The sequence below is a fragment of the Mangifera indica genome, chromosome 19, assembly GCF_011075055.1.
Source record: "Mangifera indica cultivar Alphonso chromosome 19, CATAS_Mindica_2.1, whole genome shotgun sequence".
Taxonomy (NCBI): Eukaryota; Viridiplantae; Streptophyta; class Magnoliopsida; order Sapindales; family Anacardiaceae; genus Mangifera; species Mangifera indica.
This window is the reverse complement of record NC_058155.1, coordinates 10,407,989-10,547,442: the sequence shown is the minus strand read 5'-3', so window position 1 is coordinate 10,547,442 and position 139,454 is coordinate 10,407,989. Positions and strand designations below refer to the sequence as shown.

The following is a 139,454-nucleotide window of genomic DNA, read 5'->3' as shown; positions in this document are numbered from 1 at the left end:
GTCATGGGATGGTACTTTTATTTCAATCATTACTAGATTTATGATAAATCATATTTCAATTTTTATCTAACCTCAGGTTGATTTCGTATTAAAAATTTTTTTGATTTATAACCTAATTTTAAATTTATTTTGGATTGATTTAACATAATTTGAATGGTAAGTATTTTTATTAATTTTAATTTATTCATTAAATTATTTTAATCTAATATCAACGGAACACAACAATTTAACTCTGTTTTTATTTAAAAATTATCTCTAAAAATTACATACTAAAACCTTTTAGAACATGTCATACACTCTACTAATTGTATAACATTTTCATTACCATCGAAAAATGAGATAATTTTTTAAATAAGTATAATTACAATAATACGTAGATAAAACTAAATATAATAAGTAAATATTTCAGTTGTTGATACTTGTCCGTCAATATTTTATTTAATACATCTCGAACAAATTCTATAATAGTAATACTTTTTTAAATATTCAGATTAATTCTAGTGCTCTCGAAATATTATGTATTTAATCTAAACACAATCCGATTTAGTTTTAAGTCATTTTGAATTGATCTGAATTAAATTATAAAACAAACTCAACTCTAACCCAAATTTTTTGTCTCATATCATGTTGAATTAACAGATCGTGTTAAAAATTGTCAGTTTTATAAATATATAAATAATTAAATATTAAATAATAGAGGAAAAAAAGACACAAAAAATGAATTTATAAAGTGTAAAAATCACATCACCCTTCATATATGAATACTCTGTAAGTATAATATTGATCAGTCTGGTGGGATGCTGCTTTCTGGTTCAATTGTTTAGGTATTGTGTTATATCATGCGTGGTCTAAATTATGACAAGAATTTTAGAGTCAGTTGGCATTTGAAATACTGCGCCTCATCGTGACTTTTTCGAAAATGGCTTTAAGGCACAATCTTAGAAATCGATCTGGTGGCGCCCCTTGTATCATGAACCAACCATCATGATCAAATCACTGCACTGTAACAGCCGTTGTTCCGCGTGAATATGTTGGCAAATGGCAGCATCTTATTCACATGTATCGCATCATCAGCTGTCGCGTTTTTGTAAAATGCGTGCATCTCGCACCTTCTTTAAGAAATGTCTTCGTCCCTTGGTCGACTATTTAAAAAGCCAGCAGATGTCTTTATTTTTATTTCTATTATTTAAGAAATATTCAAGGTTAAGAGCTTAATTACTCTTTAATCACAGTTCTTAATTTTTTTAATTAATTGAAAATTGTATTACATTGCAAATGAAGCTGCCTACCTTCTTAATTGATGGTGTTTTCGGATACTTCCCTGGGAAAAAATAGGAAGTTTCTCAAATTAGGAGTATGTCAGACCACCTAGTCAGCAGGTCCACCAAAGGAAAAAGAAAAATTAATGGGAGCAGTGGGGCACTGCTAAGAAATGGATTGGTATAAGCTCAAAAAGGGAAGAAGTATTGGCACACTGAATAGGGGAAAATGGATAAGAAGCAAGTCAAAAGGAAAAGAGAGAGAAAGCAAAGTCATAATTTTAGAACTTAATCTCCGGATTTGGGGACCACGATGGGGAAGGATCTGACACCGCAGATGCCCGATTAATATATCTAGTTCAAGTTAAGTCTATTACCATAATAACCTCCAACAACAGATGGCTCAAGTGATAAAATAGTGGACTTTCAAGATAAAAGAACTTGGGATTTAAGTCCCCCCCCCACAACTTGTAAATAAAAATTGCTGGATTGTGGTTTTATTGAGTGTTAGTGTTTTGATGTGGTTGGTTGTTTGAAAAATGTGGCCTGGCAGAACCAGTGTATTAGTAGCACTGAAGCTGGATATGGTGGGGCTAGTTAGTAAAAACTTGTATTAATCCTCTTCTCATATTATTTATGTATTAAATATATTTAAAAGAATTTTGAATCTACAACATATTAGATATTTATTTACATCTTTCCCATATTAGATGTGAACTATATCTCATATTTTACGTTTACCCTATTTTTGAATTTTTAGTTAAACTTAAAGTATATAATTATCCATTCTATTTTTAATTATTTAAAAAAATGCATTACGATTTAAAAAAAAAAAGAACTAATAACATTTCTTTCTTAATTCACAACCTTATTTTTACATTTCCCTCTCTTATAACCTGTACAAAAATTTACTTTGATATGAAGTTTGAAATCTAAACTGATTAATTTAATTATTTTTTAATTAGCTAGTACGTTATTTATTATATAAAAAATTTTGATTATGTATTATGTTATATTATATTTAATAGTTAATTAAATATTTTATATTAAATTCTTATATTAATTTTCAATAAGAGATTTGAGAAAAAGGTATTAAAATTATCATGATATTATCATATTTTATAAACATATTATTAATAATATGTCGTATTATATATATATATATATATATATATATATATTATACATGTTTTATATTTTTTCATATATAAATTTAAAAAAAAAATTATAATCATATTTTTTATTATTTATCCTATTATAACTTTATAATTCACATATATATATATATAATATATATATATATATATATATATATATATATATTTTTTTTTTTTTTTTTCTGTTTCCTATTACATAACTAGGATTGCGGGAATGAGAGGCAGCAAAACAGGCACGCATCAGAGTAATGTAGAGGACATTTACTGGACACAGATGGGACCGACACCATAAAAAACATGTCGAGGACTGTTTGTTTAGTCCCGGATGTCTTTGCCTTGGCCCGAAAGATGGTACGTGTTCCCTGGATCTTATTTAAATGATTTGCCCTAATTCTTACATGCATCATGAATCCTATAAACATAGCCTCTTTGTCAAATAATTGATGTGATGTTGTACAATGATGTATACATCATCCGAAAATCTTTATCTAACGAAGTGCTAAGCCTTTGATTGATCATTAAAAAAATAAAAAAAAGTACAGAATTCTTCAGAGAGATAGAGGTCTGATATTATCACCTTTGCCAATTAAACATTTTCTTAAAAAAAATGTTTAATTTGGATAATAATTTATTATCAAAATAAAAAATTATCTTAAAGATAAATTATTTAAAAGATTATTAATATATAATGATTATCATATTTAATAAAATTTGATAGATAAAAATATTATGTTTGATTAAAGATAAGAAAAGATTACTAGTAAATTATTTTACTTAAATGTTTTTTAATATAATTATTTTTAAATATTTTTTATATTATTTATTATATTAATTAAAAATAAATTTATTTTGTCTTAAAAAATTAATAAATATTAATATAAGTATAATAAAATTAAAATTATCTTGCTAATTTTTAAATACCTAAAATGAAGATGATAATCAGATTATCACTTATATTATTTGTCATATCAATATTAATAATAAAAATTATTCTAATATTTTATTATTAATAAATTAAATAAAAAATAAAAAATAAATTATCAAGGAAACTTTAAAAAACTGAAACTAAACGGTAAGGTTATCTACCCGACTCAAACAAGAATCAAACCAAGAGATTTAAAAAATCAAAAGAGGCAGCTCGTAAGTGTTCCCACCACGTGCCAAGTTTTGTACTGGCCAAAAAGCAAACAAGGTGCACGAGGGATGAAAGCGGTCAAAACAGAGACTGGTCCATGCTCAGCTGGCAATTTACCAAAGGCAGGATATAAATAGGCCCACAGCACGGGGGTTTCATTTCTATTATGTTACTTTTAATTATAACAATAAAATTATTTACATAAATAATAATATAATATTTTATAATTAAATATTAATTTATTTTTAATTTTTAATTATCTAATAATTATTTATACATAATATGGTATATATATATCTATATTCTAATTATACATATATCTTCTTTCTTGCAGTATTTCTATAGAAAAAAAAAAAAGACTCGGCTTTTATGTTAGGTCCAAGTCTAGCCTGCGTGCGCTACAATATTCCAATTCTTTTAATTTATAGATGTTATAGGAAAAGCCAAATTCCAAAAAGCACGAGAAGTCATGCTGCCTTTGTTGAATACTGCAATCTCTTTCCTCAAATTTTATATCAGTGACTGCTGAAGAACTTGAATGATTTCTGCATAAACCGTAATACTAGTGTCACGGGTAAAATTTCCAATTTGTTTGTGCAACATCTTTGATATTGTCTTTACAATAATAAGTTTTATATGTGTTCATATTATAATTCATAGTTATTTATTTTAAACTTAGACTCATTAAAAAACAATTTTAATTTTTAACTAATTTATGTAAAAATGGCCTAATCCTTTCAATATGCCCCGGTTGAGTATGTGTAGTGACTAGAACACTCTTACGAGATAACAATACACGTACACAGAAACAAACTGTAAAAACACCCATCAATCATGTCCGACCAAACTGCTATCACGCACTAGCCGTGACACCCCATTGGATTGGAAGAATGCAGTCAAGCTCCTATTTGCTTGTTAACTTCTCATGACCAGTCAAAAATTTCAATTGAAATTAGGAAAGAGTGAGGACATCCTTTCAAGTGTAATTATTGCCCTGGTAATTCCCGTTCCGTCTTTTTGACTACTGACCCAGGTAAGGTTTCGTCTTTTCAGTCTCTAGATTATCTCTTCGCATTATCTAAGGGACCAGAGCTCCTAGAAATTTGAGAGACTACTTTTTCTTAGATTTTCCCTCAAAACAATTTTTCAATTGCATAAAAAACCGGACACAACGGTGACTAACGATGACACTGCACGTGTGGTGCACAATTGCCTAGACTCGAATCACTGGCTATAGCCAGTAACTCTTGGTAATATTGCTTTTCTTCTTTCCCAGAAGAAGACCAGCGAAGAGACTGCAGAAGTTGATAGCTTGTCTTTCTGTTCTCTCTTCTTCTGTCAATCACTTGGTATGGTTCTCTGTCTTCCCATTATTGACGGTCTTGTCTTTTGGTTTTCGTAATTTAATTTCTTGTTACGGGTTGGGATGTGGTGGCAGATGGGTACTTGTTAGTTGTTACTGTTGATGCGTGAGTGAAATTTTGCTTTTTGGTTCTATACGCCTTATTGCCTGATCTGGGGTTGATGATTTCAGCCTTTTTTGAGCTTGAACAAGAAGATAATCAAGTATAGCTTTGATATTTGAGAGATTACGTCTCTATCATTTCTTTGTTGACGATGACGATGAATAATGTTACACTTTTGACCGAGAAATAGATCACATAAAGAGCCAAAAGCAATGAATGGAGAAAAGATGTCTCCTTTGATAAGCATTGTTGTTTCCTGTTGTCAATGAAAGATAAAGAAAGAAAACTCTTCCCATCTCCTTTTTCTTCTCACTTTTCCTTTCCCACGGCTTCTTGTTCAGTATATGTCTCTTGCTTCTTTCAAAATCAATCAAGACGTCTTCATTGAAAACTTTCTCCTTTATCACCTTGCTACAGTTAAAATGCCTATGTATGAGTCAACTAAGTTTGATTGGAGTGGTGGTGGCGGTGGGCAAGTCCTAGATCTAGAAACAGCCGTGAAAGATGGCATTTTAGGTGGTGACGTCAGTGGTCCAGTTTATACTGGTGTTGCAGACAAAATGGATCTGAAGATAATGATACAAGAGCTTGAATCAATTGATGTGCCATCCGTGTTTATCTGTCCAATTTCATTAGCCCCAATGCAAGAACCGGTGACTCTGTGTACCGGCCAGACTTATGAGAGATCCAACATTTTGAAATGGTTCTCCCTCGGCCGTTTCACTTGCCCTACTACGATGCAAGAACTCTGGGACAATTCTGTCACTCCTAACAACACCCTTCAGCAACTCATTTTTTCCTGGTTCTCCATCAAATATGCTGCCATGAAGAAGAAATCAGAGGATGTGCATGGAAGATCTATTGAGATTTTGGAGACTTTAAAGAAAGTTAAAGGTCAAGCTAGAGTTCAAGCTCTTAAAGAGCTTAGGAAGCTTGTAAGTATTCATTCTACTGCTAAAAAGGCTGTTGTTGGTAATAATGGTGTTGGTTTGATTTCTTTTTTGTTGGGTCCTTTCACTACTCATGCTGTTGGGTCAGAGGCAATTGGGATTCTGGTCAAGCTGGACCTTGATCTGGAAACAAAGAAGAATTTGATGCAGCCAGCAAAGATTTCGTTAATGGTGGATATGCTAAATGAAGGAACCATTGAGACAAAGATTAATTGCACGAAGTTAATCGAAATTTTAATGGAAGCCGGTTTAGGGTCTGAGAAGGTGTCTAGCTGTAGTCTTTTGGTTGGTTTGTTGAGATTAGTGAAGGATAAGAGGCACCAAAACGGGGTATTGGCTGGACTGGGCTTGCTCAAGACAATTTGTTCTCATGAGGCTGTGAAATATTCGCTTGTCAGCATCGGAGCAGTTCCTCAGTTAGTCGAGATACTACCTAGTTTGAGTAATGGGTGTCTGGAGTTAGCACTTCACATACTCGAGGCCGTGTCGACAGTTGCTAAGGGAAGATTGGCTTTGAAAGATTGTCCCTGTACAATACCAAATGTTGTGAAGTTGTTGATGAGGGTTTCTGAAAGTTGTACTCAGTTTGCCTTGTCGATATTATGGGCAGTGTGCAAGCTTGCACCAGATGAATGTGCTCCACTTGCTGTGGATGCAGGTTTGGCGGCCAAGCTACTTCTGGTAATGCAGAGTGGCTGCAGTCCTGAATTGAAGCAGCAGTCAGCAGAGCTCTTGAAATTATGTAGTCTAAATTACTCGGCTTCTATATTCCTTTCAAAGTGTAAGCTTACTAGATCTTTACAGTGAAGCAAATTGGCAAAATGTTGATAGACTAAATATTAATGATGAGTCATAGCTAGATCAAGCTTAGGTCAAGTGATAAGTAAACAGCCTGACATTTTTCCAAAGCTTTACAATAATCCCTGAACAAGGTTGTGATGGTTGCAGACTTGTATCGATCCACAAGAGAATGGTGTAAGTAGGTCTCCATTGAGTGGAATAGAGGCTTTTGCTAGAAAATGCAGGAAAGGGTATTCCTCTGAGCACTTGTTTTCATTTGTATATGAAGTCAAAATTCACTGGGTTGCCTGTAATATTGATCTAAAAAATTTCAGTGTAAATTTTTTAGATCTTCTGGTTTCTGGATGTAAAAATTTTGTATAATGAACTCCCTTCTGTAATTTTTGCAAGATATGATTAACATCTGGTGTGAAAATTTTCAAGTCTGACAATGGTGCTTGGTGATATCTCTTGGTAGCATCAATGAGGAAATGAGTGAGATTTGAGAGTGCCGAATGCAGCGATTTCCCAAATTGCTGAGCATCTGTAATAGTTCCAATACTCAAAGAGCAACAGTAACTTGGCAACATGGATCAACTCTAACTGTTCTATTCTAAGTGTCCTTAAAGTAAAGCCATACTTTAATAAATACAGATGTGGACAAGACAAGCCTCAGTCTGCTATTTGAAGGGCCCTGGTGTTCACTTTTGTTGGCACGAATGTGCTCATAAATGCATGCCCTAGCCACACAAAAGAAAGCATGCATGGGGGAGAAAAAGAAGTTTGAAATTTGGTCTTCACTAATTAGTACGAAATTTGATAAAACTATATTTGACACCTTTTAGAAAAGTATATTTTCACACTATTGGTTAATATAATACAGTAGTTTTGATATTAAAATAATATAATTATCACACATTTTTTTATTTTTGTGTCCTCTTCATTCTTCACTTTTCTTATTTTTGCCATAAAAGGAAACTTGTAGGAGTCCGGCAAATTTTGATCCATTTGATACTTGTATAAGCAACAAAATGTCTCATAGATCGAAGTCATTGAAGTGGAGAGAAGATTGAAAGGGAGATGTGAGTTATAAGTCAAAAATGAATCGACAAAAATTAAATAAAAAAAGGTTACTAAGATATTTAAAGAACAATTCAAAAGTGAAAAGCCATTAAAGTTATAAAAAAATTGATTTAAAAAAAAGATAATAAAATAGCAATGAGAGAGTAGCCATTGATAATGAACAAAAATATAATTTTACCATTGATTTTTTTTTATTTTTTTTAGTTTTTATAATTATTAAAATAAAAATTATATGGTTTTTTGTTTGAAAAACAAATTATTATTTAATCTTCTTAAGTGTAATTATTTTAAATAGAAAAAAGAAAAAATAAAGTCATAATATATTACTTTATTCTTAAGTCCTACCCCCGCCTTATCGTCTGGCAATTAATAATAATTTATAATAAATTCAGGTACTTGTGCATCTTATTACTATAAATATTAGACGATCCAGATCTACCATGTAGCTCTAGTTCAAACACCTTGAATTCAAAATCCTTTTACGTGTCACTATTTAATAGGGTATGATTTGAATGATCACCTTAGTCGAAAACTACATGATTTCATCAACCAACAGTAGCAACCATTTTAAACTCGAAGCTTTTCACCGGTAACTTTCCGGCCCCTGAAGAATCCAAACGAGAAAAAAAAAAAAATGTCATGGCTAGCGCGATCTCTTGCAAATTCTCTCCGTCTTGATGACGAAGAAAACAACGGCATACCTAACACAGACCGCTCACCCGCCAATCATGATCAAATTGCAGCAAAAGATGAACAAACTCAGACTCGATCATTATCAGAGTTGGAAGAAGATGAGGACGCACATTCGCGTGGAGTTAAAGAAGACTTGACGGAATTCAAACAAACCCTAACTCGCCAATTCTGGGGGGTCGCTTCATTTCTCGCTCCGGCTCCAACGCAAGATCATCTGGTAGATTACAACTGTAATTTGGACGAATCAGAGCCTTCGGATCTATTCGACGAGGAAGATCCCGAAGATTCAAGGATCGGAGATAGGTTTAGAAGCGGGGTGTCGGAGATATCGAAGATGGCTTCGAATTATTTTTCGTTTGGATCTGAGAACAATGAGGAGCAAAATAGGGAGAACAATGTAGAGGAGGAGAGGAGGAGGAGGAAGGGGAAGAAGAAGAAGAAGAATTGAGTGCGGTTGGGATTACCGATGAAGTGTTGGCTTTTGCGAAGAATATTGCTCATCATCCAGAAACTTGGTTGGATTTTCCTTTAGACGAGGAAGAATACTTGGACGGTACGTTCAAAATCACCCCTTCTCCTTAAAAATTTTCTTTTCTTTTCTTATCAATTGATTTAGACTAATTCTAAATGTCTTATATTATATCATCATATTGTTACGAGTCTGATATATCTTTTGCTTCTGTTGTAAATCCATTTTACAGCAGTTTGCTTTTATGGCAAGTATCTGATAATGTATTTTGCTTCTCCATTGTGTTGCCATCTAGCAAATGCTTTACGATATCAATTCTATCTTGTGGGTTAAAGTTCCAATAGCTTAAATTGTCGTGTTTGTTACTGATAGTTTTACCCAGTGGCCCTAATTATATGCTTTCTGTCCTACAACTGATAAAGGAATGTGATCAGTTCTAGTTTCCTTTTTCTCGTAAGAGATGGCTTCCAAGCTTAAAAGATGAGAAGATATGTTTGTATCTGAAAATGAATATGCGTGGGCTAGTTATATAAAAGAAATGTGTGGATCATGATGAATACTTTTTATGGAACCAGTTTAAATGGTTGTTCTCTTGTAGAATACCTATTGATAGTGAAAAAATTATAAAATTGTTAATCTGTTGAAGTTCCTTGTCAAAAGTGCAGAGCAGCTTCATTATATAAAAAGGAGATTGTGCAGGCGGATGCAAGTGTCATTGTCTCGGTTGTCTATTGATGATTTACAATAGGTCATAATTTTCTGTTTGCAAACAATGTACATAATACTGTCTTACTTTTGTGGTTGGATTTATGATTTCATATGGTTCAATTGTTACTTGTTAAATTCCTGAAGGCAGTAGGACGCTTGACACTGTAACATCTACAACCTCCACATCCATCAATAGCCAGTTCCTAGAGGACATTTATAAAAGATATACCATCTTCTACTTTCTCCTTCTGTAAAATATCGAGAATGAACATCTTTTTTTCTTAGTCTTTCTAGTCTTGGCAGCTCCAATTTATTCAATTTCTTCTTAACAAGTTCCTCCTTTCTTATAATGCTTCATATGACATGTACCACTAATTTTTGTTTTTTTTCAGATTTTGACATGTCTGATGCCCAAAAGGACCATGCTTTTGTTATCCAACATCTTGCTCCTAGATTAGCTGCTCTGAGAATTGAACTTTGCCCTTGTCATATGAGTGAGAATTACTTTTGGAAAGTTTATTTTGTTCTGCTGCATTCAAGGCTTAACAAACATGATGCAGAGGTTTTGTCTACACGCCAGGCAAGTTGAAAAGTTTGTTACTAGTCCAAAGCTACATTTATACTGGCAGGATAGACTTATGCATCGAAAAAATAATAATAATAAGTAAATAAAGCAAATTGAAAGCAACTGTGTGCAAGAAGGATGGTTAATCAGGTGTTACAATTCTTAAATCTACTGTTTGCAGGTAGTGGAAGCCAGAACAATGTGGATGCAGGAGCTCCAAAAGCAAACAAAGCCAGAAACTGACTGGTTTGGAAGAAGTACTTCCTATACAAAAGACGGCAGAAATGTACTGCAGCAAGACCTTGTTCCTACTTCATCTAACTGGGCACCTTGCGATATCTTGTCACCACAGACATATGCTTCTGAACCAAGCACTAAAACAATAATAACAGATTATGAGACTGAGAAGCACCCCATAGAAAGTACTGAGATTCATTTTGTCGATAAATCAATCATAGCAGAAAAACCAATCACTCTGGATAAGAATCTGTCAGTTGGTCCGTCTTCTAAAATTCAGATTCCTAATTATGAAGATGATGATGAGGATGACTGGCCAGAGGAGGACTCAGATTTAGGTGGATACAATGATAGTGCAATTTGTGTAGGGAATGAAGATGACATTTCATTCAGTGATCTTGAGGATGAGGGGTGTCTGCCCATAAAACCGAAGATTGTATAAAGCGCTGTGGAACTTTAAGAATGCATACCCATATGGTAAAGCTTCTGCTGGGCGTAAGCTTTGCTGATTGAGGTGAAAATGGAGTGGCACCAGGCAACTTGCCAAACTTCCAGCTCTCTGGTTAAACATTTATAGTCCCCTTGCGAGGTCTTTGTACATATGGATGATCAAATCAAGTGTTAATAGATTGAGTGTGCGGATTGTGCGAAGATTATGCTTTAAACATTTCTAGTGATTCATGGAGGGGCAACTAAACAAAAAAAAAAAAAAAAAAACTGTGTAATGTGAGATTTTTCGATTTTTTCCATTACATGAGCGACATCTTGAAGAAGTATAAATGACCACAGAGGTATAGAAACAATTAAAGCAATTTTCTCTCTATGAGGCTGATGTTTTATTTTATTTTAGAGTAAATCACATTTTCCTTTTCAGTTTGGGCCAAACACATTTTTTCATTAATAAATTACGATTTTCCATTTAAAATCAAAATTACGTTTAAAAAATCTATTGTAAGAAGAGTAAAATATCATTTTAATTTATAAAATTAAAAAAAAATTACACCTTAAGACTTTAAATATGATTTGCATTCCAATAATCCTAGTTGTTATTTTGACTAAAATCTCCTCATTATTATTGTTGATTGAGTCACATTATAGAGAAAAGTTGAAGATAATGAGAGATTGAAACAATGGGTGAATATTAATATCGAGCATGATACAACCATTACAGATTAAGATCTAGCGTGATACAATATTGTGTCTTTCATAAATGTCAAAATTGAATTATTGAAGAGGTAAATATATCAACATAGAAGAGAGGTGTAACAAAAATTAAGCGTAAACAAAGAAGAAATAACCAATAAAGAGAAGAGAAGAGAAGAGACTAAAGATAGTGACATTGACATTAATAATAGATGTTGGAAGTTGAATCAATGTCGGAGATGATCATCAGAAGTAAAATAATTGTTAGGGTTTGATGGGCTCCATGAAAGAAAAAATTGAGGTTAAAGAAAAGGGTTATGTGAATTTGATATTCAAAATTTTTTATTAATTTGATGTTTTGAAAAAAGTTTTAAAAAAATGAAATAGTACAAGAAAATACGGTAATAATGCAGACGGATTCTTTTCCATTCTTTTTTCCAAATGATTTATACAGTTAAGAGTGGAAAAATATTTTTAGAACAAATCAATATTTTCATTTTTGGAATGTGAATAGCCTTACTTGTGGAAGATTATGCAATATCACCTGTTGGCGGCCATGTGATAAACGTGTTGGTCCTACCAATTCATTAAATAGAAATAACTAATACGAAAATTGCTAACTAGTGGGAGATATCAAATAATATATCAAGTTTTTACTTCTTAATTTTAAAAATTTTATTTATTTATTCATAAACTATTAAAGTTTACAAAACTTTAACCTATAAAAATTTTATCTCATTTTCTCTTCTTAAATTTTAAAAACTAACAATTTTCTCCTAAGTCAAGTTTTAAAAAAATCACATTTCTTCTCTAGGATTTAGTTTCGATATTTGATGTCATCATTAGCCATTTCTCTCTCCCAATAGTTCCTCTTCTTTTATGGTTTGCCTACCCTAAACCCCAACCCCTCTGACCTTGTGCAATATCATCTGGGAAGATAAATCGTCTTATTAAACGATAAAAACAAAATCGATTATCTATCTCATCTTCTAAGATGACATCATACAATATCAGAATGGTTGAGGTTTAGGATAAGCAAACCGTTGGAGAAAGGTGAACCGTCAGTAGAAAGAGATGACAAATGAGGGATAAGAGAGAGTAACTAAATGTTAAATTAAATCCTAAATAGGAAATGTGATTTTTTAAAACTTTTTTATGGAAGAAAATATTAATTTTTTAAATTTAGTGAAAAAAAGAAAATAAAATTTTAGTTTATTTTTAATATTATATATAAAATAATAATTTTATTTTTAAAATTAATAGATTTAATTATTTATTGATAAAAAATAAAATTTAATTTAATAAGAAGTAAAAATATGGAATCCAGGGTACTTTGAACGGGGATAAGTCCTTGGCTTTTAAATCATAGTTAAAAGTGATTGATTATTCCTCCAATTAGCTACAGTGAATTAGAAAGAGCCCCCTAATTAAGCTTTCTTACATTCTGACTTGACTTCTTTTATCTCTAAAAAATGGGAAATTTTCCATGGTCTAGCCTTTTTCTGCAAATCAATGTCATTCATTGCGTTGGGGTCTATGGACGTAAATGTAACGGAATCTCCTCAACTTGGTAATTCCCTTTTCTTCTGCAACACAATTAAACAGCTTGAAGACTTAAAGGTTCGTCCTTTCCCTTCGTTTACTGGTTTCTCTCCATTTCTTTCATAAAATCATAAGAAACTTATCCATTCTATTCATCGTTTTCAATGACTCTGACCCAGAAAGAAATTAGGAGAAAAAAGATGTCCTAGATTTCTCGATCGTAAAAATAATTTCTGTCGTACTTTGTACCTATTTCTTCCGTATAGTTTTGATTTTTCGTTTCAACTCCCTGGAGTTTCAGTTCTTTTGGCTCTGGGGTTCTATGGATCTTGAATTGGTGACGAAGGCGTTGACTTTCTCTCAGAGGAGAAAGAAATGGCTTATTTGGTTAGCTCTTTTTGGTGTCTCCAGTTATGGGGCTTACAAGGTTTATAATTTGCCTTCTGTGGTGAAGAAGAGGAACAGTTTGATCAAACTTTTCCGAGCATTTGTTTCTTTGGTTGAATTGGCTGGGGATTCTGCTGAGATGATGAGTGTTGTCTCTAAAGATTTGAAGGAGTTCCTGCAATCTGACTCTGATCAAATTCCAAATAGTTTAAAGCAACTTGCTAAGATTGCAAAATCGGGGGAGTTTTCCCAGTCTGTAATGAGGGTTTCTCAGGCCTTGACTGTGGGGATTTTGCGAGGGTATAAGATAACATCAACTGATGATGAATCAAGTCCTGGGTCGGTAAATTCAAGCTTTAGTGATAGGGTAATGGACAGGGTTTTTTCTACTGCTGGCACTGGTTTTGTTTCGATAGTAGTTGGTAGTTTTGCGAGGAACTTAGTTTTAGGGTTCTACTCTCCAGTTGAATCGATGAATGGATTGAGCTTAAATGATCGAGCTGGTGTCATTCGCTGTGGAGAGGGTTCATCAGGTGTACCAGGATGGTTAAATGTGGTTTGCAATGAAAAGTGTAAAGAACTTGTAGCTGATTGCATACAGAAGTTTGTCAGCACAGCTGTTGCAGTTTATCTTGAAAGACAATTATATTAATTATTTTGAGTGATACCAATCCTAAAATCACAAACAATGTGAGAGACATGTTGGTTTCTGTTTGTAATGGTGCTGTGGAAACACTTGTGAAAACCTCTCACCAGGTTTTGACAAGTTCAACAGGAAATTTAAACTCAGGTTCTAGTTCTATGTGTTCAATTATTGATCAAACAGATGGTCCTAGTGAATTTAAAGATAATTCTTTTGATCAAGAAGCAGCTTTGAAACAAATGAAAGGGAGAAGCTCATTTAATGGGATTCAAAGTAATGGATGGATTGACAAGGTGTCATCTACTTTGGCCGTGCCCAGCAATAGGAAGTTTGTGCTCGATGTGACTGGGAGGGTGACATTTGAGACTATAAGATCTATTGTAGAGTACCTATCGTGGAAGCTATCAGATGGTTTGAAAAGAAGTCTTCATTTAGTTCATGATGAGGTTGTGGATAGGGGATTGGAAGTTATCAGATACGTTGGTGCAAAATCTTCTGTTATTGTGACAATATGTCTTGCTCTGTATTTACATATCCTGAGTGGCACTAGAGTTCTCATGCCTGCTTAAATTGGTATATTGATCTCACAAAGCATTTTTCATTGAGGAGACTTACTGAAGGAGACTTTCTTTTGTAGCTTCCACGGGAGATTTCTGCATTTATGTTCTCTCTCTAGATGGGGAATGTACAAACTGATGCTGTGGAGCTTCATTTTCATGGTTGATATTAGCTCCAGGAAATTATTAGCTTTCTCCTAATATAGCTGTATGAGTTGGTAGCATTTTATTTGTAGAACTTCCTTTTCCTTCATATAGAAGAAAAAATTCAAAATTTGACAGGGTAGTTAGATAACTTAGATTTGTTAAAGAAAATCATACTTATATTCTTAGTGACCTTAAAACAATAAACAGATGTGTGAGCTTGATTTTGGTTGGTGAGATCAATTGGTTTGTATCAATTTGTTGATTGCCATGAACAAAAACTATTTAAATTAGTTTTTTTTTTTTTTTTTTTTATGATAAAGTAAAAAAGTGGGCACTTGCTGTGAATTTTTGTACAGATGAATGATCATCATTTATGAGACGAAAATAACTTGCCCAAAGCTTGAGAAGTAACAGCAAGTAATGCTCATTAACCTTAAGGCTCCACTCCCTTGAAAATAAATTGGAGATTTCATGCATTAATGTAGGTAGAGTGCCTTAGGCACACACAAATACAAGTTATGGAAAAGAAAGAAAAACAAAACAGTTAGAGAGAGAGAACATCGGATAGTGATAGCTCTATTTATCTGTAGATACATACTGTTTGTTTTTCCCTACTGTTGTGCATATAAAGGCTTGGCTCAAATCTTTTCTTATATCACTGTTGTATGAATGCAGCTACTGCTTTTATTGTTGGTGCTGTTTTTTTGAGTGGCAGAGTTATTGATCTTGCTTCATTCGACCTTATATTATAGATAATTGTATGCAGTTACAATTATTTATGCTTATGCAGTCTTTGGCTGAATTTTGTAAATTTGTGCATGCAACTTGAGTTATAAATTGTTGCATGATATGTTCTCTAGCTATACATATTTGACAAATGTTTTTCAATACTATGCGGATAATCTCTCTGGTACTCATGAAATATTCCAGAAATTTATGATTTATGGTCATTAACTTCTTTAGTAATGATTAAGACCTTCAGTACTTGATAATTAGGGACAAATCAGATTGGTTTGGTGTGTGCAATTACAGTTTTTAACACTGACTTATTCATTCTGATGTTTGCTGCTTTTGTATAATATTTTGAGTTGCCTGGCTTGTTGTCCCCTATCGAACATGCCAAACTTCTAATAACTATTTTGTAAGTTATTTTCATTTACCTTGCTTACTACTACTCCGTAACCCTAGAAGGCTGGGAAAATCTAACTGTCCCAATGTTGTTCTGTGGTGGCCTAAAAGTAGTCCAAGGAGGCTTCAATTTTTGTGACAGCAATATGCATCTTCTGCAGTCCTGCCTGTTAAATGGTACTATTAGTGTTACAAACGGCATTTGAAATGTGTGGAACTTAGTTTGAGCCTTGGAGGATCACAGTCAGTGTAGAGAATTCAAACTGATGTTTTGAGTTTGATGGCTGTCTGTTTCTCTATGCTGAAAATTCAAGAGTGGTATACATGAGATACAGATTTTCATCTGCGATCATCATAAAACACTGATGCTGTTGACATCCAAAGGTGGGAACAACTTGATGATAGCTGAATGATCCAGTTCTAGTTTACGGTTTAGTGCTTATGCGCTCATCATATTGAGGTAAAGCAGTCTGCCATGACATTTTGGAGGCCCCCTTGAAAACTTGGATGATACCAGTGTGGGAGTGAGACTTGAATTGGGATTTTGAGAATAATAAAACCATATGTATATATTTTAAATATATAAATAATATACCGATAACGTTTTATCATATGATTAAATGAATTTAAATTAAAAATAAAATAATATTCAATTGTATATAATATATAATTTATATATCTATTTATATACTAAAAAATATGTGTTCATAAGATTACTCTTAACGGAAATGTGCTTTTATATGCTACCATTATCATTGGAATTCAAGAGTGTTTTTTTATTCGTTTGTTGTGTTTTGAATAATGAACAGCAGCAAAAGTGGCAGCCGGCAGGGCCTCACTCAGTGCACCCACGACCACCACCACGTGTCAGTGCCTTGCTGTGAAAAAAGCAAACAAAGTGGAGGAGGGAGGGGACATGGAATGGTCAAAACGGAAACTGGTCAATGCTTCGCTGGCACTTTGTGAAAGCCACGTTATGAGTGGGGAACCAGCCTCCGCTCCACACGAGCCTTCCAGTCCAGTTCCAATTCCATTCCAGTTCCAGTTCCATCTGCTTAATTAAATATATAATTGGTGTATAAAGTAAGAAAAAAAATCGGCTTTAACACAAAATTATTCAACCATGATTTTGAGAAAAGATGGAGGTACACGTCAGTTGGAAGCTTTTGATTATTGGGTTGGGTCCACGTGTCCCATCACTGTACTCTATTTCTTTATTGGAGCTAGGAAACGACAAGTCATACATATCCCATGAAAATTGCCCTTGGAAGTAATCATTCAAAGCTCTTGTTCCTTTTAGGAATATGGAATCTAAAACAAAGAAATTCTATTAGGACTCAAATTTTTATTAATAAGTTATTGTTGGTAGGAAAAGAAATTTATTAATACTAAACAATTCTTAATATTATTAGAATAAGAAATAAAAAAAATCTCAATTTTACTAGTACAAGCAATGTCAAAATAAGAACAAAATTAACTAAAACTAATAATCTTAATTTAAATAAAATCCTAAAACAATTAAACTTTCAATATTTAGAAAATCCAACACAAAAATAATGTGAAATCCTATATTTAGAAAATCTATTCTATATTAAATTTCTTCCTAAAATACAACTCCTGTCGAGTTTTTGCAATTGGCAAGTTGTTGTTAAAGTAGATAAAAAAGGCACCTATTACGTAAATCGAATTTGTTCGAATTAAAAAATAAACTTGATTTGAAGGATCTAAAATAAACTCGGTTCAAGCGAATTTAACCCTGAAATATTTTGATATGAATGAACTAAAATGATATTATTTTAATTAATACGTATCAAAATGATATTATTTTAATCATTTTACCATACTGTATTATCTAATCAAATTTGAGTTATGCTCTCCTCAAAATGAGTTAAACTTAAATAACTTTAAAATGATATTAACAAATTTAAATTCGATTTGACTTAAAGTCAACCGTAAATATCCTTTGTCATCAATCATAATTGGAGAATTGTCATCCATGTTTCATCCTCTTGATCCTTAATTTGAACGTGTTGTTGTTCTTGATAAATATACTTTTCTTTTTCAATCTTCTCTTTTAGGACAGCTTGTTTTTGCACAATTTTCTCTAATTGTATTTTCTTGTTCAAATGTTCAACATTTACGTATGTTTGTCTTCAATTTGATTTTCCCGTTTTCCAACTGCGGGTTCCACTTTATCATGATCTTGTGGAACTATTTTAATCGCTTGTCCTTTAATGCTTAAATCATTGACTACTTAAGGAATCGCTTTAATGATTATCCCAAATAATTTTTCCCCTTCCATTGATGTACCATTGGTTTCTTGATGAAGCTTTAATTTAGAAATCATACATGTGAGATTATGCAAGAACTCTTGATTTGAGTTTAGACTAGAAATTAAACAAAGTAAGCTTATCCTAAAATTAAAAAGTTATTTTTTTATGCAAGATAAAAAATACAAAGAAATATATTAAACTTATAAGTATAGAAATCGAAACTAATATTAAAGATTACATTGTTTTTTATTTGAGGTGAAACCCTTTACCTTCCCTCAAGATGCATAAGTGGTTGAAACTCATATTATATGTGATGTCGCATTTTATTTGATATGATAGTTTTTACCCTCCCTCAAGGTATATAGATGAGGTTGTTTTTTATTTGATACGAGACCCTTTATCCTTTCTCAAGGTGTATAAGCTTTGATACCATATAAAAATTAGACTTATAAGTATAAAAATTAAAACTCATATTATACAAAATTAATTAATTTGTATTAAGGGTTAATCTATCATATTTATATAACATTCACTTATATTATTTATATTTGATATGAAACTTTTTAGTCGTTAACACTGACTTAAAATTTTTGTAATAACTCTGTAGAGTATTATTTAAAATTTTGATTTACATTTTAAATCTTGTAGCACTCTTACAACATCAAGTATTGAAAGAGGTTGTGGAAGAAGAGGCGGTCGTGAAATGAGTCAAACATCCTTATTAAAACCTTATATAGGGAGGCCATCTGATCTACTTATATATTCTCATTGGGCAGTCATAAGAAAATTCAAATTCAGAGTGATTGAGTTGGTGAGTCACTCTTTAAACAACTCTTATCCAGTGATTTTAAAATCGGATTGGATTAACTTATTCAATTAGTTGAATTAGGAATAGGTATCAAGTTTAGTTCAATTAATATAAAAATGTGATTGGTTTATTAACTCGGTCAAACTTGATTAAAATAGGGTTTGATCAGATTTGATCAAAATTTAGAGTATTTTTTGAAATTTTAATTATTTTTTAGTAATTTAATTATTTTTTATTAGATTGGATAAATTTTTAAAGGTTTATAAAGAAAAATAAATTCAAAAAGAAAAAAAAGTATCTCATATCTATCAAAATATGTTCTATAAATAATAATTTACAGAATTATATTTTTTCCTGTATAATGAGATTGAAACTTTTTTAATTTTAATTGTTTTATTAAAATCAAATAAATAATTATTACTTCTTAAAAAAGATATATTTTAATCTCTATAAGTATAGTTATCTTAATTAATTTTATTTTTTATAAATTTTTAAGTAAAATTTATTTATTATAATTTAATAATAAATTAAATTAATCGATTCTTAATTGAATTGATCAAACCGATCAAAATATAAATTAATAAAATAATGAATTCGAGATTAGTAACCCAATTTTATAAACATTGCTATTATCTATAGCAGTCTTCCCGTTCACATGACATCTGTCAACAGAATTTCAATTCATATACGAAGATGACGACGTCGTTTAAGGATTGCGACCTGTAATTATTCCCATGCCAACATCAAACGTCATTTGACTACTGACACAGGTTGCGCCTTTGAGTCTCAAGGGGCCCTCAACTCCTAGATATGTGAAAACCCCCGCTATTTATTCAACCAAAATTAAAAAAAAAAAAACTTTAATTACTTTAAAAACCGATACAACGGTGACTAAAGAGTAAAGATAACTCTGCACGTGTGGCGCACATTTGTCTAGAAGTTTAATTACCGGCTATCGCCAGTCACTCCTCCTAATATCGTTTTAATATACCCAAATAAAAAATAAAACTTTTAAAAGATTAAAAAGAAAAAAAGGAAAAAATTCTGCAACCAAAGAGGACCAGTTGAGGAGACTGTGCAGAAGATAGAGAGCTCATTGGTTTCTTCTTTGCTGACTTCTGCTCTCCTCTCTCTGTCTACTGTAATAAGGTATGAATGATTCTCGGTGTTCCCATTTTTGTCTTTTATTTTTTCGTAATTTAAATTTCTGTGGTGGGTTATTGCTACTTGTTACTGTTGATGTGTGAGTGGATTTCATCTTTCACTTTTGATTGTTCTCTCTCCTTTTATTACCTGATCCGGGGTTGATGATTTCATCCTTTTTGAGCTTGTAGGGGAAGTGAATCAAGTTTGGCTTTGGTATTAGAGAAAATTACATCTTCATCATGTCTTTGTTGCTGTTGATGATGATTACTACGATGATGAACATTACTCTTTTGACCAGAGAAAGAGATCAGGTAAAGAGCCAAAAAGGAATGAATGGAGAAAAGATGTCCCCTTTGATAAGCATTGTTGTTTCCTATTGTCAATGAAAGATAAAGACACTCTTCCAATCCCCCTTTTTGTATCTTACTTTTCCTTTCCTACAACAGACTTCCTGTGTAGTGTAGTATAGTAGTAGATGTCTTTTGCTTGCTTCGAAATCTATTAACAACTAGTTGTTGAACACAACTTTCTCTGCTCTTCTACCCTGGTAGGGTATCTAAAGCCTGCCCATGTATCACCCAACCAAGCTTGACATTAATGGTGGTGGTGGCCAAGTACTAGATCTAGAAACAGCCGTGAAAGATGGCATTTTAGGCGGTGATACTTATGGTCCAGTTTGTGCTGGTGTTGCAGACAAACTGGATCTGAAGAAGATGATACAAGAGCTGGAATCAATTGATGTGCCATCTGTGTTTATTTGTCCAATTTCTTTAGACCCGATGCTCGAACCCGTGACTCTCTGCACCGGCCAGACCTATGAGAGATCCAACATTTTGAAATGGTTCTCTCTGGGTCATTACACTTGCCCTACTACAATGCAAGAGCTCTGGGACGATTCAGTCACTCCTAATAAGACTCTTCAGCAGCTTATTTACGCCTGGTTCTCCCGTAAATATGCTTCAATGAAGAAGAAATCGGAGGATGTTCAAGGACGTACTGTGGAGATTTTGGAAACTTTAAAGAAGGTTAAAGGCCAAGCTAGAGTTCAGGCTCTTAAAGAGCTTAGGCAGCTTGTGGCTGTTCATTCCACAGCAAAAAAGGCGGTTGTAGTTAATAATGGCGTTAGTTTGATTTCTCTTTTGTTGGGACCTTTCACTACTCATGCTGTTGGGTCAGAAGTAATTGGGATTCTGGTCAACTTGGATCTCGATGTGGAATCAAAGAAGAATCTGATGCCGCCAGCAAAGATATCCTTAATGGTGGATATGCTAAACGAGGGAACAATTGAAACAAAGGTTAATTGCACAAGGTTGATTGAAGTTTTAATGGAAGCCAATGATCATGGTTCTGAAAAAATGTCTAGCTTGAGTCTTTTGGTTGGTTTGTTGAGATTAGTGAAGGATAAGAGGCACCAAAATGGGGTTCTGGCGGGACTTGGCTTGCTCAAGACAATTTGTTCATATGATTCAGTTAGGAACTCACTTGTCAGCATTGGAGCAGTTCCTCTGTTGGTAGAGATATTGCCCAGTTTGAGTAACGAGTGTCTGGAGTTTGCCCTTTATGTATTAGAGGTTTTGTCAACGGTTCCTGAGGGAGGATTGGCTTTGAAAGATTGCCCTAATACAATACCAAATCTGGTCAAACTGTTAATGAGAGTTTCAGAGAATTGTACCCAGTTTGCCTTGTCAATTTTATGGACAGTTTGCAAGCTTGCACCAGATGAATGTGCTTCACTTGCTGTGGATGCAGGTTTGGCAGCTAAGCTACTTCTAGTAATACAGAGTGGTTGCAGTCCTGTATTGAAGCAGCGGTCTGCTGAGCTCTTGAAATTGTGTAGTTTAAATTACTCAGCTACTATATTCCTTTCAAAGTGTAAGCTTACAAAAACCATACAGTGAAAAAAGGGGCAAAATGTTGATTTGCACACGGCACTTCCTTTTTTAACGCACTTCATTCCCAATGGACGAAGGTGCTTCTGGGATTGAACAGAATTCCAAATTGAGCTCACTGGGGTTCTTAAGGTACCCTTTTCTACCTTGTGTATACTAAAGAAGTTCAATCTGACTGATGAGTTTACATGAAGAAGCATCATAAAGTGGATTTCTTCTGAGTTATTTCCATATTGTGAAACCATTAATCTGCAGTCTATATGCTGGCATTTTTGCCAACATTTGCCAATAATCCCTTAGCAAGGTTGTGAGTCAATCTTGCCATTGTTGCACAGGTGTTTCAATCAACAAGAACAGAGTGTAAAGTATGTCTGTGATGAATGCAATGGAGGTTGGACATGATGAAAAAGCAGTGAAGAGTACACCTAAGCATGTGCTTCATTCATAATGTAGTTAGTTCTCACTGGGTTGCCCTGTAATATTGATTGATCCCTAAATTTTCATCCTTTCTTTCAAGGGATTTTTGGGGTTCAAAGGGGTTTTTTTTTTAGTCTGCATTAGTGCTGAGTTTATAGATCTATTTGGACTTGATGTAAAACTTATGTACAATGAACATCTATTCCTCCTTTTTACATGAGATATGATAAACATCCAGTGAATTGCTCTCTCAAATCCTTCTTAGTCTGAAACTCATTAATTCATATAATCTGTTATATCAGAAGGGAATAAAGAAGGAAACTATGTTAGATTGAGAGACCTTTTGGAATGTGTTTTTCAAATAGCTCTCTCTATGGATATAGACTACTATCATAAGGGAATAAAGAAGGAAACTATTTTAGATTGAGAGATCTTTTGGAATGTGTTTTTCAAATAGACTACTGTGACTGAATTTCAGTATTCAGTTAGCCTTCTTTCAATAGTAGTGTCAATTCATACTCTTGACAATTTTTGAGCTCTGTAAAAGCTATCGGCATTTCCCTACATTATAAATCTGTAGATCATGCTACGCACTTCCTTCAGCTCGATTTCGTCCCTTCCAGTAGCTCTTCTCCCTAGAAAGGGCTTCTGAAAGCTACAGCCATAATGGCTTTGTGAAGTGTATAAGGTAGCCCTGGGAGATGTGCCTCGATGTTTGCGAGAGAAATGATGTGGTAGTATTGCCAAAATTTGTTGATGGTACTTGAACTTTATGGAACTTTTAGCTTGGGAATTCACCATTAGCAAGTCAGAAGTTTAATAACAAGTGTTGCTTCGCTTTCAGCAGCTTCCACTAAACTGACTGTTATTCATTTTCAATTTGGAAGCTCAGGTATCCTGTTGCACTTTTTTCTTAAAAGAGAAAAGAAGAAAAGATTTGGAGCTCGAGAATCCCCCAGCCACATCTCAGAAGTTTCTGATACTTGTTTTTTTTTATGTTCTTAGTGTTAGTTGTAGCAGTTAACAATCTGGGTCATCCTCAAGCACATGCATAGGATTTGCAATGGATATGGAACCTTATAAGAAAAGCTTTTGGGATCTTACAATCTTACTTGGTGAAGGAAGAATGGTGTTATTCAAATCCACTATTGGGCTATGCAGAGATTGTGATTGTGGAGTCTGAGTGGGAAACTCAAACTTTCCCACTGCGAGTACAAGGTGGTTGAATGATTCTTTTAAGATAAGGCTTTCTTTCAGTCTCTGTGCTCAGATAGAAATGCATGCTGCTACATCAAATAAATAAATTATTTGATAGGAACATTCTTGACTTGAGCCATGAGGAAGAAATTAACGGGGAACATCTATAATCATTCACCAATCATATGTCAAACTGTTTGTTAAATTCCCATTCATGACTTTGTAATTGAAGTAAGCGCAGCCATCAGCGAAGCAGAGTTGGTATTTGTTGTGATTTTCTCTTGAGAATTACTTCACATTTCACCAACTCCTGTATCTGATGATAAATCTCACAGCCGTGTTTGACACGACTGCCTGCCCCCTGTTCGGTCGGCCGATTCTTGGATATTTTCATTGCATAATTTCTTGTATGCTATTTATAATTGGGTCCGAACAATATTATGTGTATATATTTTTTAATTAATAATTATGTATATAGATTATATTTTATTATATGATTTGGTATATTATTTTATCTTCAACTCAAAATTATCAAATCATATGATAACATATCATTTATGTACCTAATTATATACTCAAAAATATGTGTATACAGTTTTATTAAATTGAACCTGTATGTATTTAAGATGATTTTCCATCTTTGTAATTTGTTATGGAAAATTAAGCAATTGACTACCATGGAAAATGTGTGCCCTAGAATAGTGATCCTAGAACAAGTCCTAAAATGTTTTGGGTAACTCTAAGTTGGTGTGTAATATAGTAGAGTTTATAATTTAGCTCTAAAGATATAAAATTAAGTAATTAAGCTGTTTTCATATAAAATTATTAACTCTAAAAATATAGTTATCTGGAGAAGATAAAATTGTCCCAAACACTAACAAAACCAGAGATATTCCTGATTTTAAAGAGACAAAGATAAGTTATTCACATTTGATTCGATGGCTAAAGGCAAACTGAAATCTAAAATCGTAATTCTAAAGACTTCCCCGAAGAAAAATAAAAATTTCTTCTATGTTAACCGTAATATGTAAAAATATCGATGTAATTCAGAATCATTCAATCTGAATAGTAAACACAAGTTAGATGATGGAACATAAAGCCCTCGGACGTCAAAAGTCATGACTAGACAGACTGGGGATCTTATATATCTGCTCATGTGTCATATTTTTGAAATCTTTTAGAGTTCTTTGGAATCTCCATAAACCACCCAATATTTGTATTATTGGTGTAGTCAACACAAACGTGTTATTATGGCACAACTTGTGCAAGGAGGCGACTCTCTACAGGACACTTAGATAACAAGCATAGGAAAAACAATTCCTCGGGCATGATTAAGATATGATTTGGCTGAAAATTTATCAAGATTCTGATTGCTTCTTTCAGTTGACTTGGGTTGACAAAATTACACATTTTTCCCTTCCTCACTTTCCCCACTGAATTCATTTCTTATTGGCAGACGTGGTTTACTATCTCTTCTTAATCAAACACACTCTTTCTAATTTTTTCAGGCCTTTTTCTATGCAGATTCGAAAGTCTTAATCAGTTCTGTGATTCATCAGACAAAAACAGCTGAGAATTTATGCAGAAGTTTTCCTTTTGATGAACTGAGACTTTCAATCAGCATCAGAAGGGTTCAATTTTGTACCTGGATAAAATAGAACTGCCAAATGATCTTAAACAAGAGACCGAGATCCCATCAATGGCACCAAATCCATGGACATGAAGCCATGAACATGCTTATAAAATATATAAAACAAAGAGACAAACATATATCTTTATTTTTTTACTGTCACCCACCAACAGACGGCAATCGAATACAATTATTTCATATATTTTGCTGAACAATTCATGGGTGAGTATGATCCTGCGTATAAATATAATCCAGATGAGCTTCGAGGGTCTTTCTCTTCAAGCATCCCTCTTTCCCAACTCCTTCACAGCTCTCTTCTCCATCCACGGCGTTCCCTGCAGCCTCTACCACCTACACAAATAACAAATTCAGATTTTTATTCATAGGTAAGTTGTTGAGTAGAATTATGATTAAAAAATATATATATATTGAATAGAGGATACGTACCTTAAGTTGAGTTGGGTCCGGACGGGCGGTGGCAGAATAGGATAGCATAAAGGTGAAAAGAAGGAGAGCTGTCAAAAGGGTGGTTAGCTTTGACATGTTTGGCTTCACCAGATTTCTTCTGTTTTTAGATATATGAATACAAGGTTGGCGTTGGAGAACCTTCATATATATAAATTATTTGTAGGGGTGTTAGGCAAGAGAGAATAGTGCCCACCGTATCATCCAGTGAGGTCGATAGCAGGTGAGCTTCGCTTTAATGCCATTTAATGCCAAATCTGTCTCCATAATGAATCTCGGGACAAAATTAGAATAATATTTAAATTTTAAATTAAAGTAAACATATATTTGTATTAGTAAAAGTCTAATCCACTAATATTCTAATAAAATAATTAATTAATTATCACTCATTTTATTTTATAAACGATTTTTTATTAAATTTATTTATTAATAAAAAAATTCTTTTTTAACTTTAATCATAATGACTAATAAAATTAAAACAAATAAATTAATAAAAAATAAAATAACATAATATATTTTATTATAAGAATTAGAAAATAAGTAAAGTTCATGATTATGTTATATATATGTACAAGTGTGACAACACAAGTTGCATTATATTGGTAGTTAAATTACCTTTTTAAAAAAACTAATTATATTTTCTCCCTTTTATTACAGAAACTACCTAATTAAGAAAGATTCTTCCTTAATTTATTACCAAATAAATATTTATATATTTTTTATTATAATATTTCTTTTAAATGGAAAATATAATACTATTAAATTAATATTTTTTTTATGTATTTGTCATTTATTGCAAACCCAAAATTAATAATTAGAATATCTGGTGTCATATTTATTACATTCCTATTTGTCATCCTCCATTTATTTCCTATTAATTTCAATTTATAAATTCATCCATGTCTACTAAGTAGTATATATATACAATTTAAACTGCCATCATACTACTACTACATATATAAATTCTTCAGTTATGTTACATTAACTTATTATAATTAATTTTCAAAAAATAGTTTGAATAACAAAAAATGAGACTTTAAATATAAAAAAATTTAAATTTAATTTTTTTTAACGATATATACAAATTAAATTATTAACTTACTTAATTTAATGATTATAAGATTGGTTACTAGAATTTGTCTTAAAGAAGAGTTTAAAGGTTGTATTTTATTACAGACCCTGGTGGAGGTGGCAAAGACGAGTCGTAGAGAAGGTGTTTGGAGTGGAAGGAACGAGATGGGAGATAAGATTTGGGAATTGAAAGAAGGGTTAGAAACTCGGAAAATTTTACTTAAAAAGTTAAAATTGAAAAACTTGACCCTCCTTAAACCCCTACGTCTGCCTAGCCACAATCCCCCATATTGTCAAAATCATAATAAATTTGTGTACAAATTTAGAATAACAATGGAAATTATTTACCTTTTTTTTTTCTCTCCTTTAAACTTTTAGATCTTTTATCTTTATTCATTTAAATTTTCATTATCACATCATTTTTGTGAGTAGATATTTAGAGGAAGTATTCGTATACATAGGACAATCGAGTGAGAAAGATAATTTCTCGTATTAATATATCAACATGAATGTCAGGTCTTAATTAATATAAATATATAATATATTATTGGATCTGAGTTTACTTATAACGAATTGATCAGATCTGATTTAATTTAACTATTAAAGATAGTTATAAGTGAGAGTTGAAGGACAGTTGAACATATATATATAAATTGTTTTAACTACCTTCTCAAAAGATAACGTTATTTTTTTTTAGAACATCAAAATACTTTTTCTTCTTTTGTAAAAATCAAAAGCACAGTATTCTAGTCTCTTAAATGAAAACAATACATAGTGTAAATTTGGTCGTGAAAATTGACTAACGTCAACACTTCGGACTGTATTCGAATGCCCTTCGTCGAAACATGAATCTAGGTATACAATTTAATATTTTCAGTAATTCACATAATTTAATTTTTGGCATCATTGTTCCCAACATATACATACATACATACATACATATCTTACAATAAGGTTTATTTGTTCTCTTATTGACAATTTTTAATTTCCTTAATCTATGCTATTAAGTCAAATTTCTATATTTACACATTATTTTGTTATAATATATTCTTACAACAATAAAATTATACATACTCATTTTAAGTACATATTTGATATATGTCATCATGTAATTAAATGATTTTAAATTAAATATAAAATAATATTCAATAACATAATAACACATATAAATATGTACATATTTATATACTCAAAATAAAAATATATAATATTGTTGTTCTTGCTAAAAAAGATCTTTTTCTACTTATTTTTTTTAACTTTAACAAGAAACATATTTGCTTTTCTTACGTAACTGAACCATTTTTTTATAGTCAATCCAATTATACTAAACAAGTCAACTATTAAATTAAATAAATAAAAATTATTATTTTGATGTGTCGCTGAGAGATTTGAACCCAATTCTCTACCTTGGAGTCCAACCCCTTTTCTGATCAAACCATCCCTCGGGTTTTGCACAAATAAGCCTAATCTAGTTGACTAACAAAATTTTGTACTACTAACAAAATTAATGGATTGTTGAAGAAGAAGAATATACTCCTTTTTTCTTACTGCACTTGTTGTAATTTAGGTTTCAGCTTTATCAAACCTTTAAGTCCAGAGAGAACAATGAATGTTTGAATTCGATTTATAGCAAGCTAAATATACAACATCATGAGTATGATGAACTTTTGGCCCAAGGGACTAAATTTTCATTTTCTCTAAATGGCTTTCTGGAAATGGTTGTTGATGAGATAGAGAGAAACAATCCCTTTTCCAAAAGGTTGTTTTAAAAACATATTTAAACTTGAATTCCCCGCCAACTGATCGGAATATTGTCAATATGTTATTACATAAAATAATTTTATTGACAACAAAATTGTAGTAACACTAATAAATATGCCCAATCGTACATTTTTGTTCATACATATTACTCTTAAGTGATAGTTTGAATAAGAAATAAAAAGATTTCAATTATACGAGTAATGATTCAATTCTCTATAATAGTACTTTAATATTAACCTTTTATTTACCTGATCTTGACTATCAAACCAGCGATTTGAATTGTTTGGATTAAATATTTTTTCTAACTTTCATCTATCCTACTTGGACAAAATTCGTCGAAGGAGAGAGTCTTGGCCTGGCCATTGAACAAAATAGCCCATCACATTTATGTGTCTTGAATGGATTTGTTGTATAGGTATTATAATGGGGGGTCACCCGAGCGGGTAACCTATGATGACACCCACTTTCACCTTCGGCTCTCATCATTATCTTCATTTCTTCTTTAATTATATTCCCAGTCTCCTCTTCCTTCATCTTTTTCATTGCGTGTGTTGTCTTTGATATTTCGTTTGGTATGTATTAGCTTTATATTCTCCATACATACTGTCTGTGAGTAATGGTTACCTCTATACATCTCTTCTTGTTAGTTCCCATAGCCCAAAACATTCTTTCTTGACAACTATGCCCTTATCACCCACTTCAGAGCAGCAATTTCATTAGCCTAGCGGACTAGCCTTCCAAAATCACTTGCGCAAAATGTCTGCTTTCCACCCAACGTTATCTGAAACGCAAGTTCTCATATTTCGCATATGAAAAACAATTAAAACGTGTAAATATTATGAATAGAAGAAAATTAAATATTTAAAATGTTTTTTTTACTTTTTTACATAACATAATTTCTTAACAAAAGAAAAAAATAATATATAAAAAATTAAATTTTTAAACTTAAAAATAAAAATTTATCGTTATACTAAACTTTTAATGGACAAGCATGCGCGCGCGCGCGCACACACACACACACACATATATATATATATATATATATATATATATATATATATATATATATATATATATATATATATATATATTTTTCTATTATTAATACTAAAATTAATAGGGTAAAATTCAGCACCACAAGTAAAAAAGAAATAAAAAGGGGACAGGATATGAAAAGAAGAATTTGATTGCCAAGCACGCGGCCCCGCGGGATGTACAAAAATCATGCTCTCGGGGGCCTTCTTTTATTATTATTATTCTATCCAGTGGGAATCAGACTATTGCACCGTAACGCTGGGGGCATACAATACAAATGTGTCTTTCACATTACTAATATTGTAAATACACCAATTCGGTAAGAAAAAATTATAAAGCAGTCAGCTCACTAATATTTATAAAATCGCTTAATAAATTAATAACCATCTTGTCCCCATCAAATATGCTAAGGACATTAAGGCGAATAAATTTTAAATGCCACATTCTGTAAGATATGCTTGTAATTCTACCAGTTTCCAAGGGCAGTTTTGAAATTAAGAACCTTCATGACATTAGTCTGCCCCCATTCCCCTGCAAAAATATAATATAGCCAGCTTTTTCAAGTCTCTCTGAGCTCTTCTTCTTTTGTGGCAGCTAGCATCTTCAATTCAATTCATGTCTGCCACTACCTCCTCTAGTTGTTCTGGGTTACTCAGTTTCCGATCAAATTCCGTCGAGTCTAAAATCCAAGCCTCTTCGAGCCATGGTTCGCCGCCGGCATGCGGGAAGCTTGATGGGGTGGCTATGTGGTTCGTCAACGGTGTTGCAACAGCCTTTTTTGCCTCTCTAGAAAGATGTTCTTGCATCCGAATTGCTACTGAAGAAGACGGTGAGGATAACGACTTGCCCTTGATCCATAATGATGGAAATATTGGGCATGATGGCGGCACTGCAGGCACCACCAGCAAGAGAAGGACAGCCAAAGGAAAGAACAAGGGGGAAGCATTTATTTGTCAGGAATAGTCTGTTCCTCTCTGGTAAGCTCAATTGCTAATGTTATGGGCGATTTATTTCTGTTGTGAAGTTTGATAATTATGGTTATCAGAGGATTTTATGTGATAAATATGATAAAATGAATTATGAAGCAAATAGTTTCATTATATGTTAATTTTTTTGTGGCTTTTTTGCTAATTCATCTCATAACTTTTAAGCATAAGATCATAATTTTTAGATTGAACTGCTAACATCAAGAAGAAATCAACTTTGCCCAGAAAAATTGCAGTTGCAGAAGCATATTGATAGCTGGGTTACCTATTCTATTACACTGCCGGATATTTTGAGGTTAAAAATTTGAAGAAAAGTAAAAGCAGCACTAAAGCTGCTTTAAATATTGAAAAATGCTTTGTCTAAATAATTTATAATGATGTTGCCATTCCTGTTGTGTTTTTAGCCAAAGCTTCTTTTACTTTTGCTTTAGCTTTTTCTCCATACCTTCGTTCCATCCCAAGGAATCCAAAGTTAACAAGCATTATCGTGCCTCTTACCAAAATCAAATTATGGGTCAAACCCTACCTAATCTCAACTTTACCATGCCCTTGAGCCTTAACACTGGTGATTTCGAATCCGTTTCTAAAACTGCCAGGATGTTCAAACTTTACTTTACCCAGACCCCTGAGAGGTTTAATCAATTATATCAAATAAGTGAAACCCGCCTCTTCCGAAACAAAAATTAATTCTTACTCCTCTATCATCATTCACTATGCTACCATTTTTCCTGAACGTAGCTTCAAAGACATGTGTTAAACAAAGGGGTCCGCTATAGGGACGTTTTACTTCAATCAGGTCATAAATCAGATCATGTTAAAAATCATTATCGCTGCCTTGCAAGTTGCAAAGCAAAGCAAAGCATGGATATTTTAAATAGAACACCACAAAACTTCACTCCAAAAATCAAAGGGAGAGCATTATTCTCCATTTTAACTTTGGCAAATCCATATCCAATGTTTCAACTCATTAAATTGATCTAAGATAAGCAATATTCTGAACGCAAAATTAAAAACATATTAATTGTGTACAGCTGCATGGCAGCATTACATTCTGGCACTATCTTGAGAACTAATAAAGTGCAAAAAAGAATAGACTAGCATATAATATAACCTCCCAGTTGGCATTAATTTGTCGAATTCAAGGGCCAATCGTTTTGTATATTTCTGCAAAAGCAAACCTTTATTTTCTGTCAAGTAATTGATGCTAGATAGCCTTCAACTTCCCCGTTTTCTGTGATATGCTTGATTCCTTGTCCTCAAAATCTATTCGGTTCATATATTGTAGATGACCCATAAATAAACTTATATATATTCCTAGTCTCGCTTAATGGTGAGAAAATTTTGGTAATAAAAAAATCATATTAGAATTATTCTCTAACAAGTGATTTAAGTGGCAAAAAAATGATGTTTCATATATATAAAAGAGTATGAATTTAAATATTTTTTAAAGATATTTTAATATCAAACTTTTAACTTATCTAATTAAGAAGTTGTAAAATTAATTATTAGATTCAAGGTTTATTTTACTCGATGTGATTAGTTTTATTCCAAAAAAATATCTTATTCGAATAATATTTTTTGTTACCAGAAAAAAAAATTATTTGAACTAGATTTGTTTTTGGTTTCGCGTGCATATTATATTCCCAAATAAATTAAAGTTTAATCTTGAATCATAAGGTGAAAAGATTTATACCTTATTCAAAGTTTATATATTTATACTTTATTCACATTCTTGGGATCCTCCGTTACCACTTCTTAACGGACAAAAATTTTGGGCCGAACAATTGCAGGGCATTGGTGAACTGATTTGAACGACAAAATCTTTCTCAATTGTCACTACACTGACTGTTGAGGTGGCAGTTTCTGAAGAGGAAGCTAAAATCACCACAAGCCACCGTACAAGAACTATGGACCTACGTCCACATGGCAGGTCTCCTTTAATGGAGAAACGTTTTTGTGCTCATCACGACATGATTGGCCTCTCATCATGGTCAATGATTGTCCTCAATCAGAAGCTAAGGCTTATTACTTTCTTATGCTTCTGGACACATGCGATCGTTTTCACGAAAGTCAAAACGAAGGTCTTTTTGTTTGACAATTTAACGGAGAAGTTACCGCCACTAACCTGCATTAGATCACACAACTCTCGCGCCAGTTTTTTACAACAGAGGAAACCGTTTTACAACTGAAATCCTAGTTTACATTTATCATTCAAACGCGCAAAGAATTAAATTAACGGTCAATAAAACATGCTTGCTGATCGAGAGGAAACTCCTTCCAGGTATACAATTAGGGTTTCTATATTTAAATTTCAGAAGTAATTCACATTTCTAAAACTGTTGTCTATTTTGAATTCAATTTTTTATTCCGTACAACATGTTAGTTTCAGTCTTGACTTTAGTCGACCTAACTACTCGTTCTGTTATCATTGTTAGTGAAGTTTACTTGGTGGTTTAAATTTTATAGAAATTTGTTTTGGTATTGATTGTTTTTCAAATTGAAATGTTAAATTTCTGTACTGGTAGGCAAGGTTTATTGAGTATGGTGAAGAAGCATTCGAATTTGATTGGCAGAACCATAGTTGATGAGCAAGATTCCACAGACGTTGAAGTGGATTCTGGATTTTGGCATGATGTTTTTTATTTGTATTTTATTCGTAGCAAGGAATCTAGAGGACTACAGGATGATGATCTATTATTTTTTGTCAGGAAAATGGTACGCCATTGAATAGTATGAATTCATATGGGGACTTTTACTCCATATCACTAATATTGTTAAAATTATGCTGATAAAGGGTTTGCATGGATATGGTTTCAATGATAATGCAGAAGAGGTCCCTCCATACTTTGTACGCAGGTGGGCATCCAAGGTAAAAGCAGTACAAAAACTGAGATAACTTCTATATATGCCTATTTAATTGTCTCTATGTTGATAAGTTATGGTTTGTGTTCTTGTTTTATTAGTTAATACTAGTAGTTTAAACTTGACTCCATGCAGAAGAGGTCCCTCAATACTTTGGATGCAGTTTATTTACATCAATAATTTATTTATTTATTTTTCAAACAGTTGGATAACTTGCTTGGCAAGAACTCGATTGAGGTTGATTGGAGGCGCTCATTTTATTTGAACATGATTGCGCATACTTCATTCTCAGTAACAGTGGCAATATGCAGGTAACTTCTTTTTCTGCTTTTTTGGGTTGCATCCTGTCTTCATTCCGTAAGTTTCTTCGAGAATCTATTGCTTCCAACATCTGTATGTCTCTGCAGTTTGCACCTTAATTCTTTGATAAGCAGTCCGATTATGAATCATCTGTCAGCTTGAACTCTTCAGATTTAGGTTTCAAGTATGGGAAATGTTACACCACGTGAAATGTTGAATGTCATCTAATTGTTAATTTAATTATAAATGTGATTAAAGACTACACAGAATACCTTCGGGGATTTATTGTACTGTTATCTTATGTTTAGTTGACCTTTTTGCCTTTTGTGGAATGTATAGATGTCATGATTTTGGTTGCTTTGATTTTATCTCGATTTAAAATTGACCTGGGAAGATTTCAATTTTTGGTTCTTTGAAACTTCTACTAAATGGCACTTTCATGCTGCTTCACTTGCATGACAATTAGTACTGCCAATAGTGAAAGTTGCACTTTGTTCATGGCGTGCTCTGTGCGTTGCAATCTGCATGTTTCTTTCCAATTTTGATGAGTTTGTGTTACTGTTTATAGCAAACTTTCTGTGCATCTTTTGTTACAGAGGTTAAATAAGTTTTTGATTAACTGCTGTTATTTTATTCTTTCCTCCGAGAAGAGATAATGTTTTCTAGCCATGTTTGTACAACTTCTGATTTTGGATTCTCACTTGCTATTCTTCTTCAGCATGATCATGTGAGAAAATTTGAGTTATTTGTTGTTGTTTTTTCTTTTTTTTTTTTTCAGTCACAGGGTCCTTCAAAACTATCAAGCTGGGCAAAATGCATCGTTGTCTCCTATATACAAGGTGCCTGTCTAGCACAAATGTGTAAAAGAATATGGAGGATATATTTTCTTCACTTATTTGTTACATTCTTGTACAGGTACTTGTTCATCATTGTTTTGAAGTGGGCAACTTATACTCGTTAATCTCTTGCCAAACTGGCTTGTGTGGAAGATATATCTTCATCAACCATTACTTCTGTTGTTATTACTTGAAATGATGGAAAAATAGTTTTTCAATTTAACAGTTTCATGTATTTTCACCCAAGAAAGCTCAATACCTGTTAAATTTTGTGTAAAGAAGCCATTTCCCCCAAATTTCTCTCTTGCAAGCTTCCATGTTTTGTGCTAGTAGTTTAATTTTCTGTAATGGCCCGTGGCATCTGCAGGTTGTTAAAACTGTTTATGCATCTCCAAGTCGTGTAAATTTTCATTTGGACTCAAGGAAGGCATGTTTTTTTATTTTCGTTCATGTGATCTTTTAAACTGCATCTTTAATTTCTGACACCATGTCTAACACGTATGCAGGAAGTAGAGACTACACCGCCTATCCAGATATCTGTTTTGCAGTAGATGACTTTGACTCCACTTTCGATGCAGTGGTAAGCAGGTTCCTTGAGAGGTAGTTGGATATGGTGTGTCTGTTTTAGTGAAATTATTTTACACTTATGGTTTTAATTTTAATTGATTCTTTATATTCTTTCAGTTATATCAATTTCATTGCTACCAAATAAATGACTTCAATGTATGCTTTTCTTTTTCTGGTTATATTGGCCCAATAGGTCTAGGTTTCGTAGTAAGATGTGTTCTAGGTTTCGTAGAAATAGAATCAATTGTGTAGTAAATAGTTTTTCTAAAAACTTCACTATCTAATTGCCGATAGGGATATAATTTAGATGCTATATATATGATATAGATAAACAGAACAAGATATAAATTTGTATTATTTACAGGCTGACAACATAAAAAACATGCTTTTTGACTTAAATCCATTCAGTTACTACTTATATTTTCTTAAGAAGTTTCTCCCATAATTTAAAGAAATTGTATTTCTCTTACTAATATTTTCTTACGAAGTTGCTCCCATAATTTAAAGAATTTCTTTTCCTCTTTTATCATTTTCGTATGCTTGTGATAAGATTAATTAACCAAGTAGAATGTAAATGTTATTGTTGACCTGATTGCTAGCTAATCTATGCAGGTCTTGTCAGACTCAGACCACTGCTACTGTGTGATTCTAAATGCGCATGATGGGGCAGCGTTTCCTTCTGAAAAAGAGTCATATGATAGCAGTTCTGGTAATATTGCTCCTCTGAGAACTGATGCTAACTCTGGAAAGATTGGAAATACTAAGGTTCGGTTTCAAGTTTTAGTTGTAGATTTTGTATAATGCTACTTGGATACTCCAGACAAATTCAAACTGACTTGCCTGTATTTGTGATTGTAGCTTACTCTCTTCTCTGGATTTGTCAGCTATCAAATGGTTCAAGAAGCATATGATGGTACTTGTTCCTACAGTTCACTCAAAACGACTTATCATCAGTTTTTGTATGAGTTGAGACTATATTAATGATTAACTTTTAAGCATAATGGATTTATTTTATTGGCTCTCTGGTTTAAGATGGGTGGAATGGTTTCTTTGTAACCCCTATATTTTGCCAGCCTTATCTGATTTTGACTGCCTTTTTTTTTTTTTTTCTGGCTCTTCTCCTATGTTGACCTATGCCATCTATTGGTTCTGAAAGCAGCAAATATATGGATATAAGTTCACTCTTTATTGATAATCCTTGTATTCTCATAAATTCAATGGGCTTTATAATAAGTATTTGGTAGATTTTCAGTTTGCTGCTCATAAGTAATTATGCTTTTAGATTTAAGGAGTTTGCGCTTGCCAATTGAATATGGAATTTCCTTATTAGTTGTCATCTCTTCTCTCACTCTGTTATTGTAGCTGGAAAATCTCAGTTTGGGAGCCTTCTTTCACTTGGTCAATCCCCTGGCAAGACAGACAAACTCTACATGAAAGGCCCTGGAGGACATGGGGAAGTTGAAGTTGCTGTTTCTGGTGTAGCAGGTAACTGAAACAATTCATACCTCTGAATTTATCGGTGTTTTGCTTTGTTCATTTACTTAATGCTTTGTTTCTGTAGATAAAGTGTTGCACTGCGTATAGATATATTATAAACCAAATATTTCAATATTGATCAGTTCATACCAAAATTTTTCTTATTGATTATATAGGTGGATTGCCCAAGCAGCAATTGTAATAACTTAACTATTTTGTCCAAATTTTCAAATAAAAAAATTTATTTGTCAAAGTATTTTTTGAATGTTTTTTCCCCTATAGCTTTTACTTGCCAACCCCTTTCCCCTCTTTTATCCTTTGTCCAAGTATTGTTGGTACTGGACTCCTGGTTACTGGCCCAGGATTCAGGAATTATTTTATGTAAAATAAATATGACATTGGTTGATTATGGATGAACAATATATGTAATGCGTGTAGTAAAGCTAACTATAGATACTACTGCTTCAGATCTAAGCCAGCAGGATTCAGTCCCCTTTTCACCCGTTGTATCAAAGGGAGGATTTGGGATTGGCTCAATTGTTCGTAAAGCAGCATCTGTTGCATCTGTGGCAGCAAAGCATGCCTATGCAGCTGCCTCTGCAACTACAACTGATGATGATGAGATGTTACCCCTCAAATGTTGCTTAATGTCTATCTCATTGCCCTGGGAAAACATTGCTTATGATCTTCTGTTTAAGGTAAGATCATGATTTCACTATTACAAGTTAATGTACTGTTAACCTTTTGGTATGGTGTTTCGTAGCAATAATTTGAAGACCCTATTAATTTGCAAAAATTGTTGCACAGAACATCTAAGCATGTGGCTATGAAGCAAATCTTGCCTTTTTCTGAAATTAAATTAACATTTCATGCATGCCCTGTGTAGTAATAATATCTCTCTACCTTAATTGCCAAATTCAGGGAAATCCTCCTGTGATGTTGTAATCGTCTGAAACAACCACCAGTGGAAATTGTAAAATTGATGGACTCTCCTCCAGCAAGTAAGAAGCCCGGAAGGTGCTTCTATGAGAGAAAAAGAAAACTAAAAGTTACACTTTTGCCGTTGAGGGGTTTAGATTTTAACCTAAATTTTATTAGGTAAATTCTCTCTTTAGTTTTGGTATTTGGTCAAACTGCCTTTGGGCTGTTGTTGGGTATTTATGTTGCATGTTACTAGTAAGGAACTTTAGTAATTAACTAATGTACCAGCACCCATTGTTGTTGCTGATTCTCATTAAAGCTTAGCATTAGATACAATTTGTTACGGCATTTCATATCCTAGATTATCCGTTAAGCAAGTGCAATTTGGATTATAAGCAGATATCAGTTAGCAGATCTTCTTAGATGAAACGTAGCAACAGGCTTGCCTCTGCAGTTGTCTCTTGAAAATCAATTTGTTTGATTGACTAAAAGTTACCCAACTTTTACCCAATTTTTAGTAACTTTGTTCGATTTTGAGGTTATACGATAATAATTCCCAATCAAGGGTTGTATCTTTGTAGCCTCCAATATATAAATTGATCTTTGACTTAGTTTGACCCACTTCAGAATCCTGTATATACAGTGTATACAAGGTTGTCATGCCCTTATCACACACACACACACACACACACATATATATATGAATTATTTAAGAATAAAAAGGCTAAAGTGTGCCAAAAATTCTCATTTTATTGGAGGTTTCATGCATGCCACTTCTGCCACCCAAATGGTGAAAAATATTTAAAAATAATTAAATATAAATATCCATAAATCACTGCACATTGCATATCATAAAATTTCAATGAGACCTCTTGCAGATTACACATACAATATCAATAACTGTTAATGCACATCATAAAAATTTAATAAGACCCCATGCATCACACATAGTGATATATCAAAAAGCCTCCTTACACATTACACATTGTAAACTTTTGTTGAAACCCAGTATGCGTGTCACACATACTGAGTTATAATCACGCATGTTGATGAAGTTTGATCCATACTTGCAAAAATGAAATCAACACACTGAAAAACAATAACTATTTATTCTATAAATCAAACTAAAGTTAATAATCATTTGTCTATATACCTAAAATGACAAATTGTTCTCCTTGATTTCGGATTTTAATGTATGGATGTAAGTTAGAAATCTTAAAATTGCAGACTTCTTATTTGTTGTTAGTGCTGGACCCAAACTAAGTTGGTTTGGGCTCAAAAGCCAGCTCGATTCGATTTGATTCGGTTTAAATTCGTTTGCTTCGAATATGAATTGAGTTCAAGTTAAGAGATTCGGTTCGTTTTAAAATCAAACCAAACTCGAGCTAAAGAGAGTTCAACTCGATTTGGTTCGCAAGCTGAATAAATGACTCGATTTGAATTACGATAAATAATTATTAAATGACATTATTTTGTCAATGAGTAACGAATTCAAATAATAAATTTGAGCCACTTATCCAAACCATTAATTTGAACTATAAATTCGAACTAAACTTAAATTGAATTATTTTTTATTTGAATTGAACTTGAACCACCCCTAATATTAGCTCGACGAATTCAAACCGAATTATTTTTTATTCAAGCCAAACTCAAGTTAAAAGGTATTCAAGCTCAATTTGGTTCACATCCACCTCTATTTGTTGTGACTAGTAGGGTTTTTATTTATTAAAAAATTTTGAATTTTGTTGAACAGTTAAAGATTAGAATATTTTTGTATATAATTTTAATAGGTGACTATACAAGAGCGTTTGGTTGAAGGGTTACTCTGGTAATCTATCTTTTATTACTTAAATTATTTTGTTTGGTTTAAAAATAATAAAATATTTTGAATAATCTTTTATTATCAATAGTGATGTGACAGTTAATATAAGAGGTAATTTGATTACCACTTTTATTTTAGGTATTAAAAGATTATCAAGACAATCTTGATTTTGTTATAATATATTCTTTATTTATTAATTTTTTTAGGATAAAAATAAGCTCATTTTCAATTAATATAATAAATAACATAAAAAATATTTTAGAATAATTATACCTAAAAATATTAAAGTAAAATATTATATTAATATTTTTTATTACCTCTAATCAAATACAATAATAATTTATATCCAGTAATCCTTAAAGTAATCTATTCAAAATAATATTCTAATTTTAATAATAAAACATTTTTTAAACCAAACACCCCTTAAAAGTTAACAAGTTGGGAATTATTTTTATATAACTCCCTTGAAAAATGTCTAATTTAATTAATTAGACTCAAACAAACCCTTCCAAAAGCATACTATGGTATAAATGTATATAGTCTTAATAATTTATTCATGAAAAATTTCTACCCATAAATATCATTTTCATCTTTAATAATCAAATAAGTTAATATATGTGTCATCTAGATGATGGAATTCCGTGTAACATTATTATTAGGGGTTAGGCAGATGTAATATCTCCACTTTACTTGAAAGAAAAAAAAAACTTACTAAATTGTCTTCCTTAGGGCATAACGTAAGAGGAACATTCAGAAAGTAACAAAGCCAAACCACGTGGTATAAAATAATGCAAACCGCTTCTCACGAGATTCCAGATTATTCTGAGTAAATTTACGGCGCTTTAAAGGGTGGGACTTTGGGACTTCTTGGAGCTCATGAAAATTTGCATGAACGATTTCAATAACTCCATTAAAAGAGCCTTCGTAGAGTAGTTCATACTCAAATGGAGTTTTCCCATTATCAAAAAAAATTTCAGCAACTGTAATCCAATCAAAGCGAATTGCATGATAGCGTGGAAATTGTTGCATCATGTTCTTGTTACAATAATGGTTGGCTGGCGAGAGGAACAACAAAACAGAAGAAGCTCACCAGTTTCTTGACATATATAAGGCAACGTTTACTTGCTGATAAAAATAGAAAAGCCATGCTATTTGAATCGGTGAGAGTTTTATTGGGTTGCACATGAATCCAATTTCAAGTTAAAAAAAAAAAAGAAAAACCCAGAAAGGAGGCAATTAGGGGATCCACTTTAATTTTTGTCGTCAATCAACATTCACTGTAGAACGTGTGCATGTTATCCTCCACTAACTACTGTATGCCTGCATTTATAATGAAGGCTTTTAGACACCTAACATGCCTTAAACCAAAACTAACTAACTTCCAACCACAAAACGACCAACTCTTAAAACAAAACTTACTGATAAAAATTCCTGCTACAGAATCTTTCATCGTGCATGGAATGTGAATTTACATATATGCCAGAAATTTCATTTAGATTGATTCAGGTTGTTCAGTTGGGTTGGGAATAGATTATAGATAATTAGATACTCTAATCAGCTGCCTTTATAGTTGGAGTCAAACATTCAACTAACATTTCACCGACAAAAAAGTACACGTAAATATATATAATTACACTAACTTTACAATCCTATTCTGCTTTTACGTGTTTTTGTTTGATTCTTCGTGATTAAGCTAAGCTTCCTCCATGGCAGGCCCCGCCACCTGATGACAATAAAGCAGAGCCATCGCAATAAAAATTGGCAGGAGAACATAACATGGTGCCACCCAATGTTTGACAAAAACAGTTTAACACCTGTTGATGGTATAAATCACGTTATTCCGCCCAAAGCTAAACTCTTATAACAAAAAATTATCCTTACACAGGAGCAAATACTGTAACTACCATATTATCATTGATTATTTTTAAAATTTATCATATTACCCCTAATAAAATATAATTAATATAATCACCTTTGAAGCAAAACCACAAAATCTTGCCCGCGGTTGGAATTGTATCTCTCTTTTCGGTTGCCATTCATTCTCTTCCAATCTCCTCTCCACTCAAGCAAAAGCATAGAAACACAAATAACAAAATCTCCTTTCCTTTTCCCTTTTTTCTTTCTTCTTCATTGACACCCATTTGATTTAATATAAATCCTTTCTCTTCAAAATTCAAATTGATCTCTATTTGGATTGGTTCAAATAGAATGATTCGATTTAACAACCTCACAACAAACAAACATGTTTTTACTTTATTATAATATTACACTTGACTATACAATGGTCACAAGAAGAAAAACCCCTCAATGGTGGATTAGAGGGAGGGGAAAAGCATGAAGCTTACCATTCATGAAAAGTAAAATAGGGGTCCAACTACTTTAGCTCATGAAAAGAAATGTGGTTGCCCTCCATTACAACTTGCATGTAGAGAACTTAAACAAATGTCAGACTCGTGCAATTGAGTCCATCTTAACACCACAGGTTCTTCATTTACTTGGTCTAATAGTTGGAGATCATATAGACATATTGAACTTTGACTAAATAGGTCTCTTTGTACTTCTCAATGGTTGGATAACTAGTCTCATACTAATTGTTTTACTCTTCCTTGATTGGTTTCTTATCATAATATACTCCTAAATATTTCCAACACAAAGTGGTATTAATAGGACCTAGGTCGTTTCGTTTACACTCCAATCAAACATAATGAGCTCCTAAATCTATCGATAATCAAACAAGAATCTACATTGATCACAACCACAATTATCATAGTAACAATCAGCACTTTACCCATCCATTGATTTGCAAATTGAACAGAAGCAAACTCTCGCACTTTAAATGTATGAGACAAAACATGATATATTAAGAAATTATTTTTATTTTATATATTCTGCAAGCCTGTAATTTGTAATTTGTAATTGAAGACCATCAATTTGTTATCATTTTCAATGAAATGTAAAATTCAAAACCACTAATTAATTCGTTAACTTTTATTTTTAGTTCGAAAACTTTTTTTCTTCTAGCAAACAAGAGAAAATTTGGTTTGCAGAGAGAAAAACAAATAAGGTTGGGTGGTGTACGAGAAAAAGAGAGATATAAAAACAACAAAGAAGTGGTGAAGAAAATTGTAAATTGATTATTTTGTTATTTTATTATATATTTCCTATCAATGGAGTTTGATTTTGAGTAAAAAATGTGATTTATGTAATTAAAGGGTGAAAATTGTTTTCGGATCAAACGTTGGGTGGGAATATGTAATTTACTCCATTGTTAATTAAATTCTTATCAACAAGTTTACCTTTATACATATTTACCTTTTTTCTTTGACAAAAGTACGCCTACCCTTCCAATTTCTTTTGCAGTAAGGGACCCATGCTCCCCTTTCTTCTTCTATAAATGCTTATTCCTCACACTTCTTCCTTCCCTTTTCTCCTCTCTTCCTCTCTCCGGTTCATTCTTTAAAAAACCGGTCTTTCTTTCCCTTTTGTTGATTAAGTTGCTAGCCCTTTCATTATTTACCAATGTCTCTTTCTGAAGGTGTCCCCTTCCAATTACCAGCTGAAACCGGGTTCACATCTGATGAGATAGAAGAACTATTGTCTCTCTTATCATCGGAAGACTCGGTTAGCCCAAACTCCGGTTCGGAAGGTTCAAACCGGACGGTTTACACAGTTGACGAGCGAAAGCAAAGGCGCATGATATCAAACAGGGAGTCAGCCCGGCGGTCACGCTGGCGAAAGAAGAGACATTTAGAGAACCTGATGGAGGAGTTGAATCGGTTGAAAGAAGAGAACCGAGAGATGAAGAACAATTTAAGCTGGGCTATGAACAAGAGTCAGTTAGTATGGAGAGACAATGAGCGGTTAACATCTGAGTTCGTAATTCTGTGGGGAAGACTCTCCGAGTTAAACCAGATTTCAGCTGCCATGCAGTCACAGTAATCACAACTTTAACCTTAAAATTTTACCAACTACTACTAGGCTCAATAAAAAGCTCTAAATAAGCTAAAACTAGAACTTAAAGCTTCCTCTCTCCCTATATGCATGCATGTTGGATCAAATAGTCAGCTAAAATTAGCTTTTTTGAATGAGAAACGTGGTGGCAGTTTCCACAGACCCCATGTAAAGATTTAGTGGTCTGCTTTTTTATCTTTGTCAAGATTATCTTCTTTTTCTTCTTTTTAAGCAGCTGCTTTTAATTGCGTGTATTGCTAGAGAGAATTAACGAGGTTAGTGCATGTAGGGAGTTCATGACAGCGATCTTATTCATATTAATTACAGTTTCAGCAGCAGCAGCTCAAGTTTGATCATCCCATGTAAATCAATTAAGTAATTATAATTATCTTTCGAATACCAACCAGTGAATGCGATGTTCATCGTTCTTCCTTTTGAATGAATTACTAATCAAGAGTTACAGCTAGATTGATACGGACTTTCGACTTTAAGGAGCCATGATGCTACTGTTAAACTTTTTATTGTTTTCTTTCTAAAGAAAAACGACAGGCACTTATAAAGAATACAAAAACCCTAAAGTAATTTTTTCAAGTTTTGGCCCCAGAAATCCTACTAGGATTCATGGGACACATAATTAAATATTTAAAGTTACTCCGTTTAGGTGAAAATTATCTGGAAAATTGTATATCATCCATATTTATTTCTGCAGAATTTTGCATTCCATTTAAATTTGATGAGCTCAAAGTGGAGGACTCTGCAAGTTTTCATCATTTATCTATTTTTTAAAACTTTAGCTGAAAAGGGTGTTTAAATAATTTTATTTATTTAATTTTAAATAATAATTATTATATTTTTTTTACATAATTTGGGTGGGAAACAGTAGCCCTCCCTCTATTTAATTACCCATTTACCTACGATCGGCACAAGTCAGCACATGGGTTCAAGTATCAATGTGCTATTATGCTCAGTCACAAAAGTGCATGCAGATGCAAATCCATTATTACAAGTTGAATTTTAGACACAAATATATTTAACACGTGTTTAATTAGAAAGACAGATTTGAAGATATCACATGCAGTGTCGGAATGAACTGCCATGAAGTTTTCATATTCCATCACGACAATAAGAAAAGAGAACGGTGGTGTTAGATCAGTATAAAAATTTTTGTTTTAAAAAATTAAAAATTTGTCGTTAAAAGTTTTTAAAAAATTATTAAAAATAAAAAATTCATCTTTAAAAATTAAATATTTATTATAGTAGATGAACATGCTAGAAATATAAGACCTAAAGTTTTCCTTATTTATGATTTGAAAAATTGGAATATAGAAGAAGCGTTCTCTTTTATTGAGTTTATGGAAAATCTGAAATTAATTTGAATGCTATTTAACCTTTTCATAAAGCTGAAAAAGTTTGGCGTAAGTTGTTACCAAATTTGAGATCTCTTGAATATAACAATGATAGAAAGATTCAAGATTCCTTTTGAATTGTCATTATAAGTAAGAGTTTGAATATCTCTACCATACGAGCACACCTGTAAATATTAAGCACGCCAACGAATGGTATCAAAGTTTGAATGTTAATTAGATATTCAGATAATATGTTATTTTATTTTTAATTCAAAAATATTTAATAACATAATAATATAATATATAAATACCAAAACTGTTATATAGAATATACTAGTGGGTGAAGTTTAAAACAAGAAAAGGAAAGCAAAAAAGCAAAAAGAACTTCAAAATAGTACGCAACTTTCAGAAATTGGAAGTTTCAATGAACCAATTCTAGAAGATGTATGCAATGTGTAGGCTAGCAGGTCAAAAGTAAGAATGAAGCCTTCTTCCTTTATAATTTCTTTCAATGAGACGCTGTATACCAGTCAATCATGGTATAATAAAATTATTTTCTTTTTCGGAGTGATTAACAACTTTGTCGTTTTGAAAATAGAGTTATATTTTAAATCTGATATTCATGCATGGAATATTTCCCACGATCTCCCAAGGAATGGGGCCTCATGATTTGTTTCAAGCTTCCCCTTCTCCAGATGCAAGGAATGGATTCGGATAATGGGATACGTAGTCCCCATGAAATCTACAAAGTATCATTTTAGAGAAAAGTAAAAATAAAATATTTATTCCTCCACTATTAAAGAAGAAAAGTAACGAAATATATATCTATTTTGGATATATAAATACGTATATATTTGATGTACGTTATTATAAGATTGAATATTATTTTATTTTTTATTTAAAATTATCTAATTATTTATTAAAATATATCAAATATATATTTATTTATTTAATACTTATAATTTTATTTTTAAAGAAAAAGAGTTTTGGCATGAGTGATAAAAATAATGAAATCCTAAGTGACGACATTGTCTCTTTTTCTTCTCTGGTAAGTTCACAGAGGTTTCCCACGGAAATAAGAGGAAAAAGAAGAGGTTTAATCTTTTTTTGCCGCACATCGAAATGGACTAATACATTAATCAATTGAGAAGGACAGCAGTAGCTTTTACATGCATAAACTAATACACGAAGCTATCTTCTGATGAAAAAAGTAATTATAAGTATAAAAAATCCGGAATCAATTTTGTGTACCTGGGTTTGGTGATAATGCCATTAATTCACTTGAGGACGAGAAGGGCAGCACATGTAATTCAATATTTTCTTTCTTCTGTATTTAACCCCTGTTACTTAAAAATACACCTGTTAAATGGACGGACCGAAAGTGGATGTTCCTTAAAAATATCGACCACTAACAAATACCGAAGCCCATACGGACTAATATGTCATAAAGAACGCCAACAAGGGAATTCCCGTTGAAATCAAATTTGCTGAATAATGACAGAGAATGTTGAGACAGAGGAAAACTGAAATGGAGAATATCTGTGTGGCAGTGAGAGTTAGCCTTTTGTGAGGCAGTGACTCATAACTTCATTAGAATAAGGCAAACTAAGTTGTTAGGCCTCAAGTTTGAGAGGGGAATCAAGAAAGGCTGAAGGCGATATACTAGGAACCCGTATCTCTTGATAGCATAGTCAATGGGGTAATATCATGTTTGGCATGAAGTTCATAAGACAATCCAATGTGGTGGTAATGTCTCGCAATAAAGCGGTTTGCATCATAAATGGAGGTTTATGCATCATTCGTAAAGTAGCTAAATCGAAGTCTCATGCAATTCATCTAAGTTTAATGCAACTAAGGCTAGAGATGTGAAAGCAAGGGTGAGCTACTCAAAGGAAGAACAAGCCATTGAGAGATATTGTGAAATATACAAGAGCAAAAGACTATACGATTAGAGATCAATTAAAGAGAGAAAAGACTATAAACACTCAAAAAGACAATTTCATAAATGTAATAATAATGTCATACAATTAGGTAAGAGAGAATGTTACATCCACTTTGAATTCAATAATTCATTAACTTTGATCATGATATGAGATTTATATCTAAAGAATATATAAAGAAGCTTTCAAAATTTTCTAAAATATTTCTAACCAAAATAACCAACGGAGTAAGATTAGAATTCAATTCTAATATGAGTAATTCAGATATCCACCTATTGGGTTTGTATGGATTTGGACTATGAGATCTATTTGTAGAACTCCTATAAAAAGTTAGCTTAATGGTAGAGTTATATTCATTCCTTTTAGAGCTTTAATAATACAACAAATAGTGGCAGCTGGTTCAAAGGGTAAAAATGTGTTTGTAATGGAAATAAAAACTTCTGTCTAATCGAATAAGCTATTGTATTTATTTTGTTTTACTTTTCATTTATATTTTTGTAAACAAATTAGTAATGGTCTAATTATGTAAGAGTAATCATTAAGTTTTCTTGTCTATAATTTTTTTTTATTGAAAAGATTAAATTTTGTTTTTTTTTTTAATTAACGAGACTAAATTGTAAAATTTTTTTATAGAAAACACTAAAATCTCATATTTTTCTATTAAATTAATCAAATAAACATAATTATAATTATTTTATTTTACAAATAAAGTGATTTGTTTGATATATTTCATAGGAAAATAGTAAAGAATTAGTAACTTCAATAGAAAATTTTGAAATTTGTTCCTTTTTATAGGAAAAATTAAAAATTCAACCTTTTAATTGAAAAAAAAAAAGTTCTTGTCATCCCAACTGGGTTGACCAGATCATAGGATGCTCCACTGTCATCAAGTTTAAGACTAGAGAAACCAATTAAAAGAATTCTTACAGGCAGAAGAAGGGATGATATTTCAAGTAGATGTTTAGGTTGGGCCAGCCATTTAGAAATATTCTCAATTATGCAGAAAGATCCTCAGTAGTTGATAAGTTACCCTTCATTCACTCAATTAATGCCCAAGACACTTTGTCTCGATTATGTTGGTCTAAAAATCCCACCAGACGCATGCATGGTGACTTAAACTTTACTTTGCAATCACTTTACCCACTTCCACATCTTATACTTGATGAGACTTCAACCCACTTACAGAAAATTATGCTCCATGATGAACCCACCTTCTTCATTACAGTTCAATGGCGTTTCAACAAACGATATCGCCGGGGGATTTGTATCCTTGCTCTTTTATCTTTGAAATTCCTTACTTTATCAGTCAAACTAAACTATCTCTTAGAGGGAGGGCGGGAAACCATTTTCTGTTTTTGTGCATACAGTAAGCAAATTAAAGTTGTACTTCTGACTGCTCTGATGCTTCAGTCTCCTGAGCTTGTTCTTATTGGCTTCTTTGTCTAGTCATGTAAGAGGGACTGAATTCATTTGAAGTACAGAGGCAGCAAACAAACCAAGATAAATAATGACAATTTGCTATGTATCCACAGAAATATTGACAAGCTACAGCCAACCGCAGAAAAGACAAATTCTCTGGGACCATGACAGTACATGACAAAATATTGAATGAAACTTGATGAAAATAAGAGCCTAGATGCAAATAAAGACGAGCAGTGATTTAAACATGACAATGAATACAGGACGCTGAATTGGAAAAGCACCAAATGAGTTAAATCATCAAGTCCAATCCAGGCAATAGTTGGAGCTAGAGAATAGGTCCAATTGAGAAGAGCTTCCCACTCTCTGAAAGCCCTAAATACTCAATCTACCGCCGTTGGTGTTTCTGTTCTTCAGTCCCAAACTGACAGATATGCTTTGTCTATAATATTTATTACACCGCAACTGCACCATCTCATATTTTTTTTCTGTTCTAGCCGCTCGAACAGCCAATTTGCACCCTGCATATTCATTTTCAATTTCCATAATCCACTGCTCTAATGAACACCACAAAACCTAAGGAAGTTAAGCAACTGGGGCAATTCCTTCAAGAGCAACAAGAACCTTTCATATTGGAGATTTACCTATCAGAAAAGGGGTATCAGAAGAAGTTGAATTCAGAAAGCATTACCAGCTTTAACCAGGATAATTCAAGCAAGTCTTTGAAGGATATTCTGCAGTTTTCCAAGTTATTGGGAGCTGCATATAAAAAGTTTATATCTATTAACGATGGCCGCAGAATAAAGAACAATGATGACAGAAATGGCAAAATTAGCGCAACTGAGATGGCCAGGAATAGCCAAGAAGTTGCAGAACCAGATGGCTTTTCCACCGCTAGTAGCACAATGGTCTTCAATTTGACTCCGGACAGCGAGATAGAAGAAACATCAACTCCAGTGATAAAAAATGACGCATCATTCATTGAAAAAAGTTCTCAGTCTTTCAAGCTCTGGAGTCCAGGTGATAAAGAGGTAGAAAAACTTTGTTTCTTATAGTTTCTGGGATCATTTTACATGATATTTAATTTTGTTAAAACCCTGTTCGAAACTTCTGAGAAACAATCAAATCAATAAATTACTAACAGAGCTAACAGGTTGCTGCAGAAGGAAAGCTTCAATGGAGATGCGTAAAAGACGGTAAACAGATAAGCCCTGTATATTCTCATACAAGTTGTTCAACGGGTAAGTGTTACTCATAGTTGTCAAAGGTGAAAAACGTCAAAGGGCGATAAAGGGCCTATTGTCTAAACGAAAAAGGCAAAGCAAAGACGTCATTTTTTCACCAAAGGCAGTTAAAAATTTTCATTAATTTTTATTTTGTTTTCATTAAATTTAAATTATTTGTTACTATATCAACCACAATAAAAAATTAATCAACAACTATATCAACAATCTTAGATTTGATAATAATTAATTATCATATTTAGATTTCTTTGACGTCCTTCTATAAGAAGTCAGTAAATCTATCCGACAATATTTAATTTCTTAAACAACGTTTTGACACTCTTCATTACCCTTAAATCTCACTAAAAACCTAAAAAATTATCAATAACCTTTATATTAAATTGAAAATCACCTAAAACCTATCTAAAAACCAAAAATTGTATCAAAAACTATATAAAATTTATCAATAATCCTATAATCTAGTTGTGGATAACTTAAATAATAATAAAACAATCTTTTTCAGTGCCTACAGCTTTTATCAAGGAGCCAGAAGAACGCTAAAATCAATCGCCTTTGAACAACCGATCATCTTAAGTAAAACGTCGCTTAAGCGTGCCCAAGGCACGCCTTTGACAACTATTCTCTTAATTCTGTTTGTCATCTTTAACTTCTATGATCTTATATTCTGTGTGTTTTTTGAAGATAAAACACCAAGACTGAATTCAAGCAACGCTCAAGAAGAGAATCCATCAGGAAGTTGCGTCACACTCAGTAAGAAAATAACAGAGGACTCCGTACTGTCAGCTTCTTTCTGGAGAATACTTTTTCACTCAGCTATTGAGAAGCCAAGTTGTGCAGGTGCAACAGAAACACAAGAACTTGGCCACTCTAAACCCACCACACGCAAATCAAAAGAGATCGTACAGCAAACAAAGCAGCTTCTATTCGATTGCGTAACAGAAGTTTTAGAGAGCAATGGAAAAGAGACAAGACAGCAAAAAAAGAAAGAAGTATTAGGGTCTGAATTATTTGGAAATCTCATCTGTGAGAAAATTAAAGCATGGGAAAAACAATCAGTAGATGGATTCAACATAACACAACTATTGAATGTAGATTTTCAGGATTCAATACAAGAATGGAATGAATATGAAGCACAGGTAATGCAAATTGCGTTGAAGACTGGAGATGCTATACTAGAAGAGATCAAAGATCAAATTGTTAGAGACATGGTTCATTTTTCATAAATTTGAACTTGCCCATTGCCTCCCCATTTTCAGTTATTTAAATGCTCTTTCAGTCATCTTTGATATGTTATTTTCTTTTAAGTATTTTTATGGCATATGCAAAAGAGCTTCACTATGAAGGCATTGTTAGAAGAATAACCTGGAAAGCTACAATAGTTGATGAAATGAGAATAGGAATAGATTCAAAATATATTGAATTGAATAGGCGGCTGCAAAACGACAACGAGGGGAGGGTCACAGGAGTTGCTGTAATGGAAGCCGCAGACTTCACATGGCAGATTCTGGCTGATTAGACCAGTTGAGTCAGGCAGATCACAACTTTGTTTATATTTGACATGATTAATGGATAGATGATGTTTAAACCACCAAAAATAAAACTTTGGCTAAAAATAAGTCGACATGTGGGTGGCGGTACTCTCTCCAGTGACTGCTAAATTAGCATTTGTTCCCCGGGGACCAACATTGATTTGAAAACTAATGCCCGCCCACACTGACAAGACCCTTTTAAACCAATTTCCCAATTTTATCTTTTACTCAAATTAATGTGTTAAGTGGTAAAGAAAAGGAATCCCATGCATAAAAACATGAATTCAAATTCCACCAATATAAAAGCATGAATTCAAATTCCATAAGTAACATATCAAATTCAAACTTCACTTATCTAATATAATTATTAAAAGACTAATCATTGGACTCAAAGTTTCAACTACTTGGTATAATCAATTTAATCATGAAAAGACTATCTCATTCAACTATAGTTTCTTGTTACAAGAGAGAAATATACTGTTGTAGGTTAAGATACAGGGAAAGTTTGTTATCCTCCTCAAGAAACATGATTTTTCATTTCCAATTTAACCCATAACAGTTGTACCTCATCAACATATCTAGGATTTTCTTTAGTGGAAAATTATAACTGCTGCTCAAAATTGCAACAATAGAAACATTTTTAGAATTACAATAAAACAATTGCTTTACCTTCAAAGGCAACCAAGGTTCAACTCAATTCTGACATCCCTTTTCACAAACCCATAATACTCCTTTCATGGGATTATTCTCTGCAATACAACAAGATCTTAACATATTTTGCTCTTGAACAGTGTTCCTAACTAATGTTTCTAAAACAAAATTAATAAAGCAATATTTTGTGCATCCTGTTAATGAAGCAGTTCTCTCAGTGAACCCCTACTTCATCGATCAACAAAATTATCATTTTAACCGAAACTTATACATCGTTAAATTGTCTGATGGAATTTTCAAATAATCATAAAAGGTTGAGATGCATATTAGTTAGTTATTTTGGTTACCGGGAAACAGCAAACTATATTTCACTTTCCTCACCAAGCTCCCCATCTTCAAGCTCTTCATAACCGCTATTTCTACGGGAACCATCCCGATGGTCTCTTTTGTGTCTTTTATGCCAACTTTCACTGTCTGACTCAGGTGTATATGTATGCTGCCAGGATTCAGAAGAAAATTAATAACTTTCAGCACGAGTTAGCCATATAATCATAAACAAATATATATACCTTTCTAGATTTTTTACGGTCACTACCATGTCTGCGGGACCTTTTGGAATCTTCTCTTTCATCCCTGTCCGAGCTCACATCATCAGCAGTACTTTGATGTCGTTTCCGATGTTTCCTATCTTTGTCTTTTTCCTTTTTCTTCTCCTCTTTGTGGCCACGGCCATCAGTAGGGTCTACATTTTCACCATCTGTATCATCTTTGTTTGTTCGTTCTTTCCCCTTTTCTCTATCACGTTCTCTATCCTTCTCTTTTCTCTCTTTCTCCTTTCGTTTCTCTTTCTCCTTTTTAGCCTGCATACAGAAAGTAATTATTTTCAGGATTACAGAACTTTCAATTCCTCTGATTCTCCAGAAATGTTACAAAAAATCAAAAAGGGGAGAGCACTAGTAACATATGTGCATAATACCCGAAGAAAATATCAAAGTCTACTTATCTAAATAAAGAGGAACCTAATTGGAAACAGTAGTCTTTCAAAACTCTCATGTAAACCCATCAATCTGCAGCAGGGGGTTGAGACTCTTAGACCTACTTAATATGACATCCTTTCAAATCAAGGCCATTCATTAATTTGCAAAGAAGATCAGTCAAAGTCATTCAACTGGCAAAGATGTCCAAATTTTCATTTGTAAGAATCGGATGCCATTACAAGATCACCAATAGATTAATTATTAGGACAAAAGAGCACAATAGCCATATCAAATGCACAGAATAGATTCGACCAACCACAATTAACAAAAAATCAGGTACCTTTTCTTCCTCACGTCTGCGTTCCTTTTCTTTAGCCTTTTCAAACAAGTGAGAAATGTATTCCTCAAAGATCTGTCTCCTAAAGCTCTCTTCCCCAATTGAGCTATAGAAGCAGGTAAATAAAAAAACATTAGCGCAGAAAAAAAAGATAGCTTAGCATAAATTTAATTAAATCCCAAAATCCAGCATGTAAAAACCATCATAAAAGAAATGCAATACTTGTACTCGTTGCTGTCTTCAAAAAGCGGTTTGGATTCCTCCCAATTAGAAGACGCTGTTATTTCCTGCAAGGCAGCAGAATAATAAAAATTTTGCAGTAGGACTGATTTAGAACTGCCATGTAGATGATATGATGATGTGGTATGAGATATGGCAGTGCCAGATCAGTTTTTTTCCTTGGCTTTTATAAGAAACTTTAACTTTGGAGACTGCAAATAATTTAAACATCACTTAGGATAAAAGTTTTAGGAATCAACTTAAGTATTCTTATAATCAGACGTGCTCCTATATAAGAAAGCAGTTTTGCCAACCTTGTAAGTATACAGTAGTTTAGTAAAGTCATCAGCCAGTCGCTGGCGCTTTTTAGCCTCTTTATCCTCCTTTTCCTTTGCTCTGTCAAGTAACTCCTCATATACAAGCTTCAGCAAAGAATATCACCAAATTTCAGCTTAAGATACTATATAAGGATAAATAGCGGATAATCAAATATAAAACCAACAAATATAAGTTACTTGTTCAAATCAGTCATCATAAAAAAGCAGGTAAACTTTGAATAATACCATAGCAATGCTGTTTTGTAGAATCTTATTGGAAAATCATCAACTTGAATTAATCATACTAAAAGAAGTGACTAATTCAGCAAGACAAACTAGCAAATACAGGGCATTAGAAAACCCATGTGAAGCATTTTGATAACATAAAAATTAATCCAATGAAGAATAAACTTCAAGTGTTCCAATAAATGACACAGTAGTAAAGGAAACGAATGAGACTAATTGATCTTGCATGACATGTACAAGTACAGCATCCTCACGAGGTTTAGTTGATAACGTCAAGCTAAGTTTAGAGAAGCATACACCAACTAAATACTTGGGACTTCTCGGAGCTGTGCCAACAGACAATCCTCAGGAACCTTTCAAAACAATGGCATTACCTCGCCTCAACGAAGTAAATGGAATAGACCGTGCCATGCATGTCAGTATTGCCTCACCTAATCTCTTTTATCAACTGGTTAACTTTAAATCATCCAAAAATTTAAGGACCACATGATTTCAGACTTTTACAATAAAATAAAGCCAAACTTAAATTTGTATATAAAAATAGGCCAAAGGACTATTTCCCACCCAAGGTATGCTGCAATGTCAAGTGTCACCCCTTTATCTATGATAACACTAAATGCCCACCCATCAGCAGTTAAAATTAACGGCAGTAAGGGTTAAATCGTCATTTTCTCCATAATATTAAAAATAAACTAAAATATAATCTCTTTTTGCCCCCCTAAACTTTAAAAACTAAAAGTTTCCCCCGGCCTAAGCTTTAAAAAATGGCAGTTTCACCCTAAGATTTTGTTTTCAAATCTCCGGCTCCATTGCCGGCAGCCTCTCCCTCCGACGATCTCTTTCTTCCCATTTGAAAGTCTGATCGACGTCGAACGTCCGATCTTCGTCTTCCCAGGCGAAGACAAAGCTATTGTCTTTGTCTGGGAAGACAATCATCTTCCCCGACGAAATTATTCATCTTCCACTGCTCTTCCCACACCGATCGGACGTCCAATGGGAGGAAAGAGACCGCCGGAGAGAGAGGATGCTTCGAGAGGGGGAGCAGGAGATGACATCGAAGATTTCAAAACGAAACTCTAGGGTGAAACTGCCATTTTTTTAAACTTAGGCTGGGGGAAATTTTTAGTTTTTTAAGTTTAGGGAGGCAAAATGAGATAAAATTTCAAAAGGTTAGGGTTCCATTAATTTTAACTGCTGATGGGTGGGTATTTGGTATTATCATAAATAAAGGGGAGACACTTGACATTGCAGCATACCTTGGGTGGGAAATAGTCCTTTGGCCTATAAAAATATAACAAAATTTTTTCTCCTTATTGCTTCATCTGATAGTGTCTAGTTAAATTTTCATTTCATTTCCAAATAAAGATTGTCATCTAAACACCATTTCACTTTGGTAATAAGAACAACAAACAATATTTCAACACACCAGCCTAATTAACCAAGACTCAGGCATCAGAGACTTCTGATTATGAATAAAAAGGGAACATAAAATGACTTCTTGCACACAGTTCATGCTAAGATCTCATTTTAAGCAAAGAAATTCATTTCATTAAACAGAACCCATCAACCAACCCAGATCTCAGGTTTTTAAGAGGTTATATTTCAAATAACAATTTTTATAGATTAGACGTTGGAAAGCACCTGAATATAACACAACTACACCAGAAAGAAATACCTTGAAGTTGATATCTGATATCTGTACAGCATCCAAATCTTCTGAAACGGCAGCCTTGAAGTCTTCAAATGTCCATGTTGTGGCAATGGAAACCTAAGAAAAGAATGATTATCATTAAGATTATATTGTAAGAAGACCACAAAACACATGATTAATAGCCCTTACCTTCCCTAACTTCATTGCATCTTTTATACGAGCTCTGTCTTCATGATACTGTCAGCGACAAATAAAAAATAACAAAATTAGACAGCATCAAAACATGAAAACTTGCAGATTCACATGATTCCATGCAAAACAATAACCTTGAAACAAACTGCAAATTAGTAATTCAATACAAGTAACATCAGTAGAGTTACTGGGAACATTAATCAAGGAGATACATTAGGGGGGTGCATTGTCTGATTTTGTCCAGTTTGAGTTTTTTTCAAACCAAACTGAAAAAAATAGTTCAAAAAATTTCCAAACCAAAATAAATTAAAAAAATACAATTTGGTTTGATTTGAATTTCAATTTGAACCAATTAAAATCATTAACTTTTAAATATATATATAATTTAATAAAATTAATTGAATTATAATTTTTTATAATATAATATAAACATGTAAAATAAATATGAAATATATATAAAATATACATGTAAAGAAAATGACAAAATAAATATGAAAAAAATTGTATATCTAATTGCTTACTAAAAATTTTTATCAAATATAGTTTACGATTTGAATTTATTTGAAAATCCCAAATCGCAACTCAAACTGAAAAAATGGTTTGAAAAATTTTTAATTCAAATCAAAACATTTTACAAACCAAACCAAACTATAATTTTTAAGCAATTCGATTCGGTTTTACGATTTGAATTGAATTATGCATACCCCCAAGATACATTATTCTAGAACTAGGATAAAATTGTGAGCCACACAAGAATGCATACAATTTATTTTTCCGTTATAGAGAGAATAATGTTTGAAATCCAAAATCAATATGCATATGCAACATACAAAATTACAACTAGTATTTGAGAATATTATATGCGCAACACAGTACATGTGTTACAGATCCTCTTGGTCAAGCAAACTAGGTAAATGGGTTTTAGACCATAAAAAAAAAAGAAATAAAGAAATTTGAAAAAAAAAGCACACAATTTAAATCATGACTTTAATGCATTCTTTGAAAAAAGGACAAAAAACGGGTTAAGCCCCATAAGTCAAGTTCATTTGTATGCTAATTTGGCTTGATTATTCTGCTCTTGGGCAAAATAAAATGCTTCTAACCTAGCTTTAGAAAGAGAAAATAGCACTGGTTTAAGCTCTTGCAACATAACAATTCCACAACTTGTTGGAAGCAACAAATTTTTTGGAAAATAAAAAACATTATAGACCAAGAGATGCCTCAAGAAACCAGTATCGTATACGTGGCACTCAGTAGTCTGGTTTCAAAAGTATTCACTTAACAAATCCTTGAATCTTATAACTCAAGCAGAACTTAACAAGTCTACAACTTAATGGGCGAAAAAGGCACCAGCAAACTGAAACCAAAAGCTATATAAATCAACCAGTCAAAGCACATGGTTAGGGAATTGATTCCCATTCTCTCTTGACCCAAAAAAAAAAAAAAAAGAAAAGAAAAGAGGGGCTTGCAAAGAACCAAAAACCTTGGACATATACTTTTCCTTCAACCATCACAGTGATTAGCAGTTATAAAAGTTTGTTTTGATAGAGAAGTTTACATTTGATAGGTGCAAGAAGAGTTAAAATGTTACTTTATCAGACATTGCTATACACATTAAAAAGGTTACCTGCTTCTCCAATTCTTCGGCAACATCCTCAAACAAATCTTTTGGGGTCGAGCCAGAGGTATTTGATGCAACAGCATGATATTGGGGGAAATCTTTAACCTACAATAAAAAAATAAATTACAAAACAAAAGAAAAAACTCCTAATACTCGTGGTAAAATTCCTCTATATTTCTGGCAGTGGTCCCAAATTTCCTTGCCACTCAACCGATATATTAAGCAGCTCTTAATGATTTTGTCCTAGACAAAACACAATAAATAAAGCACCTTTAAACAATAATCACGCCAGTGAGTTTTGGCTGTAAGAATTCCTTCAGCAACATGTTCTTCCATCATCTTCCGGTATGCATCACGGTTTTTCCGCTCAGTTCGCCTCAATTGTTCCTTATATTTGGTCACAAAAACAGATAAGGAAATAAGCTAAATAAGAATTAAAATCATCATTCTGGATGAATATTACCTTCTGTATCTTCTTTTGTTCATCTTCTTCCTTCTCTAAATCACGTATGTAATCCTGGAAAATCAGCAAGCGATCAATTTTTTCAAGGCATGAGCACCTCTCATCATCTTCTAAGCGATCCTGAACTTTTCGCCACTGGCTGTTCACCTGCAAATGAAAAACAATTCATGATGATATTCAAGAATATCGATCATGGCAAAATTTTCTGAAAACAAACCAGATTATAGTCCTCATTTTAAAAAATCTACCTTAATGAAATCACATGATACTAGAAATTTCCTGTACTCCGCTATATTCTGTCTGTGGTCCTCCGCAGCCTTTTCCTTCTCCTGGATAATTAACAATGCCAAACTGGAAAGATTAGCATTCTAAGCAACAAACAGTACAAACTACTCTAATGACCCCATTTTTTGGATCTGCATGCATGTTTAGTTATAAAAAAATGTATACCTTCCTCTTAAGTTCCACCATGTAATTGTCAAAAAGATCCTCCCGGTCTCTAACTCGTTCAACAGCCTTGAACCGTTCATCATTCTCAAACATAGTTACAGCCTTGCTGCATAGGTAAAGCTTAGTACTACTTTAGCATATAAAGACCACAGGAAAAATAAAAGATCAAATAGCGAAGGGAAGATTTGAACCTCCATTTAGTAGAAGATGTGAGTTCCTTGGACTCCTGCAGAAAAACAGACACCAAAAGGAGCATCATATCAATCAAACAAATATATGAGGGGAGAGAAATAAGGTCAGTCTGAGCTGTATGGAACATACTGCAAGCATCTTTGTGAATTCTTCTCTAGCTTTTTTCTGCCTCATTCGCCTCTCCTCAGCCTCCAGCTTTTTCCTTTGACCCAAGTACTAAAAAACATAATAAGATGTGAGCAATTGTGAATCAGATTAAATATGGTTAACTTATAAAATTAACTTTAAAAAGCATGTATACATTGGTCATTCAGCTATAATTTGAACCCAATATAACCTGTCTATTTATACCAAAAATAAGGAGAGAAGAACTAATTGCCAACTGTTGCAGTAAATTTTCAAAGTTTACCTCATTAAATGCTTGCTTACGCTCACCAAGTGTTTTCAGAGCTCCATATCTTTTGTCATTAATAATCTCTCTCATTGCCTATACAAAATTTCTATGTCAATAAAAAGTATTTTTCAATAGACAAAACATAAAAGGATTAGGAAAAAGCTACAGCTAAAGAACCTGTTCCCAAGTCCAATCAGACTGCACATTTGCAGATTCAAGAAGAGCTTTGAAAGCACTTTTTGCCTCCTATACAGAAAAGAATTAACAACTAACCGAATAAGAAAGGTACCAATGCCGAGAATGTCAGAATAGTCTGCCAATTCTTGAAAATAAAGGTTGATGACAAACATATTTCTAGGTATTTAAATTACCAGCTTATTGGCAAAAACTAAAGGTTCATCATCAGGTGTTTTCTCCTCCATAGGAGTCACATCAATTTTTCCAGCGACTGCCATTCCTTTTTTTGCTTCCTGCCAATAACAAAACATAGATAAGTCAACTAAAGAAGCCTTGTTTTGCTTGATAATCTGCACTGCATAAAACTTGTAAGCTGATTTTATTTGTCAGATGAAAAGTACTCAAAAATTAATTTGTTTTCATCTGCAATATGATATTCAAACATCCACCAATTCAACAGCTACAAAAATAATTGCTCAAACCTCAATATCCTGCGTAGAAGCTCCATCCACAGAATTTACAGCATCTTGGGACATGACATTTCCAAATCCACCACTGTAATTATTGAGAACACATAAGATAGCACCCCATTCGTGATTATATTTGTGTACCATATGAAATCATTACAAATGACAGAAGTAAATGACATACATTATACTTGTGTTGGCATTGACTGAACCAGGAGGCACATTAGTACTTCCTGAGCCAACTACATTTAATGTAGTCATCATTGAAGGCTGTACAACAGTGGCAGTTGCTCCTGCAGACTGTGCAACAGGAATGTTTGATGATCCAGAAACCAGAACAGGGGAAAGATTAGTCACAGCAACAACAGGTGTAACTTGAACAGGGCTAGAGGCCACGGCAAGTAGAGTCGAAGAAGTACTGGAGCTAATTGAAATAGCTGCACTGGGTGTTTCAGCTGAGGAGACAGCAACAGCAGCAGAACCGTTAGAATTCACTCCTAATTCTGATTGGGTTACCTGGCTAGCTGCCGCTTGGGCCTGTTCCCTGGCTAACTGGAAACAAATAATTTGAAAAGAAATCAGACATGCAAAAAGGCAAGGTAAAAGAAACAATGGATAGAACACCACCAAAAAAAAAAAACCTTCAGTTCCTCAGGTATTGACCACTTAGACTGCTTTGTAATTTTGTTGTAATAATACCTGCAAAACAAATTCATGGATTAGTTAGATATCATGGACTAAGAGCTAATCATAAACAAATCCAAAAATACACCTTACTGAGCAAAAGAAAAGGAAAAAATATTAACCAGAAAAAAGTGTTTAAAGTTTAAACGCACGTTTTCCCCTCTGGAGTCATAAATTCCTTCCAAACAGTTGAAGCGTCCACCCTCTGTTATAACAATATAATTACCAAGCGAAATATGAAGGTGATATGAGAGAAAATGTAAATAAATAATAAATATCATGTTCAAATGATAAGTGGTACGCTGTGTGGAAGCACACAAAAGTGCACATGAAGGTCCATTAAAAAGAGTTTAGAAAACTGGAAGAGAAGGAAAGAATAATCATATCTGTTAGAACCCAGTGATTTCAACACTAATGCCAGTGTCTATTGACAGCAAATGGTGCTATGTGAAAACTTTAAAATAAGAACGGAAAATGACTCTATATGAAATTTTCCCATTGTTAACAAATACTCATTATTTCTATCAATTTGTTTGGCAACCTCAAATCTATAACTTTATTTCAGGAAATTAAACTTCCAACAGGAAATACCATACAATCCACATAAAAAAAAGCAAGGCAGTTGGTAATAGCAGAAACATATCAAAAGTAATAGAAGATAAGAAAATAGTAATCCAATTTCTGACCTCTATAGGGCCCTAGGCCCTTGGTTTACTACACATAAGGCATATAGTGATACAATTCGAGCAAACGCAAATGATCTACCTACAGGCGATCTTGCTCATAAAATTATAAAACCACATTACATGTTGGAACATATAGCAATGTTCTCATGTAAGCAAAACAAGAGTACATCCAATTTCCCTTCAATAATGTAGAGAACCCTATCATACTTTATGTAACATGTGCAGCATCATCAAGTAACATCAACCTCTGTTCTCCAAATTTACATTCTCCCTTATCCCTAAGATTTTGGATTTTATATATACCAACAAACACAAGAATTGGAGGATGCATTCGATGAATGACTTAAAGACCACCATCAAAATTCAGAAGATGGTAAAATTATGGCAGAGCAGTAGCATAGTGTATACTTGAGGAACTCTTTTACAAACACAAACATCAAAATTATTGTAAGCAAATAAAAGCCCACAAACACAATGTAATGGGTAAAAAGAGAAACACAAAGATCCCACTTATGAATGGATAAACACAATTGTTCCAATACCACCAAACAAACGACAGACAAAATGATCTCTAAAGGCATCATGGAATGACCACATTTACCAGATACATAATTCAAGCAGGAAGCAAATGTGAAATAAACAACAAAAGAAAAATAACAATAACATGTGTATGAAGAAAATCCTCATAGAAGCAGACAACTTCCATGATGGAGGTGAAAAATCGTATCCTCCTCCCAAAGCTTCACAAATAATGAAGCAAATAATAGCAAGCATTACCACTCAACATTTATTAATCACATTTAGACACCGATTGCAGTTAAGTTTTCCCTAAATTGTAAAAAAGATGTAAATAGCAAAATGTTGCCTGCCTTGAGAAAGTGAAAGCCCGCCTTCAATGAGCATATATTGCAGTTGTTAAATTTCTCCAGACTTGCCATGACGTCTACAAACCAGTGGAAAAACATGCAAAGAAAACGAAAAATTCAAATAAAACAATTTTGCTCGATTCAATCATCGCTTCTATTGTCAACATCCACTAAAGAGAACATGGTTTGCACAAATACACAGATGCGAAATACCGATGCATATGAAAGGTATGATTGACTGGTAATTAGAAGCCAACTTAAACAATTTTAAAAAAATTTCAAAGAGACAACAACAACTCACCTCAATCGGTGTCATCAATTCCAAAGGCTTCTCCCAACTAGATTGTTTAGTCCTCTTATTATAATAATACCTGGAAAAATATGTGTATCAGATAGTGAGAAAGTAAAGAAAAGATAATGTCTGTATTACCAGAATATACACCAAACAATTACCTTCTCCCATCACTCGATGTGTGCTCTTGCCAATCACTGGATGAAGACTGAGTACCACTTGGAACTTGTGCTAGCTGGCATTCAATAAAAGGGTACAATTAAACCATATACAGATTACACAGGGAAAACAAAAATAAAATTGACAAGCGTAATGCTAAAAAAATGAAAATATAAACTACTTACAACTATATGTTAGAAATTTTCAAAAATAATTTCTCAAGTCTCTGATATTATGATTGAATCTAACATAAATTTATGAAATATCACCACTAACCCTATTGGGTTATCTACCTCTAAAACACAACTGAATCTAAATATATTACAAAGACATTACAAACCCCCTGTGAGGTTATCTACTGCTAAAATCATGTTGTGTAACAATTCTGTTCAAATCACCCACATTTCAATAACTCAGTATACTAACTGTATCTGTGGAAGAAGCAGCTGATGGCTGTTGACCAGTCTGTTGTACTGGTGTAACAGGTGCTGCACTGTGATTCGCAGGGGACACCCACGATTGGCCGGCTACAGGTGCATGCATTTGAGGGATTGGTTGGATCTGGGATGATCCAACAGCATTATTCTGCAGCTGGCCGTATGAAGATGGCACAAACTGAAACAATGCAAAACCATCAAAAGGAATGCAAAAGGTACTCCAGAAAAATAAACTGCTTAGACTGTGAGATCTTACAGTATATGATGAAGAAAGCGACATTCCAGGGGCACCTAGGCCAGGCATCTGAGTATTCATTGCTGAGGCTGGGTGCTGTGACTGAGCTGGGCTAGCTGTCAGAGGCCTATTAGTTTGGACATATGGTCCTTGTATAGCTTGTGATGAAGGCACAGCATGAACAGGCTGATTCGGCCTTGGAGGAAACCGCTGCATTGGTTGTGAAAACTGCACCTGCTGACTTGGTATGGTTGGCATCACAACATTTGAAGAGGAAATACCTTGTCCAACAGGCTGAAACTGTTGTGCAATAGCAGGAATAAATGATTGTCCTTGCTGTGTCGGAAGCACTGGTCGAAACTATAGCAGAAGGCACAAAATGCACTCATCATAAACATGAAGAGGCAAAAGAATTATTTGCATGGATAAGTATCTAACAACACTATGAGGACTGAAGGATCCAACTGCAGGAGGTAGAAAAATCCAAAAACAGAGACGCAGGCACGCACATGCACAGAGCTAGATAAATCATCAGCTTTATGCGTGTGTGGAAAGATTTAATATAAGGAATATCAAGAAAAGGCGATTACATTCATCTCTAGAAATCAGATTTGAGCTGACCAAAAATACTAGTCAAATTAAAACTATATGTTAACATTCACCTTTATCTAAAAAAATAGGTCATATTAAACGACCTAATCAGGATTGATCCTCTGAGAGATGCATAATAGTTGAATCAACTTAAAATCAACTCATTAAAAAGCCTAAAACAAAGCAAGACTGACAAACGTTTGATGTATCATCTATTACGTGGAACAATAGCTAGGCCCAAATCAGTCATTATTATTCACCAAGTGGCAATATGCGCACATAAACTTAAATATGCGGTTTTTCTCAAACTGAAGCTTCTTGAGAGTTTAAAATACCTGTGCTCCAGAGGATTGAGGATTATTGGACATTTCTCCAGCACATAGGCGAGCCTCCTCGTGGACCAGCAAATATCAGACAGCCATTATTCAAATCCTCTAATCAAGAAACCTCCGCAAAATAATTCTCTGTTATAGAGCCACAAGCAAAAAGCAATAGAAAAAAATGCAGCTTAAAAGATCCCAATTAATCAAGTTATCATATTAAACGATTCACTACCGTCTTCTAACAAAAAAAAAAAAGCCAATAAATATAATCCTTAAAAAAATGACACTGTACAAAAAGCTTTATAATTACTTTTAAACAAAGTTCGACAGCAATATCAAAAGAATCTTAGACAGTCAAACTATTTAACAGTTATTCTCCTAAATTACGTAGTAGATTAACTATAACATATCAGACACTAATATTCAATTCAAAAAATAGGAACAGATAGTACCACTATATTGCAATACAATTCTTCTCATCAAGAAATCAAATTATCTTATAATACATTAAAATGTTAACAAGTCCTGAAATTTTTGAGATTTCAAGCAAACTATAATTCAATTATCCACATTTACAAATTTATCTTCTCTCCGCAAACCAAGCAGGTAATTTTTTTCACTAAATAAAAAAAATAAAGCAATCAATACTTACAGATTGTAGCGAGGGGGAGATACGGAGAACAATGAGTGGTGATAAATATTATGTAGTCGTTGAAGCTGAGATCTGTCACCGTATTACGGTAGCTCGGGTCAGGTCTTAGGGTTTAAGAAAGAAGTCAAGAACAGGCGGAAACGTGGAATTTGATTGAAGAGCCAGGCAAAATTTTATCGTTCGTCTTTACTATTTCGCTTTTCCAATTATAACCCTATTCGGATGTAGAAATTTCGTTAGCATTAACCGGCGTGATCCGACAAACAGATCGGGCTTGAATTTAACTTGGGTGGACCGAGAATAGCCCATTATTTTTCTCTTTTTTTGGTCCGGTATGAAATTTGGAGACCATTGTAAGGCTATGTTATATATTATTTTGTGTATTTATTCTGTATTTTTAAATTTAAGAAATTTTTTCTAACAAAATTTAGGATTAAATCAGATAAAGAAAAAAGATTTGTTTAAATTTTATTTATAAATATAATCATGTATTTTTTTACCTTAGACAAGAAAATATTTAAGTAAAAGGGTTTGAAGGAAAAAAATAAAAATGATAAATATTAAGAAACAAGTACTAATTATAAAATGAAAAAAAAAAAAAATATATATATATATATATATATATTAAACGATAGTATCATTACCAAATTCAAATTCATGAATGCAAATATATTTAATATTGCATGAAGTTATAGCAACTTAGAATTATAATAATAAAAGTAATAGTACAAGACAATTTTTCATTAGTTAAAGACCTAACAAATTTATCATCAATCAGTGTTAACATATGATGAGCCACCATCTAGGGTGATGAATTGGGCTACAAAACATATGGGTTGGTTCTGTTAAAGACCCAAGAAGACATAACCCAAGACTGTGGCCGTGCTATCTTGGCAGGCATAATCAAATTATTAATGAGAACGTGAATTTATAGTCATCAAAGTTGACTGCATATTGATTCAGAAGATCAAATAGGAATTGAAAGCAATTTCTTGCAAGCATCATCAGTAAACCACCAAAGCGTGTTGAAAATCTAAATCAACCACAGAATAGATCACAATTCATAATACAGACCATGCACGATGAAATCAATTCTCTTCATCTTTCTTACAAGGAATGCCAACAAGAGAAATTAAACAAACCCCTCTTTTTATTTGACTAATAAATTTAACAAACTTGGATTTTGCAGTAGTAGTTGTCTTGGTGCACTCCTTAAAAGCTACAAAAAAGGGATCTTCATCAAGAGCTTTCTTAGAAGAACTTCTTGAAGGAGGCTGAAAAGCACATGGAGGAAGAGGGATTTGTATGTCATCGTGAACTGAAAACCTGGCGCTGCCCTGGGGACAAGGGGGTGGAGGTAGCCTTAACGAAAGGCTTCGCCACTCTTGCTTTTCATTTGCCATCACCTTAGACACTCCGGGCTCGTTCTCCCAAGCGAATGGCACACTTCTCTCTTGTGTGTGAACATTATTATTCATTCGGTTCATCTTTTTAAGGTGGAAGTAGAAGAGCCAGGAGCTATGGTTGGTAATACATAACGTGTAAAGGGGGGTTGGTATTAGCTTTCAAACAGAATTCAAGAGTAACGACAGTGAAGGGGCGGGGGAGACAAAAGACCAAGTCATAGAAGGTATATATAAGAGAACTGGAGTTTGAGAAGAGATGATAAATTTAGGAAGCATTGAATATATTATCTGTACTCTTGCCGTCTCATTCTATATTTGACTAAGGAATAATGAGAGGTTTGAATGTTACCATCCAGAAAAAAGAGACGAATACTCGGTTTTAGATACATTTACTTATACGACTAAATTGCTTCTGATAATTGAATTGTCTGCGGATATCAAATACATAGAAAAATTTTCAACTGTGGAAAAAGATGTAAATGTTGTTGGTATAACTAATTTGATCGTCATGAGTAAAACTAGTATTGGTTAGGTATATACATCTTTCCATATATTGACATTTAAGCTCCATGGATCTCACCATTTGATGATCTCTGAAAATCATCTTTTATCCATAAAATAATCACTGATTTCATTTGTTTTTTCATCATTTACGATGTGTAAGTACGAAGAATATAAAGACACCCGGAATTCAAAGTTTGAAATGAACAAAGATTGTGAACAGAAATTTCTTCCCACTTTGATTATAAAAATACCATATATAAAATGATTAAAGAATTCTTTCGATGACGACAGAATGATCAACCAAGTTGTTGACAACTAAAAGAACAGAAGAAGATGCCGTTGGCACAAGAGACGGCGTAGAATGGTTGAGTGATGCTTATTGATGAGATTTTTTGGATAATTTTATTTTTTTCCCACATAGATTTTGGTAGATAGAATTGTATTTTTACGACCCATCTGCCACAGCAGACTTTTCCCACCATTCACAAAGATTGCTCAGCTGTTAAAATACTTCTATTTTCAAACATATCTCACCAAACATGTGCCCACGAAGTGGAAATTAAACTGTAGCCCGTACTCAATCAATTCCATATTGTGACTTAAAACCAGCGTTTGCTTTGCCTGCTCAATAATGATTTGTTAAAAGTCTCCACTTTTACTAAGAAAACCAAGAGATACAGGTTACAGAACTAAATAAACTTAACAAACTATTTGAAAACCTTCAAAACTAGTTGTTCAAGATTTGCCAGCAAAATATGACATTTAAATCTTTCATCATCTTTATCGGTTGAGTCATTGCAGGTCAGCAATGAGGGAGAATTCACAAGTGTTTAGCCAAGGAGTTCATTGCACAAGCTAGCACCTTCACGAGTTTTGTTGTTCTCTGCTCTTGGGCTGCTACCCGAACTGCTATTTGAAACTGAACCAAATGCAGTCTTCTGTAAAACTCCAGTTGGAGATAGTCGAGGACTATTATCCCAGTCCTCGCTCATGAGGTTTAGTGATGATGGGTTCTTGCAGTTGGTTATGGCATTAGTGTTATTTGTATTGTGCAAAACCTCACCAAGAGGACCTCCCATTGAAGATTCCCAGATGATCGGAATCCAATTCGCTTGCCTTTGGCTTGGTTCATTGAGGACACTGCCCACTCCCAGTCCCATCTGTACTGGATCAAACTCCCGCGACAATCGGAGTGGTGATAGTGTGACTTTATCATTGTTGGGAGATGGAGTGGAAGACATGAAATCTGACGAAGTCACGGGGATAGAAATGGACAGTTGGGTTCTATCTGACTGCATATCAATCTCAGGCCAGGAAATGGCTGATCGATTAACCTGATTTTTAGGCCATTCATCCATGAATTGGCGAAGGGAATGCTGCGTTTCGGTTTCTTGGTCAGTCAGGTCCTGAGAAGAACCAAAGTTTCTGCAAGTCATCAATGGACTTGTATGTGAAGGGTTCAGTAGGGAGTTGGACGAAAAAAATCCAAACTCAGACCGTGAAGATTCTTCAAATGGGATTTGCTGTTTTGACATAAAGAAAGAGTTCTCCTTAAATTTTAAATCTATAACAGGAGACAGCATTGACAACCCCGGCGAATCTTGTTTTCTCTCATCCGCAATGTCTTTATTTAGAAGAATCCTGCTCAATGATAAACCATGAAAAAAATTAGTCAATTACTAATGGGCTTGATGAAAACACTATAAAATGAAATTCAATTAATGAATTAGAACATTAAGTCAGTCATCATAAGCCTGGAAAAAATAAAAATTTTAGAAGTTCTGACAAATATATACAAAATAATCTTATAGAAGAAATTCATCTCATTAGATCTGTCACTTTCACCTCAACAAAGATAAACTAATAGATTCTAATACAAAGAAAAGCAGCAAAAAATATATTTTTTCTAATGGTACCACACTGCCATATTGTGATATCAAGAATGAAACCCAGAAAGGAATAAATGCTACAAGGATATGGGTGCTTGTAAAGCATAACATATCAGAACTACCTAAATGTCATATGCGATTCAATTTACCAGAATGACTGATTAAAAACCAAAAGTTAATTTAACTTTACTTATTCATGGGTGCAGCTGCAGGGAGATTAGATACACCACCAGGCTGCAAAGTTTTGAGCTGTTGTTGGTGCTCAGTGGCAAGACTGCTGGATGCACCGCCGCCACCAGTAGGGCCCATCACGGAAGAGGTGGTGGGAATCAACTTGGAAGAGTTGGAGGTGGTAGTGGCAACGGCGGAATGGCCTGACTGGCCTTCCACAGGCTTTCTTGAACGATGGCGGCCCCTATTCATGTGCCGCTCACAGTACTTCTGATCAGCAACTGCATCTCTTGAACACCGCCATTTCTTCCCATCAGTTCTCCGACACCTTCCAGGTTCAGGATCAGTGTTGTTCGAGAATCCCAAATGGAATGAACCCCATCCAACTATAGATGTCGCAAGATAGAGAACATGATTAAAAAGGAGAGTTCTTTTAATTTGCTTTCAATTCTTTAATTTCAAAAGGGAAGATCTAAATTCGCTCTCTGATATCAATATGAAGTAATTGGAACTGCTAATAATTATTGTAAGACTATCGAGGAATGTCCTCAATGCAAATAAAAAAACAATATTTGTTTGTAGCTTATCACAACAAAAGATCAAAGCACACTCTCAGGATTAGAACTTAGACCGAAAAACTATCAAAATAAAGTAAAGAAGCAATAATGAACATTTTGAAAGATATATGTAAATTTTTCATAGACAATGTCAGAAGGACAGGCTATCTTAAATCTCTAAAGAACAGAAGATAACTTACTTGTATTGGGTCGGAGAAGGCCGGCTGAAAAGCTAGAAAAGCCAGTAGAATCAAAAGCTTTTCGGATAGGGACGAGAAGGTTCGAGGGTATCGGCACATTTGCAGTAATATATTTGTAGATCAAAGCCTGGTGTTCTAGTTCCATCCGCTGTGATGGAGTGAATGGTCCCCTGGCAGCCGCTAAAACCCCATGTATATTTGCACCATTGAAGCTTCCGCAATTGTAACCTGGAAAAAAAATCCCCAAAATCACGTCAAAACGGAGGAACATGTAGCTTAAAAGCCTAAACTTTTCCAGGTATGGCATTTTATAGCAAAAACTGAATATTTAAGGGTCTTCGTTTTTTTCCCAGAAGCAGAAGAAAAATGAGGAAAAAAAGTTACAGCTAGATGCCTGGCGGCTTGGCCTGGCAGAAAACTTAGAAGATCAAAACTTGTCTGCGAAATTTAAGGACGCCGCAACAGCCACTAATTTTTCTCTTTGATAAAGCATAAGATATCAAAGAGAAAGAAGGTAAAGAAAAAGAAAGACGGAAGAAAATCAATCAACGATTGGGTAGGTTGGTGTTCTTGCATGCTCTTCCTGCTTGCACAACATAATTTTTCTTCTATTGTTTTCACTATGTTACTGCGTTTGATTTGCCGTTAAAACTAATCTCCCCCAAACAGGAAGACAAAGATTTTTAAGAAAGAAGTTCTCGCTTTTTTTTTTTTTGACAAGACTTAAAATCCAAAAGCCATGAAAAGACCCTCCATCGGTACCAAGAATCAGACGAGTAATAGCACAGCTCTTACCAAAACAAAACATGTCCCTAATTTTCCCAACAAACCGGTCACAATGAACCATAGCCAGAAATCAAAGCTTCCATGCAATATTTAAACTCAAACTCAAAGAACCATTTGCTCTTCCACAGGAGATTTAAAAAATAAATTTTCAAACTTTGACTTCCTGGAAGTATCAATGTCGCCCATAATAAATACCTGTGTTTCTACCATAAGCAGACGATGCAAGTTGATAGTAAGGCAATGTAACATTTTCAGAGCTTCTATACAGCGAAAGAGAATCTGATTTTGGAGAAGAGAAACTGAGCATCTTTTGATCTTGTTGACCATCAAAGAGAGTGTAATTAGATCTCAGTAAAGAGTCGTTTCTCTGCTGAAGCAACATTGCCTTGGAGGCTGAAAAATCATCACTTTTACCCACTTTCGAACTCCTCCAGTCATCTTCATTGTTACCGGATCGCTCCTGCTTCAGTAGCCCATTAGATCCAGACCATTTGTCCTTGTTTACAGGATCTGAAACAAGAGAAGCAAAACTACTTGTATCTGAACCTATTAACGCGTCAAACCCAACCATCCCAAAATCCATATAAGAAATCTACACCAAACCCAAAAGAATCTCTACACCGAAGATAGCAAGAGAATTACTTCACTGGTAAGAGATAGAGAAGCTTGATGGGGTAAAGGGAGAGACATTTTAAAGGAAATAAGGTTTAAGAGGAATCTCAAGCTAAACAGAAACTGGTTCTGTTTTAATAGTGTACATGGGCTTGAGGAGGCTGAAGTAGAATGGGAAGGAAACTGACGGGACAAAGCTTGTAGTACTAAATCTTATTTATATAATTATCTTATCAAGAAAACAAATTTTCTATTTATTTATTTAATTTCTTTCCCAAGATCTCCCTCACGTCGAAGTAAGGCATATTTTACCAAAAACACCCTGACAATGATATAATGTCCAAGACTGAAGATGGGTATGTCTGTCATTTGAGTTTTACAGTATTTGGCATTTTGAATGAACAGTGGCTTTGATTATGGTTGGATTTTATGGTTAGGCTCAAATTAAATTTATGTGAGTTAGAGAAAATAAGTTTAGTTTAAATAAATGTGGAAAAGATTTTAATTCAGGTAAATTTAAGTTTGGTTCAAATTTAAGAGTTATGTATTTTTTAGTTTGAATTTAAAGTTTAAAGATATTTAATTTATCAAACACATGTATTTAAAAAAAAATTTAATAAAATAATATTATTTTAATTAAAATATATCAAAATAATATAATTTTAATAATTTTTTATTTAATAATGATACCAAATCAAATTTTAAACTTGATAGAAACTTAACTTTATTTAAATGGCCAAAGGACTATTTTCCACCTAAATTATGTTGAATTCTTAAAGTTTTTCCCGTTAACTTTGAAAATTTTGTTTACCCACCCATAGGTTGTTAAACTTAACTGAGTCTATTAATCATATCATTTTCCCCTCCAAACCTAAAAACTAATACTTTTCCCCCAATCCAAGTTTTCAAAAACTGCATTTTCCCCTCTAAGGTTTCCAAACTTTAGATCCATTTTTTTCGACGACTACTGACGATCTCCAAGCATCTACTCTCCCTCTCCGACGGCCCTCCTTCCGATCGTATACTTTCGACGCTATAGGAGTCGTCGTCGAAGAAGAGTCTTGGTTGTCGATGAAGACATCATCTTCATCTCGATGAAGACGCCTAGGAGGGGAAGGCGCTGCACGGTTGAAAAAAAGAGACGCCGAAGAGGAAGAAACATCGTCTGGAGATCATCGGTTGTTGTTGAAAAATTTAATCTGAAAGTTTGAAAACCCTAACAGAAAAATGTTTTTTTTGAAAACTTGGATTGGAAGAAAATTGTTAGTTGTTAGGGTTTGTGGGTAAAAAATAAATTAAATTTAAGTTTATTTTTAATATTACAGATAAAATAATAATTTTTTCTTTGAATCGATCAATCTGACATCTTTTTTAACAGTTTATATGTAGGTAAATAGGTTTTTCAAAGTTAACAGACAAAAATTTGTAGAAAAAACATTCCTTGGGTGGGAAATAGTCCTTTGGCCTATTTAAATTTGTTAAATTCAATAACTTTAGGATGAATTTCAGTATAATTTAATTTGATATAAAAATAAACTTTATATAGTTCTCTCTCTAATCTGAACGGGTGGTGGGCTGCATGAGTCACGTACAAAGATGCATTGCCACGTGACAGTCGCCACCACAAATTCTAGACCCATTTGTCTTATCTTATCTAATCTTTACTCTCATGCCCACTACTCTTAAAATAATATTAATACTCTCCACTCTCAATCTCTCGGGTTTTTTGTTTTTTTTAATTTTTACACTGTTTCCAGGCCATTTAATATCAGTAAAATTTTATCTTTTTTATTTTATCTTATCAATAAATAACCTCCCCACACACTGTTAACACCCTTCATTAATGTACTCACCCTCTTTGCGTTGAAACTAGAGTTGCTCTGCCTGGTGTTGTTATCTATGTATAAATTCACCCAATTGCACACAGGTTAAACAACCATCGTTTACCTTTCCGACCCAAAAACCAGCTTGTGTGAAAAAAAAAAAATTATTTTTTATATTATTTTAAAATTTTAATTTTAATTTATTTGATTTAATAATTATAATATTAAATAATGATTATAATAGTCTGTGTAACAAAAAAAATTTATATGCGTGTAAAAGGGAGTTTTTTTTTCATAATATTTTAATATTAAAATTTTAATTTATTTAATTTAATAATTATAAAATCAATTATTAAATTTAAAATTTATTTTATTAAAAATAATTAATTTTACCTCTAAAAAATAACTAAATTCAGTGAAACTCTTCACTTTAAAAAGGGAAAAACTTTTCCATTTATGGGTTGTGGAGGGAACTCATAGGGTCGTTCGGTTCTAATTTTTGAAGATTATCTGGATAATTTATTTTTTATTTTCTTATTTGATTTATCAGTAATAAAATATTATATTAATCTTTTATTATCAATACTGACGTGGCAAGTATTATTAAGTTTTGTAGGATCCATGAACATAAAATGCCTTTCATGTTGGTGGAGAAGAGCTTTATTTATAAACTATTAGCTGAGCATATACAGGTGATAATTAGGCACGGTGGTGAGCTATGTTGGATAGTATTCGGCATAGATCATATCGAGCCATGGCCTACCATTTTTGGTAAGATCCAAGACATGGCTGATGGTTCTCTCTGGATCGTGATTCCGTAGATCTTATGTGAATTAGCCTGCGTATTTTAATAGTTAATTTGTTATATTATATATTTATTTTTAATATTTTAAAATTAATAATTAACAATAATAACTTTTTTAAAATTAAGCAAAACAAGAACAATACTTTTAAGGTTTTTATCTAAAATATCTTATTTACAGTGAAGGGAAAACTATAATTATACGATAGAAAAAGAAAATAAATTATATAAAATAATAAACTCAATCGTAAACTTTATGAGATTTAATACCAATCTATCATATTTTTTTAGTCATTTTTCGCATTCAAATTCTTGAAGTTTTTAAATATATCGTTTACTATTTGATTTAGCAACTTGAAATTTGTAGTCAGCTAATCGTTGATACATATTATGGTTCAATTATATTTGGGCGTAAATTCAATATTCTATCATTTAAGATGTGTCGATCTGCATAAAAAATTAATTATAATGTTACAGTTGACATTTGAAGTGTTAGTAAATCATGTGTTACAGCAAAAAACACATGATAAGTATTTTTATGTACTTTCTACCATATCAAAATATCAAAATATTTATTTTTAATCATAATTTCAAAAAATAATCAATATTAATATAATATAAAAAATTCACCAACATTCGAATTTAACCTATCGATTGATTACGTTTCATATGATAGATTATCGATTGATTACCTTTCATATGATAGATTACAAGTGCATCTTACCTTTGGATGAACCACTTGAACTTACCTTTAATTGGTAAATGTGCACACGATAAAGGGTAAACATTTTAAGCGAAAAAATATTTAACATATTTTATTGCGGAAACTAAAGATTCAAACAAATTTTAACTTATAATTTATAACAAATGTTGAACTCATAATAATTTAGCTCTAAAATCTAATATAACAACAGTAGGAATTAATAAAGGTATATATTGCCAATATTTCTTAAATTTTTTCTCCATTTGTTTCGAATTATGTAAAAAAAAAAAAAAAGTGATCATATTTATAATTTAAAAATAAAACGAATTAGTGGAATTTTATAGGGGTTATAACATATTCATTAAAGCATCACTAATTTCTCAATCATGTCCAGTAAAAAAAAGAAAAAAAAAATTTCAGATTGTTGAAAAAGATTCACAAACTGATATTGATTTTATGAAAATAATTTATTGTTATTTTTTCAAATATTGTAATGTTATTCTATAATGTTTATTTATATGATGATGAAATGTCTGATATCTCTTGAACTTGTACATATTAAACATGAATCATAGTATTTGGACATTATTAGTAGAACCAATTTACCATTTTTATTTCTTCAATTTGATTGAAATGCTCCCACCCTGTCGATTTTCGCTCTCTTTTTTTTAACTCAACAGTGGTGTCGATTGAAATGCATTGGATTAGTATGAATTTGGACAATTAGATTTACATGACAACTCTTATATAAAGTTAGTGTTAAGATTCATTAAAAAAAATATTAGTATTAACAGGAGAAACAATAACATGTAAGGGGATAATATACGATCGTTATAAATATTTTTTTCAAGATTTTAACGACTAATTATTTATATTCTCATCAAAACCAAAGAAATTTATGATTTTAATGCTAAAAAAATAATTTTTAAAAATTTATTTATTGTCATTAAAAAGTTTTAATAACAAAAAAACCTCGTGAAAAAAACTTCAAAAAGAACAGCTTGCATGTTGAATATATAGAAAAAGCGAAGGTGTTTGCAAAAGAAAAACATTTATCATTCATTAAAAGATCTCATAGTTGATAGAAGTCCAAGCTAGTATTGATTCATAGACCCCATGAAAGAAACTTGGAAGGAACATCTTTTAATTTCTGTTTATTGTGATTGTCCCAACAAGATCCACCCTCATCAAAGCCATATATAGGAGGCAAAATACGTGGAAAAAATGATGTCAAATAATAGTTTATACTGTCCAACTAACAAGATTGACATTAATGGTTTGTGTACAACAGCATACAGCTAGAAACCATGATCCAATCTTAACACTACAAAGGCAAAAAATCATAGTTGGTGCCCCTCTAAAGCTGGACAAGAACATAATGCTTCTCCTCTGCAATGAATCCTTTACTTACTTGAAAAGAGGTCTATCTATATCTCATTGCCTTTGTGTTTTTACGCGTTTTCCATTGTTATCCCCACCATTGTTGTGTCTCTCTTTCTTTCTGTAAAATGTAAACGCTTCTTGCTTCCCAATTCAAATACAAGCTTTTTAATTGATTTTAGCTTGCATTTGGTAAAAAATCCTCTTATTAATATTCAAATTATAGATGACAATTATTTGATCTCAGTCCTTAGCCTATTTTTCTTTAAACAGATAAGAGATTCTCTGGTAAAAATGAGGTTGAAAATGACTAAAATTCCCTTAGTTCAAAGATAAGAGACTTGTCTACATGTCATCTCTTTTATATATTTTTTAAACTCTTATATATTTAATTATTTTTAAAATTGTATTTTAACACTTAATAAAGATTTTATTATTTTTTAATAAAAATAGACAAAAAAGTATATAAAATTAAAAAAAAAAAAAAACAAGATAGAAATTACTTGTTGTCCCTATATTGGGGATGAAATAGAGATAGAGAATGTGATATTGTAACCATATCTACCTGATGCCATCTCTAATTCTGAATCCAAACATTTATGCTTTGAAATTTATTAATTACTTGTACGTAAGTGTAGACAGGATTGCATTGTGTACATTCATTCAGACGAAAAACCATGTGAATTATTGGTGTGGACAGCCAATCCTAATTACTCTGAAACTCTACGAGAATATGCTCTGTTTTATGTGTATTTGAACTATTTATGCATATACGTATTGTGTACCGAATATATACGAGTGACAAATTATGTTATTGCGTGCATGTCCGTTGTCACTCTCATTCTTTCTACAGGTGTTTAAATGCAAAGTATCAAAGATAAGTTGACAGTGCCAACAAAATGTATAGACAAAATGTCTACATAATTTAATAAAATTTATGCCCACTTTCTTATTTTTGAAAGAAATATAATATTAAATATAAGTTTAATTGAGATAGAAATGGTTTATTTTAAAAGGGCCAAGTGGGATTGGGAAGAATCAAGTAGAAGAATGTCTGTTTATCAGAATTCAGAAGAGAAAACGATGGCTTTGTATTGGCATGGTCGATGCTTCCTTTTCAAGCTTCATGCTACCGAGGCAACTTTTGGCTGCGGATTCCCCATTGCCATTCTCAATTTTAAATGCCATTTCTGTACCCGCACACCCAGATTTGCACTTGCAGCAAAGTCAAACCCTACACGTATGTCTAGATATTCCTTTCAGAGGTTGGATAACCAGTTCCCACTCGAACTTTGATGAATTCCTCTTTCCGTCTTTCAAGTTTTAAAAAGTCTATTTCACCACCCAACATCTCCTTCAATTAATGAAAATTGACTACATGGAATGACGAAAAAATTATTTTTCGCATATTTAAATAATGGCAATTAAAAACATATTAAAAATAATCAATGTAATACTTGTAACACTATTTTTTTCTTTTTTTTTTAAGCTTTAATTCAAAAGAGAACACTATATTAATAATTACATTTTCTATATTTAACTCATTAGATGGGATGGACTAGTTGAAAAAGAGCAACCATTTTTATTTTTAGGTTTTGCTGAGTTATATTTTCATTGTTTCTTAAGCAAGTTTGTTTGATGTACAATGCACATACTATGCAATCAAACAATGGCAATGCCACACATGCAATATTTAGTGGTATTATTAACATCAAGCTATTATTAACCGTCGCAACCGAAGTTTATGATTGAATTTTTTAAAACAAATCAATGATGAGGGAAGGGTATCGATTGGTTGTTATAACTAAAATACATGAGTCAAAACAGAAGACGTGTGTGAAACAAGGGTAAACATAATAAGAGACATGATCCTAAAAGATCACAACTCGTTAATGATGAAAATTAAGAGACGTGGCACTATAGGGACAAGGGAAATCTATCAATGTTGTGGGTGAAAATTGTGTAGGCAAAAAAACAAAATTCTAGGTTGATAGTAATGTATTGACAAAAAAATGTTAGAAGGAGGCTTGATAAATAAAAAAAGAAGAAGATGATAGTCCAATTTTTCAAAAAAAATTAGTTTAAAATTTTTTTTATAATTTAGATAAAAATAATGATTTATTAATAATTAATATTTATATTAAATATTCAAGACAGCCCTATTTTTTCTTTAAAAAAGATAAATAATAATTTGATAAGTGGACAATCAGAATTTCACATGTAAAGGGTGTAAAATGTGTCATCAAAGTTAGGGATAAATTTGGTCATTCAGCCTCGTTTTCCAATTGCCTTCTCCTCTGATCTTGTCACATCATTGATTTCAAAATTTACTCAAATTCATTAATAAAAAATAATATAAGCGTTAGAAATGATAATTTTGATCCGATTTTAAGGATTTGGCCTTAACAAAGAGAAGAGTTTTTGATAGAAACTAGAAAGAGACAAGAACAGAAATAAAAAAAAAACCTTATAATTTGGGACTAGTCAAGGATGAAGATACATATGTCCCCTCCCCTCCCTGTCTCATCTCTATCTTTTTATATTAATATATTTACTTAAAATACTAACATATTTTTATAGTTTTATATTATGTATGTTTTTTTAAATTTATTTAAGTTTTTATTGTACATATTAAAACAGTTAATATATTATATTTATGTAATTTGAAATAGTTGATTGAGTTTAATTTTACTTAATTTTGTTATTTAATATATTTATATTGTGTTTAGAGAATATAATGAATAGATTTTTCCTTATGGGTATAAAAAGAGGATGAGAAAGAATTTTTTTTTCACGGGAAGAAGACAAAAATCATTTTTATCTTTGTAACAAATATAGATATCCCCTATGAGGACCGGGATAAAGATGGAGATTGAGATTAAGATCCCCTCCCCACCCCTCTTGGTTGTCATTCCTATAAAGCATTAAGCTAAGAATTGAGTAGTTATTGATATTCTAACATTTTGAGTAGTTATACATCATACATGGAAAGAGTGAATGAATTGCGGGGCGCCGGCTTGGCAATGGTCAACTTTGGAACTATAAAAGGCCAAAGGACTATTTCTCCCCCTAAGTTTTTAAAATCATATTTGTAAAGTTTGAAAAATTTATAGGCAACTTTTATTAAAAGAGGTAAAGCTAAAATCATCATTTTATTAATAATATAAAAAAAACATAAAATTTATTATGTCTTTCTTTTATAGTTTTAAAAATTAACAATTTCACTCATATTTAAAGTTTTCTAATTTTTAAAAGTAACATTTTTTCCTCTCAAAACCTGAAATTTATTTTTTAGAGGCTCTCTGCCCACTAGAGAAAACACTTTAACCCATGAATTGTCGACTACTCTTCATCTCTCTGAAGCTTCCAGAAGAATCGAAGAAGACTTCATCAATTTAAACGAATAGACGCGTCTTTGTCGCTTCTTTTCTGCGCTAGAGAGTAAAGATCTAGTAGCCGAAGATGGTGGGTTAAAATGTTGTCATCGGTGGTCAAAGAGTGTCTGAAAAATAATCTCTAAGTTTATGTTATTTTTAAACGTTAGAAAACTTTAGATAGTGATGAAGTTATTAATATTTAAAACTTATGAAATAAAATAGAATAAAATTTATATTTTTTTAATATTATAAAAAAATAACGATTTTAACTTTATATCTAATAGAAAATTTTAACGGTAATTGACTCATGGGTGAGATTTTTTATTTTTCAAACCTCACAATATATAACTTTTAGAATACACTTAAATTTTGGTGGGAAATTGCATTCTCTGTAAACACGATATAAACAACACTCTCACTTCCTAAGAACCTCACCAAAACACTCCAAAGGGATTTTTTGTGCTTGTTTTACACACACACACACACACACATATATATATATAAATCACTTTTATTAATATATTAAGTTTAAATTTTTAACTTTTTTTATTTAATAGATATATGATTGATCAATAAATCTAAAATATATCATATTCGTATAATAATTAGTTCAATCCTAAAAATCTAAAGAAATTTTTTATATAAAAAAAAGTATAAATTTAAGTTAAGTCTCTTTTATTGATTTATTAAAATTAAAATTAAATTTTTTTATTTAATAATTATATAATTAACCACTAGATTTAAAATTTAACATATTTGATATAATTAATTCCAATAATTAAAAAAACAATCTAACTGATGGGTTTTTTCAATAAAAGAAAAAGAGTAATGTTATGTGTATCTATTTTTGGTATATAATTTATGTACACAGTGATGTGTCATCATATAATTAGGTGATTTTAAAATATGTATTATCATATGATAAAGAAATATCTAATTATATGATAATATCTTATCTATATATATAAATTATATACTAAAAATAGGTACACATAATTTTATTAAAAAAAAAAACACCTCACGAAAACAAGAGCCTCCCATCTCTCATTCATTCATATAAAAGCTGCAATCTAAACACCCGCACACCACCAATCATCATCACCTTCGTCATCTTTATCAAAAAATTCCCCTCAGTCCCATTAACACAACTCCCCAACTCTTTCATCGGGCCAATTCAGTTGTTGATATATATAACATATACCCTCTAGTCACCTTATTTTTACTCTACAGGGGGAGGAAGAAAATTAGAAGAGCCTGAGAAAAACTATACTCATTGTTAATTAAAGAAATTATTCGCTTAGTTAAAAAAAAAAAAAGAAGAAGAAGAAGAAGAAATCATTCGTGGTAATGAAAAGATACATTAGGACGAAAAACAGTGCTCTAGTACGAATTTATTATTTGTGGGTTATAAAAAAAGGACTATTATATAGGGTTTATCAAAAAGATAGATTCTCATTTGTTAATTTTTAAAAACTTAAATATTCATATATCAATTAAAATTTACTATTAAAATTAAGGGTAAAATGATTATTTAATTAAAAATATTAAAAAACTAAAAAATTATCATATATTATCTTATAGGTTTAAAAACTAACATTTTTCTTCACTTAAGGTTTGAAAATTCGCCATTTCCTTTAGGGTTTGAAACTTTTTTCCAGTTTCTTCTAGTGAGCTTCTCTATCTTCGTCTCTATCTCCGTCAATCTCTTCCTCCCAGCACTCTCTCCCAGCACTCAAGAAGTTCAAGTTGACTTTGCTCATCAAAAGAAATTGGAAAAAAATTCCAAACCCTACGGGAGAATGGTGAATTTTCAAACCTTGGGTGGAAAAAAATGTTAGTTTTTAAACCTAAGGGGTCAAATGTAATAATTTTTTAGTTTTTTAAATTTTTTTAACTAAATCACTATTTTACCCTTAATTTTAATAGTAAATTTTAACTGATGAGCAAGTTTTTAGGTTTTTGAAAGTTAATAGGGGAGAATAGTCTTTTCACTAAACCTTGGGTGGGAAATAGTCCTTTGGCTTAAAAAAAAAAATCTTCTTTTTGATGTTTTCTAGAAAAAGGATACGTTTTTGGGTAATAAGCTGGAAAAAATATTCAAAACAAATTTAAATGACGTTATTTTAGAATGTATTAATATCAATAAGTTAAATCTATGATTCAAATTGTTTCATATCATAAATAAACACTAATACTAAAAACATCTATTGAATATAATTTTTTGTTCTAGATGTGAAAGTATTTTGCTTAATAATGAATATTGTCGAGATATTGTCAATATCATCAACTTTATCACCACGATCACTAACGAACATAATAACACAACGAAATAAAAATTATTCTAACTCTAAGATTGAGAGCCCAACATTCTTTGTTTGTGATTGATGTTTTGGTATTTGTTAATAATTGAATATTTTGATTTGATTTTTATGATTTAATTTGATCCGATTCATTTTTTTTGTTACGAGAAACAAAAATGGTTAACGGTAAAAGAAGAAAATATAGGTTTAAGATAAACGAAGTTTATATATGGTGTGAATTTATAACCATGAAAAATAGAACGCATGTTTTGTTAGAAGAAGCTTAAGTGATGACACAAATTTGATGAGAGGGAAAGACCCTGGCTTAATATATATATATACAAATTATATATATTTATTTTGAATATATAAATAATAAATATATATTATTATTATATAATTAAATAATTTTAAATTAATAATAAAATAATATTTAATTATATATTTAAAATGAATAAATATAGTATTATTAATATAAATATATATACCTTTTTTTCAATTAGAAAAATCGATTATGTCTGGAAAAGTAATATTTATGCCATCAGGATAGATAAGGTATTTAGGTGAAAGCTATGGTGGGAAAAGGTAATTCATCCTTCAAAATGAGCGTGAGATTGGAAGCGCGTGGGGAAAGAAAGGGTGTGCGTTTAGGTAGCTTGCTAGCTGTCTGGAGATGACAATTCGAGAATTGTAATAAAAGAGGTAAGAGAAACAAACAAACAAACAAAAGTAAGTTTTAAAAAGCAAGCAACCTAATTTCTCCCCTCTCCTCTCCTCTCCATCACATCGTCTCGGAAACCCCACAATTAATAAAAACAAATAAATAAAAGGAGAAACAAAGAGGTGAGGAGAGAGTGACACTGACGTGTCAACAGAGGGAGCGGTGAAATTACTGCCACGTGGGACCACATCATGGGGATTTCTATCTATGTAATCTTCAAAAGCAGGATTGATTGATCATGATAAAGAAGGGAGGGGGAGCGCAATTGAAAGAGAAACTGGAATCTTCTGTGGCCCGAAAGGTAATTTTAGTGGAAAAGGAGAAATTCTCAGGATGAGAATAAATGTTTACAATTTTTTTAATAATATTTTAAGATTAAAATTTTAATTTATTTTATAAAATTAGTCATTAAATTTAAAATTTTATTTTTTATTATAAATGGTTTTACTTAGAACTAATCAATACAACTCAAATAAAATTTAAAAAAAAAAAATCATGTAAATGTTGGGCTGTGAGAGATATAGTAGCGGCTCGTCTCCTCTTTGCCGACAGCTTTGGGCTGGGCCCTCACCATATTTCTTATCTGATTCACGTCCCCACTCTCCTCATCTCTTCCGTACCAATGTTAACGCCACTTTTTCAACTCTGGGTCCCTCCATCTCTTGATATTTTTTCGAGAATGTTTCTCAAGCGCTACACCTTACAAGCCTACCATGATCTCTAATTCATAGCATCCTTTCAACGACTCAGATTTAATCTGATAATCTCATCAGTCAATTAATTGTAGTCACTTGCAATGCAAGTTGTTGGAAATCTGACTGGCGAAAGCGACAAACATGTTCAAGTTAGGTGGGTTTTGCTGTTGTTCTTGGAATTTGAAATCACTCTTTTGATGATTAAATTATTTTGTTAATAAATTTATTATTATTTATATTATTTTATCAATAATAAAATATTATAATAATTATTTATTATTAATAATAATAAATAATTTTAATTTGATTATAATTATAATTTTATTTATTATAAAATATTTATATTTTTAATTAATATAATAAATAATATAAAATATATATTTTAGAATAATATTTAAATAAAATAATATATTAATATTATTTTATTATTTTAAACCAAATATATTAATTATTTATATTTATCAAAATTTATTAAATATAATAATAATTTTTAAATATATTTTTTTAAAATTTATTTTTAATTTTCATAATTAAATATTATCTAAATTAAATATTTCTTTCATAAATAAATTTATTTACGGCATTCATGGTTCATACTTATGGCCTTTGATCATTCATATATTAATAGGGAGGACCACTACTCATAAATAGAAGAATCAAAAGGATTGTTTTTTCATTTTAGTGAAAAAAAAAAAAGAAATACTTCGTTCTTAAAAACATTTATATCATAACATCCCTTTCTTTAATCTGTCTTTTTTTTCTTCTTAATAATGAAAAATCATATTTAAATTAAATCATTTATTTATAATTAAATTAATTATATTAAATAAATCAAATCTTACCTATAATAATCAATTTTATTGTTATTATATTAAATAAATTAATAATTTAATTTATAAATCTATACTTTTTTATATGTTAAATTCATTGGAGTCCCTCAGAGAGGATTTTAGAATGAATAACTGGAGTGTTCTAGAAAGTCTGAACTAAAGGGAACATAATAATTGGAGGAAGTTGAATAAATGTGACTAGACATTGCTTTTTTAAGTTAATTTTAAGGCCAAACGACTGTTTTCCACCCAAGGTATACTGTAATGACAAGTTTCTACCCTTTAACTATGGAAACACCAAACATCCACCTATAGTTGATTAGATTTAAGAAAACTCTAACGGTGATAAATTTAATCTCATTTTCCCCCTAAAAGTTTAAAAACTAACATTTTTTTCTTAAGCTAAGTTTGAAAAGATTGCATTTCCCCCCTAAGGTTTATTTTCAAACCCTTCTCTGTCGCTTTCTCCGGCGCCATTACCGGCCGTCTTCCCCTCCCAACGGTTTCTCTTCTACCGACGACCCCTCTCAACTCGACCTCAACGCATCCGATGCAGAGAGAAGCCATCTAGGAAGAGAAATCATCTTTCTAGACGACGAAGACGAGATTGATCGATCTCGTCTTCGTTGTCTGGGAAGACGATTGTCTTCCCAGATGAAGACGACTCGTCTTCCCAGAGGAAGACGAGTCGTCTCGTCGTCTTCCCAGAGGAAGACGAGTCGTCTCGTCGTCTTCCCAGAGGAAGACGAGTCGTCTCGTCGTCTTGTCTTCGTATGGGAAGACGTCGTCTTCCCAGACGATGACGACGACTAGGAAGACGAAGAACTTCGTCTTCCCCGACGAAGTTCTTCGTCTTCCACAACTTCTCCGACTCAGATTGAAAGTCCAAATGGGAGGAAAGAGATCTTCAGAAGGTGAGGATGCTTCGAGAGGGAGAGATCGTCGGCAATAGAACCGGAGACCATCGGCAATGCTTCGGGAGGGTGAAACTACAATTTTTTAAAACTTAGGTTGGGGGAAATTTTAGTTTTTAAAGTTTAGGGGGGTAAAATATATTCTATTTTAGTTTATTTTTAATATTCTAGAGAAAATGACGATTTTACCCTTATCACCGTTAGTTTTGTTAAATCTAACCGGTCATAGGTGAGTGTTTGGTATTTTTATAGTTAAAGGATAAAAACTTGTCATTACAACATACCTTAGGTGGAAAATAGTCGTTTGGCCTAATTTTAAACAAAGCATTGGGAATTACATTTAAGAGCAAGAAAGAATGGTTGGTTAGGGATTGTTGAGAGAATGAATAGTAGTGGGTCACAAATGTTTTGTATAGGGATGCATACAAAACAACACCTTAAATTAATCAATCTTTTCTTATGAGTCAAATCATAGGCATGTCTTACTACCTTTTCTTCTCGGTCAAATTAAACAACAACTTAAATCTTCAAAGAACCACCACTCTTTGTCTGTCCTCCTGCATGCACACCCGATTGAGTATCTACCACACCTCGAGGCTATCTTCTACATTTCACTAAAGCTCTTCCCCGTCTCTTTGGCTTTTGTTTCTTTCACAACTTGGTTTTCGTTGAAAATCGATGACTAACTCTTCCATTGATTTACTGAAATACATTATGTACGTGTAAAGTTATTCATGAAACCTAAAATTTTACTTGTTTAATATAATTGGTTTAGTTTTGAATCAATTTCGAAAAGATGATTTGACTTAAATAAAATTTTTTCGTTAAGAAAAAAATGTAAAAGATGATTTCTTATTACCATTTTAAAGAATAAAATTACAAAGCATGTTATGTACCACGAAAGCGCGCACCATGTGAACATGCGAGCATCAGGGTGATCATCGCTTTACTTTGAGCAAGTATTGTTAATAAAGGCAACTTGATAGACAAATATTCCCAGAGGCTCAAAGTCTAAAAGGCAATTGGTTTACCAAAGTGAGATCTAGTGGGGAAAGCTTATTGTAAAACCCTTTTAATATTATTCACTGAGTATCATGAAACTTAGGTTTAACATTAAATAATTTATTGGTCTTTGGTCTCCATCAGCAACGAGAAGGTGACAACCCTAGAGATGCTTTTTACATCATCGTTTTCTTTAGTTTATTGGGCATTACATACATGGGCGCTTAAGCTTTTTAGCTGCGAAAAATAATAATTATAGATTAATATTAAAGCCCAACAAAATGACTGATTCAAAAAGCTTATGTCACGTGCAAAGATTCAAAATATTGATTAGATAAATGATTAATGTGGATTATCATGATAATTAACAGTAATATGGAGGCGCAATTATCGAATATTCGCACGCATAGGCAGGTTGATTATACTAATGGATTTCCTTCTTGAGCAGCAACCTCAGCATGTGAGGAAATCTCGGGATTGAGCCCTTCTGCACAAGCTGGGCAACTGTTTTTTTTCTCCCCTCTGATCTGGTCTTACTAGCCCGCATCAACTTCCTTAATGGCGGTAGCATGACGGGGTAAAATATGTGAAATCTCCAGGTGGACGGTTTAACTTATCTGGTGTTGGTGGTATGAGATTAGTAACAGACTGAAAGTTTTACTTGTTTAAACGGGTTAATCCAACCCTAAAATTTGCCTAACTTGACATAACAATAAAGTAATTTAAAAGAAAAACAATAGTACAAATCACTAGTAGAGAGACCATTCATTCTAATTGTTTGGATATATTCCATTTTAAATTAAATAAGAATTAGATCTAATAAACGAGTGAGTTAGATTGAAATAGGTGTGGGTCAAAGAGAAATTGAATTATATAGATAATAATTTATAAACCTCATACCCAACCCATAGGTTATTTGTTAATATTAATTATCATTATTTTTTATTTTAATTATTTTAATATATTTATTTTATAATTTTTAATATTTTTCCTTAAAATACATAATATTTCGTAGATAAATAAAAATTTAATTCAAATTATAAAATTAGTTTCTACAAATTTGAAAAATTTTAATATTGAACATGAAATGAATAGTTATAACAAAGTGTTTATTATTCATATTATTTAAATTTATTTTTAATTTAACAAATTTTTTAATTTTATAATAGATTTGAGTTTATTTCATATTAAAAAAAGAAAAATATGTGAAATTTGTGTTAAATATATTATAAATTTAATATTGAAAAAGAAGAAAAAAATTAATAGAAAAAAATAATAGTTGTCCCATGTGGATACCTGAATCGCTCACAAAAATTTATTATCTATAAATACAAGTTTTAAAATCTAAAATTTATATATATGCTTTTAAACAGATAACCCATAAGTATTGCAAGTTACCCGTTCATTTTGTCTACTCGGAATTCGGCAGTTTTGAAAACTTGGAAAGGAATTTTGAAGATTTGCCGTGTGGTTGGAGCCTCTGATTTCCTATGTTATTATTATAGCTTCTACAATTAGGCATGAATTGCAGTTCTTATGATTGGGCAAAAGCCCAAAGGTTTAAAAGTTACTGGGTCAGGAACAAAGTCCAATTACCTGAAGAAAAGAAATGAGGCTGGACCTTGTTATTAATGACGTTCAAGCCCAACTCTACAAACTCTAAAAGGTCTTGGACGGAATTACAGATAACTCTGTGAACTGAGGTCGCATAAGTTGTCTAGGAGTTGGAGCTCCAGTCCGGTTTGCTGGTATGAATCAATTTTGGGTTAGAATTTTAATTTGAGGATTCAACTTATGATTGATTTGCTTATCTAATATTATAATATTATTTTTATATTATAATATATTAAATAATATTATTTTATTAATTAATTATGATTTTAAATTATAAATTTGAATTATAAATTTATACTAAACGTTTGAGTTAAATTTAAAGTAAAAGGAATCTGCTCACTTAACAAATTTAACCTTAAGAGGTCGTTTGGTTATGAGTTTTAAAGATTATCTTAGTAATCTATCTTTTATTTTTTTGTTTGGTTTATCAGTGATAAAAGATTACAGTAATTTTTTATTACTTATACTAACGTGACAGATAATATAGATGGTAATCTAATTACCATTTTCATCTTAGGTATTTAATTTTGATTTTATTATAATTATATTAGTATTTATTAATTTTTTGAATTAAAAATAAATTTATTTTTAATTAATATGATAAATAATATAAAAATATTTAAAAATAATTATATTCAAGAACATTTAAGTAAAATAATTTATTAATAATATTTTATTACCTTTAACTAAACATAATAATTATTTATATCTATTAATTTTTTTAAATATAATAATTATTTATATCCAATAATCTTTTAAATAACTTATTTTTAAGATAATTATTTTATTTTGATAATAAAATATTATTAAAATTAAACGCCCTCAACATTTTTCGTTCGAGCTTTATAAAAAAAGAGAAAGTGTTGGGACTCGGTTGGATTCTTCAACCCACGCCTGCTCGTAACTTTAACTTTGTAAAAGACAAAAAGTGAGCGGATAGAGTCTTGTGAAGGCAAAAGCCGCAGTGAGACTAGAGAGAGCGATAGGATGATGCTGGCCCAATTTCCTCCATCTACTCGAAATTGCTCTATCAGTCTTAAACTAGCAAGCCTCAATTCACCTTCGTTCGCCAAACCAAACTCCAAATTCATCCTTGGAACTGGAACTAGAAGAAACACTTGGAATTCTAGAGCTCTCAATCTCACCCTTGCAAAAGCCGAGGGAAGTGTTGACTCTAATGCCGCCAAACAACCCACTTCAGCTTCTCCTCCTTTTAACAATCAGGAAACAGTTTTTGTCACACAAGAGAATGTTCCCCTAGAAGGCGTTATCCAGTTCGATAAACCCGATTTCTCTTCCCGCATAAACAAATGGGGGTATAATCTTTCAGTAATTTTACGGCTATTCACGTTCTTGATTGTTGAAGAATAAATGGAATTTAATCTTGTTATGGTGTTGCAGTCGCGTGGCTCTGCTTGCTGGTGGAGATGTGTTGGCTTTGTTTCTCTTTTCTGCAATCGGAAGATTTAGTCATGGGTTCTTAGTTTTTGACATCGAAACACTGCGTACAGCTGACCCTTTTATTGCCGGTAAGTTTGTTATCTTCGTTCTGCCTTAAGTTATAGTAGAACATTAACATACAGCTATGTATCTTCAATTTAATGGTTATTTTGTAAATAAATGTGAATGTCTTTATTGATAGGCTGGTTCTTGAGTGCCTACTTTCTTGGGGGTTATTCTGAGGACGGTCGTGGAATGAATGGTGTCTCTAAGGCTGTTTTGGCTGCTGCTAAGTCCTGGGCTTTAGGGATTCCAGTAAGTTTGAATTTCAAATAATTTCTTGTCGGTCTTTCTTTTGGATAAATATTTTTTTGTCCATCTAGAGTGCCGCCATTGATTTTAGTTTTATCAAGTGCCTTTTGTTTTGAAAAGAAATCATTCCCACAAATATTTGATATTAGTATAACAATGTGCCTCCTAAAGGTGTGCTTCTCCCCATTTTATGTTCTGTTAAATATGAAGTTCCGCATTTTGTTTCATATAGGATTCCATTTTCAAACTTATTCTATTAAATGGTGTATTTGCTAAAGGAGTTGTTCAATCTGCACTGCGTGAAAACTTGTTCATGTATTACATTAACTTCTGAAAATCCATTTATTTCATATGATATCCTGACATTATCATAACTCAGTCTAGACTCATTTTAGTGCATTATTCGAGCTACATACAGATGGAAAGGAAATAAGAATTCTAGGTGGTTGGCTCTTCTTGTTGAAAGGGAGTGAAGATTATATTCTACCAAGTGAACTATAAAGGTCCATCCTTTACAGTGTTGTCTCAATTTTGAAAGTTTTTGGTTGATGCTACTCAGCAGTTGAAGCATTGCATAGGGGAAGGTTATGGGGCTATTATCCAGGCTCAAATGAACTTCAGTGGAGCCTTTTCTCTCTCATCTTTAGAGGCACTAAAGGACTTGGTCAATATAAGGAAAGTAGAGTAAACACTTAATCATTCCCACTGTGTGGCTTTGAGAAGAAAAGTTTACAAAACATCTAGTTGTTTGAGGTAATTTACAAAAATGGCAAATCATCAATGTGCATTGGCTCTTTAAATCTGTTTATTTCTTTATCTGTGTTTTGAGGATGCCTCAGATCTTGAGATGCTCTGAGTTCACTAGAATCTTCCACAAGAAGAGTGTAATTAAAAGGTTTTAATCTCTATTATAGATACACCCTTTGTTGGAAAACCATCAATGAGCACAAGCGGAATACTGAAATTACTAGCTTCTCTTCTTAGGGCTGGAGATAAGGCCTCAAGACAATTGAATTTATGCCATCCAACAATAGTCAAGGACTTATTTATAGAAGGCTCTTAAAACATGCTCAACAATATATCCTTCTAAAGATAAGCAGTGCTCCTGAACTGAAGTAACTATCACCATGCCCTCTTGCACCCCAAGATCAGCAACTGATCAGATAGCTTCTGCAGGACCAGCTCCAGCTCTTATCTCTTCTAGCTACTGACTGGGTCTTCTTGTATGCATTTGCATGGTGTGCATGGCTGGATATATTGTTTGCATTGCATTTGGAAGGTGTGCATATCGGGTAAGTGGTTTGCATTCTCATGGCTTGCATGGCTATGTACCTGATGTTGGGTTTCCTTTTCCTTTGAGGCTCGTCACCCTTAGATATGTTAGTAGTTTCAATCTTAATCACGTGTTATCCTTTCTATAAACCCTTCCTACATTTTTCCCTGGTTAACTGTTTACAAGAGAGATATTGGACCATTGTAGATATCGCACGTGAAAAAGGTTTTTAATTGCTCAATGGGGTATCTTTCTGTTTGTGGAGAGTGAGATTATCTTTTTGAATTCTAAAAAGCATGATATAGCTGGCATCTACTTTAAATACTCCTTTGGTAATTGACCTATTAGTATACTCCTTCTGAGACATTTGAAGCCTTAAATTTATATCTTGTCTTAGTATTGTGTATTTGTTTTTAAGTTCTACTTTCCTTTCAGAATTTCAAACACTTGTATTGCCAGTGTTCACGTTGCACATGATTTAAACCTATTTCAAACAAGTCTTTGTTTCATTCTTCAAATCTGAGTTGCATTTTACCCTATCAGGAAGTTTCAATTTAGATTTTATCCATTCTTGTCTCATGACTCATAATGTAAAAAATTATAAAATTCTAGTTGAGTTCTGCACAGTGGAAATGCTATTTCACTGATCAGCAAATAAAAGATCACAGGATTTTGATAGTTGCATTTTCCTTTTATATCTGTGTTTGAAACATCATGAAGAGAACATACTTGATGAAACTCCATTCTTCCCTCGTACTTCTTTGGCAGCTAGGATTAATTATAAGGGCAGTACTGACAGGCCATATTCCAACATATACCTTCATCTTAGTGACATTGGGTAGTACTGCTGCTCTACTTATTGGATGGAGAGCACTGTTGTTCAGCTTTCTTCCCAATGATAACTGCAAGAACAATGATGTTTACCGTCGTGGCAACCCATTTGAATTATTTGAGGTATGAAACTTTTCCTGCCTGTTGCTCAGTGTATTTGAAAAATGTAGTGGTTAGCTCTTTTTTTTTTAGTGTGTGTGTGTACATACATACATACATAGCGCGCGCGCATATGTATACAAAAGTTTTGTTGTTTCCTCATTGTGACTACATTTTTCTTGATCATGATACTTGCTTGTGGAGTTTCTTGTAGTTTTAACTAGCCTGCAAAGTATGTTTATCTATAATGCAGGTGCTGCTTTTGGTTTTGATTTTAAAATGTATTTTCTCCTTTAGCTGCATTGGCAGTCTCAATTAATTTGTGAGATTTGCACTGTGTATTTCTCCTATTCACTACTTAAAGGTTCACTGGACCAATTTTTCCTCTCTTGGTGGAAAAATGAACAAACATTTTTTAAGCCAACTTTTTTTGTTTCGACACTGAAAGTTTACGACCACTTTAATTTTGTATCATTCTTGTTTCTTTTCCTTAATTATGCCATAATGCAATATTAATATGTCAAACTTCTGAATTATTTGTTGTTTTAAGTGGTGGCTTGGGCTGGCTTTACCCTTTTCTAAGTGCACTTAGACAATGACTTTAACAGCTTGGAATTGCTTTTCTTGTTGCAGTTGCTGACATCGTTGGTACGAAGGTGGTAATAATAATAGCCATTTCTTGTGTGTTTATGCCATACGTTGATTTTCTTAGTTTCTCGCACAATGTTTTTGTACTTAAGAACTATAATTGTAAACATGTAAGAAAAATGTTGGTAGATACTGATCATAAATGAATTTTGATACTTAATTTTCAGTACTGTGGCACTTTTTTGAACTCTTCTATGTGTATTTTCTTCCTTTGACATTTAGCTTCTTCATATAATGGAAAACTATGTATAATTGTGTAAATGATGTGAAAACTGTTCTTTTGAGTCAATTGTGTCCGACTCAATTTGCAGAATAACTAGAAATAAGACTACATTTTATTTATTTGCTGGAAAATCTCAATAGTACTATCACCACATTAAGTAGGACTGTTTAGAAAGAAGAACTGATGATGCTTTTACTTGATTTGTGAACTGTATTGCTGTCCCTTGGGTGAATTTATTTTGTATTCTGATGTGCTGGTAGAAATGTTTGGAATATGTGTCTATTCTTTTCTGGCCTCTGTTATACTGCATGATGCTTTAGGGTAAACACTCCATATTGGCTTTTGGCAGTATTCCTGCAGTTCAATTCTGGTTACTGGGGAGTTAAATTCTGAATCTTTTGTCGGTCTTCTAGGGGCTCTGAGAAAAATTGACTTGCATTAAATTTAAATTCACCCACTTATGTATTCAGTTTCTCTACTATTACTTCCCTATGCTATTACTTTTTTTTTTTTTTGGGTCGAATCACCTATGTTGAGAGGGTGAAACTCTATATCTAAAGTGAGAAACAGAATCTATAAGCAGCCATGGACTGATTTGGCATAACAAGATGGGGGAGGGGGAGGGGGAGGATGTGGACGTGCATGACCTGGAGGGGCATAATGTATAGCAAGATCTATCAGAGGAAAATGTGCACGAACCACAACTAGCTCTGCCAGAGATGGGGGAGGAAAATGTGATGTGTCAGTAGACAATGTGGATGGCACCTCATTGTCTACTGGCACATCCAAAATTTCCTCCCCCACCTCTGGCAAAGTTAGTTGTGACTCGTGCACATTTTCCTCTGATCTTGTTGTACAGTATAACCAAGTTTTTACTCCAGAGTGTTGTATAATTTTTGTTGCCTTTACGTGATGCATAAAACGAGAAACTCAAAATTAAGACCATCACTAGTAAAAACATCAAAACTAATTCACATCCTCACTTTGTGTCCCTTGCAAATTTGTATATACAGGCCTTCGTTTGACATTGACGACAAACCAAGTAGTCATGGTTTGTTGCAGCTGATTTGACATCTAATATTGTGTTTGGGTCAAATGAGGTGTTTAGTGCTAACGCACTTCAACCTAGAATATTGGGATGACTACCAATTTCATATGTCTTTGATTCCTATAAAGCATTGGCAAATCTCCCATAATTGGTCTTAGATAAGATTGCACTGTAATGTCTTCTTATACATATGATTAGCCAATTCAATATAAATATTATTAAACGGGCACTAGGTAAATAAGTTAAATGGCTTCTTATATCTCCCATAATTGGTCTTAGATAAGATTGCACTGTAATGTCTTCTTATACATATGATTACCCAATTCAATATAAATATTTTTTGGTATGATTTTGATTAGATTATGGACAACCCTTTGAGTTTTGGGTAGTAATTATAGCTTTTGAATTCAAATGAGGGGAACTGCAATTTCGCCAAACCATACCATGGGTTCCACTCCACGAACCATGAACTTCTCACGTACCATTTATTTTTCAACTTCTGATAGTATGACGTATTTTACGATCAATTCAAGGGCGCCCAGAGCCATGCCAAGTCATAAAGTCATTAAAAAGAGCGCGCGTGTGAACAAACGAAGTGCCATTTCGTGATTTAAACTTTTTCTTTCAAAAAACTGTTCGCTTCTCTTGCTTTCTTCTCTGTACAGATACAGATCAAAACGACTTACTCAGGGTTAAAGCTCAACTTCTCACGTGTTCCCCGATGACGACCCTTTTTCGCCAATCATTTTTCAGTTCGCAGAAACATAATAAGAGAAGACAATAATCTGGTGCAAACCGGCTTGTCATATACAATCATGTTCGAAGCTCACATATGAATTATTTTTCATTTTACTTTTGTTTATATATTTAATTTCGTGTTAGCTGAATTGGAGCTACGTGAATCACTGGTTTATAATTTTGATGATGGTGGATGTCGTTTTCGGTATCATATAGTGTTAAAGCTTGACAGGTTTATTACTATTATATAATCTAGCTTTGTTGCTTTAAGAATTAATTAAGTTCAATGGAAACCGTCTGATTTTTTTGGCTAATTATTTTTTCTTTTTGCATTGTCATGTTCAAAATCAGTTATATGCGGAGCAAATTATATTGATTAAAAGATTTTAGTTATATTTTTCTTGTGAGTTATTGTCGTGAATTTGAGTTGTTTTTGGCTTGATTATAAATCTGTTAGTTTTATTGCTTGATAATTTATTCTTGTGTAAGTTGACGTGAATAATGGAGAGGTTTATAACGGTTCTTCACTTGTAGGTTCTGCATTTGCTTCGAAGATATTTGGGTGAATATGTCCATGGACTTTCTGTGGAGGCTTTAAGAATCAGTGTTTGGAAAGGTTAGTCTTAGAGTCTTTGGGGTACATGCATGCTGCAATTTGCTGTTGTATTTCCTATTATTTCTGAGATGAAATAAGCTTGTTAAAACTCATTGTTTTGCCCTTAAACCGTTCACAAAAAAACAAAGAAAGAAAGAAAAGAAACGAATTATTTATACTCATGAAAGGAATCTTTGAAGTGTATTAAAGCTGTTAAAGCTTCTTCCTACTCAGTGGTGTCATTTCTTGGCTGCAAAATAATGTCATGTTGGCAGTTACCTTTTTTTGACTGTGGTTTTTCAAATTGTAATGCCTTTCATTTTGTACAGGTGATGTGGTTTTGAAAGATTTGAATTTGAAGGCGGAGGCACTAAATTCTTTAAAGCTCCCTGTGATTGTCAAAGCTGGTTTTGTTGGTACCGTAACATTGAAGGTGGCTATCATCAATCTTGTAACTAATTGATTTTCTTGACTCAAATTTTATCTTGTTTGATTAAATGTTCGACATATTCACCCAAATATCTTCGAAGCAAATATCTTCACCCAAATATCTTCGAAGCAAATGCAGAACCTACAAGTGAAGAACCGTTATAAACCTCTCCATTATTCACGTCAACTTACACAAGAATAAATTATCAAGCAATAAAACTAACAGATTTATAATCAAGCCAAAAACAACTCAAATTCACGACAATAACTCATAAGAAAAATATAAATAAAATATCACGAAATTCTAAAATCCTTTAATCAATATAATTTACTCCGCATGTAACTGATTCCGAACACGACAATGCGAAAAGAAAAAATAATTAGCCAAAAAAATCAGATGGTTCACATTGAACTTAATTAATTCTTAAAGCAATAAAGCTAGATTATATAATAGTAATAAACCTGTCAAGCTTTAACACTACATGATACCGAAAACGACATCCACCATCATCAAAATTATAAACCAGTGATTCACGTAGCTCCAATTCAGCTAACACGAAATTAAATATATAAACAAAAGTAAAATGAAAAATAATTCATACGTGAGCTTCGAACATGATTGTATATGACAAACCGGTTTGCACCAGATTATTGTCTTCTCTTATTATGTTTCTGCGAACTGAAAAATGATTGGCGAAAAAGGGTCGCCATCGGAGAACATGTGAGAAGTTGAGCTTTAACCCTGAGTAAGTCGTTTTGATCTGTATCTATATAGAGAAGAAAGCAAGAGAAGCGGACGGTTTTTTGAAAGAAAAAGTTTAAATCACGAAATGACACTTCGTTTGTTCACATGCGTGCTCTTTTTAATGACTTTATGACTTGACATGGCTTTGGGCGCCCTTGAATTGATCGTACAATACGTCATACTATCAGAAGTTGAAAAATAAATGGTACGTGAGAAGTTCATGGTCCGTGGAGTGGAACCCATGGTATGGTTTGGCGAAATCGCAGTTCCCCTCCTTTGAATTCAAAAACTATAATTACCACCCAAAACTCAAAGGGCTGTCCATAATCTAATCAAAACTAATAATCAAAATCATACCAAAAAATATTTATATTGAATTGGGTAATCATATGTATAAGAAGACATTACAGTGCAATTTTATCTAAGACCAATTATGGGAGACATTACAGTACCAATTCAATATAAATATTATTAGTTTTGTTCTCCACGGGCTTCAGATAAATGGCTCTACTTCTACATACGGTTTCTTCCTGTTTTCAACTGCAAATTATGTCCAATGATGTGAGGGAAACTCATGCCTACGGCAGAAGAGATATAAGGAAGAACAGCGGTGAAGTTATCATTGATCATAAGTTTCTCATCAAGGAAAAGAAAACAATAAGAATAATGTTATCTGGACATATAATAAATATCAATCTCGATACTAATGATGATGTATCATAATATAATTGATGATTTTGAATTGAAAATAAAATAACAACTAATCAGATGGTAACATATCACCATTAGTATTTAAATTAGTACTCATTATAAATGCACATAAAATGATTCAAACAATCATATACAAAAAATTGGATATCAAATGATATAAATAAACTGACATATTATCGTATGATTAAATAATTTTAAATTAAATTATTTAATTATACGATGACATACTTGATTGTTTTACAATTTCAAGAAAAAGAAATGATACTTGAAACCCATATTGAAAACTATAAACCTCTCAATTTATATGGTTTTAAGTATTTTAATTTCAATAACTAGTTTTTGAATTATTATTCTCTCAAGGTTCTAATCAAGTTGTTCGTGCCCCATGTTACTCAAAATAAAAACAAATATAGAGAAGACAGTTTGCACAAAGGTACTAAAACAGAATTCAAAGTAGTACCTTTCAAATTGCACGGGGCATGATGAGCAAACACTTTTCAATTTCCAGAAAATCAACCACTGCTGCTGCTGGACGGTGTATGTACGACCTGATGGTATCAGAAAGCCTTGAACCATGTTTCTCTATGGGCAGGCAATGAGTTAGCCACTACTGCTGCCGAAAGACGATGAACAGAAAGGTTCTGATGGAAACACCTGTTGAGAAGACCACATGGAAGCCCCTGATTTCGGATTCACTTCCGCACTGTTGCCTCGGCTAAGTGGTGAATATGGTTTCATCACTTTCTTTTTCAGCATCTCCTGAATAGCATTGTGCAAAAAATTTCACTACACTATCTCAACTATTTTTATATCAAAGTTTAAACTAATAGATAAGAATACAATGATCAAATTTTATTTTAACACAATCTCTCACATGCAAGATATGTAAATTAAACACAAAACAAAAATAAAATAAAACAAAATGTAGAGACTAATACACGAGATTCGTTACAAGATCACTTGGTCCACCTTCAGACCAAGCTTTTGGACAGGCTAACTGCAAGTACAAGTGGATGTGATTCGAACAAAATCGAGTTTTGAACTGGTTCGAGGTTGGATTTAAATCATAATATCTAGTTCAAATTCGGATTTAAATTCATTCGAATTGGTATAAAGTATCATCAGAATAGTTTCGATAAAAGTGTAAACAATATTACTGATAGGATGAACAAACAAACCGAACTCGAACTAAATTGTCGAATTAGAGATTCAACTCAAGATCAATTCGTTTGAGCTAAGTTATGGATTTAATCCTAGTCAGTTCGGATCAGATCCATCTCGAACCTCAACTACTAAAATCACCTTACTAAATAGGTGGGAGCAAAGGCAGGGAACCTTATATTGATGCAAAGGTATCGAGCCTTAGCTGCTATAATCAAGATTTAACACGAATGGAAGAAAGCATGGGATAAAATTTGACCTTCGAAAGATTTTTCCCATAGGTGTCCCTTGCTTGCTCAATTCCATAGTAAACTTTCACTGATTGGTTAGTCTCCCTGATGCATTTTATAACACGAACATGTTCCTTTGTTTCTGTTGGTCTGATCTGTAGATAAAGTACAACCCTTGAAGGCAAAGCTGTTGGATTGTCCTTTTTTCCATAACTCAATTCCATTCTTATGAGGTCATCCCACAGTACAGCCCACAGAATAGAACATGGATCCCTTGCAGGGCTAAATTTTCTATGAGCCATAATGTTGGAGGGTTGCTGTCACAGGTAAAATTACAGTTAAGTACTTTATTTGTGTCCTCTTGATGTAGGACTGTAAAGCCATAAATAATCTTGAGTCAGTTGAACTTACCTGCAACAGTATAACCCTGCGATGTGTGATGATAAGGATCTTTCCTTTGCACAGTAAAAAATGATCTTCATAAGCATCTGATAAGGCAAACTTCCCACGTACTTTAAAAAGATCAACTTGCCCAAAGAATGAACCTGATTCTGCCAACTGCAGCATAACCTTCAAAATGAAAGCATGTGATGTCAAGAGACATGGCCAATAAAACAGAGGCAGATTCTGCATGTGCTAATTTGACATACAGAAGATATCAGACATAATAAATAAAATATTGTAAGAACTAAGATCTGAATTCAACAGAACTCAATATCTTCAAATCCCCTAATATTGAACAACCCAACAAATTGTAATAGTTCCAAATCACGGTCACTCTTTTATAAGACTCTTTTATAACAGATGAGTTATGACAACTTAACAGTACAATCACCTAGGCAATTTTTTTCTCCTTAAGAAGGCAAAACAAATACCTGCCCTTGTGCTTTGTACTCATCAAATGGACGAAGCAAATTATCACCACCAATTACACGTGGCAGTCTCCTACGTAAAAGTTGTTCATCTGAAGCTATAGCAGATGCTATCTTCATTCTCATAGCATTTGCACCTTCAGTAGTTTTCGACAGAAGATCAAGCACCCCACTAACTGGTTGGGCAGCTGCACCTATTATTCCTTTACCAACACCCTGAACAAAACCCTCAACACCAGAAGATTTTGCTCCTTCAAGAGGCTTTGTTAATATGCCAGTAACACCTCTGAATATGCCCTTTGCTAAAGCACCACCTCCCTCTCTGATAACATCACCAAAGTCCTCTACACCTTTGCTCTCCTACAAGATAATACAGATTACACGGAAAAAGAAACACTAGCACATGGAAAAAAAAAATACTAACTGTGATTTATCAGTGTACTTATATTAGTAAATATTGAAAAAATGCAAATAGCATCTAAGGATAATCTAAAGCACAAAGCATAGCCTTCTTCAAACAACACAATTTCAAAATACCAAGAAATATGATAAAGCAAATTAGGCTATAAACAATGTTCAACTTTGAGTTGATGTGTTCTACCGATTTGTGGAACCGTGGGCTGCTTTAATCTTTCCCTTCTTTTTGGTGCTCAGTAGCACAGATAACAAAAGGCTTGTGAATATTTGTCGTAAAGATCTAGCACTTTTATGATGGATATTTGGTCTACTATTGTAAACATTAATGATTAATTTCAATAATATTTATTGTTTCCCAAAAAAAAGAAAGAAAGAAAGAAAAAAAATTCAACTTTGTATACACTATAGGAGATTTTCATCACTTTTTTTCATTTTTTGATACCCAAAAATACCTCATCCTCACTTGTGTAAGAGGCAATTCCAAAATCAACAAGGTTCATGCTATTCAAGGCATTGGTCAAATCCAAAAAAATCAATGACATTTTCACTTATTAATCTCATTGGACACCACTCTGAACTGCCTTGGCTGCAGTTAGGGCTGGACTTGAACTGAGCCGGTTCAAACTCGAGCTCAAGCTCGGCTCGAATAAGCCCGAGTCAGCCCTATACGAGCTCGAGCTACTCGCTAAATTTTTCAATTAAAAATTTTGATACAAAACGTCGTCGTTTTGACCAATATTTATTAAAACGACGTCGTTTTAATAACGAAAAACGAGCTGAACTGAATTCGAACCGAGTTTGAGTTTGGCTTTCACGAGCTCAACAAGCTCAGCTATATGTAAACAGAGTCGAGCTCGAGCTTGGCTCGGCTCGAATCCAGCCTTAGCTACAGTGTCCCTAAGCAACACAGTTAGCACTAAATTAACCATCATTTTAGCCCCAAGAGCAGGGGTTTCAAATGCTGAAAAGAGGAAAGGTATGCACAAAGTGTTCCAAGAATTTTTCTTTTTATTTTTAATAGTAATTATGGAATTTGTGTTCAACTTTTTCTTTTTTATTTTGACTATTCTACTTAAAAAAATCTGATTGATTGTAGCTTTGGGTCTATTTTTAGAATTTATTTAGGTGAATTTTACAGAGAGGCATTATTATAACATAAAGAAAGGGTAAAGAATTTAGTAGGTAAAGAGCCAGTTATTTATTTTTCCCTTAATCAAGTTTAGGTTTACAGCTCTGCAACATGCCAAACAATACATGGCCCTATGCACAACATGATAAATCAAAATTTCAAGCTCATAGCAAACCTGTCTCTGTCTGTTCTGGATGAACTTCTTGTCCATTGATAGGGCAGCCACACCTTTACTCATATGTCCAAGTGCATTGCTTGCATTTCCCAATATATCAAGACTCGAGAGCAGTTGCAGAGGTTGGCCAAGAAGATCTTTTTTTAAATTTACTAAGGCAATATTAGTCATAGTACTCCGCCTCATGCACACATTCTCATGAAATCTTGGATTTATTCTGATCTGATTAGCATATAGAAAGATGATTCATATTCAAAATTTCTATCACATTCTCTATAATGCATAAGAGCTATACTGAGAAACTTAAAGATTAAGAAAATCATGCATGTTAGGAATCCCTAGCAAGTCACAATGAGAACTAATGAATAGACAACTTTGCATGTCTAATGTGTTTAAAAGCCTCAAATGTGTACGTTTAGTAAATGAGACATACTAAAGTAATGACATAACACCGAACTAGCTGTCTAAATAAACCATGTGCACTGTCATAGACCAAAAATAAGATTCAACCAGAATATATAATACTCAAAATAGTCTGTCACTGTATGTGCACAGCTTCCTTGTTTAAGCTTACAACCCCCTTTCAAGCCAAATGAGAGTGAGGTGGAGAGAATGCTATATAAAGAACCATTGGCAAGCTCAAATAATTAACTTTCTTTTTCTTTCTAAACATTCTAATTTCCAGCAATAGCCCCATAAATAATAAAAGTTTTATGTTGAAGCAATACTTGTACACTGGCAAAAATAATCAGTCTGCATAAAAATGGGCAAAAATGGAGCACAATAACTAACATGATGCATCCCACCCCCGTTATAAACTTTAAAACAATTATATATGAAATATTAACACTTACAGGCATATTTTCAACGTTACCCAATGCAGTCATTAAAGATAACCAAAATCCAAGTTTTCCTCCTGGTCGTTGAGTAGGTGACATTGTCATTGATAGTTTGAATCGAATTTCCGAGATATTAAGAACACTGTAATTATAGGTATTAAGTTTTAATAATGTATGAGTTAATGAAATACAGGATTAGAAGACAAATTTGAAAATAAAACTCCATACCCGATATGAATGAATGGATCAACTGAAACTGCAGTTTTTTTAGTATCATATAACCTATGAATATTCATCCGCTGGATCATCCCAATAAGTCTCCAAATAACAGGTTCATGAATGTTTATCAGAAAGGCACAATTTTCAGGTCCCTGATCCAAAGCATTTCAAACAAACATAATCAAAATTGTATATAGGAAAATTAAATCATAACCATTATGCTATTCGATTAAGACAATAAAGAAGCTCACGTAAAAACCAATATATGGATAGACACATAAGTCTAAAGATCCATTTGTCTGCTGACTAAAGGAAACTTTATATATGTAATCAGTCTCATCCAGAGCTCTTTGCGGCTGCAAAAGAACTGGCATCAGAGTCAATGGTAATTGGTTATCCAGTTGTATAGTTTTCGTTCTCAGTTTGAACCTGTTACATAAAACAAAATGGAAATCGGTTAATTCAATTTTCAAATCTTTGCCAAAGGAAGATAAAACTTACAAAATGCTCTAGTATCTAGAAGTTAGGTACTAATCCAATTAAGGAACAAATTCATGGATAACCTGCCGATTGGCTGCACAGCAGTGGTTAATGCCATATCACAATTTCTTCACTCAGAAACCATTATTCTTTCAATAACTTACCTTCTATTGCATAAACAGTAACTGCACCAACATATTTCTATTGGTATTTCTTCTTAATAAGAAACACATTTATATCGCTATTGATAATTTACCAACATAATAGACTTTATACATACAAACACAGGCATGGAATCAGTGACATATTTCCCAATGCATTCTATAGCTACACCGGGACTCCATTCCAAATTGAATGGGCCGCCAAACGAAACTAGTGCTGCATCCCTCAATTGATAAAATACCATGAGTTCAACATTTAACCATTTGGCATCTTAACAGCCAGTGCTTCAGAAATAGATCCATTCAGATGGATTTACTAAAAATCCATATACAAAATCAGAGCAATACAATTAGAGGGGGCACCTGATCATATCTTTAGGCCACATTTAAATCAACACTTCTCTTTAGATTACTCTTGCACTCAGTGCTTCAGTTAAGAAGAAGCACTTAATATGTTCCTAATGTCAGACTAATAAGCCTACAGATAGGAGTATTGAAGAAGAAAATCCTACCTGCTAAATCCAGACCCCAAGCCAGTTGAATAAGCTAGAAGAACATTCTGTACTGACAGGTATAATATCTCTTCAGGAGTATGGTCCACAATGGATATTCCAAGCTCAACCAGCTCAACAACAACATGAAATTCACCATCTGAGGAGGATAGTGACTCTTGATTTTGAGATTCATTTCCAGGAATCTGAGGCAGTGGTGATTGGATTCTTTTTCTCATGATTGCTGCTGCTTCATTTTCTGGCATCCAATCAGTGATCTTAACAATATGTGTCCTCTCTTCTTTCAGAATGGTAACACGTAGAGCTGCATCAGGGCCACCAGTTCCCATAATGGGCTCGTGATCGCAAATCTCATCAATATCATACTTTTCTGACTTTGATGGGTCAGCTCCATCAACCAGAAGTTCCAGCAAACGTCGTCTACCAAGGTCTTCCCAGAGAAAAGCAGCAGCAGTGTTAGGAAGAAGAAACTGCCATGAATCACTGGTACCATCAGCTTGCCGAATATGAATGGGTAGAAACATGGAACAATTTTCAATCCTGTTTGTCAAATGTTGCCATTAATATAAAAAAAAAAAAAAGAGGGAAAAAGAAAACAGGCATATAATATTCAAAACAAAAAAGAAACAGAACTAAATATTACACAAAACAAAAGGAAAGAGAGCTAACTACTGCACAATAGAAATAAATGTACCTTAAAAATCTAAACTCATCGATTACAAATGAAACACTATACTTTTACTTAAAACAAGAAATAAATGCTTGGATGCAACATTAATAATAATGATAAATATACACACACAACCAAAAACAAAATAGTAAAAACATGCAAAGTCCCCTGCAGAAGAGAAAGAGACATGAAAAACTTAAACATATTCGGCTTTAAGTATAACCTGTAAGGGCTTGAAAAGGAATTCAAACGAAAAATAACTTCATAGCGAGAGCTCTTTGTTCCACCTCTAACTGCAACCCTAAGCTGCAATTGATTGCTTCCAGTATCTGATTTTAAAGAAATGCGCATAGCACCTTCATTACTAACACTGAAAGGTGTGCTCCATTTATATCCGTCGACCCGCAACTGAAATTTAACATTAATTACATCAAGTTGAACATAACTATCATATTTTAAGGAAATCAAATCAAGAGAGAACAATGCTAGACCTTCAACAACTCAACTTTGGCAGAACAATGCCATCTAAAGGGCTTTGGAGGATCAGTAGGATGAATCCATTCCACAAACTGAGAATCACACTGTTGCAGGCAGAGACTAAGACCAACCCTGTTAATAAATAAGGTCTGTGGCTGAAAATGAACAACCTGAACATCAACCAGTTGTAGTTGTTAATTAGTGATCAAATGACCTATCTGCAAATATTAAAATATTATTATTGCTTCTAATAACATATATTTATATGTCATTCGTTAATGCAAATGAAGATCATATGCATTACACAATATGGACTTTCTACAGCCAATATTAACTTTTTATCTCCTTGGACGAGTAAAAAAATTATATTGAAGAAATCTTTTAGTGGTGTGTGTGGAGTTGGCAGTGCAAAAATTGTTCCACAGAAAATTTCTAACTCAGCCTTGTGGTTCATGAAATGGTCAGAAACTCCTAGTCTAAATCATTCCATTCTTCTCCAAACATGACCTCAAACTGGAGGCTGGCAAGGACAATCAGTAAACAAACTTTCCAATCCTATCAGATGGCCAGGGTGATGCATAAACCGAATGTATATCCAAGACAAGAAACAAAAACATAACTGAAATTATGACTCTCTCTTCTGATGATTAAAACAGAGAGAGAGAATAATACATCGATTGTTGATGAAGGATACAGTCATAATACTCTATGCTAAAATATATATATATATATATATATATATATATATATATATATATATATATGTTATAAATTTAGAAACATAATGAGACACTCAACCTTAGTTCTATCTTTGGTCATTTTCAATCTAGCTGAAAGTTTGTAATAAGATCCATCAGAACTGAATGCTGTGACATCAACTCGCTCCTGAAGATAAGTTAAAGCAGCACATAAAAAAAAGAATATAAATAAAAATAATATATATATATATATATATATATATATATATATATATATATATAGAGAGAGAGAGAGAGAGAGAGAGAGAGAGAGAGAGAGAGAGAGAGAAGAAAAGAATCAACAGCCTCAGTTCCCTTCTAACCCCGCAGAAGGCTTAGAGTCAGAGAGGGAGAGAGGAAGTGGAAGGAAAAAATAGAGAAAATAAGCTGGCAATCACCTTCTTTTCCAACTCAAGAAGAGAAATCCCAGGACTGTAAATTTCAGAGCTGCGAATAGCAACAGCAATGCCCACCCTCGAGGATACATATGAATCTTTCTGAGAAGGAAACAGCATAACACCACTGCGACCTGCAGAGTCTTGTGGAGAAAGCATGCTAGGCACTGGACTAGTGTCCTCAATTACTTCAACTACTTGAATGTTTCTTTAGAGCCAGAGTGTCTCCTATCAATTGAGTATGTAGGATTTTTCAAAGTTGTTTTTGCTGACTTAACAGTTCTAGATAGTGACTTAGAATCCATCTCTGCATTGTCAGAAGATTCAATTTCCACAACTCGGTATGCCAAAGGAAGAGACGAATTGTTAGAAATCCAATATGGAACAAAGAACCTTATGGTTTTGGGTGCAACAGTGGATCCCCCCATGTCACTTTCAATATTTACACGCAATCTCCTGCATAACAGACTCATAATGAGGATCATATAATTGAAACCCAAAATATATTCGTGAAAAAAATTACAGGTAGGTGTAAAGTAATCATTTAACCTAAAAGTTTACATTTACAAGAAAAATCTTTAAACTTATCCTCACTAGCAAAGTACACAGATCTAATACAAACCAGAGGCCCACACAGAGCATGAGTGACAATTAAAAACCCAAATTTTAATAACAAATTAATGCAGTGGAAGCATTTAAACACAAGACCACTCAGTTAATTTGGCTTTCATGCCAAACTATTTAATCATTTTACTAAAAGTTTAAATTAATAAATAGGGGCTCAACAATTGTGTTTGAACTTTAACACAAACAAAATTTTGGTTGACAAAAAGCAACGCAAAAATGAAAACATCACATAAAAGACATACAAAAAGATATATCATTTTATGGATTCCCCTTCTCAATATTTCTTTCTTTAAGAATCAAATCAATTATGATTGCATAAATATGAAAATTAGGACATCATATGATCCTTGGATGACCATCAAGAGTGCTTCTTTACAACATTGGAATTTATTGGATTTTTTATGCCATCAAACTAGGAGGAGTGCTCCTTGATTGAATTATATATAAAAACTAAAAAGGAAAATGAATATGATAGTCAAAACAATTTAATGAGTTCAAGTCTAATTTTTGTTCAGATTTACAATTAATATTTGTAATTAGAACTTAAAAAGTAACTTGAAATTACATCTATGCAAAAAACAAAATCTCTTATTTGTTTATAAGTGACAGAAGGTGTGGTATTACTACAGTTAGGGTTGGATTTAAGCTGAGCGGAGCTCGCATATAGTTGAGCTCGAGCTCGACGAGCTCGTGAAAGCCAAGCTCGAACTCGGCTCGACTCGTTTTTCGTTATTAAAACGACGTCGTTTTAATACATATTAGTCAAAACGACGTCGTTTTGTATTAAAATTTTTAATTAAAAAATCAGGCGAGTAACTCGAGCTCGAGCTTGACCGAGCTCAGCTAGGGCCAACTCGTTTCGGGCTCGTCCAAGCCTGGCTCGGTTCGAATTCAGCCCTAAATACAGCCTTTGTGATGATTTAAGCATTCAGCTAGATTCTGAACACTTCCTAACTTTGGCGCTGTGTAATTTTGTGTAATTGAGCAACTCTAAAGCAAGGCCAAGAATCACTTTTACATGAAAAAGAACATGATATCAGACACTGAGTTCTATTTAACTCTGAGGTTTTTCCAGATTATCAGGACCAATGAGATATGAAAAATTAACAATGATCTTCCTGGATGGAGGTTTCTGATAAATTTCCTAAGACTTCAAAGCATTTATGACACTAATACATCTACTAAAAGGTTTTTAATGATTAAAAACCAGTGGATATGCCTTCATCTTAAACCAAACCTCTGAGGAACTCAATAGAGTTCTCTTTCACTTGAAAAAAGGAAAATTGCATTCAGTCTCACCTTTTACCTTGCTGATGGAACATCCAGAATGATGATATGTTTACATTTGAAGAAAGATCCAAAACAAGAACAGGGTCCTGCAGCAAGAAAAGGTTAATAAATTTACGACTCAACATATGAGTACATACAATTTTAAAATGGATTATCACCTTTTCAAGGACCCAACCACCCTGAACAAACAATGTAAGATATAGAGGTCTCTGGACATCTGCTGAATATATATGTGCTTTCCTCCGCGAAGAGATTATTCCATGCTGTCTTTCAATGTTATGCCCTTCTTTTGTTTTTTCCCAGACTGTAAATTCAGCTGGACATGGAAGCCGGTTATCCAGCTTCAAAGGAGAGTTAATAGATATTCTCCAATCATATACTGGAGTATTCAGTTCAGTGTGAAGAACAGATGCATCTGCACTCACACTTAGCCAAATAAGTTTACTTCCAGTACCAGGAGAACAACAAAAAAGTAAATCCTTCTTCTCAAGTTGGTTCAACGTGAATGTGAGATTAGAGAATTTGTTTCCTTGTTTCAATTTACTTTGTCTGTAGAGTGAAACTTGATCCACTAAAGCCTGGTCCTTTCCAAATGAAAAGTTGGAACCAATAGCAACAACACGACCCCATGCATATGAAGGCTCATTATCAACAATAGGAAGAATTTGTAAACACTGGTCCGAACCCTTAAATGTAAATCTCCATGGTAAAGCAGCAGAAGATCCAGGAGTTAAGATAATAAGATCACCCTCCATGTTACTTCCACCTTGATCAGTGACTAGTTGTCTGGTACGGATCCAACACCTTCGCCGCATAACATCATGAGATGATTTCATACGTGACTTGGAAGAGGTTGGAGGCCACTTTAGACTTTCGTGGTCAGGCCCATATGCCCAGCCATCATCATCAACAAACTGGGATTTAGCAACAGTCCATGCTGATGTCCACCGCCATCCATGGGGAAGGGAAGGTTCAAAAAATTCCTTCCAAAGAAAGCAAGACGACTTAAGCATACGCAAACCATTGAATATAAAGAAAGCAGTAAAACTTCCTACAAGAAAAGAAAGCATCATTTCATAAATAGACTCACATCTGATGAATATGAGAAGTTGGTGCACCAACGTCCTGGACCATTATTATAAGAGCCAGGCCTCTTATCACCCCAGCCAGAATTTGGTTGCAAATATTGATTTTCAAAGATCTCTTCCACAATTACGTTACCACTGCTTGTTCTCACAGATTCATTCTTATCATTAACAAATGAAATATGACATACAGATATCCCCAATCTGAATTCTGAATCATTTACAACAGTGACAAGCCCCCTGAAAATTGCATGTTTCTTTCCATTCTTCATTATAGCTTCAATAGCAAAGAACTCATTATCAAATGATTTAGGAACTACTGACAATGGAAGCAATGACCGAATGCTCTTCATAGCATCATCAGGGTGGAGACCAACCCAAAAGCCTACTTCTCCATCCATATGACTCTCAGTACTGACATCCCCATGCAAGCTTGCTATTGTATTCCTCTCAAAATGCATCTTGGAAACAAACAAACGTCCATTTTCCTGCATGTCTTCATCATTATTGGGCTGAACCTGTGAAAAAGAACAATATTTAAAAAAAATTACAATAAAGTCAAAAAATAGAAGAAAAAAGATTGCATGATCGATTACAATTAACATCCATAGTTGACAGGAATTTAAAGAGCTCACCCTTCTCCTCAGTGAGTAAGATAAAATATCCTGAACATCGTATGCTTGATTCAGCATCCTTGCTGACCCTACCTTTTTTAACAAATTAGTGCCATGTCCAACAGGAAAGGAGAGAGCACCAACAACTTCACCTGTACCATCAATAATAAAATTGCCTCAACAAAAAACCAATTCATGAATCATAATTTCAGAAGGAAAAAGCCACAAAGAAAATCAGGAACCCTATTGAAAATCAATGCTGTTTTGTGTTTAACAGCCTGAGAGCAGAAAATCATAGATGAATACATAACCAGCAGTAAGTACCGCTCAACATCATCCAATTCAAGTCAAACTAATCCGAGTAAAAGTTATTTGACGTCAACTGATTTTCCTCTCAGTTGCAATATTCTTTCGATGTGGCTTAGGAAATATATCTAGATAATCTTGATCTACTTTTCTCAATCAATCCTTTCACATGGATCAAAACCTTATCACATCATTACATAAAATTAAAATTAAAAGGTAAAAAGCACACAAATTTGACCTTGAATGGTGTTTGACATTAAGCACAAGAAGAATAATTAAATAAGTCTATATCAAATTAATAGCTCTCTGCAAAAAGACATAAATCAGCCATTTAAGAGAGAAGGGTAGTCAAAATTATAATAGAAAAATCTATGAGAAGAAGACAAAAAACTCTAAAAGAGCGTTTGGTTTGGGTAATGCTTTATTACCAAAATAGATAAACTACCTTAAAGATAGATTACTTAAAATATTATTGGATATAAATTATTATTATGTTTAATAAAATTTGGTAAAAAAAAATATGTATAAATAATTATTGTATTTAATTAAAGGCAATAAAAGAATATTAATAAATTATTTTACTTAAATGTTCTTGAATATAATTATTTTTAAATAATTTTTATATTATTTGTTATATCAATTAAAAATAAATTTATTTTTGTCTCAAAAAATTAATAAATAATAATATAATTATAATAAAATCAAGATTATCTTGATAATCTTTTAATACCGAAGATGAATGTGGTAATTAAATTACCACCTATATTACCTATCACATCAGCATTGATAATAGAAAATTACCGTAATCTTTTATTACTGACAAACCAAACAAAGTAATGTAAATAATAAAAGATAGATTACTAAAGTAATCTTTAAATCCCCGAAACCAAACAACCCCTAAGATGGAGCATGCCACTAACTAATACCTTTCCCAGCTTTTGCTGCAAGGTTTGTCACCTCCACTTCTAACTTAGCCAGACCCTGCAACAGCCAAAATTCAAATATCCCATAATTGTTTAAAACTCCAAAAAATCCATGATGCTAATAGAGGGACAAAAATTTAGACATGCAGACAAAAAAAATATCTGGAGACGAATAATATTTAGAACCTACACATATAAGCTTCAAAGGTAAGCCCAAGAAATGGAAATATAAGCTCAACTTGTCAGATTTTTATTGTAGTATATTTAGACTCCTCCGATGAATCATTATTTTAGTATTCATGTTATTTAGCAAATTAATATTGATGGCAGTTCATTGCCATATGGTGATATTATATTAATAAATGAGTAATAAGGCAGTTCAGAAACATACAAACTAACTTTTCTGTCTTTCAAACTATGTCAACTGAATCAATACTCCTACAAATACTGCCTTTTTAAGCACATTAAGGAAATAAGAGATGCAAAAGAAAGCACACCTTCTGAGGAACTTCAAATATGAAAAGCTCATTCCACTTAGCTGTGCCTTCAACTAGACCATTGAATTCTGAAACTATAGGCTTCACACATTTTGTCCTTGCACTCTGAGGGAAAAGCTTTTGCTGGTCTGACACCTGATTATCAACAACCAGGCGCAAAGCACAGAAGAATTTATGACTATTACCATCATCAATTATGGGTAAACCCTGCAAAAATACAGCAAGTTAGCTACTGATTATAAGGTCACAGTATCAATACTAATGAGTTTAATTGTAGTAAATGATTTTTGACCACAGTACAACCTTGGCCTCAATAATCTGTAGACCAATATAACAGTGTGCCTCCCTAGATTCATCCGCAGTGTTTAACCTGTCTGAAAACCTCGGAGGTGGAATACAGACAGATGCACAGTCACCATGATGTAGTTGGGCAACTGTATCTGGATCTTGTTCAACCTGTTTGATATAAATATCACACCCAAGTCTATTTTCTACTATTACAGTCTTGAAATCATCGACATCCAAAGCTGAGACTGTGGCATCCTCTCCATGTATAAAATGACTACCAGTCTCCTGCTACAACAGTAAGCAAATAAAGCATTAGAATGGAAAATCAACTAATGAACTTCTCAACATGCAGACAAGTAAAAGAAAGCCTATTTGACCTCATGTAATTTCATGGTTTTCTGTTCAAATTCTAGCTGTCTTCTCCATGAAAGAATTGTCTCCAAAAAAGTGTCTATATTTGCAGCACTAACATTTATATTAAGAATAGTGGTTGCAGCAACACGCACTCTCTTCCCAAGACTAGAAGGTGGATGTACAGTGGTGTCATATGTTTCAAATCTTGTAAAGAAAAAAGGAAAAAATATTACTTATAAAAGTGCATTAAATATGTTAAAACAGCTATATCTTCGTTTTTTTACCCATTTCCATTAAAAGCAAATTATGAAATATATACACAGCATATATATTATTTTACTTGAATATTCCATCAAATGGCTCCATCAATGGCTCCCATGATTCTAACTGTGTGTTGAAGGTTGAAGTAGCAATTGAGCAAATCAATGCGGCATTCATTGCCTCTGCCTGACCATGTGTTGCAAGTCTTATATCGGTGATTGTTGTGTCAAATAAAGGTGCCATCTGAAAGGGTCCAAAAACCATTGTAAGAAAGTCGACTGTGCAAACATTAAGGAATAGAGTGCAGTAACTTAATTGAAAACTCCTACCATTCCACACAAGCTATCCAGAACAGTTAGAGAGAAGCGTCTCAGCTTCACCTCAGCAGTTACATTTTCCCGTGTTTTTGGCTTCACAGAATCACAAATAGTGTAAGCCAGTCGGCTTGATGGTTTTTTCATATCAGAACGTGCAAGAAAAGTACAGGCCTATAGACATGAAGGACCAAATTAAGATAATTGTCAAAGCAAGTGAACATTCAAAATTTTGACAACTTTACAACACACAAAACAATATAAAAGCCCAAACTCAAATTGGTGAATTTAGACTATAAATCCTATAAATATTCAGATTCACCTGATTTTCAACTTTCCAAATGCTCCAACACTGAGATGCCTTAGAGCTTGAAGATCTCGAAATGGGCACATCTAGTATATTAGCTTGGTTAACAATATCCATCCTTGGGCAGCAAAATAAATCAATGCTTGGTGTCTCATCTGTTCTGGAGACCACACATCCTAGAGAAGCATAACCAGGAGGCGCAATTGGGTACCAGAAAAAAGCTTCATCAAATCCTCTCCCAACAATATGGGCAACTTTAGTAAATTGCACAGGCTTTGCAGAGATTTCAGGATTGCCGGCCTTAAAAATTATACCCAGATTAGGTGGTTCTAAGCTGAAAATGCAAAAAGGCAATACCATGCATTGATTAATACATAGCTCAAAAGATAATGATAAATAAATCTATTCTAACTAAAATGAAATTTTGAAAGCACCATAGGACAAAAGGTCTGACCCTTCAGTTATGCAGTCCCCCAGAATAGCACAGCCAGTACGTGTTATAGGCCGCCAAATTGAGACTGGCCTGCGTATCTCACTACCTTTGTCCCACCAAAGTCTTTCAAAATGAGGGGTTGACATGTAACTAGTTGCTTTTGAAATTGACCGAATAACATCCCAACCAGATGAATTTGCAGCATCAGTAATTGTTTGCTGATGCCCACATTCATGATCATCAGTTAGACTTGATGCAGACGCTTCAGTAGGCAAAGGCGAATGAATTGAGTTCCACAGGAGAAGATGATTCAGGTCACAACAATTGCCTTTGGAAGGGCATTCAGTTGAAGAATGTGCATAAAATGATCCAAGAACATTGTCTATGCGCCAGAGGGTAAATCCATATGTGAATCTAGGGTTTGATGGGGTACTATATATGCATTCTGAAAATACTGTGGATGTGATAAGGTCAGAACGTAGACAATACACAATGTGATTCAGGGGTGGTTGGTCTCCAATATTTGCTACACAGCCCATGGCAGTGTATCCAGATGGTGCAACAGGCAACCAAAGTGAACAGTCACAAGTAACATCAAAATGACCTTTGATTCCTAGAACACCAGAGAGCAAACCAATGAAATTAAAACCAATAGGTTTACGCACACGTCCATATGTATTACTGACTGCCATAACTGCATGTGAAGGAGGAATAGACCTGACATATTACAAGTATCCAAATAAATAAAGCAACTCAAACAAATAATAAAGAGAACATGTAGTCTCTAACTTATACCACAAATACATTGTAAGTATCCAAAAAATAAAAAACAGTAACAAGGGTCTACAGAAGAGAAATACAGCATCTCACTTAAAACATTAAAGGAAATAAAATTGCAAACAGACATCCACGATAATAACAAGGGTGTATTTTAACAATAACATCCCAATAAGATTGTAGTAGTTCTGAGTTATCAGATTAGAATTTTCATAGATAATATCATATATCTATTTCAGATATATCTTATTAACTAGAATTTATCTTAGATTTTATTATTATTATTTTATATAGACTTATCCTAGTTGGTGATTATTTATCTAGGAGAACTTTATATATAAGCTTGCATTGTAACAATATATATAAATAAAATAAAAAGGGAAAAACCAGTACACTTTCACTGCTTTAATGTTATAAAAGTCAGGTCTCCTAATTGGTCTCAAATAAAGATATGGTAAAAACAGCCATGATGACTAGTCCTAAGGATCCTACTACTGATCCTGCTGCTAGTGATGTACCTTCACTGTCTGAAGCTTTTTCCAATCAGATTGAGGTTTAGCAACCTTTGGCTATGGTTCAAATTAGTATTGATCAAAATGCAGTTCAAATAACACTCCATAAACTGAATGGTATGAACTATTTACCATGCTCTCAATTAATGAAATTGATTGTTCAAGGATGAAGAAAGATAGGTTATTTAACTGGTTTAACTAAGGCACCTATTGAGAATGATCCAACTAATCCAAAATGGGAAGCAAAAAATAGTTCAATCATGTCTTGGCTAATCAATTCAATGGAGACAAATATTTGACAGTTGTACCTTTTCTTTCCGACAACAAAGGATAAATGGGATACCTACTCTAATCTAGGTAATTCTACTCAACTTTTCGAGTTGAAACCAAAATTGAGATAAACAACACAAGGTGCTATGTCAGTAGCTCAGTATTATGGTATTCTAACTAAATTATGAAAGGAGCTAGTATTATTTTGTGATGCAGATTGGAGTTGTCCACAAACTAATGTGAAAGCTGTCAAGATGATTGAGAAAGAAAGAGTATTTGAATTCCTTGTTGGGTTAGACAAGGAACTAGACGAAGTTAGGGGGAAGGATTCAGGTAAAGAAATTTTACCGTCAATTAGAGAAGTTTTTGCTGAGGGAAGGAGAGAGCAAAGCCGAAGTGAGTGGTTCAAGCATCCTTCCAGAATCAGAATCCTCTACCCTAGTGTCTAAAGGGCCAAATACCTATACTACTAATGATCAAAGAAGTAGGAGGAGAGAGTGAGGCTTGGTCTAATCATTATAAACATTCAAACTACACCAGAGCAACCTGTTGAAAGTTGCATGAGAGACCACAAAACTGGAAGATGGGAAGACTTAGTGAAATGAAAGGGTTTCATGCTGGTGTTGAAGAGAGTATACCACTGTCACACCTTAATAACTCAAAACCACTGCCATTTTTGAAGGAACAACTATACCATTTGTATAAACTAATCAGCCAAGCCAATTGTAATGCCAGTGGTTCCTATTCTATTGCACAAACCAATAATGCCCATACAACCCTACATGATCATTATGGGTCAAAAACATCTTGGGTAATAGATTCAGGAGTCTCTCACTATATATCAAGTAACTCACGGGTGTTTATTTATTACAATCCATGTTATAGAAATCTCAAAGTTAAAATTGCTAATGGATCAATGTCAAGTGTACCAGGAGAAAGGACTATTCAAATTTCAAAAGACCTTTTCCTGCATTCAATTTTGCATGTCCCTAACCTATCTTGTATCCATTAGTAAATTGACTAAATTACTGAATTGTATTGCTGAATTTTCTGCTTCTAGTTGTGAATCTCATGATCTAGACTTGAGGAGGATGACTGACAAAGCTAAAGAATGAAAAAGACTATAGTACTTCGAGACAAGCCAAACATCCATGTGTAATTTTGTTCCTCTAATTAGTAATCAGGAAATTTTAATGTGGCACCATAGATTAGGACACCTTAGCTTCTTTTATTTGCACATATTGTTTCCTACACTGTTTAGAAATAATTTTTTTTTTTTAATGTGAGATTTGTCAATTTGCTTAACATACTTGGTTCTCTTATCCTGTCAATCCTATAAAAGTTCATATCCATTTGAATTAGCACATAATGATATTTGTGAACCATCTAGAGTCCCTAACCCTATTGGATCAACGTGGTTCATCACATTCATTGATGACCACACAAGACTATGTCGGGTATACCTAATGAAGGACAAATTTGACACATGTCAGATTTTTCAAGTCCTCCATGCTATGATTATGACACAATTTTAAACTAAAATTCAAGTACTTAGGACAAAGAATGGTAGGGAATATTTCAAGTCAATCTTAAGAAGCTATTTAATAAGAAATATTATTATCCACCAAAGTTCTGGTGTGAACACACCATAATAAAATGGTGTGGCTGACAGAAAGAATAGACACCTTCTAGAGGTGTCTCGTGCCTTAATGCTCTATAAGTGTTTTTGTCCATTTATACATAACTTTTTGGTCTCTAAAGTTGTCACATGTTTTGAATCACGACCATATTTTCCAAACACTCCTCTTCAAAGGGAGCAAAACTCCTATGCCATTACCAATGTTATCATCTTGACATGCGACACCATCAATAAAACCTGAAAATTTAGTACCTACAAGATCTAAAAGTTTAGAACCAAGGGGAGGATTGACTAAAACAATCAGGTTTAAAGGTCTATTCTCGAAGGTGTGAAACTGAAAGTATTATACCTACTAATGACACTCATGGTCAATCACCTCAACTTAGACAACCTGAATCACAAGAGAAAATAATGTATGAGTTGTAGCTAACACAATCACAAGGTACAAATTCTTTAGCTCCCAAAAATTTTGTGGTTAATGATAGTATTTATCTACCAATTGCTCTTAGGAAAGGTGTTAGATCTTATACTTTACACCTTATTTCCTAGTATGTATCCTACAATAAGCTATCTTCAGGGTTTTGTGCATTTTCTTTTGATGTATCAAGTGTAGAATCATAAATAGAAGAAGGTTGTATTGGAGAAAATGAAAGCCTTAGAGAAGAATAAGACTTGGGGACTAGTGAGTTTACCTAGAGGGAAAGAGATTGTAGCCTACAAGTGTGTATTTATTGTGAAACATAGAACTGATGGTTCTATTGAGAGATATAAAACCCGATTAGTCGCTAAAAGGTTTACTCAAACATATGGGGTAAACTATGAGGAGACTTTTGTACTTGTAGCCAAGCTAAATTCCATTAGAGTGTTGTTGTCCCCAACTACAAATATAAATTGGTTTTTGCAACAACTAAATGTTAAAAATACTTTTTTAAATGGTAACTTAGCCGAGGATATGTACATGAGCTTATCACTAAGATTTGACGGAAATAACATTGGTAGTATGGTTTATAAATGGAAGAAATCGTTACATTGTTTAAAACAACCATCTAGAGCATAGTTTGACAAATTCAGTAAAACTATTAAGAGCTATAGTTTTACTCAAGGGCAGGCTGATCATATTGTCTTCTTTAAATGTATGAATGATAAAACACAATTCTAATAGGATATATGGATGGTATATAACAGGAAATAATCTAAGGAAATGGAGCAGATGAAGAAGGCACTTGCCATGGATTTTGTTATTAAGGACCTTGGGCATCTAAAATATTTCCTATGTATGGAAGCTGCTAGAAGTAAAAAGGGGAATTGCAGTTTTACAAAGAAAACATATCCTAGATTTGCTACAAGAGATTAAGATGTTTGGTTGTAAACCTAGTGCTAATTTATTTGTTTCACACAAGGCAAATATTGTCTTTGCTATGAATGTGGTGAGCCAACACAAAGCATTTCAAGGCTACGAATTGAATCTTGCAATATTTAAAAAAAAAAAAACTCTATGTTAAGGCTTGTTTTCTGGGAAAAACATTGATTGAAAGATTGAAGCATTCATAGATGCCGACTAGGCAAGATCAATAAATGATAGAAGGTCAAAATCAAGCAACTACACCTTTGTTTGGGGAAGTTGGTAACTAGGAGGAGCAAGAAACAAACTGTGGTGGTTAGAAGCAACACATAGGTTGAATTTTGGGCAATGGCACAAGGTATATGTGAATTGATGTGGTTGAGGAGGCTTATGGTAAAACTTAAAATTAATGACAAGGAACCTATGAAGCTCTACTGTGACAACAAGACATTTATCAGTATTGCACATAACCCAATGCCTCATGATAAAACCAAACATATGGAAATTAACTGACATTTTATCAAAGAAAAGAAAAAAGAGAAACTTGTGTATTGTTTACTTGATACTATTCAACAGATAACTAATATTCTGACCAAAGGATTACCTAGACAAATTTTTGATAATCTAATGTCTAAGCTAGGGATAGTGATATTTTTGCACCATATTAGAAGTTTTAAATTCTCATATTAGATTTTTCATAGATGATATCTATTCTCTATTTAAAATCAATCTTATTAAATAGAATTTATCTTATCTTATATTTTGTTTTTGATATAGATTTATTCTAGTTAATGATTATCTATCTAAGAAAATTTTATATATTAGCTTGCATTGTAACAGTATATATGTGAAATAAAAAGAAAAAAACAATGAGCTTTCACTGCTTATAAAGATTACATATCATCATATCAACTCAAACTAAAGAGAATTATGTGAATTAAAATCACAAACGGAAATAAACCATTTTTACTACAAAAAGGACAGAATTTCTATAGGAAAAAGTTAAAAAAGTTAGAAGAACATAATCTCCCACTTATCTTCATCTCACCTTGACGTCACGCAATCTCCAAGTATAACATAATTTGAAGGAGCTTTAGGCCTCCATATTGTAAGGTTGTTACTAGACCCATTTTCTGCAAATACATAGTAAAATTTTGGTTAGTTAAAACTAAAGAATTTGGTTTAGATTAAGTCAGACGATTTCCTTAGCCATACAGCAAACATAGCTAAATGAAAGCCTATAGTGACTCTAAGAATATAGCAATGTTAACAGTAAGACAAATCATCAAATTATTCTGATAAAGTTGAGTGGAAAATGACCTTTTGGAGACATCCAAATCTGGTCAAAGTTGGTACATGAAGCGAGGGGAATAACATTTCCAAATTGCAAAGCTGTGGTCACCTGGCTATGAAGATTAAGTAGAAGAGAAAGGGCACTCAAAGAAAGACAAATACATATATCAGTTGATATTAAAGACATTTTCGTTTTCTTTTTAACAGAAGTGTATCCAGTGGAAATATCCACTGGGTCAAGAATAATCAAACCAGAACCAGCCTCAATGGTCAAATCCTTCACAAGGGCACGAATCCAAGTATCATTTTCTTTTGATGCATACCTGCTCCAAGGAAAACAAGGCTATTAATATCTTAGTCTTACATATCATCACAATGAAGGCATGTAGAAATAAACATTTAACCATGAAAAGTTGAAATTTATCTAAAGGAAGAGGGGAAAATCATAGTCATTACTAGACCGAATGGGAGAAAGAGCAGGATGTATGCATCCAACACCAAAATCCAAGTGGAAGTACAAACCAAGAAAGATGAGAACTGATCTTATAAACCAGTTTCCACATAGAACTTCATAGTTTTCAGTGAAAAAGATCTAGTCAAAAGCATAACTTTTATATGATAGTACATGGAAAACAAAAGTTCAAATAGAAGTACCCATAAACAAAAAGAAAGTAATAGATATTAAATTAAATTCGAAAAAAAAAATTACATTACATTCCAAGTGTGCCAAATTCAAAAAGGAGAACTAGAAGTTAACAAAAAGATGCAACAAGCTAAAGTGGCCAATCTTACATGAAGCTCACGTCCATTTTAGCACATAGAAGCTTTTCACTGTACGAGGAATCATCCAAAGAGGACTTTGTACCATCATAGAAAATTAATTCAGGAGAGACCACCTAAAGGGAGAAAATTTTAATTTAAAATATATAATCATCCAGACAATAAAACTAAGAATCACAAAAGATATTAGTACATTTGGCTAAGTACTACTATTAAAATTAAGCTTGAATACTAAAGAACCTAAAAAGATTATAAGAAAGTCCAAATATACAATTTCTTCCATTTTTTTTTTAAATTGAAGAAAGGTAAAAGAAATGCAAGGTTCAAGATTTTACCAAAAAATATACAGTAACAAATAATATTCATCCATGAGAGTTCACCTGGGCTTCGAAAGTCAAACTTTGGATCACATTTGAGTCGCTTTGGGAATATGAAGACACAATAGAGGTATCAGAAGATTCATGCATGTGATCCAGATTCTTCTTGTCATCATCAGATGACAAATTACCCAGAACCAAGATGTCAACACCGTCTTCTACAGCAACTGAGTAGCTGCTATCATTACTCAAGTATGTATAATTCCTCAAAAGGAAACCATTCTGTCAGAGAAAAACATCAAAAATAATAATACAAACAATTAGATAGCCGGAAAATACAACCAGTATTAAGTAAATGTTGCTAATGCCAGTTTTAAGTAGGGACCAAAATTTGGTGATCCTATTTGATAAAAAAATAAAAATATTCTAGAATATATGAGTCAAGATAAGTGCAGACAAAGATATTGTCCAAACAAACTATAAAAACATGAGCCAACAACAAGAAACAATATATATAAACTTGGAAAGAAGAAAGTATGCATGCCTCAATTTTGACATTAACAAACCGCAATCTCTTGCCACGTCCAATGATTATAATTGGTCGATATTTTGATGATTGGAAATCCTTCATATGTTTTTCTGCACTTAAACAAATAATCTTTCCACAACCATCATATATATATTCATCCACACCAACTGCATCAGCAACTAACTGTCTACTTGGAGACAAATGTACCACATCTTCACTCTGTGTGTAAACAGGTTCAGAGAGTACTATGCTATTGCTTCTACTAATAGGATCATTCTTAGGATCCATTGCTTCATCTCTTCCAGTTATTGTTCCCAAAGATGGCACAAAAAACTCACCAACAGCGAGTAGGGAATCCGGAACAACTAGGACACGAGGCTGCTGAATCCGAACCACATATGATAGAGAGGATGATCGCCATCTATAGTCCATCAACAACATTGTAGAAACAGGTACTTCTATGTCCAAGTCAACTTCAGAATTAGGTCTCTTAAAACTTCTTTTATTTGAGAAAAGGGGTACTTTCCCACTAAAGAGCTGTTTGGAAGCATCAGTTGATGATCCAAGCATCAGACGCATTTCAGGTTTTGTACTAGGGCGAATGTCCATGATTGAAAACTTAGGAATTGTAACATAGAGATCTGTTTCAGATAATGAAGTCATCCGATATGACACCCAAAGTCCTTCTAGCTGAAAGAGTTAAGAGATAAAAACCTAAGTAAAGCCAAACAATATTTTAAATAAAGAGCCTCATTCTCATTTATGAAGAAAAAAGAACATTTGAAATAAACAATAAATTTAATAGCTAGATACTTGTAATTTAAATATGTAATATTGATTAAAAATAAGTTAGTTAGTGGTTATTTAAATTGTAACATTTGCCAAAAACAAATAAGAACTGAGCTCAAACAAACAAAAATACTCACAACAACATGAGCCAAAGGTGACTCCTCAGTAATGCCAGTGCACAACTCCAAAAGGGCATAGTCAACTTCAATTGCCATTATCGTAATACTATGGGACAGTAGCATTTGACTATTCAAATTGACTTTATCAACCAACAAGCGCATGGTGTCACTAGAATCAGATTTGCTGCCACGGAAACTTGGAGGAAGATTTGGAGCCTCATTTAAATTCATATATGTACAATTTAAAATAACATCATATTCTTTGTCAGACATCACACCATGCAAGGAACCAACCTGCTCAAAAATAAGCCCAAAAGAATCAAGTGAACCAATACTTTCTAACCCTTTAAAATTAGAAGACAAAAGGCTAAATTTATCCCACAAAAAACTGTTTAGACCAAAAAAATTTTAAATTACTTTGGAACTGAGGAAGGAACACTAAAGTTCATTCATATATAATAAGACAATCATGCAGCTCATAATTTTCAAGCACACAACCATCACAAACATCAGCACCACCCACCAAAGGGGTGATTAAAATTTCTTCAGTTTGAAATGCAAAAGTATATAGCTACGGGTCACAAAAAAATTTCAGGCATATAAATACCTTAACTTCAAGACAAAATGTTGGGACTTTCCTAAAAACATCCCTCAAACTGCGACGAACAAAAATATCAAGTCCTTGCCCATCCTGTATCATTGGTTTACCTAAAGAACCATTGAGTCCTACAGACATGTTGATCCCCATAATCTGCATGTATAACCTGGAGTGATATATAATTCTTAATTAGAAAAATGAAATTCCAAAAAAATCTTGGAAAGATCTACCTCAGCATGAAGAACATCAATATGGACAGCTGAAGGATCCTTCTCTGAGCTTCCATGCCAATTTATTTCATTTGTCACCTTTAGGTGGCCCAAATCAAGTTGAACAAAACTGCATGAATGATCAAAGCATAATAAAGGTTAATAAAATCCATCTAGTTTAAATCAGATGCGCAAATTTATTCCAGTTAAGGAGCAACACATCTAACAACTTTTTTTAATGGTAAAAAACTGAACAGAAAGATGTATGGATCTAACAGCCTTCAAGTAGTTAAATTCAAAGCCTCTCTGAAAAAAAGTTCAAGAGAAAGAAGCTTTCTCATTTTTAAAAAAAATAGGAACACCCTTAATTGACTCATATAACAAATGAAGTCTACCAGCCTATTTGTTTTGAAGAAAGGAAGGCCAACTATAATTACATTGAATTAGAGGGAAGGTTGTCTACTCAAGGAAGGAAAAATAATGAACCAATCAACGAAGGAAACTATATAAAATAAGAAGGTTTTCTACAATAAAAAGCAAGAAGTAAAAGCAGATATAAAATTCATGCGAATTATTTATGTCCATAGCAAATATACACATCCATTAAAGCTTGTTGCAAATTAAAATAATTTGTATCTAATAATTCAGCAAATACAAGATAGAAGAGGTTATGTACAGTAAACAATAAGAAATTAGTCTGATGCTAATGAAATCAAGTAAAGCTTATATGGAAGTTTCAAGTTTTCACGAGATAAAAATGTCTTTATCTGCAAGATCTGTAGGAAAAGCTATTTCTATACGTGAAACTGTGAAAATCTAAGATACTCAAGTAGGTATCATATATTTTTTTCGGTTTATTAAAAAAAAGATAAAAAATTGCATCATATAACAAGAATTAGAGGGAAATGCACTAACTCTTTGCTCAATGAATTCCTAGGAACAATAATTATAGGAGTGTCAAGCGAGAGGTCCAGCTTCAATGCAGTAGCTCCATCCATCTCATATTTATTTATCAACCACTCAAAGCCACCAACTTTATCAACAAGTTTTATAACTTCTTCAGAATGTGGCGTAGCAAGTTCCATAAAGTAAGCAGATATCTAGAGAAGTATGCTTCCACCAAGTTAATTATAAACTCAGTTTTAAGTAAACAAAAGATCCAAGAAAAATAACAAGTAGTATTTAAATTCTAACAGTCAAACCACCAAGAGTTAGAATTTTATGAAACCATTTAAAAATAACAACTCAAACTGCATTTATTAGTTAAGCAATCTTTAGAGAGTTGAAATAATTAGAAAACATTAACCATAAACAAAGTTGTTTAGATAGTTGACTGTTACTAAAAAAGCCTAACAGCAGCTCTCTCTCTCTCTCTCTCTCTCTCTATTCCTGTCTGCAACCCAATAGAGTAGCATAGCTCTCTTTGATACTGGTTAAAATATTTACAAGTTGTCTTCTCACATACCTCCTGGACAAATCTGTAGAGGAAAATAATGCGAACGCCTAAGAGCCGACCAGACAAGCTGTAGTCATATCCCTCATAATTGTCATCACCCGCATTGTAAGAATCAAATTTGAACTGAAAGGAATAAAAAAAACAGGTACAGGACTTTTCAAAGTACAATGTAAAGGCAAACAACTACATAAGATATAAGAGTTTGCAACTAGTCATTCAAAAAAGTGAATCCTAAGCGTATCAAGGTCAATATAGCATCAAACATTACTCTCAAGCTTGTACTGAAATAATGTAAGTAGAGCATGTATAAATAAAACATAATAGTTTATTATGTACAATATTATTAAAATATGTGTGTATATACATATGTACACTGCCCCATTCCAAATTGTTTACTCACATTTAAAGTCAACTCATTTTCTTTCTACTTTTTTTTTTTTTTAACTTGTACTACAAAATATTCTCCAAGGGCAAAAATCAACACCAATTAAGATCTGCTCAAATGCAATATATGAATTCCCCAAGAAATTTAAATTTCTAAAAGGGTCAAACAATTTCAGAAGGATGGATTATATAGCTTAATATTCTTAGCAAGCATCAACACAAACACTACATCAAACACAATAATTAAATGTCCCTATAATCATGCTGGAGTTCAATTTGTTAAAAAATGCATTAGCACTGAAAAGCTCAAATAGTTTAACAAAATCTTTAATACCCATACACCAAGTGGCCATCAAAAAATTGACAAGTTTACCTTGATAAGGGATTCAACGCCAGGATTGCATATATCACAAAGCCAACCATAACAGTGATCTGTACCGAGAGACATATCACAAAGTCTGAAATTTCCCAATGTTCCTTCAATAGAGATGGAACTTGGGTAGACCTATTAAAAATAAATCAAGTCAGAGAGCAAAAACAAAAGGAGTCAATCCAGAAAATAATAGTGAGATTTCATTTCACCCTTAAAAACAAACAAAACACAGATCTAAAGTCAGAGACTAAATTTTGCTATAGCAAAGGAATATGCATTACAGGAATTACAGCATAGAAACAGAAAAGAAGATGATGACAAGATCCTCAGTACCTTAAGGTCAAATAGGAAACTTTCTTGCACAAATATAGCAAGTTGAGAACCATCCTCCTTGTTCAGAAATATAGACACGCTATCGAAATTCGTGGTTAAATAAAACACCACACGATCTTTACCATAACCCAACAACCCCTTAACATGCCCATTTTCTTCTTTCTTTACACTGTTGATCAAAGATTTCTCATCTGAGCTTTTACTCTTGTCCGTATCATTCACCACATAATTAACAGAACTTAGATCAAAACCAAAACCAATTAAAGCAACAACAGCAGGTCTGTTGCAAAACAAGTCTAGTTTGGACATGCGAACACTCATCTGAAAATTTTCGATTGAATAGATTACCAAACAATATTAATAATTGAAGTGACAATAAAAATGAGTATAGTCTTGGAAACATAATCTGAAGTCCAGAATGCTTGTAAAGGTACCTGCATATCTATACCACAATAATGAGGAGAACTGGAACTCCTCATTGAGAAGGCAACAGACACAAAATCCAAACTCTCACCACCTTGTGCCTCATAAAATATCTCACTTGAAATGCCCCTTCCTTGAATTAAATCATTTTCATGAATTAAGGCTTCAGCTGACTCAAATTCACCAGAATGATTCATTCCGTCAATCATGCTACTCTGAGATGTATCCGCTTTTGATGTATACAAATCTGTATCTGTTACAGATAGAAATTCTTGCAAGGCATCTGTAAAAATATCATCCTCCTCTGTATGTACAACAGAAATCTCCTCCTCATGGGTATCAAAGGGGGCATCAGGAGTAAGTAAATCATCCTTTCTCAGTACGGAACATGCTAAGTAATGCGGATTTGTAGATTGACTGTCCTGAAGCTCATCTTTAACTTTAAAAGAGTGCAGCTTCATCTTTATCCCTAGGTCTCCATCCAAACTAATTAAGTGCACCTGTACAACAATATTGTGTAATGTTTACAGCAGTGAATAAAAAATAAGAATTGCAAGTACACAGTATACATGGTTAATAATGCAACAATAAGTTAACAGAGACAGTGAATAAAAAGCCAAAAAACTCTCAACTTAATGAAGGATCAAGTCAACCAAAACATGGAGAGAAGCCAAGGCAAGAGCATAGAGAGGAGCCAAGGCAAGAGAAAGAAAGCACGGAAAAGAGGAATTCAAAAAAAGAGAGCAAGAAAAAGTTGGTTGAAAGTTTGAGGACAGGATCTGCTCGCCACAAACCTGCAACCACTCGCCGCAGCACCATTCCAGCCAAGTTGTTTGGAAGATTTCAAGTTTCGTAAGGATTTTGTGAGTCCTAAGAGGTTCCAATGTGATTGAAAAGATGTTTGTTTCTTTTCGTCTTGTTAAACAATATTAACATAACTAATGTCTACATCAATGAGATCATGGCCCATTCAGCACTTGTTCAACATCACAACTTCTGTAAGCAAACATGGAGATCTACAGGTAGCAGTCATATGTAGGTAACATGTGTTGGAGCAAAAAGAAACATTCTATGTTGCAAATCACAGACTTCATCAAAGTATTCAAGCCTTAAACTTACACTAGGAAAAAGGGAGGTGAAAATTTCTTGAAATTACAGATTGTATTGCTTCCTTGAATACAGGGACACAACTACTTCATTCATTTCTAAACAGGCCCTACTTTCTTGATTTAACTTACACATGAATCACTTATTAAGGATCCAGTTATAGGTCTACTATAGCCACAATAGATTTTGACAGACATTTACAGCATATATAAGAACATTATATGGTCCCAAAAAAAAGCCACTTGCCCAATTTTATAATTTATTTATAAGATAGGGAGAATCGAAAATAAAATCTCCTGATCAGCTTGATCATATAGATTGTTAAGTAATCATTGAACCTAAAAGCTGTAAATATATAGCAACAGGCAATGCTATTTATATTCCAACAAAGAAAACACAAAAAGTAGTTACACAAACCTTTCCCCCATCAGCAAGAACCTCAAGAATCATAGTCTCTTCAAGTTTCTCATCTACTTTGTCTCCACTCTGCATAAAACCATGAACAAATAGATCTTATTATGATGAAAAACCTCAAAGGTAAACTAATCAGTTAGCTAAATATCCATGCCCATGTATGAGAATTTGGAGATAATCCTTAATGATATATATATATGTTTCTTCTCAAAAAAGAAAAGAATTTGGAGGTAATCCCGGCAAAATAATTCACCATACACATATCCAGCACCAAAGAAATGGCTAACCTTTCCATATATAAATAACTTTGTTTCCACCAAGGCCCCATCAATGACAAGGTCCGCTGTTTTCAAATTTGTTCTCTGGTGTTTGTTAAACTCAGATACAACATCATTTTTTTTCATAAGTACATCATCTGTTGGAGGAGCCTGCAGAAAGAATATATATGCTAATTTCCAACAATCACAAATGAATAATTTAAAAAGTTCATAAAGATATTAGAGAAAGTATGATACAGATGCTTGATATGTGGCATGCATAAGTTCTTTCAGCCAAATTGCCTTCTCCCTCTCCTCCCGGAACTTTATAATCAAGGTACTAGAAGATTCCAGAGCCTGCTGAAATAATCTCATTTATTACATAATAACCTTATGATAAATTGGAAGGAAGAATCCACTTTCTAGCACTATAAAGAAAATGCATATGTCCCTCAGTATCAAAAAATGCAAAGATAAAATCTCCATAAGAAGACATGATCTTAAAAACCCACAATAATAAGATTTGGAAACAATCAATCATGTTAAAATTTAAAAAGTTTAGTGCCATTGGCAAATAAATGATTGATATTTGCCAAAAAAAAGAAAACAAATTAAGACAAAAAATAACATTTTGAAGACAACTATAACAAGTGAACTTGTTAAGCATAATATTCATGTATCATACCTTACAGAAAAGATACATCAAATGACAAGTAATATTTTCTTGTGTTTCACTATTGGTTAAGACTGATATACTTCTCTGGCAGTGGTGATGAAGAGCTGGTACTATTAGAGATACTGTGTGTATAGATTTTTGTTTTAAGAACCCAGAAGGGAAGGAAGTTGATTTTTTGTGGCCTAGAGTTTGATTCTTAGCATCATAATGGGTTTCAAAGTCACATTAGTTTCAACATAATTCCTTTTTTTTTAAATTGGGATGTATTTTTGGTTGAGCATGAAGTTACTCATTATTTTTGTTCTCAGGTTTTAGCAGTTGACACCAGGGCTTCGTATTTCTATTTTTTTATATTTGATGACACTGGGGCTACAGTTATTCCTTTGTATTTTTCCTCTCCTTTAAAACTTTAGTTAAAGCAGCAAATATTTTCTTCTGTTTTACTTTCTTCGATACAAGAAAGAAAACAACAGTTTGCATTTTTTTTTTTTGAGATAAACGGAAACCCTGCACGTATTTGTTAAATAGATAAACCCGGGGTATAGTGATCAGACCCACAACTATTATGTCAAATAAGTCAAGGTTTCACATATATGACGGTGGCTCGAACCCTGACCTTTACCTTAGAAATTTTAATAATCCACCAATTTTGTTAACCCTTGAGGTTAGCAAGAGTTTGCATTTTGTATGCCTAGAAAAAATAGAAATCTAGGGAGAGCTAATCTTTATTTTTCTGAATCACTCTACGCTTTCCCTCCAACTAGGGAAAGCACCTCTACCTATTTCAATTAGTTTCAACAACCCAATGATAAGTAAGAACAATTTAGTTATAACCACTCAAAATGACTGTGATGCAGATGATTGAACACCATAAACACACATAAACCAACAAGGCTTACCTTCTGGCTATCCATTCCTCTGAAACTTACAGCAATACAAAATGGTGAACCACCAATATTTGTTGGTGGAACCTCAAACACATGCCTACCAGCCATACTGCATCGTCCACAAATAAATTTTAGACTTGAGACAACCTTTAAATAAGAAATTCCAGAATGGGACAAGTAGCACAGCCAGAAAACAATTTTTAAAGATAATAATACTAGTCTCAATTGCCCAATAATTAGCAGCTGGATAGATATCAACTGGACAGAAACACAAGGGAAAGAAGCCAGGAGGAACCTCAAGTATCGCTGGTAGCTCTGGGATTTCTCAGATTCCAAGACATAGAGATATAAACCAGATAAGACAAGAAAACAGGGTTGCCACGTAGCAACAGAATTGCCAATCCCCTAGATCAAGTTAATATGCAACATGATTAAAATCAGACACATAGATAAGGTAAATTATGACCAACTTAGTTTCCCTTTCGCAAAAGGACATACCGTCCATACTAGAATTCTAGCATCAACAGCAAGATCAGCAGTACTCCAAGGGGCTAGTTCAGCTTGGAAATTATTAACAGAAGGCTGACCACAGGTTTCCATTGTACCTTGCAGTATGTTTAATAATTTCATTAGTCGGAGATATCGCTCAGGTGAAAAGTGAACGCCAAGATTTGGAACTTGAATGGAAACACGAGTTGATGGATAACTTGGATGAGGAACTTTAATCTGAAATTAGCAGGTCAACAAAGATTTTTGATATAAACTCTAGTTAGAATAGATAATAACCAATATCAAATAAAAATGACTATAGTACAAGAAAAATTACACAGAAGTAATACCTGATCAACAATTACTGCTATTCCACACCTATCAATGAGAGAATAGAAACTGTCAACTTTTTCTATCTTAGGTGATACAATTGGTTGACTATTCTCTGCTACCATAATCGAAGTGCACTGCTGACTGTCAGAATTCCCATCTATGAAAAAAGCAGCAATATCTCCTCCAGATATGTAGAAACGAGAATAAATGTTTTGCTTATATTCCTCAGACTGGCCTCCCTATAGTATCAATAGTGTCATTTAACAAAGAGAATGTCACTACCAAAAACTCAAAAGCCCATATTAAAGGAGCCTACCATGGTGTGCAAAGTAAAATGACCAAAATCCAAGAGAAAACAGCTATCACATTTGGAAGAGCTGGAGGTCCTTATAGGAACTCTAACCTTTGGAGCATCAAGATCAATGTCAAGAGCAAATCTGAAGAAAACAGACAAAAAAATTAATATGATAATACATCATTTGCATTCTCTTTGGAAGAAGCAAACTGTAGAAAAAAAAAGAAATTATTGAGGTTGGGCAAAGCCATAATTTTTTTTCCCACAAAGAAATAAAAGATTTGTATTACTGAAGACAAGTAGATACACAGGTGGAAATGTGTCCCATATTAGCAAAACAAAATCAGATGTATAGTTGTATCTTTAACATATTTAGCTAACCAAGGGATAAAGACAAAAGAGTAGATATTGCTACCAAAAAACCCCAAGAAAATAACTATCTAAGAATGTCTTCCTAGATTAGTACCATAAAGAAGAGAGATGAGTTTTAAAATGTTATAAACTGAAGACCATAGAATTGTCTAAATATCCCAAAAGTTGTTGTATCATCCCCTTTTTTGCCTTCAAAAGCAGAGTCGCTTCTCTTTTGCCAAACTAGTAAAGCTACCATGTATTTCTAAAGGGTCTTGGCTTTCTCCTTTCCCAAAAGCAGTTAAGAAAGATAGTAAAGTAAAGAAAATGAAAGTTTTCATCCCCTATGTTGTCCATAGACAGCATCAAGAAGTAAATAGAGAGAACTAAGAACAAAGTAAAATAATAAAATTTTTTTAAACCTGCTTTCTTCTTCCAAAACCGTTTGAAATTGCCTTTGTGCTCTGCGAGTCACTTTCTCAATCTTCATCTGCATTAGGCATGCAATAATAATCAGCCTAACGAATACACTGTTAACTTCATTTTGTTGACAGCATTACCTGCAATGCAGTCGCTGTTTCCAATGCAATAGTTGGGCTAACTGCAGTACTCCTCTTTATAAACTCAAAAAAGCGATCAAAACTCTCCATCAAAACCTGCAAATTTAAAATTTGAAAATATTTTATTTATAGGATATAGTTTGATTTAGTACTTAAAGAAGAGATGAATGCTCTTAAAAAAGGTAAAACCTATGAGATTGTTGACTTACTAAGAGATAAGACTACAATGGTACACAAGTGGGTCTATATTGTGAAATATAAGACAGATGGAAGCATTAAGATGTACAAGGCAAGGCTCATGGCTAAAAAGTTTATAAAAACCTGTGGGATAGACTATTAGGAGACATTCACCCTTGTTGCCAAGATACGCTCAATACGTGTTCTTTCTTTAACAGTGAATTATAAATGGCCATTAGATTAACTAGGTGTAAAAAATGTCTTCTTGAATGGGGATTTGGAAGAAGAGATTTTCATGGATCTCTCACTTGGCTTTGAAGAGAACCTAGGAGTCAAGAAGCATTAATGGATTGACCAGGAATGATAATGTAGAAATTGAAAATTTGATGAATAAACTGGCCAGTGAATCTGAAATTTAAGGACATAGGAGTTCTAAATTACTTTCTTGGAATGGAATTTGCAAGATCTCAGAAAGGAATATTTGTGAATGAACGCAAGTATATTATAGACTTGCTTGGTAAAACAGGAATGCTTGAGTAAATGGCAGTTCAGAGTCCTATTAAGCCCAACTCGAAACTGTAACCAGAGGAAGTGAAGAACGTTGTTATTAGGGAGCAGTACCAAAGACTTATAGCTAAGCTAATTTTCCTGTTACACAGCCTGACATAGCTTTTGCACTATGTATGGTAAGCCAATTTATGCAGCCCCTAGGCTCATAGCACTTTAAAGCTACCTATAGAATTCTAAGATACCCAAAGGGAACACCTAGTAAAGGATTACTCTCCGGGAATTGCGATCAACTACAGTTAGAAACTTACACTTACACAGATTGGCCAGGGAATGTTATGAATATAAAATCAACATCAGGCTATTGCACCTTTGTAAGAGATAATCTTGTTACTTGGAGGAGAAAGAAATAAAATGTTGTTTCTAGGATAGGACTGAAACTGAACTTCAATCATTGTTCATAGAATTTGTGAAGTTATGTGGATAGAGAGGCTACTAGAACAATTAAATGTTCTTATTCCTCCACTGATCAAGGTCTATTGTGATAAAAATGTTGCAATTGCAATTGCTCACAACTCGGTTCTTCACAACGAAACAAAACACATTGAAGTTGAAAAGCACCTTATAAAGAAAATCTTGATAGCAAAGTGATTTGTATGTCATATATTCAAACTTTCAACCAAATTGTTGATGTTCTAACAAAAGGGTAGCACAAGAAACAATTTGAAAGCCTAATTAGAGGCAGCTTGAGAGGCAATGTGAAAAGGAGAAAAATCCAATTGGGTTTCCTAATTCTCCTATTCTCAACTTCCCAATTTTCAAATTTTTTTTTCTACTTTTAGTTAGGAGATCTTGCAAATAAAGCAAATAGTAATTGTGTAATATTTTAGGAGTTATTGTAGTTCCTAAAATTGGAGATCTTCTTCCATATAAGAATAAGTTAATTTTCATATAATTTTGTAAGTTGAAATAGAATAGCGTCTTCTCAATTATCTCTATCTCTGAGATCATAGTTTTCAAGTTCAAAGGAAACATGGATAACTCTCCAACTACAATTGTTCCACACAAACAATGTTGGTTAATGGCTTTTATCATGAAACAATCACAACAACTCTCAATAACCATCCATTAAAGAGACAGATTATCATATATAAATCAAAAACTTACCGTGACATGGCAAGGAGAAATTGTAGCCGATAACCTCCAATCAACATTCTCCCTTACCGGTGAATGTACAAAACTAGCAACTAATGCATTTACCTTTTTCTCACAATAGACACTCTGCAAAACACATACTAGCAGATGTCAGCATGCAACACAAAATTAAAATTTCCAAAGCAGAAGAAAAGGGTTTTTAAACTATCACATGATGTTTGTTGGACTACTCCTTGTTTGCCATTGTATGTGTTGAGACATATCTTTGCATGTGTTGAGATGCATATGACATACCTCACAATTATTTTTTATAGAGGACCATAAACATGTATAATGATACATCAGAAATTAGAGATTAATTACAAGGGTGGAGCTAGTGGCTGTCAAAAGACAAACATCTCTTCAAATAGGGAACAAAAAACTTGCCAAATATAATCTATGCACTGAAACCAAATTTGTGAGCTTCCACAAACCGAGCAGCATCAACTTGTACAAATTAGCCAAAACACCATTTGGTAACAGCCAGGTGTGGTAAATTAAAATTAACCCTATACATGAGAGATTGTGCAAGAGTTTAATACTATTTTTTTATTAGTTTAACCTTTTGAAATAAAAGTTATGCAATATGTTTTGTTAAACTTTCAAGAGAATGTGCAAAAATACAATAAAATTCAGAAAAAAAATAATGAAGCTGGCTAAAATTTGAAAGTCAACAAACACAGATATTAAAAGAACCTTCCTTGAATATCGCATCAGAGTATGTAATCATTAATATTAATAAACCAAAACCTGCCACAGAAAATACAAACACCATGACAGAGCATAAAAATATACCTCAGCAAGTGAGCCTTCGGGTGAAGATAAGCCACAGAATTTTAATAATATATCACAGTGCGTACTATGATGTTTGACCTTGGTTGAAACATGAAGTTGCTCAAACCGACCACAAAGAATTTCAGTCTCATTGATACTCATAATCCTTGCTGCAGCCTGACCTATAGATACAGTCACCAAATACTTGATCATATTCTGCATGTCTTTTCCTGAATGCGGCATCAACTCCTCACCCGACTGGTAACTTAGCAACTTATTGATTGTCTGCCATTCTTCATTGGTCAGACTTTCTTCCACTAGCTTTGATTTCTCAGAAACTTCCTCTGAGTTTGCAAGCCTGAAATAAAAGGAAGCTAGAAATAAGTTACCAGGAACATATATAAAATTTGAAAGCTAAATTTCCCTGTAAGCACAAAACATAGCTAAAAGTTAAACAAGCAAAACAATCAATTCACAAATACCAATTAAACGTAACTTTTCTCCAGGAAAAAGGTAAAAAATTTCCCACCCACCATGTAAATGGGAGCCAACTTTTCTTTTTAAACCACCTCTGTTCAGCTTCTTCTTTTGATTTTACTGATTCAAGCTTGGCATGTGCGAGTAACCTAAATGTACATACAAAATGTGTAACATTAGAAACAACAAAATGGCTGGTCCCAGCACAGGCCAAGTACTAAAAATCCTCTACAAATTGAAATATGGATAATATGTTATTGATTCATGGAATTACATTGTCCACACTTTTGCTACAGAATCAACCTATTTAAAAGAACACCAAAGTGGTCAGGCTAAGTTAAATCAACATACCTCCATAAAAGAATTACTTCAGAATCAAGATATTTCTCTATCTCTCTAATTTTTGAGTTATCAACAGTTGATGATTGTTGCAAGGAAAAAGCATACAACTGAACATAATGGCGACGAAGCTGACAGAGATTCTGAATTCTGTCCCATGAGAAGCGATAACTGAAGAAGGAATTAGAATGAAACCAACATCAATTCCATAGTACTTATGTGCATGTGTGTGTGTGTGCACCTGTGTAGTAATTACAATACATTCCACATGAAGCGTTCAAGCAATAATTGGGGAACCAATAAGAGTTATACAATAAAACCATATACCTCATTTTCTTTTGCTGAAGGGAAGCTTGAACAACATAACGCCACCACAAATGAGGACCCTTTGAAACTGGCAATAGAGGCCTTAAGTGGGAAACTTCAACATATACCCTGTGTCTTGAAAACACCTCTAACAGTTTTATACAATCATGATATTGCTCCTGTAAAAAAAGATAATACACAAGAACTCAGCCTTCCATTGACTAGCCGAAAAAGGAAAGTTTTTGCAAGAAAGAAGCTTCAATCCAATTTTTCTCTCTCTTGCAGGTGAAGAGAGAAAAAGATAGAATCAAGTACCAATGCTGATGGAGTAGAATTCTTATGGGATTAAGTTAAATCTTAGCATATTGTAGGCTTAGTTTCTAAAGAATTTAAGAAAACTCTTTATTTTTTTCAACAAAAAAATTGCAAGGCTATTGTTGGCTCAAATTTGGAGTTCCATATATTAAATTTCTCTCTTGACTTCTCATGTTTTGCAATTAATTAAGTAGACTGTGGGTTTAGAGTAGACAGTGATTTAAAAAACAAACTTCACACCTCCGTAATAGTTAATGAAACGTCTCTCAATACAAGAGAAGCCTTCTCAAAAGGAATCTCTGGATCATTTCTTTCTTGATTTCCAAGGCGATGATATTGAAGCACCCCATTGATAGGTGACACCAAGTACTTACGATTCAAAGCCCAAGAAGATACCATCCCAGAATCAACAGCAGGTTCATTAATACCGTCTTCAAATATCTGGACAAAAATTAATTGAAAGAGGAGGGATGAAAGAAGACGTAATGAATTCCATTGGCCTCAGGAAACATAGGCAACTACAAAATAACAGAGGATAATAATTTGACAAAAACAAACCTCAATCCACTCCTTGGGACTGAGATCTTCCCATCTTTTATCTATCTTCCAGGGGAAGCTATTGGAATCATGATACAGAGCAAGCCTCTCAAGATGTAATGACTGTAACAAAATCAACATACCTATTAGCCCATACAGTTTTGCTTTTAGCAAAGGATCAATACCAATGTGACCAAGAAAAATTTTAGTGGAATTATAGACAAAAATTTAAAATATTATAGACAAAAATTTCTCCGTTATATAAAGCAATCATCAGCTCAGAGAAAAGGAAAAAGATATAGAATTGAAAAGAAGAAAAAAAAATAACTAAAGGGAGAATAGTCTGAAATGGGATACATAAAGCTCCCTCATAGAATCCCATCAGAAAATATTTTTTAAAAAAACTACTAAACAAACTGCTGCCTTCCCCACATCACCTATATGGCATAGGTAATTACAAAAAAATATGTTCCTCAGCAAAATTGCTGCCTTCCAATTTTGATGAAAAATGAAGAAAGGCACTTCCTTGTATCCTAAGACATTAAAGCCTATAAAGAAGCCCAAACCATTCTAAATAATTTTATGAACGCAGAACTGCGCCTTAGAAAGACAATAATGAGATCCAAAATACTTTTCTCTTCACATAACCATCTCAGTAGTTGCAGCTCATCAAAGAAAGAAGAGATGCACAAACCTTTCGCAACTTATCCAGAGCACCACTAGTATCAAAAATTTCATTTCCATGCTCATCCATTGTAACAGCTGCCAGCCTAGCCAAAGTAACACCTGATGCAAATGGATGTCCTGGATTACTGCAAAATGCAACATTGTTGGATGAAATAAGCAGATATTAACCAGGATGTGAGAAAAAGCAAAAGGACTAACGTGATCTAGCCCATAAAGAAACACAAGTCTAAAATAAACTTAAATACCCAATACACCATTTAAAGCAACTGGCCACTTACCTAACAGAATCTTCATATCTGATATGGACATTGCTAATTGATATCTTTAAATTTCCAATGATGGTATAAATTAAAGATCCCAACCATGAATTTTCAGGAAGAGGCTGCATGAGAATCAACAGTCAATTGCAATTGAAGGATGTGTGCATATTATCATTCATTCTATACCCACATGGGATTTAGGATGCATAGAGAAGAAGCATAAACCAGTCAATCTGACATAAGGATACAGAAAATAAAGCATAATTTCTAACATATAAAAGCATACAGATCGATAAGCCCTCTCTTATACATAACAGATTATAGAAACAATGAAGCTTCATTTTCATTTTTAAGTTGATCAGTAATGTTAAACCAATAGTAAAGACCCAATATATAATTTAAGCTCAAACAATCATGAATAAAAAAGAGGTGTACGACACATATATCCCTATTGGCAAATAAATTAATATTTATTGGCAAAAATAAATTAATTTGAATGAACAAATTAGTTATATAAACTAAAGCAAGAAGTTAAAATCATACACTGCCAAGCTTTAACCTTGATTTTGTTTCTAGAATTGCTGATTCTGCTTCCTGCATGGAATTACTAAACATGAATATAATAAAATAAACAGAAAAAAAAAATGCAGAAACTTCAATTGCATAACTACCATCCTGAACGCCACAGAAGTAAGGCAATTTCCATCCTAGAATAAATGACAAAAAAATGGTGCAGCGTTTTGAATGAACATTTCAAGCATCCAGAAGTCGAGGCATACAAAACACACATGCCAATGTGTGATTGATACATATTCATTCTGCAACGTGTTTGGGTTTATTATGCAAAGAAAAGTATAATCTAATTGTATGAAGAAACCTCATAGTTCCAAAAATGGTAACATTACTAAAAATCTCAAAGACAGAAAGGCAATATGTTTGCTGTGTCAACAAGCATCCAACTTGCTAATTAATGATAAAAGTTGGTCTTATGAAAGAAAAAATGGCCAAATGTGTTTTACAGATCAGAACACTTCCAAGAAATCAAATCCACTAAAATCATTTATGCATACACATACACACATCATTTGGTGTTCTTTCTCTATCCATCTGTTGTATTATTTGTCTTGCAAATATTATTGGATAGTTTAGTGAGCCACACCATTAAATATTAGAAAAAAAAAACTAGAAATTGGATCATGCACGTGTCAAACAAAGCTTTTGATCCTAATTAGCTGCAGTATTGCTAGCTATGCCAACTTAATCCCACACACAGTGGTCATTCAAAAGCTATGATGCAATAAAATTGACCAAACAAAGTCAAGCCTCAATGATAATATCATCTATCCCTTCTACTCTTTACAACATTCTCATGAATTTCAACTTTCCAACTTCAAAAATTACAGAACTTGAACTTAATGGTTTTGTAAGACAATTGCATTGGTCAGGATTATCTTTAACATACTTCAATTGTTTGATAAATAAAAAATCACAAACCTCAGCTTCTCAATCAATTACAGATTCACAGAATCATTCACTTGAAATATATCATAGGAAAGAATCCAATGTAGACCAAAGGGTTCATAGTTTAAAGGAAGTGGCTTCGCATGTTGCCAATACAACAAAATCACACATGAGTGCATCATAAAACTGCAAGGTAACCAAATTGAGATTTATGTGTCAAAACATGATTATCATATAAATCATTGAGCACTTCTAGAACACAGTTTATCATGAAACTGCAAAAAAGCACACTTAAATATTAGATAAATATATTTTCACCTCAATGCGCTGAAGTTTGGCTTCAAAAAGTTTCTCCCTTTCCTCCTACATCAAAAAATGAAACCAGAAAATTTGACCTAAAGGAAAACAAACAAACCTTGTACAGCAAAAAGCGATAAAGAATTTATCGTTTTCATCAAGCAAAAATTATTCAACCTTGGGAGTCTGGGCATCAGGAGAAGGATGGGCAAGAATGAAGACACGATCAACGAGAACAACAACTGGTTCCTTACCTAAACTTTTCCAAGGAACCTACAATATAGAAATTGGAGAATAAGAAAAGGTACTACAGAACATTACTTGGAAAGAAAGTATGACTTAATGCCTACAATTTCCAACAAACTTTACTTTTTATAAGCCAATAAAATGTTTTAATGAAACAAACAGACTATACAAACAGGTAGACCAGAAATATTGGATAGAAAAAAATATGCACGAACTCAACAGCCTCACTATGAGACTCCCTCAAACAGGACTAAAAACTTCTTAAAATTAATTTTTAAAAAAAGCTATCCAATCCCTTGGAATAAAGAAAAAAGAGATCCATCCAATTTGTTCCAATAGCAGTACCAATGAAGAAGAAAGAATATGAACTCTTTACCACAGCAACTTCAGTCCTCATCTTTATGTTCCTCAAATATTCTTCTATTTCTTTCAATCCATAGCAAACAACATACATCTCCAGAAGAATCACATTTTTTCTCCACCAAAAACCTAATGGTGATGCCAACAATTATAAAATCTTTGCTCAATAGTTAAAAATGACCTTCAGGAACTGAATCTTCTTCCATCAAAACCAAGTCCCAAAACTCAGAGAAAGAAAGCATGACCAAACATAGGCAAATTCCCCATAAATGCAGCTTGAAATTCCATATGACACCATAACATACAGAATGGTAACAACAACTCTACATAGGAGAAACTCGAATTTGTTCTTTGAACTTGTTCAGTAATCAACTTTATTTTGCTAAGTAAATGATGCCATGTAAATTTCTTTGTAACGGTTCTTATGGTAAAAATAGACCCTCATATCAATTAATATATACTGGAACACAATCAAACAAGATAAATTTATGAAAATCTATAGAGATAAACTAAATGTTCTGACACTGTGCAAAAATGTATTTCAATTTTGGGAATACAATATAATAAAGCTTCCCAAACAATCATGGTAGACTCAACCACTTATTCAATCTAAGAAAAAAAAAATTTAAGTTAAAACATTTAATCAAACAAGATAAAATTTGAGTCAAGAAAATCAATTAGTTACAAGATTGATGATAGCCACCTTCAATGTTACGGTACCAACAAAACCAGCTTTGACAATCACAGGGAGCTTTAAAGAATTTAGTGCCTCCGCCTTCAAATTCAAATCTTTCAAAACCACATCACCTGTACAAAATGAAAGGCATTACAATTTGAAAAACCACAGTCAAAAAAAGGTAACTGCCAACATGACATTATTTTGCAGCCAAGAAATGACACCACTGAGTAGGAAGAAGCTTTAACAGCTTTAATACACTTCAAAGATTCCTTTCATGAGTATAAATAATTCGTTTCTTTTCTTTCTTTCTTTTTTTTTTTGTGAACGGTTTACGGGCAAAACAATGAGTTTTAACAAGCTTATTTCATCTCAGAAATAATAGGAAATACAACAGCAAATTGCAGCATGCATGTACCCCAAAGACTCTAAGACTAACCTTTCCAAACACTGATTCTTAAAGCCTCCACAGAAAGTCCATGGACATATTCACCCAAATATCTTCGAAGCAAATGCAGAACCTACAAGTGAAGAACCGTTATAAACCTCTCCATTATTCACGTCAACTTACACAAGAATAAATTATCAAGTAATAAAACCAACAGATTTATAATCAAGCCAAAAACAACTCAAATTCACGACAATAACTCACAAGAAAAATATAAATAAAATATTACGAAATTCTAAAATCCTTTAATCAATATAATTTGCTCCGCATGTAACTGATTCCGAACATGACAATGCAAAAAGAAAAAATAATTAGCCAAAAAAATAAGACGGTTCCCATTGAACTTAATTAATTCTTAAAGCAACAAAGCTAGATTATATAATAGTAATAAACTTGTCAAGCTTTAACACTACATGATACCGAAAACGACATCCACCATCATCAAAATTATAAACTAGTGATTCACGTAGCTCCAATTCAACTAACACGAAATTAAATATATAAACAAAAGTAAAATGAAAAATAATTCATACGTGAGCTTCGAACATGATTGTATATGACAAGCCGATTTGCACCAGATTATTGTCTTCTCTTATTATATTTTTGCGAACTGAAAAATGATTGGCGAAAAAGGGTCGTCATCGGGGAACACGTGAGAAGTTTAGCTTTAACCCTGAGTAAGTCGTTTTGATCTGTATCTGTACAGAGAAGAAAGCAAGAGAAGCAGACGGTTTTTTGAAAGAAAAAGTTTAAATCATGAAATGACACTTCATTTGTTCACAAGCGCTCTCTTTTTAATGACTTTATGACTTGGCATGGCTCTGGGCGCCCTTGAATTGATCGTAAAATACGTCATACTATCAGAAGTTGAAAAATAAATAGTACGTGAGAAGTTCATGGTCCGTGGAGTGGAACCCATGGTATGGTTTGGTGAAATCGCAATTCCCCTCCTTTGAATTCAAAAGCTATAATTACCACCCAAAACTCAAAGGGCTGTCCATAATCTAATCAAAACTAATAATCAAAATTATACCAAAAAATATTTATATTGAATTGGGTAATCATATGTATAAGAAGATATTACAGTGCAATCTTATCTAAGACCAATTATGGGGGAGGATAGTGTTGTTTCTATCATATACAATAATGCATGTAGCATATGGAAATTTAAGACGATCAAATTAAATAAAATAAACCATGTTTCTAAATCTGTTATATTTTGCCTTGTATAGAGAGAGCCGATGAACTATATTTGGATATGACATTTTCTTCCCAGGACTTTTTCAAAATATAAGGGGTCAAGGTGATTATCCCTAAAGTTTGGCCGGAAAACACTTTTTCTTCTGCTAATGTTTCTCTTATATTTTTACTAATTACATGTAATGTATTGGATCCGGTTCCACCAATGACGGGTTGTTCGGATCTGATTTGATTAACTGCAAAAAGGTAATTATTGGTAGTTATTATTGACATTTGAACTTTTATATAAGTTCTAACTGTCTCCTAAAAAA

General features: G+C 33.1%; 9 protein-coding genes, 1 long non-coding RNA gene and 2 pseudogenes across 13 annotated transcripts; 8 read left to right on the top strand and 4 right to left on the bottom strand.

Annotated features, from left to right (window-relative positions):
- Positions 1–4,542: 4,542 nt before the first annotated feature.
- Positions 4,543–7,168, top strand: LOC123203289 (U-box domain-containing protein 30-like). Its single transcript, XM_044619608.1, has one exon. The coding sequence runs from the start codon at positions 5,362–5,364 to the stop codon at positions 6,772–6,774; it is 1,413 nt and encodes a 470-aa protein (XP_044475543.1). The 5' UTR covers positions 4,543–5,361; the 3' UTR covers positions 6,775–7,168.
- Positions 7,169–8,274: 1,106 nt separating this feature from the next.
- LOC123203288 lies at positions 8,275–11,325 on the top strand (annotated as a pseudogene).
- A 1,906-nt stretch (positions 11,326–13,231) lies between these two features.
- LOC123202609 lies at positions 13,232–15,048 on the top strand (annotated as a pseudogene).
- Positions 15,049–20,064: 5,016 nt separating this feature from the next.
- Positions 20,065–22,837, top strand: LOC123203695 (U-box domain-containing protein 30-like). The gene is made up of 3 exons (XM_044620141.1): positions 20,065–20,279; positions 20,465–20,587; positions 20,828–22,837. The coding sequence occupies exon 3, from the start codon at positions 20,846–20,848 to the stop codon at positions 22,172–22,174; it is 1,329 nt and encodes a 442-aa protein (XP_044476076.1). The 5' UTR covers positions 20,065–20,279; positions 20,465–20,587; positions 20,828–20,845; the 3' UTR covers positions 22,175–22,837.
- Positions 22,838–32,567: 9,730 nt separating this feature from the next.
- On the top strand, positions 32,568–38,300 carry LOC123203591 (uncharacterized protein KIAA0930 homolog). Its single transcript, XM_044620024.1, is given in 13 exon segments — positions 32,568–33,008; positions 33,253–33,442; positions 33,522–33,596; positions 33,794–33,900; positions 34,668–34,728; positions 35,093–35,152; positions 35,232–35,247; positions 35,250–35,305; positions 35,905–36,057; positions 36,151–36,205; positions 36,655–36,777; positions 37,237–37,466; positions 37,690–38,300. Coding segments are annotated over 13 exon segments (1,182 nt in total). The 5' UTR covers positions 32,568–32,976; the 3' UTR covers positions 37,714–38,300.
- Positions 38,301–42,911: 4,611 nt separating this feature from the next.
- Positions 42,912–43,861, top strand: LOC123203589 (basic leucine zipper 4-like). The gene has a single exon (XM_044620023.1). The coding sequence runs from the start codon at positions 43,031–43,033 to the stop codon at positions 43,448–43,450; it is 420 nt and encodes a 139-aa protein (XP_044475958.1). The 5' UTR covers positions 42,912–43,030; the 3' UTR covers positions 43,451–43,861.
- Positions 43,862–48,456: 4,595 nt separating this feature from the next.
- On the top strand, positions 48,457–50,690 carry LOC123203588. 2 transcript variants are annotated; one of them, XM_044620022.1, is made up of 3 exons: positions 48,457–49,198; positions 49,321–49,363; positions 50,093–50,690. In XM_044620022.1, the coding sequence occupies exons 1-3, from the start codon at positions 48,728–48,730 to the stop codon at positions 50,632–50,634; spliced, it is 1,056 nt and encodes a 351-aa protein (XP_044475957.1). In that variant the 5' UTR covers positions 48,457–48,727; the 3' UTR covers positions 50,635–50,690. The 2 variants fall into 2 exon arrangements, with proteins under 2 accessions (XP_044475957.1, XP_044475956.1); XM_044620021.1 differs by having other exon boundaries at positions 49,321–49,408.
- An 870-nt stretch (positions 50,691–51,560) lies between these two features.
- On the bottom strand, positions 51,561–64,387 carry LOC123203586 (pre-mRNA-processing protein 40A-like). Its single transcript, XM_044620019.1, has 27 exons — positions 64,220–64,387; positions 63,580–63,645; positions 62,675–63,013; positions 62,408–62,596; positions 61,984–62,057; positions 61,832–61,901; positions 60,131–60,183; positions 59,936–59,993; positions 59,479–59,846; positions 59,310–59,382; positions 59,022–59,120; positions 58,828–58,896; positions 58,666–58,743; positions 58,386–58,472; positions 58,256–58,290; positions 58,065–58,170; positions 57,863–57,943; positions 57,615–57,761; positions 57,422–57,538; positions 57,158–57,256; positions 55,528–55,575; positions 55,363–55,455; positions 53,439–53,546; positions 53,128–53,192; positions 52,909–53,011; positions 52,161–52,451; positions 51,561–52,087 (listed from the first exon to the last, which is right to left on the bottom strand). The coding sequence occupies exons 2-27, from the start codon at positions 63,610–63,612 to the stop codon at positions 51,953–51,955; spliced, it is 3,018 nt and encodes a 1,005-aa protein (XP_044475954.1). The 5' UTR covers positions 63,613–63,645; positions 64,220–64,387; the 3' UTR covers positions 51,561–51,952.
- Positions 64,388–66,764: 2,377 nt separating this feature from the next.
- Positions 66,765–70,541, bottom strand: LOC123203587 (growth-regulating factor 1-like). Its single transcript, XM_044620020.1, has 4 exons — positions 69,928–70,541; positions 68,947–69,174; positions 68,209–68,575; positions 66,765–67,770 (listed from the first exon to the last, which is right to left on the bottom strand). The coding sequence occupies exons 1-4, from the start codon at positions 70,313–70,315 to the stop codon at positions 66,960–66,962; spliced, it is 1,794 nt and encodes a 597-aa protein (XP_044475955.1). The 5' UTR covers positions 70,316–70,541; the 3' UTR covers positions 66,765–66,959.
- Positions 70,542–87,374: 16,833 nt separating this feature from the next.
- LOC123203222 lies at positions 87,375–94,260 on the top strand. 3 transcript variants are annotated; one of them, XM_044619494.1, is made up of 6 exons: positions 87,375–87,821; positions 87,907–88,034; positions 88,148–88,260; positions 90,299–90,484; positions 93,652–93,733; positions 94,042–94,260. In XM_044619494.1, exons 1-6 carry the CDS (start codon positions 87,493–87,495, stop codon positions 94,173–94,175), a joined length of 972 nt encoding a protein of 323 aa, XP_044475429.1. In that variant the 5' UTR covers positions 87,375–87,492; the 3' UTR covers positions 94,176–94,260. The 3 variants fall into 3 exon arrangements, with proteins under 3 accessions (XP_044475429.1, XP_044475431.1, XP_044475430.1); XM_044619496.1 differs by lacking the exon at positions 90,299–90,484 and having other exon boundaries at positions 87,376–87,821; XM_044619495.1 differs by lacking the exons at positions 93,652–93,733; positions 94,042–94,260 and adding an exon at positions 91,094–91,274 and having other exon boundaries at positions 87,378–87,821.
- A 980-nt stretch (positions 94,261–95,240) lies between these two features.
- LOC123203221 lies at positions 95,241–136,465 on the bottom strand. The gene is given in 63 exon segments (XM_044619492.1): positions 95,241–95,464; positions 96,058–96,356; positions 97,018–97,305; positions 97,400–97,558; positions 97,864–98,220; positions 99,582–99,803; positions 100,436–100,562; positions 100,649–100,791; positions 100,891–101,068; positions 101,793–102,332; positions 102,686–102,870; positions 102,954–103,109; positions 103,738–103,824; positions 104,075–104,283; positions 104,286–104,527; positions 105,998–106,074; positions 106,147–106,971; positions 107,079–107,591; positions 107,709–107,839; positions 108,920–108,974; positions 109,414–109,620; positions 109,717–109,986; positions 110,079–110,259; positions 110,396–110,559; positions 110,646–110,804; positions 110,953–111,271; positions 111,392–112,087; positions 116,959–117,043; positions 117,231–117,526; positions 117,996–118,099; positions 118,364–118,582; positions 118,845–119,519; positions 119,756–120,031; positions 120,345–120,488; positions 120,566–120,674; positions 121,460–121,644; positions 122,010–122,123; positions 122,758–122,889; positions 123,091–123,411; positions 123,525–124,013; positions 125,038–125,106; positions 125,322–125,462; positions 125,550–125,648; positions 126,867–126,963; positions 127,150–127,259; positions 127,353–127,580; positions 127,694–127,915; positions 127,993–128,113; positions 128,745–128,812; positions 128,883–128,978; positions 130,734–130,847; positions 131,556–131,892; positions 132,068–132,160; positions 132,363–132,521; positions 132,678–132,835; positions 133,212–133,412; positions 133,530–133,631; positions 134,203–134,320; positions 134,474–134,577; positions 134,999–135,049; positions 135,950–136,102; positions 136,235–136,279; positions 136,391–136,465. Coding segments are annotated over 57 exon segments (12,273 nt in total). The 5' UTR covers positions 134,263–134,320; positions 134,474–134,577; positions 134,999–135,049; positions 135,950–136,102; positions 136,235–136,279; positions 136,391–136,465; the 3' UTR covers positions 95,241–95,464; positions 96,058–96,197.
- A 992-nt stretch (positions 136,466–137,457) lies between these two features.
- LOC123203224 lies at positions 137,458–138,950 on the bottom strand. The gene is made up of 2 exons (XR_006499245.1): positions 137,935–138,950; positions 137,458–137,626 (listed from the first exon to the last, which is right to left on the bottom strand). It is a non-coding gene; the product is annotated as an uncharacterized LOC123203224 (long non-coding RNA).
- Positions 138,951–139,454: the final 504 nt, after the last annotated feature.

Excerpts from the sequence above, each read along its gene's own strand:
- LOC123203222 (XM_044619494.1), top strand. The coding sequence starts at position 87,493 with ATGATGCTGGCCCAATTTCCTCCATCTACTCGAAATTGCTCTATCAGT. Across the intron at positions 88,035-88,147 it reads AGCTGACCCTTTTATTGCCG|GCTGGTTCTTGAGTGCCTAC; the intron begins GTAAGTTTGTTA and ends CTTTATTGATAG. Across the intron at positions 88,261-90,298 it reads CCTGGGCTTTAGGGATTCCA|CTAGGATTAATTATAAGGGC; the intron begins GTAAGTTTGAAT and ends CTTCTTTGGCAG.
- LOC123203589 (XM_044620023.1), top strand. The coding sequence starts at position 43,031 with ATGTCTCTTTCTGAAGGTGTCCCCTTCCAATTACCAGCTGAAACCGGG.
- LOC123203588 (XM_044620021.1), top strand. The coding sequence starts at position 48,728 with ATGAACACCACAAAACCTAAGGAAGTTAAGCAACTGGGGCAATTCCTT. Across the intron at positions 49,199-49,320 it reads GGAGTCCAGGTGATAAAGAG|GTTGCTGCAGAAGGAAAGCT; the intron begins GTAGAAAAACTT and ends CAGAGCTAACAG. Across the intron at positions 49,409-50,092 it reads TCATACAAGTTGTTCAACGG|ATAAAACACCAAGACTGAAT; the intron begins GTAAGTGTTACT and ends TGTTTTTTGAAG.
- LOC123203587 (XM_044620020.1), bottom strand. The coding sequence starts at position 70,315 with ATGGATTTTGGGATGGTTGGGTTTGACGCGTTAATAGGTTCAGATACA. Across the intron at positions 69,175-69,927 it reads TGCTTATGGTAGAAACACAG|GTTACAATTGCGGAAGCTTC; the intron begins GTATTTATTATG and ends TTTTTTTTCCAG. Across the intron at positions 67,771-68,208 it reads GCAGCTGCACCCATGAATAA|GATTCTTCTAAATAAAGACA; the intron begins GTAAAGTTAAAT and ends ATCATTGAGCAG.
- LOC123203695 (XM_044620141.1), top strand. The coding sequence starts at position 20,846 with ATGTATCACCCAACCAAGCTTGACATTAATGGTGGTGGTGGCCAAGTA.
- LOC123203289 (XM_044619608.1), top strand. The coding sequence starts at position 5,362 with ATGTCTCTTGCTTCTTTCAAAATCAATCAAGACGTCTTCATTGAAAAC.
- LOC123203586 (XM_044620019.1), bottom strand. The coding sequence starts at position 63,612 with ATGTCCAATAATCCTCAATCCTCTGGAGCACAG. Across the intron at positions 57,944-58,064 it reads TGGTGGAACTTAAGAGGAAG|GAGAAGGAAAAGGCTGCGGA; the intron begins GTATACATTTTT and ends TTAATTATCCAG. Across the intron at positions 57,257-57,421 it reads GGCGTGATTATTGTTTAAAG|GTTAAAGATTTCCCCCAATA; the intron begins GTGCTTTATTTA and ends TTTTTATTGTAG.